At 34.1% G+C, this 112,365-nt stretch overlaps 2 protein-coding genes across 3 annotated transcripts; one reads left to right on the plus strand and one right to left on the minus strand.

Moving 5' to 3' along the window:
• The first annotated feature begins 291 nt into the window (after positions 1 to 291).
• Positions 292 to 71,031, plus strand: Nf1 (neurofibromin 1). The gene is made up of 63 exons (XM_085956406.1): positions 292 to 442; positions 10,455 to 10,598; positions 10,934 to 11,123; positions 11,903 to 12,021; positions 16,589 to 16,688; positions 16,825 to 17,075; positions 18,620 to 18,719; positions 20,049 to 20,191; positions 21,090 to 21,283; positions 23,579 to 23,687; positions 23,768 to 23,935; positions 26,085 to 26,278; positions 27,106 to 27,289; positions 28,364 to 28,550; positions 29,418 to 29,517; positions 30,484 to 30,625; positions 30,792 to 30,954; positions 31,768 to 31,840; positions 32,200 to 32,371; positions 32,495 to 32,637; positions 32,872 to 32,980; positions 34,001 to 34,107; positions 34,715 to 34,831; positions 35,898 to 36,082; positions 36,781 to 36,895; positions 37,561 to 37,747; positions 38,399 to 38,580; positions 38,838 to 38,973; positions 39,148 to 39,238; positions 41,396 to 41,570; positions 42,184 to 42,298; positions 43,400 to 43,524; positions 44,222 to 44,413; positions 44,546 to 44,668; positions 45,230 to 45,368; positions 46,311 to 46,475; positions 46,561 to 46,662; positions 46,841 to 46,978; positions 47,094 to 47,274; positions 47,867 to 47,973; positions 48,183 to 48,259; positions 48,736 to 48,929; positions 49,329 to 49,432; positions 52,111 to 52,161; positions 55,874 to 55,960; positions 56,346 to 56,517; positions 56,759 to 56,897; positions 57,050 to 57,208; positions 57,445 to 57,524; positions 57,929 to 58,062; positions 58,291 to 58,431; positions 58,557 to 58,815; positions 59,589 to 59,710; positions 59,909 to 60,080; positions 60,192 to 60,250; positions 63,678 to 63,752; positions 64,703 to 64,783; positions 66,299 to 66,425; positions 67,293 to 67,368; positions 68,215 to 68,302; positions 69,313 to 69,411; positions 69,567 to 69,744; positions 70,045 to 71,031. The coding sequence occupies exons 1-63, from the start codon at positions 383 to 385 to the stop codon at positions 70,113 to 70,115; spliced, it is 8,472 nt and encodes a 2,823-aa protein (XP_085812532.1). The 5' UTR covers positions 292 to 382; the 3' UTR covers positions 70,116 to 71,031.
• Positions 71,032 to 86,685: 15,654 nt separating this feature from the next.
• gammaCOP (coat protein (coatomer) gamma) lies at positions 86,686 to 100,844 on the minus strand. 2 transcript variants are annotated; one of them, XM_085956516.1, is made up of 5 exons: positions 100,383 to 100,844; positions 98,338 to 98,521; positions 97,132 to 97,327; positions 94,071 to 94,268; positions 86,692 to 89,662 (listed from the first exon to the last, which is right to left on the minus strand). In XM_085956516.1, exons 1-5 carry the CDS (start codon positions 100,742 to 100,744, stop codon positions 87,753 to 87,755), a joined length of 2,850 nt encoding a protein of 949 aa, XP_085812642.1. In that variant the 5' UTR covers positions 100,745 to 100,844; the 3' UTR covers positions 86,692 to 87,752. The 2 variants fall into 2 exon arrangements, with proteins under 2 accessions (XP_085812643.1, XP_085812642.1); XM_085956517.1 differs by lacking the exon at positions 94,071 to 94,268 and having other exon boundaries at positions 86,686 to 89,662.
• Positions 100,845 to 112,365: the final 11,521 nt, after the last annotated feature.

The raw sequence follows: 112,365 nt of genomic DNA on the forward strand, positions 1-112,365 counted from the left end.
TCGTAATAACCAAGTTCGACTGTAGTTTGAAGATATAGGTAGTTTTTTTTTCTTAGGAACCTCAATTTGCTGGTCCTTGGGCCAGGCTTCCTACAAAAATGTGTTTGAATCTACCTTGGTAGGTTTTCTGAAGTGTTTAAAAATTATGCATTTTCAATGACAAGAATTTCACATTCTCATTATTAATATTATACAACCATAATATAATATTATCGCCATAAATGAAAATTAAAAAAAAATATTTAATCAGTTTTGGAACTCTCATATTCGTATAGTTTTTGAACCTCCCGCCCTATACATTTGTATTAATGGCGTTTTGTAGGGAGTTGCTTCTGTCAAAACGAATCATTAAATGTGAATAAAAACAACAAACACCTTCGTCATGGGCACTCAGAAGCCCGGAGAGTGGGCCAACTCTCTGATTGCCCGATTCGAGGAGCAGGTCAGTGATACGCATAATCTTTAGTTTATATTTTCGACAAATTGCCGAGACTCGCATCTGTCACATTGTAAAATCAATAACGACTACCCTCGATTGTATGAATGAAAATGCCTGTTGCGACGATACGCACATCGCTATCCCATTCAGAATATTTATTTCATAAATGAAAAGGGCGGAATCGCCATCCTATTTCCACGATATAGCAAAACAATTGCAATCAATTGCACAAAGAACTGAACTTTTCGGTCTTTCCTCCGTAATTATTTCTCACATTTCAAAATATTATTTCTAGTTAAGAAATAATTATAACACAACATAAATAAATAGAATTGAACTTTTCTGTTTTACATTAACATTCCACGTAAAAATTATGAATTTATTTTTTCATTTTAATAATAATTTAATTCATTAATATTACAAAAGATAATCCAAGCAATCTTTTAGAGAAACCTCTATTATTTTGATAGATTGTTATTGATAGGACGTATATAGGTAGACAATACTAATACTTTTATTTAAATGATATACCATCAAATGGGTTAGTCTGTCTATCTGGTGTAATTCTGCACAGTGAAATTTATTTTCACATAAAACATAGTGCAATGTACTTACCTAATATTTTATTAATAATCTTGTAATTGATGCTGCGTTAGCCTTTTTTAATCTTGCAAATATAATACAATTTCACATTATTACCAAATATTTTCAATTTTGTGAATGCTTTGTATAAATTTGGAAATTCTTTAATTGTGCAAATTTTATCATTTTTCTCCAAATAATATAAAAGCTAAGCTGTTGGTTTTTTTACTCGCCTTTCTCTTATATGTCAGCATTCAAAAAGTATAAAAATATTTTCAAAAATATTTTGTTATTCGTAACAAAGATTTATATTCATCACAGTCACTTATAAATATAATAAATAATAGCAAATAAAATGAGTCACAATTTTTTATACCTAAGTAATGCTGACATTTCTTCATCAGACAGTGGTGAAGAGTGGAGGTAGGCTGCGCAGATCCGATATAAATAGAGTACACTAAACTTGTCAGTCACACATTTGTTTTCATTGAACTGTATTGGTTAGTTTTTTTTAAATTCAATTAAACCCTGTGTAGACCAAACCATAATAGATAAAAAATATTTTTCCATCCTTAAAATATCTAAAATTATGCCATTAAATCATGCAAAATTTCATAGCTAGAAGAATATTTTTTATCTATTATGGTTTGTTTTGGCAGGGTTTACTTAAATTTAAAAAACTAACTTTCTCCTATATATTATTATCCTAAGAAATTTTGGAAAATGCACCATATTTTTTATTTAAATACCATTTTGTTGATTGAGTCCAGAATCTACTTCAATTTGAATCCGGCACAAATCTGATAAAACTCGACACAATCACAGATAATATCATTTTTAAATCGCGTTTTATATCTGTCACCATACATTTTCGCATCTTGCCGTCCATCTACCGCAAATTGATTATAATGTCGCTTAATACTTTCTATATAATCAATATTTCACAAATCAGAATGATTATTCCACAAAACTATTGAAATCTGAAATCGCCACATTGGTGTACTATGAGATTTAACAAGAAATAAATGCGTATTTCCTTACTAATTACTACAAAACTATAATCTAAAACCACTTCACTGCCACTTATCTGTCAAACTAATAGACTAAGGAGTAATGATTGTCATTTGTTTTCTTTTGCAAACCGCCTATAATAAGTTCATTTGATCTGTCAGAATTCAAATTTAGAATTTGCAGGAATAATCGAAAAATGTGACATTTCTATTAGCATAATCAATTTCAATCAAAACATTTTATTGTAAGATGAGTTTTCTATTAATTAATAATCATAGAGAATTTTAATACTGCTATCAATAAATTGAATAATGTCAGACTAAATAAATAAGAAACTACATTATATAGGTATATAATACGTTTTTCTCAATATTATAGTAAGTATCACATACTATCATGATTCATTAACAATTAAAAGAAATGGATGTCAGCCACTTTCTCAACCAATTAGGTCCATACCATACAAATTGAAAAACAATATGTGTACTTGCCAGGGGTCTAGGACGATTTGGTACCGGACAACTGGACGCCACGGAATTCGAAAATAAATAGACGTTAGGTACTTATAGGTACTTTAAAAAAAATATTCAATATTATTATTTATACTTCAATGATTATATTATGATTTAATAGTTGGTGAGAATGTAAATATGCAGACGTAAACAATGATTTAATCGTGCATATATTTAAGTTCCAACAAAAAAGAGTTTTTTATTTAATATAAAGCCTTAGGCATGGTAATTCTCAATCCGCGATAAAGAATTCATTATGTTAAGAGTAAAATGAATTCAAACTACTAAGTAGTAGATAGAAACTGATTAAAATACCTCGTCTACACGTGTCTACGACAGTGCGGCGTCCAATTGTCCGGAGGCCAGTCGTCCCATTCCCCTTGCCAGAGCCAGGATTCGAACCTGGGACCCACGGCATGATAGTCCAACGCTTAAGCCGAGCGGCCACCATGGTAATTACGAGTATCTTAAAAGACATTATGAGAAATAGTTTTTACATTTTTTTCAATCTAATGGGATCTTCCCCTATTGAATAAATAAAACGTATTATAACGCAATAATCTAAATGTATGAAAAATTAGACTATCCTGTAGTGGCGATGTGTGGAGGTAGGGTGGATCCACCAGTACAGACTAAACGACTACAATTTACAGATGGTGTTGGTTAGTTTTTTAGAATTCAATTAAACCGTGGGAAAACTAAGCTATAATACGCATCTACCTATAAAATATTTAAAATTATGCCATTAAATCATACATCATTTTGGATATTTAATAGATCGAATAATATTGTTTAGTACTATTGTTTGGTTGAGGCAGGGTTTAACGAATTATAAAGAACTAACCAACAACTAATTCTTATTTGAGGCGCCGAGCGCCAAAGTAGCTCAAGCACCATTTAACAAAAGTGCTGCAAAATGGCCGACAAGTTTTCAGTGAATTTATTTTTTTAATTTTAAACATGAATGTTGAAATGGACAATTATTTTCTAAGCAAAGCAAATTAAAAAAAAATCAAAGTATTATTTGCAATAATATTTAATGAAAAATATTTATTGGATTCCAAAAAAAATGGTGTTTGAGAAGAAAAATGAAAAAAGGTGGCACTTGATACTTTTTTTGTTGCATAAGCTTCTGTGGCATTAACATTTTCAAACTCAAATAATGGCATTAATTTAAAAAAATAAATCATTTAAAAAAAATGTTTTAATGTAACGGTTTGGATAGCAATAAAAAAACATTTTGATATAAACAAATTTTATTATGCCAAATAAACACTGAAAAAATGGTCAAATTTGTTATGATTGTTACATGAGTTTGTTTGGCATAAAATTTGCCTTATAATATTAAACATGTTTTTGACATTATAGCGTTGATTTCAAAGCATTTGGATTGTTTTTTTTTGTAATAACCGTCTATATACCCAATATTATTGATAATACTAAATCAAATCGTTACTACAAACTGGCCAAAATAACAAAATCATTATTCAAATTTAACATCATCATTTTTTCTCAAGGATTCGGGTGATTTTTCAAATGCTTTTTTTAGTGTATATCAATCGTAATTGGATATAAAATAAGATGAAATTAGAAATAAGAGTTATTTTCCTTCATGGAAGTAAAAGTTTAGTGGACATAATTACTAAAATGACGTTAATAACCATATTTCAAAAGTAATCTAATATATTTTAAACAACAGCGTATGTGAAAGAAAAACGGATAAAACATGTTAAACTTACCGTGATTTTCCCCGTTTACAGGTTTAACACACATCGAAACTATTTTTCTAATCCGTCTTGAGCTCATTTTTAGTTTTGTTCACTGTTAAGAACGTATATTCAATAAGACAAATCTGACAGCTATTTTGGTCTCGCGCTCTCCATAGAATAATGGCGGATAAGCTTCTGTGGCGTGCCGACATAACGACCAAAACAATTATGCCACAGAAAATAAATCTCTATTGTAAAATATCTATAATTATTTGAGCGATAAGACTTTGTGGCATGATACATATCGATTTATAGAAAAAACCTACATTCAAATGTCAAAAATCGTAAAGTTGGCGCTTGAGCTCCTTTGGCACTCGGCGCCTCATTTGTTTTCTTGGTTCAACGAAAACAAATAAGAAGTATGAATGAAAAAGTGCAATATATAAACATATTAGGTATGTTCTATTAAAATGTCATTGGTAGCGATTGCCAGCTATTCTGCTAGGCCTATCGGTCTGTAGTGGTGTCAGAAATTATTGTGAAGGCCAGACTCTAGAATAGACTACGCATATGACCCCAAATTTATATTGGCAGTGACGACTTGGAAATCGTAAAGCTGACAAATCAGCGAAATGTTAAACTTTTTTTGAAGTTAAGCGCCCTCCACCGAAACCCGCCCCGCACCACACTCGGTCTTAATCGAGCGTATCGCGGGTTCCTACAATTGGTGATGTGAAGCATCTGAAACATTTGGACTGGGGGTGTCCTGTGAGAAGATGCCCAAGACTTAGGTTGCTACGCTTAAAGTGAGCTCTGACTGAGTTTATTTTAATGCAAAGTGCCAGGAAGAGAAAAGCACATGGAAATAATTACGAAAAGAAAATGTCTGAGGTGATTGAAAATCCATCCCGAAGGGAAAACTATGGCGCCGTCTATGCGCACTTCACAATTATATTAATATCCAACACCGCCAAGCCGTCTGCAAAACCTAGCGAGACAGACTGGCGGCCGCCAGCTGGCTCTGCTAATATATATCTGTACCTCAGAAGCAGATGGATGCAAGTGCCAAATACCCAATTGTTCAGGAGAGCCAAAAAACAATTTTTATTTTAAACGAATACTCATAACTTCTAAGAAAATATACATAGAATGATCATTATTTTTTTTTATTCTAATTCAATTAAAGTACTTCTGGAATATGTAAGAAAGGAATAAATATAATACAATTTTATATCAAAAAAAATAAAAATAAACAACGTAGTGTGGATTTCCATCCTTCTGCCTCTAAAGATATTTTGTTGATGTGGATTTGTATCTTATTTACCTAGCCAAAATAAAACAATTTATAAGTTAAAAAAAATTATTGGTATAAATATAACAAAGCAAAGCATTTTTTTTTTAAATTTTATTATGTCATCATCATCATCACCAGCCTGAATCTATTCACTGCTGGATGAAGGCCTCGCTAATATCCAAACTGATTCCACTTCTCTCGTTCCTGTGCGTTGTGTTGCCAAGATTTTCGGCCGAACTTTATCATTTCATCGATCCAGCGGCCTCTTTGCGGATGTTTTGTACCTCTTGGATACCACTGGATGACTAAATTTGTCCAACGATTGTCCTTTCTTCGAGCTATGTGCCCAACCCATTTCCATTTGAAGTTTTTAGAAAACTCTATCACATCATTAATCCTTGTCTGTTCCCTTATCCACTCATTCCTCTTTTTGTTCTTTTGCGTTATGCCTAGCATGCACCTTTCCATACCACGTTGTGCTACTCTAAGTTTCTTGATCTCTCTTTTACTTAGGGTCAATGTTTCACACACATGTGATTACGGGAAGTACACACTGGTTGAACACTTTGCACTTTAGGCACAGTGGGAGGTCATTTTTGAAGAAATTATTTAAGCGGCCAAAAGCACTCCAGCCTAGCTTTACTCTGCGAACAATTTCATCAAATATACATCCATATCTATAGACATTTGTTGTGCCAGATAGATGTAGTTTTTCACCTGTTCGAGCTGAATGCCATTGATGAGGATCTCTTTTTGGCCCGCAAAGCAGTTGAACATGACTTTCTTCTTTGACACATTTATTTTCAAGCCTACTTTGTTGCTTACTCCAGCGAGTTCCTGCATTCTGCTTTGGAGGTCTTCTGAGTCTTGCAAACTACTATTTATTGTCATCGGGAAAGCGCAGATGACTCACGTATACTCCATTTATGGGGACCCGTGTCATTCCAGTCAAGTTGCCTAAATAAGTCTTCAAGCGTAGCTGTAAATAGTTTAGGTGAGATTGTATCACCTTGTCGGACTCCTTTGCTGATAGGAAATGCGCGATGGTTTACGGAGATGTTGTTGCGCTACTGTATATATTATTGAAAATATTTATATAGCGCCCGGGGATTCCATGATTTCTGATTGTATCGAGTATTAAAAATTTCTTTATGGAATCAAACGCTTTCTCATAATCTATAAAACCCATGGATAGCGGCAGCTTGTATTCCTGTTACCGCTCTGATTTATCTGATGACTTGGATATGGTCCATAGTGCTGTATTCTCTTCTAAAGCTCGTTCTCTTTGCTGGTTCTCGTCTAGTTCATAGTGCAGACGGTTTGAGAGAATTTTATCTTAGTGGATTATTGGATTTGCATCCTTCTGCTTCTAAGGTAGGTATGGCATTTGCATCTTTATGCTATGCATATCTTGGACTAGGACTTCCATCTCTCTGCCTTTAATAAATAAAGCCTTTAGCATGACGATTCTTAAAAAAACTCACTTACCCAAAAATGGAGTTGCATCCGTCTGCCTCTGAGGTACAGATATTAATATACTACGAGGGTGGGTCAATAATTCCTTAGAAAAAAGCATTAAAACAGTTTTTATTTTTGTATTTTTTTTTATTTCTCAACATAATCTCCTTGGAGCTCAATACACTTGGTTAGACGTTTCTCAATTTTTTTTAAACCGTCAGAAAAATAAGTTTTCGGAAGGTCCTCAAAATAAGCATTTGTCCGATCGATGACTTCTTCATTTGAAAAAAACGTTGTCCACTTAGCCATTTTTTTAAGTTTGGGAAAAGGAAAAAGTCACTGGGGGCTAAATCTGGCGAATACGGTGAGTGGTCGACCAATTCGAACTTCAATTCTTCAATTTTAGCCATTGATCGTAAACATGTGTGAACACGGGCATTGTCCTGATGAAAGAGGATTTTTTTCCTGTTTAAATGAGGCTGTTTTTCTTCAATTTTGTTTTTTAGCTGGTCCAATAAAGATGCATAATAATCCCCTGTTATTGTTTTTCCTTTTTCCAAATAGTCAACGAAAATAATTCCACCTGCATCCCAAAATACAGTAGCCATAACCTTACCAGCTGATTTTACGGTTTTCGCCTTCTTTGGACATGGTACGCCTTTCGCAATCCACTGCTTTGACTGTTCTTTCGTCTCGGGAGTATAGTGGTGTATCCATGTTTCATCTACAGTCACAAAGCGACGAAAAAATTCATCCGGATTGCGTTGCATGAGCGACAACAGGGCTTTAGAGGCCACCACCGTATTGCGTTTATTGTCGACTGTGAGCAAACGCGGCACCCATCTTGCAGAAATTTTTTTCATGCCCAATTTGTCATGTAAAATAGAAATGACGCTACCTTTTGAGATCCCTGTAACCTCAATTATCTCACTCAACTTTAATCTTCGGTCACTTAACACCATATCGTGGATTTTATTGATCATTTCTGGTGTAGTCACCTCTACAGGACGTCCTGAGCGTGGTTCATCCTTTGTTGATGTACGACCACGTTTAAATTCATTTAACCAGTAATAAATAGTTGCAAGTGAAGGAGCAGATGTGCCGTGAACTAAATCCAACTCATTTTTTATTTCCTTTGCTGTTAACCCTTTTATATTAAAATGTTTAATAACAGCTCTAAACTCAATTTTCTCCATTTTTGTAAACAAGCAAATTTTTTTTTTAAATGTACGAGAAACACACAACAACCCGACCAATCTGATTGAAACTTCGCAGCATACTGAATCGGTAGTGCCGCTGCATGGAAACAAACCGCTTACAGTACTAGTCGCGCCACCTGTCGGCTTTTCTAAGGACTTATTGACCCACCCTCGTATCATAAATCGTCTGGTGTTCAAATTTAGAACTATACTCATCATAGTATAAAAAATATTGGATGATATGTCAAATAATATTAACATGTGGCGCCCTCACTCAGTGGACAACTTATACTGGTGGATCTATAACATCATTTGTCATTTTGTATTCATGAAAACAGATAAGTTTAACTACAGAGTTTAGTGTGCACTATTTACATCGGATTTCTCCACCCTTTGTCACTGTTGTCAGATCAGGATAGTATTTTGAATATATTTCAAATACAAAATAAAATAAATAATGGTCGGCACAATCTTCAAAATGTATGAATACTAACTACTGTGAAACACCAGGTAACATTGCCTGGTTACATGTAAATTGTACATATGTATTACATTTCACCGTAGCACAGTTCGCAGTGAGCTTTCTTATCGGAAAGAGATGACCGTATACTATATGGACATCTCTATTTTCATAGTCGATTTTGGCAAAATTCATGAATTCAAGAATGAAAACCTAGCCTAACCCAACCTAACAAATAATCCAGTATATTGGCTATTTTCAAAATTTGTTTGCCGCTGACTTCCTGTAAAGCAACAAGAACCGTGTTTTATTTAGACATGAATTTTATCTGTCTATACGACCCAAAGAGGTTGGATCGTCTTTAAGTAATATACGACCATAATAAAGTGATGAATATAGATATTTTATCATTGATACAAGTTTAAAGCATTTATACTGAAGGCAATTTCACCTCATCATAACTACTAGAACTTTACACTTCGATGACATATTTGGATTTTTGTAAATGTTTGTAGAATGCCATGGTGTAATAAATGTAGACTATAGGTAATTAGGGACCACCTAAATATCGTTTTATTAATATTAATACACTTGAAAGCAAGATTATCCGGACTAATAGTGGGGAGACGCGACATGGATAATCCGGACTATGATTATTTCTTTTTAAAATACTAAACATTATACATTTTTAAAACAGACAATTATTTTAACATGTTTAATACTTATTTTTTATTAAGAAAATCTGTGATTTCGGTTTGTTTACAGGAATCTTTTAATGATTTTCTAATATCAGTTGGAATTTTCCTAAGAGTTATTATATCGTATACACCGTATCGTGCACGGATTATCCGCAAACGAATAATCGGGAGTTTACTGTATTTCCTAATCATTGTACGTGTAATAATAGGTTAAATGTTAATTGTACGTGAAACATTTCACCGTGGCACAGTTCGCCGTGAGCTTTCTTATCGGAAAGAAATGACCGTATACTATACGGTCTCCAATTTTATTAGATTTAATATAAACCTTAATTCAATTTTCATAGCTGATTTTGACAAAATTCATGAATTCAAGAATGAAAACCTAATCTAACATAACCTAACAAATAATCCAGTATATTGACTATTTTCAAAATTTGTTTGCTGCTGGCTTCCTGTAAAGTGTAAACCGACAAGAACCGTGTTTTATTCAGATGTGAATTTTATGTCACTACTATACGACCCAAAGAGGTTGGACGGTTTGTTATATACGACCATATATTTCCGATACAACATTTCACAGTGAAGTGTGATACGGCGAACTGCATACATACAAGTTTCCGGACACTGTAATAATATGACCAATAAAACAATCTTTCAATCGAAACATGACATAACAAAAATACAAGAAACATAAATTTATCAATAAATCCATTTGACAGTAATCTTCGTTAGGTTAGGTTAGGCTCTGGGTAAGATGTTCATAATATGTATTTTGGCTTTAGCCAATTAAAGTATTCTTGCCCTTTTATGCAAGTGAAAATGGCTAAATCTTTAAAACAAAGATTTATATACATCATAAAACAAAATAAAAATACATGACCTCTTGGTGGTTAATAACAAACAAAGTGAATCATTTTTAAAATATAAAATTTATCTCTCACTTGGTATTCACCACAGAAAGATAAATATCAATAATCTAAAGTAGGGTGGCGACTTTTAACATACTGCCATGTTTTAAATTCAATCCGCCAATTTTCCTTGTATTAATTTTGCTCCAGGCTCCTGATTAACGATTAATTGTTTTTCCAGTTGCCATGTCGAACGGGGCCGCAGAATACGCACTCGCGCATCAACGAGGAGCAGTGCAAAGCGTGCCTCATTCAGATCAGCCGACATCGCTTCTCACTCGTCATCTCTGGCCTCACCAAGATCCTGCAGAGGGTCAACGAGCTGGTAAGCTACGGATTTTGCTTAACGATCTCGAAGAAACTCCTTCTTTTATACAGATAAACTTTTTACCAGATAAACAACCGAGATGGCCATTATTTTGACGGCAGTGGAGTTTATCAGACCTTTATTTTAATTAAATATGATTATTAGCCATTCACTCAACCCGTGTGTCCATCTTTTCGATACAAACACACTGCTGACGGCACAGCTGTTGTGTTCTCATTAGGGGGCCATTAGATATAATTATGTGGTGAAGTAGTTTGACACGGTTGAATCTGCTACCCACGAATTTCCAGCTGAATCTATTGGATGGCGGCCAATCTGTGTTTTAATTGCAGTTCCAGCCGGCATGCGGCACCAATCTGAACAGGCCTCACACATCGGAGATTGAGAAGTCATACTATGAGAGCCTCATCATCGTGCTGGATACGCTGGAGAAGTGTCTCAGCTCACAGCCCAAGGACACCACCAAATTCGATGAGGCCATGAATGTTAAACTACTCCTTCGAGAGATCTGTCAATTTATTGGTAATTTTTCAACATACCTTAGTCATCACACATTCGAATAGTAATTATTGTCATGTAAAAATTCTGGAATTTGGACGTTTTTATTGTCTTTCCGCATTTGCAAACTCAGTTTCATGATTATTTAAAACGCCATTGTTAAAATGAACTAAAATTTAATTAGTACTCTCATGTTTATGTGTAATTGCATTGCATGCATGTACGATATGATTATGTAGTAATTTACAATTGTTAGAATATCTCTTAACAGCATGTGTAATCAATAACATATTACAAGAAAATCAGCACGCTGTTGATGTATGCAGTGACAAGCAACAACGTGAAAAGATGCCTTTACCCAAGCATACGCATGATGTTGGACGTTCAAGATTTTATCAATGTTTCCATATGCTCACCTAATGCAGAAATTCACATATCCACCCCCCACAGTATGATGCCACAGTTATTTTAAACCAATAAAGATCTCTTCATATAATAGTTCGGCAGTCTTGGGTAACTGCTCCGGAGACAACAATAATTGTTGATGTTTCATATCCAAACGTAGGGCCTCATGATACGCCCATTAAGATTGGGTGTGGTGCGGGGAGGTTTGGTTTGGATTGGTCTATGTTTGTGTTATTCACTCACCAACCTAGCTAACATGTGCGCCAGCTTTCCTACCCATGACATTTTTCTCTTCTGAGGTTTATTAAGTATAGTAAGAAGTTTTTAGGACAATGGCGCAAGCTGAGAGATTACCCTGTTCCTTAAGTGGTATAAATGTTTATTATTTTTGTTCACAGACGTACCTAACGATAATCAAAATGTCCTGATGCTGAAGCAGTTGGCGAGTAAAGTTCTTTTTGCTTTGAGTCTCAACTTCTTCAATGCAGTTTTCAATAGAATATCAGCTAGATTACAGGTAAGGTATACCATTTATCAATTGGGTTAGCATTTACTAGGTACAGTTCCATTTTAAACTATATTAAATACTACAGGAGATGGCTATTTCTGTTGTAACAACATTATCAAGACTACAAAAATAAACGACTTGTCTATGCTTAAATATAACTCTCATAGAATGAGACGGGTCTTTCTCCCTCTTTTTGGGACCATTCAAGAATAATACTTACTCAATGAGTTTAATAATCACTAGACTTTTTGAGAGATGGGAGTTTCATTCTTCCTAGACATTACAACAAAAATGCAACTCCAAAATTAGTTCAATTAAATAGGCTATTGGAAAATGTGTCCAATTTATTTAATTAGAGGTCATCGGTAAATGACATCACACAACTTTGGGTATTTCCTCCCCCCGCCACACTCTTCTCATTAAAAATCTTTTATTCTCAGAAAAAAAATGGTGTACTTATATGAGTCGCTTATGCTGCGATTGCGTTATGATCACATCGTGTGCTGTCACATGCTGGTACGGCGACAAATTTAGTCTGATTTCATCATTCCGCAGAATATTTTGAATGATCACTATCTCTATAAATTCAATTATGGAGAGTGCCAACTCTAATTTATTAGTATTTTGAATTACTATTCATTATTCATGATAATTTAAATTAATTTTAACAGTTTCTACATGTGCGTACGATAAAATTACTTGCGATATTGCATTCATAGATGATATTTTGAACAGAATCCAACCTGCAGACCATAGATAATTGACGTAAACACCAGACATAGATAATAATTTAAAAATCCGTAGAAAATAAAAACAAAGCGCGCACGTTTTGCCGTGAGTCAAAAATGTCTAGGCATGCAGAACAAAACGTTCATTGAGTCTTGCGGTTGCAGCGCGGTGCGCGTGAGGTGACCTCATTGTTGTTCTGGCAATTTCGGCAATGTTCGTTTGTTTAAAGGTTCAAAATGTGCTATAGGATGGAAGCATCAGTCTGATAACATTTTAAATACCAATAAAAACGACATTACACACTTTTTTCCATAACGGCAGCTTACTCTGACAGCACATGTGATGATAATGTATTTGAAGCATTAGTCCCCAAAGCAGCTCTGGCCGATTTTTCAATAAAATTAATTATAAAAATAGTTTTGAATGTACATAGCTGCCATATCGATAGATCTATCAGCTTATCCATGTGAAAGTTTTAAATTCTGCCTTGTTAATTGTTAGTGTTATATCGCCAAGATGCAAGCGAGTCCAAACTGAAAATAGACAATTTTCGTTCATAAGGGCGTCTCCAGAGCGCAGCGAAAAATTCAAACCTCATTGAGGTAAATGTCATCGGTTTGATCAATGCTTTTCATGATTTACAATTTTAAAGCCATGTCATTCATGGGAGATTTCAATTCATTAAAAACTTATCGATAAATTATCTAAGAGTTAAACAAAATTTCATTGACTATTAAATTGATTTCATTCAATCAAAATATTATAACGGATATACTCATGTACCTATGTTCGAAAAATAGCAATGCTATCATATTTATTCCCCACAAAATACTTGCCATAATGAAATATCAAATATTGTAAATTACATCATGGCTTTTGTGCGACAGGAAAAGAGGATGTGCCTGTGGTTAAGGGGTTTTGTGGTCGGGGATATATGGAGGTTATTGCCGATATGAACATAACAATATTGCATTACGTACAAGCATTGGAATGCACGGCAGTAAATAAACAATTTTAAATGGAAGCACACCAACTGGCAGTTGCTGGTTACAATCGAATAACTTCATTTGAATATAGTTAAATTTGTTATTTAACACATTGAATTCTATGACACTACTTCTAAGAAAATGGTAATACATTGAATATATTAAAAGGATGTGATATTTATGGGTTAGGTGTTCTGCTAAAATACCATTTAAATATGTCGAAACTTCTAAAACCTAACAAACAAATGCGGTTCTAAAACTGATCTTGTTTATTTATATAGTGTCAAAGAACATTGTTGTTTTTGTGCATTATAATCGTAGTGTAAATAAATTATTGCAGTGACCAATTAATAATTAATCGTAACTGCTGCTTATAGTTGGGCTATGGCCGTATAGTGAAATGTGTTTCGTTGAAATGGATTTGACGCTGTTTGAAAATAAACCCGCTGGATTTATCCACTATTGAAAATTAGTCTCATTTTTAACAGGTTTTTTTAAGCGATTTTAGTTCTGAAAATCACATAAGCTCATGCGCTCTTTAGTGAGTAATCTAACTTTGCCAGTGAAAAAAATCTACTTTTGAAAATTACCTCCTGCATATAATACAGTATATTTACAGAACAGATTAATAAATATAATTCTGATAGGCTATATCCCACTACAGTACATTTTGACGTAGGGTTTTGAATGTGTGAGTGTCCTACAAAAATGAACCATGCATTATAGACGTGCAATAATGTGTGTTGCAACCTTCAATACACCAATATTAGTTATATATATAATTGAGTGCATAAACTAAAAGCAGTTGTCAGTATTTGACGTATGACGTATTCTTGACACGTGTTTAATTTTATCCTTCCACATCGAGATCAGTTGCCTGCTTCTCCATACCCGTTAGGTATTTCAGTTCCCATTATTTCTAAGTTCCCTGAGTATATTGTACATTCAAGCAGATATAGTAATATATTTTGTTTAAATTTCAATCAGAATTGAATCTCGCATGTTCTGAATAAACGAAATACTGTAGTGAATTTACTTTCTGCGTACAATATACCAGTGGCGAAGGGTGGAGGTAGGCTGTTAAGATTCGCTGTAAATAGTGCACACTAAACTTTGTTAGTCATATGTATTTGTTTTTATTGAACTAAGACTACAATTTACAGATCGTGTTAGTTATTTTTTTTAAATCAATTAAACCCTGCCTAAACGAAACCATAATAGTTTTGGTCTAATTTGGGCGATACGACAAAATTGTGCACACTTTTCCATTCATAGTTATTTGTTTTCGTTGGATTAAAAATACATATTACACATATTATGGGCTCATTTTTTTATTTCATTAAGCCCTGCCCAAACCAAACTATAATAAATAAAAAATATTATTCTATCTATAAAATATTCAAAGTTATGTATGATTTAACTGCATAATTTTAGATATTTTATAGATATACATGTATTTTTTGACTTATTATCTATTATGGCTTGGTTTCTCAGGGTTTAATTGAATTTTAAAAACTAACCAACATTTTCTGTAAATTGTAGTCTTATTTCAATGAAAATAAATATGTATGTCTGAAAAAGTTTAATGTGCACTATTTATGGCGAATCTTAACAGCCTACCTCCACCCTTCGCCACTGCAATATACTTATCTATTTTGACAGATGCCACGCGCGTTTCTCAAGTCTGCCATTACCTAGTTGGTTGTGATGGCACTTTATGTAAGTTAGATTAATTTAACGGTGACATCTCAGCATTTCTGGCCCTTGGTGATGGTCGACTAATAATTATATCGACTTAAATATATCTTTTTAATTTTTTTTTAAATCACATTTATACATAATTACTTCTACCACCGGACAGTGTTGCCATCTTTTTCTATGGTGATTATAGTACAAACGTGTAAAAATTATATTATTTCTGAAAAAACTATAGTAAAGGAACATTTTTTCATGTAAAATTTTAGTATTTTACGTTTTTTGTGAAATCTAAATTATTATATTGTACTATAATTATAGTACGGTTGGCAACACTGCCGCCAGTTCACAATTTACAATTTCTTCGTTTAATTTATCATATCTACATTATTCGGGAATGGATAAAAAGAAAATACTGATGTAACTCATTCAATGGGCTGTAAACTCGAAATATTTAAATTAATAAAGCAGCTCCCCCTTCTGTATTATTTGAAACAATAGAGAAGTTGTTCTGTAAAATCATGATGATCATTGATTTTCTTCGGTAAATATACAGTATGCCGTATAATTCTTGTGATCAGTTTTTTGAGACCTAAAGATGAATTAGAACCAACAACCAACTAACTATTGGTTTTAGGCAATTTTTCAGTTAATTTTCGCTGACTGGAAAAGTCACGATATGGTATACTATATAACAGTGGCGAAGGGTGGAGGTAGGCAGTTAAGATCCGCCATAAATAGTGCACATTGAAGTTTGTCAGTCATACGTATTTGTTTTCATTGAAATAAGACTACAATTTACAGATTGGTGTTGGTTAGTTTAAAATAAACCCTGCGAAAACTGCTATATAATATATCCTTTCTTCAATATCACAGTAAGTACGTAATAACTTTTCGAATAAGTTTGTAATTCTATCTGTGCGTGTGATTATTGTTAATGTGGTAAATTGTCCAGGTATGATTACTGTCACATACTGTCCTAATTTTATTGATCATTTGCCTTGATAATATTATGTAATATAATTCTTAATTTCATAAATTATATTGAGTCATGAAATAATGGGTATATTAAAGATTGGTTAAATTTATATATCGGCTATCTTCTATCTATATTGTTTTTGGTAATCAGTATTTCAATGTAGTCAATTTTGTTAATGTGTTTTCAGGAACTTTCCGCATCTTCAGAGGAGAATCCGGATTATTCAGACATTGAGCTGATACAGTACATCAATGTGGATGTTGTTCGGCTCACGAGGCTTTTCACTGGTAAGAATGTCACAATACAAGCAAACGTTTGGTTTCTTTAACAGTTTTAACTGTGATTTCTCGATGAAAAGACATTGTATTAATTTAAAAAAATAAAAAAATATTTATTTCATATTATGTTTATTTTTCTCCCTAGAAACAATCCAAAAATTCCGTCTCCTGAAGAAGTCGGCGCACCAGGTGATAGCCGGTTCCCTGGAGCGGGCGGTGTGGAACTGGATGGACACGTACCCGCAGGAGTTTGCCGAGGTGCAGCGGAGGCCCAGCGAGGAGTTGGCCAAGTGTTGCGACACTCTCTTCGACATGCTGCAGGATGGTTTCGGCGATAACAAGAAGTCCAGGAATGGCGTTTGGCCCCTGCAGATCATGCTGCTCATATTGAGTCCTGTAAGAGAAATACTATCTTTGCTACGACCGAACAATCCAGTACCCACTCGAATAAAAGTTTCATGAAAATTGAGTACTTATGCCAATTTGAGGTTTCTTTTGGTGTGCCAAAAACAGGCATATATTTTGATTTTGCCTCGTTTATTTGTAAGTTCATTCTTTTAGCTGATGCTACTACTACCAAGTATATCCTTTTCCGCGCCGATTCTGACATCTTCCTAATCTAGGCCAGTCTTTCATATCACGACATTCAGCCATTGAACACAGAGGTTGTGTAACCAAGAGCTCTCTACCTACATCTCAGCTACCCTATATTGTTCTCTGCATTATAAGTTAGTTTCTCATTGCGGGAAATATGGATGAAGTAACTTTTTTGCGTTTGACGGTATAAAATATATGACATAAGATTCGATAGTTTAGGCAAGAAATAAAGAGTTGGAGGACAGCGAACGAGATAAGGCACACTGTTAACGATAGTGGCCATAGACAACTCTGATGGCACATTCCCTCAACGTCCAGTTTTCAACTCTGTAGACTAATACGAATATAATGTAACATCAGATATGCCTCCATCAGATGCCCAGGCTTATGTTTTGATGGAAGAAAATAATATGTTTAATTTCTTGCCATCTCATGGGCACTGGTCTTCCTAGAGTCTGCAACATAATCTACATTAATGAAGTTTTCTTAATACCCCGTTTTACACGTGCATGGATTTACTGCTGTATATTTACGGCCATAATAAAAAAATGCACTTGTAAACACGTATTATCGTGCAAATTGCAGGATTCTATGCATGGATTAAAAAAGTTCTGAAGCTTCTAAATTTTCATGCGATAATTGGACTGTACGATATCTGCACCTGCGCAATAGAATGATAGTGGTGAACCTGCCGGTAAAAAAACGAACTGCACCGTGCAGAGACTCATTTTAAGGTTAACCGATTTTCATGACCTGTCAAATAGTACCGTACAATGACAACACGTCTCGCTTACTCTTGAAGAATGAGATTAGTGAGACAGTCACCACTTTTACAAACAGTTATTATCGCGATAGTTTAAAATACACACTATTGAAGCAAGTAAATCGATGCACGTGGACAGGCACTATAAAGCATTAATGCTGTAAAGAATTTTCTTAATACAGCTTTTTATGTTTATTACAATAATTCAACGGCTCTCGCGGTGCGGTGCAATACAGCACTGGCTTTCCATTCGGGAGCCCCAGGTTCAAGCCCGGTGAGGACACAATATATTTATGTGATTTTCTCAAAGCCTGGGTGTTTGCGATTGTTCAAATTACTAACAACCACCTTTTACGAAAAAGGAAGGGCATGGTTAATAATAAAAAAATTACAATAATTCTCCCGCATTTATTATGAATTGTCTCGTCTAAATTATTTTATATTAACCTAATATTCATGTTTATAATATTTCTACTTTGAGATTGAAAGCACACCATATAAAGATAGTAATTATAATATGTGTATGTAGAATTAAATCCATGTTTTGACCGATATTACAGGTATTCTTTTTTATATACAGAAAGTCCTAGAAGAAATAGTAAATGCTGATAGCGGAGCTCCTTGTAGTCCAAGACATAGCAAGAAGAAACATTTCATAGATTCTGTGAAACGTGGCTTGGGTAAATAATAACATTTTTTTGTCTATGATATTCAAAAATGGAAAATTACTTTTTTAATTGCTGTCATTTTTTTATTTGATATTCTTTAGTTTGACAGTTTATTAATTGTTTTGCCGCCTAAATCTTTGAATGAGCATTTTTGTCATTTCAGTGTTATACTATACTTTAGTAACAAGTAGAAAAACTTGCTATAAAAAAGTAAATTACTATCTTCTCTCCTAAGTAGAGAATATAAAATTATGCCAACACAGAGGAGCAGATTATAATATTAAACAATTTATTGAAACAAATCTTTTGGTCATCCCTCGGTGCTGCATGTCGTTGGTAGATCACCATTCTGTCAAGCCATGTGTGCGCGGGTTCGATCACTTGTCTGACAAAAATTACATATTGTTTTTTCAATGTGTGATAGATCCAGAGCAAAGAGCCAATGAGTTAAGCGAATGGTTAATAAATATTTCACTTAAAAACCCGTCCGCAATTAAAATAAATCACCATGAGATTATTATTATTACCCATTACGTTTGTTAAATATTATTGTCTTAAAATAGTATTATTTCATATTTATGAAATACCTACTAAGACAGTTTCGTTACACAATTTTATCTAATGATCTTAAGGAGTCATCCATTTTTAACATCACGTCCTAATGGGTAGAGGGGGTTGATACAGTGTGACATCATGAAATCAACAAAATATAATGATAAATACTGAAATTGATCATTTTCAACAAGTGGGGGGTTAAAAATGTGACACATGTAAATTATCTTGTAACCAAATGTGATAATGGGAGGAGAGTAGCTAATGTCATGTATGGACGACCCCATAGACATTGCAAGAGATGCACGTAAAGTTTTCCAATCCACACCTTGTTTCTGTTATTGTCGTGAAAGTGGACATACCATTACACGTTCATAATAGTAATTGTGTTGTTATTTTTTTTTTAACAATATGTTATTGTTTTTCCACCGAGAAATAACAGGGAAGAAAATTTGTAACTGTTGGTATAAATATGAAATATTAATTAGAATTCTATGTATCTAAGTATTACCTATATCCATTTTCTCAGAATTGGCTATAAGTAGTTGATAAGTCACTAATGACGGCACCAGATTAGTGATTTTTGGCAGTGAAACGTTGTCACATTGAGCCATTACATTGTGGACTCTATAACCATGGAAGTAAATGTATAAACAATAATTTCAAAAAAAGGTGAATATCACTTAAAAGAATCACAATTCTGGCATTGGCGTAATTAGAGTCATTATCTACTAAAAATCCATTCCGATCCTGATGCAATAATTTCTGATAATTCGTTTCATTAAACAGGTCCTCACACAAATTCAAAACAGATGACGGAAGCAGCAGTTGTGACATGTGTCAAACTGTGCAAAGCGTCAACCTACATCAACATATCAGACTCCAGTAACGTTACTTTCACACTTGTTCAAAGTGTTATTAACGATCTTAAGGTGAGTGGTTTTTTGAGATTCTCATTCCATTTTGATTTGGGTAAAATATAGAGTAAAAAAACCTCATTAATTTGAAATCGACAGGACCGAAAACTGAAAAAAAATATATGTTTTCCTTTCCATCAGTGCTAAATTTTCATTTGTCATTAATCCATTACGTCAAGATACCAAAAAAAGAAGTTTTTCGGTGAACCGTACATCCACAGAACTTAATGAGTTCGTCGATCCAGCAGATTTTAGGCCATCTCTGTAGTTGTTTAGTGCCCTTTAAACCCCCAAACGACATGTCCATTTCATCTGCTTGGCGATCTCTACCACACCGTATACTCTTGTCTGCCTTCTTATCCATTGGTTTCCTTTCTAGTCCTTTCGTATTATGTTCAACTTTCACTTTTAACATTAAATTTGTTTCTGGGCGTGTTTTTTCTTCTTCCTCGCTATCTTCACTGCCATCCTCATTTTCCAAGATCATAACTTCATCTGATATTTCACTCTCAGTCATGGTGTGATATTCAGGGTCACCTTCATCTACTTCTAACCATTATAAACTTATTGAATGGACTAATAAATGCATCCATTCACTTTGAGTAAACAAATTAAACTGCTGTGCAGTTGTATGACTTAGTGGCCAGCGTTGCAAATGATCATCACGCACAGAACATTGTTTACAAGCGCTGACACTGAGATTTAAACATGTATAACATTAGCAGAATTTTTTGACAATTTTCACATTTGACCGGATATTTTTGTCCGTTATATCCGAAGTCTGTTATATCGAGATCCGTTATATCGAGGTTCTACTATACTATTGTTAACCAAAAATTTATTTATCTATATTAAAGCATTGATCTAATAAGAATCCGGAAAGGATATTTAATAATGGTCTTTAATTTGACAGGCTTTGCTGTTCAACCCGTCGAAACCGTACCCGCGAGGCCAGTCGTACTACTCGTACAGCGACATCGACCTTATGATCGACTGCTTCGTGTCGTGCTTCCGAATAATGCCGCACAACAATGAGGCCCTCAAAGTGTGCCTCAACCTCAACAGCCCCATCGCTTATCATTATATCATCGTATCGTCTTTACTTAGGTGAGTTTATCGTCCTACATGAGATCCTGACTGTATCGTGTCAAAAGACAAGATGGATGCTGTTATGTTCATTTTTTAATATAACTAAATTTGATACCGCTGGCAACCCCGATTATTATCTATGGTCACGTCGATAGAGCGAACGCGATTAGACAGATGTCGCTATTCGAATATCCGGCTGCAACGGAGGTCGCGAGGTGTGAGAGAAGCAACTTGGCTTTCTGATTCTGCCTGCCGTGTAGTACAGTCGTTCTCTGTTTGGATTTACCCAACATTAATCATGGACGTCACTTAATGGAGCACGATGCAGCCGCCGTGTCAAAGGACTCTGATCGTTCCAATTTGGGTATTTTAAAACTATTATTTGATTCACCATTCTTCCACTGTTTCTTTTCAAACTTAGCTGCTTGTATTTAAAGTTAGTATTTCATATTTCAGTATCGAGCCGCGTAATAACTTTTTAATGTATTATTAAATTATTGTCTTTGCGATAATATAGTTTCTGTCAAGTATATAAATCGCTCTTTTATTTATTGCTCCCAATTCTATATTCACACTGTTAAATATTTATTATCTTTCACGGTCTTAAGATCGTGTGGCGTCCAGAAATTTATTATGTACATCTTACATACACAACTGTAAATTTAATTAGAAACAAGGAGATTACACGGCAGAAGCAATCTTGCAATCCATGGTTTAAGATGTTCATAATAAAGTTCTGGACGCCACACGATCTTAAGACCGTGAAAGATAATAAATATTTAACAGTGTGGAATAAAGAATTGGGAACAATAAATAAAAGAGCGATTTATATACTTGACAGAAACTATATTATCGTAAAAACAAGAATTTAGAAATACATTAAAAAGTTATTACGCGGCTCGATACTGAAATATGAAATACTAACTTTAAATACAAGCAGCTAAGTTTGAAAAGAAACAATGGAAGAATGGTGAATCAAATAAAAGTTTTAAAATACCCAAATTGGAACGATCAGAGTCCTTTGACACGAAGGCTGCATCGTGCTCCGTTAAGTGACGCCATGATTAATGTTGGGTAAATCCAAACGGAGCATGACTGTACTAGACGGCAGGCAGAATCAGAAAGCCAAGTTGCTACTCTCACACCTCGCGACCTCCGTTGCAGTCGGATATTCCATCAGCGACATCTGTCTAATCGCGTACGCTCTATCGACGTGACCATAGATAATAATCGGGGTTGCCAGCGGTATCAAATTTAGTCATGTTAAAAAATGAACATAACAATGCGTAACGCTATATATCTATGCCTCAAAAAAACTTGAATTATCCCCCGTCTCTTCTTCAAACAGACTGAATCCATACATCCTTTAAAATTGCTCATTACATTTATAAAATGTATCTATCACTTCGCGAATGTTTGTTTTTCTCCCACTCCAATGAAATTATTATGCTCGCTCAACAAAAAACGTTTTAGTCAAGAGAATTTTGCTAGAGTGGGGGAAGAACAAACATTTACTCGCTCGGTCTAAATGCGACTTCAAGCAGTGTCCACATTGGCAACAAGTTGCTGGCAACCTCATTAAATTTCGATTAAAATAATTTATGGTCATATAAATTATGCTAATTATCATGAAATTTAATCAGGTTGCCAGCAACTTGTTGCCAATGTGGACACGGCATAAGATGCCGTCGATTATAAGATGCGTCTGAATTCAGAGATACCAAAATAGGAAAATGCATGCATCTTATAATCGATGCAATATGATATTTCTAATGTAGAGATTTGATTATAGAAGTTTGAACGTATAGCTGAGACAAGTTTATTTTTTATAACAATCTTTCAAGTAGGTAACTAAATTGGTAAAGCATTAGCTGGAATCCGATGGATGCGGGCTCGAGTTCTGCCCACCACCATATTTTTTTTCTAATAGGTATATTTCTTAGGTGTTTCAGAATTTTGTATGTTCAATAAAGAATGTTGCATTCTTAAATTTTGTGAATTCGTTGAATACAAAAAAATCAAATTTATAACAAGAAGAGCAAGTAGTTAACACAAAAATCTGTAGAAATCAGGACACACCGGCTAGGAATCAAAGTATTCATCTATTATTGGTACCTTCATTCATACCACAAAAGCTGGTCATCAATATTAATGAAATGCTTCAATCGCATGACTATTAGTTAATTTCATCATAATTATGTAGGTGCAGGTAGACCAATTGGCCAGAATCCGATTGACTGTTTTTTTTCTAACATGTGTGCTTCTGAGGTGTTTCCAAATTATGTATAACAATCTAGTATGTTTATTTATTAGGATAATAACACAGCCCCGGTTAAGCTGGTGGCCTCAGGTGGAATTACTGTACAGCAGATCTGCCGAACTCCGAGCAATGTTTACCGACACTCTCAACAAAGCTACACAGGTATTCATTGCTAGTAATATGCAATAGTGAACTGAATTCAGAAGTTTTGACATTGTTTAATAAAACATTTATTTTTCCAGGGTTACATAGCGCATACACCTCTCAGAATGATCCTGAACTCCTCCCTCACTCTGAAGTCTAAAGATCTCCAATCAAAGACGAATAAGTCTGAAGAGATTCCGGTGTATAGGAATGTCTTGCTGAGCTTGGTTAAACTGATCCACGCCGATCCCATGCTCATGCTAAATGTAAGTAATTATTTTTATTGTTTAATTAATCATTGGATAAGATATTATGTAAAGATATTTAAGCTAAATCTATTGATGTAAGCCAGTGTGCTATGCAACTAATGACATTATTTCATTATTGTGCAGTTAGTTTCATGTATACCCAAGCTGTCACTAGACAATGTACGATGTTGATGCATAAGGGCATATCCAATAGCGTAATAGAAATGAAATCTCATTGTAATATGCAAGTATAGCTGAAAAAATGATTCAAATAACATGTCCTTTTGCGTTGCAGAACCATTTATAGCAATCTTCTTACTTACTTAACCTTTTAGAAGCCCAGCTGAAAGTACTTGGTATACTCTCCAGGGCCCAGGAATTAAATATATTATAAAAAAATTAAAATATCAGTGAAAAGTAAAATTTCATCCACTTACATAATATATGAGACCTCAATTTAAGTTCGGCGAAAAAGTTTTTCATACACAATTTCGTGAAAATGTCAAAAATAAAATTTTATAGTATTTTTGTAAAATGTCAACATATAATATGAATACGTGTATTAATTAAGGCGCTAAGTACCAAAAACATAAAAACTGACATTTTTACAGAAAAATGTTCTACATACCAACGCCAATAACTTCAACTATAGTCTAAGTGCCTCAAGCAAGTTAAAAAAATACAGCAAAATAATTAAACCTGTCGACGTTGTAAGTCCGTTGGCGTGTTTTATTTATAATGGTGTAAGTAGCACTGCAGTGGTCAACGACATTCAATATAAAATAGCTGACGATGGTGTGATGACACTTGCGAGTTCTAATACCTAAAATTATAGAAGCTGCCGTGATTGCTTCACACTGTAAAACTACATTTTTCAAAAGGTCTGCTTCATGAAATTTTACTGCAATGACTCGGTATTTTGTAACTACAGGCAATATTACTTTTGGTACTTAGAGCCTTATTTAATACACGTATTCATATAATGATAGCACTAAATTACACTAAACACATTAAAATCACTAAAAATTTTCTTGTGTATGGAAAATTTCGAAGCACGGTTCAAAACATACAAACAAAATGTGCACGGCTCAAACATATCCGATTTCCACTCAAATGTCGGTCTTTCAGTGGATTCCGATGTGGTATGTTGACTTTCATCGACTTCCAAAGTTTCTTCAAGTTCAACATCTGAATCATCACTTCCATCGTCTTCAGATTCAACTGTTTCGATAAGGTTATCGATTTCACCAAAATCGTCAATTTCATCTATTTTCAATCATAAAATTTGTAAAACTAAACTCGTAAATAAAATACTCTATACGCAAATTGAATCCGAAATACAAATAAAAAATAGTCACAACACTTAGTCTTTCATCAATTTCTATTTAAAATAGAATCTTCTATTCTATCTAACTTTCTATCTTCTAAATTCTATATAACATAGAAAATCTTTCTTTTCATTCAACTTCAGTAGGTACAATTTAAAACAAAACTCGTAAATATAACACTTTTTTGTACGCAAATTCTATGTGAAATATAAATAAAAACACTCTGTCACTCAACAGAAATTAAATTTCAATATAAAAACATTGAAAACAGTTCAATTATAACGCAAATCTGAATAAGAAAATTAGCATTCCGACTTTACTAATTGATAATGCGGCGCCAACTACTCGCCGATCGTGTCACTATTGAATCATACCTACAGTACAAGGAATCCCAGTGTACAGGGGAACTTTGCGGTAACCCTGATTTGGCCTATTGGGAAATTCCCTTATTCTCACGATGTTACGTTACGGCAGTGATGCCAACCGTACTATAATTATAGTACAATACTATAATTTTGATTCCGCGAAAAATGTAAAATACTATAATTTTACGCCAAATATACCAAAATACTATAATTTTAAAGGATTCAAGACGAAAAATGTTTCTGTACTATATATTTTTCCGAAATACTATATTTTTTACGCCTTTTTACTATAATCAGTATATAAAAAGATGGCAACACTGCGTTACGGGCAGTTGAAGGTTAAGCTAGAAATACAAAAATTCATACAGATCTAACTTCTATCTCACATAAATATTTCATAGTTCACTCCGGTCGCCTTCTTGACGTCTTCCCATCTCCTTACCAATTCACCCATACTGTACTTTCTATTCACAGAATCAAGGCAAAGCGGGCCACGAAGTCCAAAGCTCGACACTTGAACTGATGAATGGCTTGGTGTCTCTGGTGCATCAGGGAGCCATGGGGGAGGTGGCCCTTGAGGCTATGGAGGCACTGCTCGCTCTGCATCGTCCGCATCGGATACACATGTGGAATCCTGAATCGCCCGTCAACACTTTCTGGGACATCAGGTTATTTTATTTACATTTAGCATTGTCAATAGTTTCAAATACCATTTAACACAAAGTGTCGAAGAAAACATGGCGTTTAAGTATTCAATATCTGAAGTGGAGCTGACAAAATGTTTATTCACGCTAATGTGATTTAATTAGCCATTTATTATTAAGTCATTTCACATTTCGTAAATTACTATATTTGCTCTTGAGCGGAGCTTATGGGCCTCCACCAGGTAGAGGTAATAATATTAACAAACTTTTTTTACAAGGAATAGTTGTTATCAAACCCATTGCGTCCTTGTAGTGGAATAAACATACATTGCAAATGAACAATTCATTACTTAGAATACAGAAGAATGTCAATTACCCGGACTTCATTTATAGAGATCTTCGAAAATATCCGGATTGTACACAACTAATAATTTTAACAGATAAAAATAGCAGATTAAATGGTTTCATTGTGTTAAAACATGTTGTTTTGAATTATTCATCCTAGATACACTTTTTCTTCCTCTCGATTATGCAGATTTTTTGCTATCCGGACCAGTGTATTTCCCATTTAGTCTGGAAAAGCAAGGTTTTACTGTATTTAGATTGACAATCACAAATAATAATACATCACATGTACAGTATAACAAAACGTCAAAACAGACCACCATCTTGTATTCTGCCAAAGCATGTCGGTTGCGGAGTTGTTCCACTTCAGACAGCATTTGCAGAATTAAGGGCAAAGTGTTGTAATATAAGAATTTCATGTGAAGCCCTCCATGTCTAGTCTGAACCCATTGATACAACATAATAATGTTATGCATGATAATATGATAGTGAAATATTGTTTACAGCTCCCAGGTCCTGTTCAGCATTAGTCAGAAGCTCATACAGCACCAGATAATGAACTATACAGACATTCTGCGATGGCTCCGTGAGATCCTGAAATGCAGGAATGCCTTCCTCTTGAGGCATAAGGATTACGCCAATGTCGGCAGCCAGATTGCCATTTGTAAACAGGCGCATATCAAATTAGAGGTGCGTTTATAATTTGTTTATCATAAGTCAAGTTGCTTATGAATATGATTTTCGATCTTCGCTTTCATATCACTATCAACCACGCAAAATTACGGACTATACGCGTAATACCTGTTTGATATAATGTTTGATAAAAATCAGTAAATTTTGACTGATACATTAAAAAAATATATAACATGTGAATCGGCCATTTCATTTCTAGCAATTGTTCATAAATTATTTTAAATACTTCAATGTGTCAAATAAAAGAGCATTCTGAACAGATTGAATGAGTTTTGTAATTTACATCAGTTTAATTCAATTATTTAAAAAGGTTTTTATCCACTGTACAAGTATGTATTGATATCACTGTCACAATGACAAACACTTAACTAGATATCATCATGTGCCTATGTAATTATGTAATGTAATTAAATATTCTATATCAGGGATGGCGAACCTTTTTACATACGCGTGCCAAAATTTCCCCAATAATATTTTTCGACTGATGTGCCAAGTAGTTTTTTTATGGCGAAATTTTTTTTTGTTAGTTTTCTAAAATAATAGTTTTTAAGAGTTCTATTAAAAAGGTTTCAAAATTACAATTGAGTTATTAATAGTTTGAGGTAAAATAACAAGCAGTTATTATATTTGAGTGACTGCCGATAATTAATTTCATAAGGTTTGTTGAATGAATATTTTTATTTTTAATTCCCCGATCCTAAGGACCGACCTATGCAATCGTATATTAACATTAAACCTAATGTAATTCTTTAAAATGATTTGCCTGCAATTTTTTACACAATGCGATTTGTCATTATTTTATGCATGATTTTCGGCGTTTCCGTTTCCTCATCGATTGGGATGAACGAAACATAGTATGAAAAACCGAAGAAAAATTTGTAAAACTTTTTTATAAAAAAAAACATTTTTAAATATATAATAATATAGTAATATTTCTTTTCTCTTCAAAATGAAACATTCGCGTGCCATAGGTTCGCCTTCCCTGTTCTATATACTTAATAAAACTATTTTTTTATTAACCTCCATTATTATTATTTGTGATGATGATTCGATATTATTTTTTCATCACAGGTAGTATTCTTCATGTACCTATGGTCTATCGACATGGACGCTGTGCTGGTAGCCATGTCCTGTTTCGCGTTGCTCTGTCGGGAAGCTGATATACGATGCGGCACCGATGAAGTCACCGTCACTTGCCTACTTCCCAATTATCATCTTTACCAAGAGATCGCCCAGGCTAGCACTGTTCTCACTACCGGTAAATACAATTTGTACCTTCACTACCCATACAATTTGTTTATTTTGGTAAACAATTTGTTATTCAAGTTATATGGAAGATTTTCAATAGGTTGCTTCAACCTGACATCCATTCAATATTGTTAAGGCCCTATGCATAGTCATACTAATATTAATAAGTGGGCTTATGTGTTACTTAGTCGATTTTTGGACTCACGAAATAACAGATAACGAATCAAACTAGTGACCTCATCCCACCATCACCTTATGACGAAATTGAAACAAAATTAAAACTGATAAAATTCGAATGTTTGAATTAACAAGGTGTCGATCATTGAAAACTGTTTACTATCAAATGAAAATGAAATGTGTCATTGAATTTATAATTATTCTAACCAATAAACATTTAAAAACAGCCAGCCCGGACCTTTCTCGAATGAGCTTCTATGAGAATGTCCATGGTAAGTTTTCTATTTAACATTATCCTTTATATGAGAAAGAATAATTAAAACTGAAGAGTTTTAATTCATCTTTTGTTTGACACCCATGACAGTGTAGTGGTAGAGTTTCCATCTCTAAAGCCGTAGGTCTTCAAACTTCATATATTGTTTTTTTCAATTCAATTTTCTCTAGAGGATAAGGGTAACAACCATTCTCCGTTTTAATAAAAACTGTTTTACTCCCTATAATCATCAATTGGTGGAGGCCCATATGCGTTGAATGCTAATTTATATATTTTTTTTCAAAACAAATTCAAAACCAATGTGCAATAATGCTATCTGTCTTTTGTAGTAACTGTAACAATGAATGATTAGTGATGTTCTTTTCATATTCAGAATAACCTGCGTGTAAAGGGTTATGTAAGCACATTCATGAACTATATTTCCAGGTCGAGCCGCCTTGCAGAAGAGAATAATGGCTTTGCTCAGGAAAATTGAGCACTGCGTCAATGGCGTTCAACCAGCTTGGGAGGAGACCTTCAGAAATTGGTGGGTGACATTATATTAATATTAAGTAGACATATATTAGTGTTGTACCGATTATGTGACATAAACAGGATTGCGGAAGTGCCGGTTAACCGAGAATGATGGATTATCTAGAACTGCCAGAAACAATGTTCTCAAGAGATTCAGCGTCAATTTGATAATAATTTATAAAATGAGTTTATCACTTAGTATTCACCATACTGTTATCTCCCATCAAGTCAGAGAGCGAGAAGATGCATTCCTCTTCTCGCTCAGTATGCTGGTGTTTCGTCTGTCATTGGGACTTGAGAGTGAACAATAATAACACCTCGGAATGATGGCTTTTGAAAACTGCGGGGTTTATTAAGTTTTTATACTTATTACTACTACATTTTTGAATAAATTTGTTATAATTTTGCGGAATGAGTTCGACACTGTTTATTGTTTGGGCGTCTGCTGCGCGGGAAAATCGATCCGCTTTCAGCGGATACAAAATGCGGCGTTGCATTTTTTTTGACATTCGGACAAACAATGTTGCGACGCTTTTTTTTTTTCGTAATCAACCGTTACTATGCATTGTCTTGAAAATGGTTCAGGCTTCTTTAGACCCTCAGAGGAGACATACACAAATGGGGACCATTCAGGGCTGTAACAATACATATTTATGTTTTATGATACATGGTTTGCTTACATGTTAATTTAGATCAGCATGTAAGCAAAACATGTTGTTTTCTTTAACTTAAAACAATCTTTAAATGTGTTTAATCTTTAAACTGTTTCTTTGAAAATTTGTTTAATCTTTAAACACACAAGTGCTAAACTAATTTTATAACATGCCGGAAACTAGTTACTAAGTAGAATCAAATAAACATTATGTTTTCATTTTGAATATGGGCGGGAAATCCGGAATGTTGGATAATCGGAACTCTACTGTATATCCTTTATAACGTTCCTGCACCACTAATATGCAATTATTTCTTTACCCTTCAGGGATTCAATGTGCAAACTATTGCAATCGTATCCGAAAGGTCAGGCTGGAGGAAAAGGCGGTGAGGAGTGTCCTCTGGAACAACTACCAAGAACTACTGGCAAGAGGAGAGCGTCACATCAAAGCAGTGAACATGATTTGGAGGTTAGAATTATGAATATTTCTTTGAGAAATATAATACATATTTTAAATATCCATTTAATTCTCGCATATATCACAATAAAATGCATAACATAATGCATGCAATCGTATGTTTGACGTATATTTACATAATTCGTAACTTAATTGTCACTAAAATTATCAATTCCAGGATCAAATCAATGAGTGGGCTAATATGACGTCATTCCTGTGCGCTCTCGGTGGAGTCTGCCTGCAGAGGAAACCAAGCAGCGGTAGCGGTCGTCCGCTTACGCAGGGACATGCTTCTACGCTCAGCTGTTTGACTCTATCCAGTGTCACCTCTCTTCATGGCGGTTAGTATGTCTTTATAACTGACAAAATATCTTCACTAATGTTGTATACAACATTGAATCATGAATATCTTAATTGGACCATAGTGGGCAGTATATATACGGACTAAGCAAGAAAATTACATGTAAAATTCCAATATGCTAGAGCAGGTGTCGAAGAGCGGGGGTAAGCATGATAATGTTGGGGGCAAGAAGGATCAAAGGAATACACCCATTAAAGTTAAAATTGCGCGTGTAGAAACAACAAAGATTCTGCGGCCCTTTGCAACAATTCATTTTTGTGGATAATGATTTATAGCCATATGAACTTGAAAACAGTGTACAGAAATCGGTTGGACCCCAATGACAACATTTCAAGTTGCTCTAGCTGAATGAACAAGAATTCTTGATACCAATGTTGTTTTATCAAAAATGAAACAAAATTATTTCACAAACACCATTTTGTTTTGCATGAAATATTTCAGTTCTTCATATTAATTTTGTGTTTGTGTACTATTTATTAATTTATTGCATTTGGCTTTTTAAGGCTTCTTTCGGAGAAGTTTATTCTTCATTAGCTTGTTTTTGTTTTACTTTAAATCCATGGGGAGGGGGCAATATCATTTAATACACATAGATTTTGGATAATATCCAAATTGGTTGTACGAGACGGGATTGGCCTAATGGTATCATGAAGTAGATGTTCGGTATTGGTAACAGAGGATCATGGCTCGAAGAAGCCAGTGTTCTGGAGCCATTAATGATTATGATTATTCAATTAGTGTATCGATATATGTATGATGTATCTTTGAATGGCTTTTATATTTGTTTGAATAGGTCTTCTGGACACGAGGAAGTGTAGCGTTCTGGCGAATAGCTCCCAAGATGTCCAGTACTGCCCTGTCACACAGTAAGTTAACATACAATATTACACAATTTTAAATCTACTTTGATTCTTCCATACTGGAGTGTCAAATGAAAAACCTTGACAGCATACAGAAAATAAAATAGAGATAAATCCTAGGAAAACCTTGAATTAATAATCGTTACAAGTGGGAAGAGTATCAGCCCGGATAGAAGTTGTAGGCTCTATGAACTCTACTATAATGTCAAATGCCATCAAAGAAGATTATCATAAACACTACAATCATTTGAAACTTTGTGAATCGTTCTCTTTAAATACTACATATATATGATTTTTCAGGGCTCTTAAAAGGAAAAGAAAATGTGTGATGTTATGGATTGAAATGCCGATTTTCTTCTTTTCAGATTTGTTGGTCAACTTCTCCGATTGCTTGTCTGCGTGAATGAAAAGTTCGGCCCTCAAATTCAGAAACACGTCAAGGAGTTGATCGGACACGAGATGTCTTCAGCCCTATATCCAATTCTCTTTGATCAGATCCGTTCCATCATCGAGAAATTCTTCGATCCACAGCAGCAGGTAAATGTCACTTAAAGTACATTAAGGAGTTCCAACTATCCTCAATCAGTCGGATGTTTATTTATTAAATTGAAGGAAAAATATTCATGTCAATAGCTTGATTTTCTTTCGTCTCCTTTTCAGGTGATGCTGACAGAGTTAAATACACAATTTGTGGAGCACACAATCTTCATCATGAAAAATATTTTAGATAACAATAAGAATGAACAACCGGCAGAACATCTCAGCGTCACTTCCATTGAAGGCATGATGTTGGCTATTGTCAGGTATCCTATGCAAATCTTCTACATCTCTTATTAAAATTGATTACTGATGATTTCCAAAAGTATTTTTATATTACTATTATACTATGTATAGGTATAATGACGTTTGTAACTGGAGTAATTTTGTAAAAATCTGATAAATCACGAAGTGACATTTCGCCAACCAATTATCTAAAAATTAGACATGTTTCAAAAATAATTAATATGTTCTGTACCTAATGCCATTTGTTTTTTTAGATACGTCCGTCACTTGGACATGACAGTTCTGTCGGTGCACATCAAAACAAAGCTTTGCCAGGTTGTGGAAGCCATGATGCGACGAAGAGACGACTTGGCTTTCAGACAGGTAACAGATTTTATCAATTTGTGTTATTACAATCAATTATTTTTACAGCTCTTGGTATATTCATTTTTCTCAAAGAATAATACAGGATAACTAATACAGTAATAAAGTAAAAAATTTCAAATTATGAAATAAAATCCTATGTGGAAAAATATTAAAATTTTGAAATTTTTTATTTTCATTAATTTCGTTTACGATCGTAGATGTGCCTACCAAATATCCGATACAATTCTTTCAAATTAAAATCTGTGCAAATACCATGTGTTGAGCTAGAATTATAAAAAAATATGAAATATATTTGTATATAAACACAATTGATTGGCATTGGTTCTCTAGTAAAACTATGTGAAAATCCAATAAACAATCAACAATTAAATACCTACAGCCCTAAAACATGTGAGTTATTGTTTTTCCTTTGAGCGGAGTGCACTTGTGCCTCCGATGACATATCGCTGTGTGTGTTAATGGGTCATAAAATGTCTGGATTATTTTTATTACCTTCATAAAATAAGTAATTTATGATGTTTTAAGAAAAGTCTGTCACAATTTTCAATGACTGGCTCATGAAATAGTATACTTTATTACGATTTATTGAATATTTTTTTGCCAGGACTATGACATCATTTTGAATTACGAAATTCGAATTAAAGGTAGAGTTTTATATGAAAATAATGTTTTCACGAAAATTTCGAATTACGCCGAAATTCGAATTATCCGTGTTCTTATAATTGAGGTTTTACTGTATTATGTATCTGATATTTTCGTTTATTTTTTTTTATTTAGTTTCGCCCACAACTACACGACTTCTGTTTCTTGCCAGCTTTCATGTTGCTTTCCAGACCATGTTACCATCGATTGTATTACCAATTTCGTATTCTTCGAATAATATTGTCAGCTGTGGTTTTACAATGATATCTTATATACATGTTTAAGTATGAATTATGAGTATTTTCTTGGATTATTTATCTATCTGTATTTCTGCCATGAAAGTAAGAACGATCACATCATATGTCTTGATTTTAGGAAATGAAATTCCGGAATAAGCTGGTGGAATATCTCACAGACTGGGTGCTGGGCACTAGTCATCAAATTGCACCGCCCGTTTGCGGAGATGTCACTGCCATTACTAGGTGAATACATATATAGTCACGACACACAACAATGATATTTTTATTAATTTATATAGAAAAACAGTGTTATTACAGTTATTATGCAATACGCCATAATACGTAATAAACATGAAATAAAAAAATACTTAATTACCGATGACAACAAATATAAAACAAAATAACACGGAGAATGCAAGTTCTTATGTATGTAATAGGAAACTAAATTTATAAAAATAACTATACACTTAACACACAAAATTTATATCAATCTGTATGGTGCCATCAAATACATTGATCGCATGATACACAGCATCATGAAACATCACATGCGATGGCGTAGCATAAGACCTCAGAGTTACAGGTGATGTTAGTAGGAACATGAAAATTAATATTCGCCATTATAGGTAAATGAACCCACGAAGAAGTAAAAAGAAAAGCTTTAAAAGAACAATCCTTCTTCAAATGGACAGGGATTGCATTGATAGCATACCCAGAAGAAAATTTGTCCCGAGATTTCTTTTGATTATCATTATCATAAGAAAAGAATCCTTATGTCCTTGAGTACAGAAATGAAGGTAAAATGTTAATCGTCATTATAATGTCGTTTTCTTTCTATAAATTTCAACAGGGAATTGGATCAAGCTTGTATGGAAGCAGTGGCCTCTCTCTTACGAGGCCTTCCTTTGCAGCCAGAAGAATCTGACCGTGGCGATCTGATGGAAGCCAAGAGTCAACTGTTTCTAAAGTATGTTTATAATATTCGAATTTTATTGAAATGCTAACTCCACTTCATTTTTTTCCCTTACTTTCTTATAAACATACCATTTGCGCTGAAAAAATTTACAGTATTTAGTTATTGATGGGTTGGTTACCCATTCATTCAACCCCTATTCTATGGTTAGGATGAGCAGAGGAAACAAGATTTAAAAAAAACAGCATTATCTACTCTTAAGTTACAATCTACGCTATACATTGTTAATTTCAACAATTTAATCGAGCAGTATAATTATTAGATTATGGCACGGGTTTCTAACGTATGGGTCGCGACCCCAAGCGGGGTCGCTAGCTGAAACAGTAAACATAAAAAAAAATTGATTTTGAACCAAATCGCACCTGTAGTATGAGAAGTTCCAACCAACAAAATTGACAAAGTATTTCTCTTATCCATAATTACGACATATTTTATTTTCAGTATTAACCGCTGATAATTGAGGGAGATACTAATTTTACATGTTTCCAACTGCATCGGTTTATTTTTAAAGTTGGTATTCCACATCCAATACACATACGTTAGAATTCAAATTAAGAGGCCATTCATAGACTGAAACCGTATGCGGTTTATAACCCTGTGCCATTCTAAACTTATGATTTCCGTTTATGGAAATATATTTTCACAAAGTATTTTATAAGCATCTGATCGTATCCATTTATACCATACACTTATAAATATATTTTCATAAACAGAAATCATAAGTTTAGTACCTATGGCACACGATTCTAATAAGTCTATGGATGGCGTTTAACACTATCACAGAACATTTATTTAAGGTAATGTTATTTTAAGATTTTACGGTTTGAATTTAAATTTTTCTAATAATAGTTTTTAAAATTATATTGAATTATTTTATACTGAAAAATGTGTTTTCTTTACCGTATTATAAAAAGGATTGTTACAATTTATCGGGGTTGCGAGTTTCACTTGGTGTCTATAATACGAGGTCACGCCTCGAAAAAGATTGGGAATGTGTGGATTATGTTGTTCATAATGTGTAATTTCCATATTCTGATACTGATAACTTTTTCTTTCATAGGTATTTCACATTGTTCATGAACCTCTTGAACGATTGCAATGAAGCGGAATGTAACGCAATCGAGGAGAACTCTTCTTATCCGAGACAAAGAGCGGGCAAACTAAACACCCTGAGGAATGCCACCATCCAGGCCATGTCTAATCTGCTGAGTGCGAACATTGACTCGGGACTGATGCATAGTATTGGTCAGTACCTACATCAACCTACATCAATTTTAACTAATCATAAATTGCATTTGAATTTATACATAGTAAGTTGTTAACTCCTTTTGAATATAAAGTTTTAAATACTAGATAGAAGAGTCTTATATGCATTCTGTATTAGGAATTTTGAAGGCAGTTCGATTTTTGAATCAAACGATTGTAAGTGTGCTTGTATTGGTGACATGTTCATTATTTTATTCTTCTATTGTCAGCACTAAAAACAAAATGGCTGCTTGAATTCTGGTTTATAGACTGTTGCTTTGTTTACAATGAATTGAAGTCGAATTTAATTATACAATATCTAATCCGGTGAATTTAAGTATTCAAGGCTTATTTTAGCAATATCTGTACGTACATATAATCACTTATGTAACTAATTAATTCGGTGAATCTGAAATTATCATGGAATGTTATAGTGGAAGTGTGAAGTTCTCTACAAATGACCGGAAGAATAAACCAGAGGTCTTTTTTGGCTTCAGTATCATACATTTAGGCTACATCTTTATAGAAGAAAGGTTTTTTCAACATCTTTACATAGCAGACTTTTGTGTCTTGAAATCATGTACACATTTTAATTGTAAAACAACAACACATGAACTTGAATCTAAGGCTTAATCAATTTGATTAAAGTGCCTAATCAGTGTCAAAAATGTAAATGACATTATTGGTTTATATTTCAGACCTGGGATACAACAGAGATCTGCAGACTCGAGCCGCGTTTATGGAAGTCCTCACGAAAATACTTCAGCAGGGAACAGAATTCGATACCCTCGCGGAAACTGTTCTGGCTGATAGGTAATATTTATTACATTAAGAATATATTGTGTCAATCAAATAATTTCCACTATAAATAAAAGAAGCCTTATATTATGTACATTATTTCTGTTATGATATTAAAAATTATTTAGCAAACACATGAAGCATGGTGAATTTGTTAAACTCCACAAATATTAACTTCGCTCAGTTGCGATTCTGATATTCTTACTCATGTAATGACTGCCATTTTTCATGTTCATTATGATTACTTACTCGAGTGCATTATAAATGATTTTACACAGTACACAAAATTAATGGGAACTGTGGCTTACCCTACTGGGTGTAGTATCGGCTACGGATGTCGAGTGTGGAAAAATATGGAATAAGCTTAAACACGTGTTAAAGAATATGTTATTTTCAATAGTTATGTCTGTATGATAATAATATGCATTAAAATTTGTCACGTATATGTAATGTGCATTCAATATTGCAGGCAGTCGGGGCACGCTTTGATATACTTGGGTTTTATGGACGTACCATCATAAAGTATCTTGCTTCAAAACCTTGGTCCATGGCGATGGATTTACATTTCTATTTATTATTAATCTGTTCTGGTCACAAACAAGCTTCCCTTTTTCAGCATTTGTTTCTCATTAAAGGATTGTTTGGTCTGTGACTTGATTTATTTATATCCTTTCTTATAGGTTCGAGCAACTAGTGCAGCTTGTGACAATGATATCAGATAAAGGGGAGCTACCGATAGCAATGGCGTTGGCTAACGTGGTCACCACCTCGCAAATGGATGAACTGGCGAGAGTTTTCGTCACTTTGTTCGATGCTAAACATCTGCTGTCTCCTCTACTTTGGAACATGTTTTATAGAGAAGTTGAAGTGAGACTTAATTCCTCTTTACCACTTCTGTGTGCCTATGTGAGACATTTTGTGTAGATGCGACTAATATTATTTTTACGGTTGATATTTACGTCGCTTTCTCTCGCTCTGCGCCTATCCGGCTATATCTAATTTCTGTCAAAACTATCGAACCTCACTCTAATGTGGTATGTTTATAGGCTGAGAGTCATTACACATGATTTAAACTTGAGAATATTGAATATACGAGTATAAAAACGTATTTAAAATGCAGAAAATAGGTGGATTATGTAGTAATACCTGATTCTCTGTGTCCCCGAAAATAATGGTGGGATTAATTTACATCTTAATTTATATTTCTAGCACAAGTTACTACAGTTTTTGTGTATTCGAGAGTCAGGTAAATAAGACGGGAGTCATATTCCTAGTTTTGGACTATTTTCAACCGTACGGCCACCTATAGGGATTTTAAGAAACTTCTATGTAATACAGACAGAACCTAGCTTTGTCAAATTAATTCCTAATCATGTTGATACATCAGTTTAAATCCCTTACTGATGCATTTTTATGTTGGTAATAAAGTAGAAAATATAATACAGTAGATGTGAATCTAATTGCATTATTTCTGGAACATGACATACAAAGCTTAAACATGTCTTTTTTGTACACCAGGTATCGGATTGTATGCAGACCCTGTTCCGTGGCAACTCTTTAGGATCCAAGATAATGGCGTTCTGCTTCAAGATTTACGGAGCATCATATCTTCAGAGTCTGTTGGAACCTCTAGTTAGCCCGTTACTTGAACATGCTAATGAAGACGGGCAGAGGACCAGCTTCGAAGTTGACCCGGCGAGGTGTGAATCTATTGATTAATTATTCTATAAGTCAAGTAGTCATTTTATACATATATAGTCTTTAGTTATGAATGAAAATGGCATATTATATTATATATACACAAAATACAAAATATCAGAATAGATGTCATAGGTAAATAAACAAAAAGAGTTATCAATAGAAAAAAATGGAAAGTAATATTTGTTAAATGATTTCATGCTTTGGATATATTTTGTGCATTTTTAAATATTTAACAATATTGGAATATTATTTTCAGATTGGATCCCTCTGACGATATAGAAATCAACCGAAAGAATCTGATTGCGTTGACGCAGCGAGTGTTTGATGCGATTGTTAGCTCGGCTGATAAATTTCCGCCGCAATTGAGGAGCATGTGCCATTGCTTGTATCAGGTAATTACATATCACTTAACATCTCAACGTCCACTAAACTTGGAAGCATGGATTCCATGTGTAGTCAAATTAGAATTTTATTTTTTACTGTAAAATATCTGAGGAAATTTTGAAAGTATTGGTTGTAAAGATTAATTTATTGTTTACTTATATTTTTTATTCTATTATTTAAAGGTTCTGAGCAAAAGGTTTGCACAATTCCCGCAGACCAGTATCGGAGCAGTGGGGACAGTTTTATTCTTGAGATTCATCAATCCTGCTATAGGTAAATATCACCAAACAATTAACTCTTCGGTTCACTTGCTGGTGGCACTGTAATACAAAAATCACCATCCTTCTGTTGCTGAAATGAATTCATACTACTGTTTCCATGAAACTAACAAACGGTGACATATTAATAGCAAAGGTCCTTGTTGATTTGCCACAACATCGGTCCACAAATTAAAAATTCAAAATTCCCTTTCAGCAACTTACTAAAGGTAAACAAGCATTGATTGTGGGGGATGCATTTTGAACACAGTCTCGACAAGCGAAATTTCACAATCAACGTGAATTTAAAGTCTATAAACGCTCTATTAATTATAAACTAAATAACAAAATAAATTTTATAATACTTGAATATCATTAAATTATCCATCATTGTAGATATTTTATAGATGTAATAGAATATTTTTTATCTAATAACTATTATGACTTGTTTTAGACAGGGTTTAATTGAATTTTAAAAACTAATACTAAAACTATCATCTGGAATTTGTGTTCTTTATTCAATGGAAACAAATAAGTATGGCTGACAAAGTTTAATGTGCACTATTTATGTCGAATCTCCATAACTTATCTCTAACTTTCGCTACTGTTACCCGTAATAGTATAGTAATATTGTATGAAGTGTTTTTCTAAACTTGAACTAAATAAACTTCTCTTCAAATCAACATGAAATTTTAAATTTAATTAACGTAAATACGAGGGTGGGTCAATAAGTCCTTAGAAAAGCCGACAGGTGGCGCGACTAGTACTGTAAGCGGTTTGTTTTCATGCAGCGGCACTACCGATTCAGTATGCTGCGAAGTTTCAATCGGATTGGTCGGGTTGTTGTGTGTTTCTCGTACATTTAAAAAAAAATTTGCTTGTGGAAAATGGAAAAATGGAAAATGGAGAAAAACTGTTATTAAACATTTTAATATAAAAGGGTTAACAGCAAAGGAAATAAAAAATGAGTTGGATTTAGTTTGCGGCATATCTGCTCCTTCACTTGCAACTATTTATAACTGGTTAAATGAATTTAAACGTGGTCGTACATCAACAAAGGATGAACCACGCTCAGGACGTCCTGTAGAGGTGACTACACCAGAAATGATCAATAAAATCCACGATATGGTGTTAAGTGACTGAAGATTAAAGTTGAGTGAGATAATTGAGGTTACAGGGATCTCAAAAGGTAGCGTCATTTCTATTTTACATGACAAATTGGGCATGAAAAAAATTTCTGCAAGATGGGTGCCGCGTTTGCTTACAGTCGACAATAAACGCAATAGGGTGGTGGCCTCTAAAGCCCTGTTGTCGCTCATGCAACGCAATCCGGATGAATTTTTTCGTCGCTTTGTGACTGTAGATGAAACATGGATACACCACTATACCCCGAGACGAAAGAACAGTCAAAGCAGTGGATTACGAAAGGCGAACCATGTCCAAAGAAGGCGAAAACCGTAAAATCAGCTGGTAAGGTTATGGCTACTGTATTTTGGGATGCACGTGGAATTATTTTCGTTGACTATTTGGAAAAAGGAAAAACAATAACAGGGGATTATTATGCATTTTTATTGGACCAGCTAAAAAACAAAATTGAAGAAAAACGGCCTCATTTAAACAGGAAAAAAATCCTCTTTCATCAGGACAATGCCCGTGTTCACACATGCTTACGATCAATGGCTAAAATTGAAGAATTGAAGTTCGAATTGGTCGACCACCCACCGTATTCGCCAGATTTAGCCCCCAGTGACTTTTTCCTTTTCCCAAACTTAAAAAAATGGCTAAGTGGACAACGTTTTTTTTCAAATGAAGAAGTCATCGATCGGAGAAATGCTTATTTTGAGGACCTTCCGAAAACTTATTTTTCTGACGGTTTAAAAAAAATTGAGAAACGTCTAACCAAGTGTATTGAGCTCCAAGGAGATTATGTTGAGAAATAAAAAAAAAATACAAAAATAAAAACTGTTTTAATGCTTTTTTCTAAGGAATTATTGACCCACCCTCGTATCAACATCTAAGCCGTCTACAGTGATTACTATAATACCTCCATCTACAATCAAATAAAATAACTACTATGATGTTATTAGGAACTCATAAATAATAACTTATATTAGGTATGCTATAATATTTGCTTTCATCTCAGTTTTACATATTTTGTATTTTTCGTTAACAGTTTCCCCTCAGGAGATGGGCATAGTGTCCAAGCAGGTCCCTGCGTCAGTGAAACGCGGTCTGATGCTAATGTCGAAGATCTTACAAAATATCGCCAACCACGTGGAGTTTTCGAAAGAGCAGCACATGTTGCCATTTAATGACTTTCTCAGGGCACACTTTGAGATCGGCAGAAGGTAAATAAAGCATGATGGTGAACAATGCATAATACTGTATAGTTTTTGAATTTAATTATTAATTAAATTTAGATAATGACAGCTGATGTAATAAAAGATAATTGATATTACCATATTGTGCCGTTTATTCGGCCTAAACGTGATTTACAAAAAGATGGGATAACTTCTGGAAACAAGTTATCAAGTCCTGTAGAACAATATAAAATAGATTTATTATAATTATTGATGCTTATTTTTTGTCCACACATCTACTGTGAATTAAATATTGTGACTGTAGACTTTAAACTGTTTTCACTTTTGGCTACGAAATGTGTTCTAAAAATCGGCAATACAAATTATTTTTTTTACATCTGTCGGATAATCCAAACTGTTGAATAATCAAAGGTCGGATAATCAGGAATTTTACAATATATTCATATCTAAAAAAAATTATCGAATAACTCCATAACCAAATTCCAAATCAATTTTTCTGTGACCAATAAAATGATTGATAAAAAAAACTGATTTACCTATATGTCATATCACAAGTGTAAAAAACAAAGGCGTTACGTCCTACAGTAAGATTATTGGTTTTTTGTCGCTTGATTTTAAAGTTACATTTATTCTATTGTAGATTCTTCATTCAAGTGGCGTCAGATTGCGAGACGGTGGACCAGACCTCACATTCCATGTCATTCATAAGCGATGCAAATGTTCTGGCTCTGCATAGACTGCTGTGGAGTCATCAGGTATAACTAATTCTCATGTTTTACGGTAAAACTGATTAATATATGTACACAGCTATCGGTAGCTCTACTTTGTCTGATTCATTGTCACAAACCAAGTGCTTAAAGTCAGACAACGTTATCTACAAAAAAGTGTTTTTTTTTGTTTATGAGATAACGTTATTTTACATTTACGGCTACATGATAGTCAAACAACGTTATACCAATCTTTTCTAATTTCTTATTAAATCGTCAGTAAAGTTTAACGCTAATTACATAAGTTACATATAAATTTTAACATCATCATAAGCAAGATAAATGTACAATACACAATAAATTATAAAATATTAACATTAGGTTTTAAATAAACATTTCCCTTGTAAAGTTACAAGAATATAAAATAACGATTTTTGGCTCTCCTGTAAAGTTGCACTTTTGTAGATAGTGTTGTTTGACACTAAGCCCTCGAAACCGTACTAGCTTCTTGAACCAACAAAAAGGGGAACAAGTAAATGAAATCTTCAATATTAAGTCACAAATAAAACATTCTTATATAAGCAAAATATTAAACTAAAGAAAGCTTAGGGGTAATTAAATAAGGGAAAAGGGAGCGATTAGCAATTCACATATGTATTAGTATTGTTTACTACAATGCATGTTTCAATGCTCGCATTCATTACTAATGCAACTGCGAATCGCTTTTGCCATAACCATGGTGTCACTGTAGAGCTATTTACCCATAACTAACTATAAACATATAACATAAGCGTGAAGTTCGATAGTTTTGACAGAAATATAACATAGTTAGAGCGATGCCGACCAAGAGACAATGATGCAATAGGCTTTATGTAAGAGCAGTCAGATATAATAACGGTAACAATAATTAAATTTATCCTATGTAATTTGTCCGCAGTAGAAAAAATCGCAATCTGCGCAATTTCAAGGTTAAGTTGTTCCACTATAAACAAATCAAATTATCTTTTTCTATATATAGTCAACTGTACTAAAAATGTTTTGAATCGTCTTCGAGTGTTATAATGATAAAATCTCAAAAAACTAACAACAATTTTTTCCCAATAATAATATTATCACATTCTGGAGTTGTAACCAAGATTCCTTTTCTAGGAACGCATTGGAGACTATTTATCATCAAGCAGAGACCATAAAGCTGTTGGGAGAAGACCGTTTGATAAAATGGCAACACTCCTTGCCTATTTGGGACCTCCTGAACACAAACCTGTCGATTCACAGTGAGTTTTTTTTATGATTTTATTCAAACATTAGACAAAAAAAATGTACAGAATGTAGGTTAGCGTACCGATCTTCAAGAACAAACCGTATTTCACTGCAGTGTCCATAAAATAATCCATCGTTTATCTTACATGGTTTGCTGTTCAACTAGGTTGTCCAGCTCATGGTTTATCCTTATTTCGTAAGACCTATTATCAGTTCTATGAGTCCTAAAATTCTATTTGGTATTTTTGTTTTAAAGACTGCTAATAACTAACTAACTGCTAACGCCCACGGTGGCCGCGCGGCATAAGCGTTGGACTATAAAGCCGTGGGTCCCAGGTTCGAATCCTGGGTCTGGCAAGTACACATATTGTTTTTCAATTTGTGTGTGTCAGGGTATGGACCTAATAGGTTGAGCAAGTGGCTGACATCCATTTCTCGTAAAAAACAAAAAATCTGTCAATACAAACCTCCTCTCTGTGGAGGCCCATATGATCCTATCAGGATCGGACATGGTCAAAAAAAAAAAAAAAATTCTCTACATCGTTCTGGGTCAGGCACCATCTCCACTACTAAAAGTTACTAAATCTTATTATCGTTTTGTATATCGAAAGTCTGCTTCTTCAACCCAATATATTCAACTCTGGCAGTTGCTTATAGGTGTGCTTGCATTTATTTCCCGCTCATTATACTTATGCAAATTTTCGTTTGTAGTCTACTTTTCTCGTCGTACGCTCGTTGGTCCTCGATAGACATGTCTTCCACGAACTTTGAGGAGATAATGGTGAAGCACAACATGCACGAGAAGGAGGAATTTAAGAGCATCAAGAGTCTGAATATCTTCTACCAAGCCGGCACTTCCAAGCAAGGGTACCCGGTCTTCTATTACATCGCCAGAAGATACAAGTAAGCATACCCAATCTTATGGCCTTTCCACAACCACATAATGTTATATAAAATCGTAGTCTCCCTAAAAGATGTTTTTAATATTCGCCAATTGGCAAAAATTTACATTGATTTTCTTCATAATTATTTCAGGATCGGAGAAACCAATGGAGATTTACTGATTTACCATGTGATTCTCACGTTGAAACCCTTCTGTCATTCGCCGTTCGAGCTCATTATTGACTTCACGCATACTTGCTCAGACAATCGGTTCAGGTAACTGACTCAATCACTTTTGAATTCATTACATGTTATCGAAAAATACTATTTTAAATATACATAATTTTAAAACACCTCAGTACTAAACTCACCACTAAAAAAAAACTTTTTCAAAAAAATGTTTCAAAAATGATTAAAATGTTATAATTTATAGATTAAAACAATACAAGGAAATGTCCATAATGTGTAATTTTATGTTTCTTACATTTATTGAATTATGGGTTAATCTGATAATTAAAAGGGGCATATTGTTCTAATTGAAAATTACAATATGTATTATGAAAAAGGATTTAGTGTTTAAAACAATCATTTATGTTTGAAATACAAAAACGTCATGTATTCTATTGAATTGTGGACATATCGGTATTTGGAAAAAATTGCCTCATGTACAATAATATTATCGTCGCCTGTTTCTTATGTACGCTAAGAAATGGTATCTCCTTAGTGCACCTTACAAGAAAATGTTATCTTCTCTAACTGTCACTCTAGACTAAACTGAAAGTATCACAATCTTTAGCTATGATAAATCCAACATGGAAGAATTTAATTTTTTTTCAGAACTGAATTCCTGCAGAAATGGTTCTATGTACTTCCAGAAGTCGCGTATGAAAACATCCACGCGTGTTATATATACAACTGCAACAGTTGGGTACGGGAGTATACTAAATTTCACGACAGGATGCTGGCACCCATCAAGGTAACAGATTGAATATCGATGGACGGTTTAAAAAAATCAGTATGATCAATTGATTTCACTTGTTACTTATAAAAGGATTTATTTATATCTATTGAACAGTCAATAGTGTACATATATGAATTATTATAAACACTTTACACTGTTTTATGATACTTACCCTACCCCTTTGCCTTACCACGAGAGAGGCATTAAGATAATTCAGATTATTGTGAAGTAAAAACATGGAAAGTGGCTGAACAGCATACATTATTAAGTTTTAAAAATAACAATACTTATAAAGCTGCACAGTTTATTTTAAATGGTAACAAGCTATTTAATTATCTCCGCAGCCAGACACAATGTGCCTGGCCCGTGTACAGAATGTGTCCAAATGAATCCTGAAAATTACAAACTCGAATACAATAAACTCTAGAAACAGGTATCGGTGTATGATCTAAAATGTGATTGCAAGATGGCTTGTAGTATGTCCAAGTAGTAATTTCGTACAAACCGAAACACTTTAACAGATAACATTTTTAGTTCATAAATGCCTTTAAGTTTTATATGTTGTTAAAAAATGTGGTATTCATGAACAAATATTTTGGGAGTTTTAAAACATTGAAAGTTATTATTTATTTATATTGAGTACTTAACTTTAGCTTTATCTGAGGAAATTAATGCATTTTTTTAATAAAAAAATATGTTGATTGGTTCTTTGTTGCAAAATTGAAAAAGTCCATAGATGAATGATGGATAGATGGGAGCAACATTCACTTACACGCATTGCATTTTTTTCTTAACAAATAGACTTATGGGAACCACATTATAGCACTAACTCATATTTTAACATTTTGAGGGTTGATTCCTTGTTGTATAATACAGTCCAATTATTCATAAGCAGCATGACACACTGGTGATACTATTGTTTATTTTACTATTCATAATGATTTATTATATTTGTAGGGCAACAGGAAACTTGTATTCATAGACAACAAAGAGAAATTAACTGACATCATAGAGTCAGATCAGCAGAAATTACCCGGAGCGACTTTGTCTCTGGATGAAGACTTGAAAGTGTTCAATAATGCACTTAAATTATCGCACAAAGATACCAAAGTAGCCATAAAGGTAACAACAAAAAAAAATATATTTTAAATATTTACAGAATCATTTTTTAAGCCAATTATTAAAAACATAATTTGTGACATTATAGGTTGGTCCTACTGCAATTCAAATAACGTCATCGGAAAAAACGAAAGTTCTATCGCACTCTGTCCTACTCAATGATGTTTATTATGCTTCGGAAATCGAAGAAGTAAGTATTTCATATTCTGTCTATAATGAGTACCTCGACGTTTTAGTCTCATTGCAAGTACCATTCTCAAAAGAATGTCACTGCAACGAGCCTGAAGCAAAGAGAAGGAACAACACAAAAATACTCAAAAAGTTATCAAACAGCAGTTTCAAGCTTATGATGAATGTGTATTTTGCAGGTTTGTCTGGTGGATGACAATCAGTTCACTCTGACGATAGCCAATGAAAGCGGGCCACTGAGTTTCATCCATAATGATTGCGACAGTATCGTTCAGTCTGTCATTCACATAAGGAACAGATGGGAACTTAGTCAACCGGTAATAATTATTTATCTATGAGATATATTATAGTTCACAAAAGAAAATATTAGGAGACATACAGTAAATCATGTTAAAGTTAGTCTAGACTAACCTTTAATGTTTTTGTCTGAAGGATTCGGTGACAGTGCACCAAAAAATCCGGCCGAAAGACGTTCCTGGCACTCTCCTCAACATGGCTTTGTTGAATTTGGGTTCGGCAGATCCCAGCTTAAGAACGGCTGCTTACAATCAGCTCTGCGCCTTGACTGCTACCTTTGATCTGAAAATTGAGGGACAACTTCTAGAGACTTCCGGTTTGTTAAGATTTTTTTTGTACTCACTTCAAACATAATAGTAACTTGGATTTATAATGGCAACTGAATGATTGTCCCCTGTCAATAACCCCCCCCCCCCCTCAACATTAACCCCCCATATAAAAATAAAAACTCTTACTAAATACAATTTTCCTTGACGCTACAATTAATGGATACAAAGAATATTTTAAAAGCATATTTGATTAATAACTTACTAAATTATTCTCCCTTTTTATCCTTCGTGGAATGTTGGCATCCTTTGATGCGTGTTCAATTGAAACACAGAATGTGTGTCGAAGTATGGCCTACATTTTCCAGCCATGGGTCACATAATGGTGACACATTGGTGACCGTGTGCATTCGTCTTGCTTGGCCCAATATGAAGCGGAACATAAAAAATTTCAATATTTTAAATGTAAATTATTTGTTTCCCTCCTTATATCTCCAAAATGCGCATATTAGGTGTTGGTATTATTTTTTATTTGTATCCATTATTTGTTGTATCATAGAAATTTAATTTAATTGTCAGGGGAATCATCCTACAACCCAGTTATAATGGCTCTTAAAATTTATTGTTATGCTTCAATTTCAGGCTTGTGCATCCCGTCCAACAATACAATCTTTATCAAGTCCGTGAGTGAAAAATTGGCCACTAACGAGCCTCATCTGACACTTGAATTCTTAGAGGAGTGTATACAGGTAATTTTAAATCAAATATTGCCACAGCGTTTATCAATAATATGGTCACATTATTTACAACTGTGGGTTGGAGAAACGGGTGGTCCCATTATTTTGAGTTCTGTGACTGACCTATTTGATAACCAGCCACTGTTGATCTTTCGGCATCGTCAGCGAATTGTGAACTTTCTGTAAAACTATATAAATTAATGTACTTTTATTGTTTCTAGGGTTTCCGTGGGTCCACTATAGAGCTAAAGCATTTATGTCTGGAATATATGACTCCTTGGTTGGCCAATCTTGTAAGGTATGTAGGTTTTAAACACAACTTTCAACAAATAATTCTATATATTCTTTATAGTTTAATTTCAATATAAAGTATATGTAGGATTTGTTATCGTTATAAAAGTATCAGTAACTTGTCTAGTTAGGGAGAGTGACCTATTACTGTTTTCGTCGTGTATTTACATTATGTATTTTATTTTAGTTATTGTATCGTACAGGACATTTTCAGTTTTTTAACATGTTGTCTCGATAAAGGTTGTCGGGACACTTAAATATCTCATATTCACATACTTAATACATAAAAATATTATTTAAAAAACGTGTGTATATATATATTTTTGTGTTGCAATTTTCACATCTAAAAAGTCTTTGTTCTAACCGTAATAGTGTTGAACTGTTGTCGAAACCTCAAAATATATTGATATATCATTCATTAAATGAATGTTTATGACCTCGTATTTGCAAGAGGGTTAATCTACTTCGTTTTCTATTCTATAGATTCTGCAAGCCATCCGATGAATCAAAACGTCAGAAACAAGTTGCGCAGATCTTGGAAAAGTTGATAATTCTGACAATCGAAGAAGTGGAAATGTACCCCAGCATCCAAGCCAAAATCTGGGGATCTATCGGCCAAGTTCCGGAATTAATCGATATGGTCCTTGATAACTTTATACAGAGGAGTGTTAGCTCAGGTAAAGAACGGTGATAGTCAATTTTGGTTTTCATTGCTTTTAATCCATGTGCGTATCCGTTTTTTCTTACCTTGGCCCAATACCATGGCTGGCCTTTTTACGGTAGATGGACACAAGTTATGACATCATTCCATAAAATTTTTAGTGTGGTTGTATAAAAAAAAAATATTCTATGCTTAACACCGTTAAAACTTGGTGCCATAAGAAAGATGGTGACCTATTTTTGTAATACTGTGCATGTGATACACTCTTTGTCGATTTTTTGTGATTGTTCATTGAAATATTCTAAATAATCTTAATTCATTGTATAACTTATTTTACAATTTTACTGTGCGTTGGACCTATAGACAAAAGTTATTTCAACGTGTTTGTTCTAATAATGTTTATATTTCTATTCAGGTCTTGGATCGCCGATGGTTGAAATAATGGCCGACACAGCCGTTGCGCTAGCATCGGCTAACGTCCAACTCGTGGCCAAAAAAATCATCGGCAGGATGTGCAGGGTAAGATACATACACCTCGCACAATATCATCGTAAATAATTGAAAACATAATTACACCCGTAGGATTTTTTGTATGAATGTTTGATGATTATAAATGCTTTACCTACCGCGTAAATTACAGGAATGTTTGATAAAAATCAGTAAAGTGCAATCAATAAATTAAAAATTTTAAAGGCTTTCTATCTACTGATATATTTCAATCAAATATTTAAAATACATAATATATATGTTACACCGAATGTGCGAAATTGACTATTACATAAAATGGGCAAAATTTTGGCTAATTCATGTAATAGTCAAGCCTGTTGCCTTATTCATGAATTAGGTATTTTTTCTGCTGAGTACATGAATTCGCCACGGTATGGAATTCTTGAACTGTCAACATGACAGAAGACAAAGTAAATTTAATACGGATGGTTTTATTAGTTATAATTGGACATAATATAATATTGTTATTATTAGGTTAGGTTAGGTTTTGTGATTCTGAATTAAATTATTCAACTGAATGTCCATTTTGAGGTTAGCTATCAAGTGTCAACAAACTATCACAAACATTCAATCGACCATTGCACAATTGATACCCAAGCACGAATCAAATCGCGAAAATACTTTTCAATAAAATTCTTCCGTTATCATATTATAGTTCTAGAATTTTTTTGCGCATAGTAAATGGATATGAACGTCATTTTAGTTATTGATTGGTATATTTTTATATTATAATCAATGACATTTGACACATTTGTTTAGTTGCAAAAAACACCACGGAGCGCGATCATCTATTTTGACCATAGATAATATAAATGTACATTTTGACCAATCCATGATCATTTGATACATTTAGTTTAGTTGCAAAAAATACCACCGTAGCGCTACTATCTAATTTGTCCAAGACATGAAGTAGGCAGAAGAATTACTGCCGATTTCACGCACTCTGCAGATATATTTTCTAATTCATGAATAAGGCAACGGGCTTGCATTTTTCATGATTTAGGCAAAATTTTGCCATGTAATATTCAATTTCGCACATTCGGCGTAACATATATACATCAATGCATTAAATAAAACAGCATTCCAATGATTATATCTATTGTGGGTTAAATCATTTTATTCAAATTTAAATATTTATAAAAGTTTTTTTTCACTGTACAATATGAAAGTATCACTTATTACCAAGCAGCTTTCTTATGTTACAAAACAAATACTCTTTCATCAAAGAAATTATATTTATGACTATTTACGACCTACTTCACTTTGCTGCGACTTTGGAATGTGATTGACGACTGTACTAAAAATCTGGCAAGTTATATGAAAACAATGCAGTAACGTAGTTGATGTTGATGTATAAAAATATTTATGTATGAATTAAAAATATGCGTGTAAAATCAAATAAAACGAAATTCTACAATGACTGTCATCTGTGAACAAAATTCTGAACATATTTTTCTTTTATTGTGAATTCTTATTTCACCAAATTCTTTAAAGCAAAAAAAAGTTGAACGTTCTTTTACATGATGATTGAAACAAGTTTTCTTACATACATACATCCTTTTCCTAAAAACGCTTTATTTCACTATACAAATATTATTTTTGGTGTACCTACCTATAGTATGTTAACAAGGTGTATAATCTACGTTACATCGTCTGACAGAAAATATTATTCATGTTATGAAGCATTATCATCATCCAATATATGTTGTAATATTAATTTCTCTCATTATTTATGGGCGTTTATATTGTGGTAATTAAATTTTGTTTGATTCCATTTTATTTGACAAACGTTCCGAATGATTTAATCTTTTTATTATCATTGTTTTTATATCTACAATGCCGTATTATTTCATCATGTTTGCATATAATCTTCACACATGTACAACTGAAAATGTCGAGATAGCATGTTGAAACTATACCGTTTTGTCTGATGTAGTATCTTTTAAAATGTAAATTATATAAATCTTTGAAAACTATTTTTTATTTGAATTGAATTCAAAAATTATCAACTTCATACGTGTTATTGTCGTGACAAGAAAACAATGGATCGTTTGTTTATTTGTATTATGTGTTGTGTGTAATTTTTTTTTTTTAAAACCATAGTTTCCTAAATCTAAGAGCAACCCAAACAAACATCACCATAATGTAACATTCACAAGAACTATATAAAGAAGATTTTGGTACACATTACTACGTCACTGTTCTGGCAGAAGACACTAATTCGAAAAAATTACATATTGAGTTAGTTATACCAAAATGTTCCTTATTTCAAATTTTACCATCTGGAAACCTTCTTAATAAATAAACAGTCTTTATTTTAAAGTCATCCTTTTTACGATTATTTAATAAACATACATGATAGACCATTTCAAACATGTCAACAACTTCAAAGTCAAATTACTCAAAACTAGTATTCTCCAGTTAGTGTGTTCTGCCAGAACAGAGACGACTATATCTATCATACTAAGTTATAGAATATGTTACATTATCCTTCTGTATTTTGACTGAAATGCAACTTGCATTAAAGAGTCTCTGAAGTAAAAACTTTTATCAGAAAACATTTCTGTATGTACCGAAAAGAATATAATTTGTTGCATTGGATTTAGGCTGATATGGTTTTTTGATGTTTTGTGTTTTTTTGTTTTTTATTTGATTGTGTTTTCTTTTTATGTTTATAATTTGGCGTGTAGGCCCTTTCTAAACTGCCCTCGCAAACAATTGTTGGCGCAGTGCCCAATAGCGTAAGTTTCATGTTTTTGTTTTGTTTTTTAATACTTTATTTCTCCTATTTTATTATGTTTGCTTTCATAAATAAACACACATATATTCATGGAATTTATACTAACATAAGGTGCTTGGGATGTTTTTTTAGAATATTTTAGATTTATTTTTATAAGATGTGTCAATATTATTATGATTTCACATCGTAATGAGGGAGCATATCTGATATATAATGTGATGATTTCCGACAGTGAACAGAGTTGTAGAAAATCTAAGCACAATTTTTTTGGGGGGGGGGTTAAAACTGTGACGTAATTTAGATAGGGAGATAAAATATTTTATGATGATAGGTATGTGAAAATGGGGTTTATTCAAAAAATACTCAAAAAAATGTTCTACGTCAAATTGCAAATCAATCGACAGTGGCTAGTAATTTGAGTTTAAAGTCGGACGAGGTAACTCATGAAATTTGTATGTGCGGCCTCTACGCTCTATAGCGAAAAAACTCACTGAAAGGCAGGCAGAAAGCCGGTTAATACATATTTGTGGAATTATTGGCTTAACCCAGTGGTCGGCAAACCGCGGCTCGCGAGCCGCATGTGGCTCTTTGGCCCATTGAACGCAGCTCTGCCACAAATGACCACATACGGGCTAAAACAGTTCCTTATTAACAGAAATTAAAGCATTTCTCCTTGATAAGGTGTTCACTATCCAGAAATAACGGACCATCAGTTGAACCAAAAAAAATATTTCATGATAGACGTTACGTCTCACCAAAATCAGCTTAATCGTAAACTCTAGGGGAAAGGAAACACAATTTTTTCGATGTCAGAAGAAGTTATTTCGTTCGAAAACAAATTATCCCTCTTCGCTCAAGATTTCAAAAGAGAATCTTCGATTTACTCTCTAAGTCTGCTGAAACATCACCAAGAAAATAATTCTGATATTTGAAAGATCTGGAGAAGGAAGACATGATGATTTTTAACACCTGGAGTAGTATTACTGACTCATATGATCAGTTGAAAAAAAATAGCATTCGCTGTTCTTTCCCTTTTCGGTTCTACATATTCATGCGAACAATCCTTTTCAAGCATGAACCTTAACGAGAGTAAATTGAGAAGTCGTCTTATTGATGAGAACCTGGAGTCGTGCCTAAAATTAAAAACAACAATATACAAACTTGACTTTTCAAGGAGATGCAAGGCCATTATGCACATTAAGTGTTAGTCAGTCATTGTCATGTTGTAATTTTATGGATACCTTACTTACAATTTACTTTGTAGATCATTATTAAGTATGATATCAAGTTTTATTCAGTATACCTGTAGTTCAAGACTTAAAACTTTAATTTAAGTTTATAAAGTTAAACAGTGTACCTACCTATATAGTTAAAGTTAAAGAAATTTGGCTCTCAAAAGAAATCTTAATCGTTGTACTGTTGATATTTGGCTCTGTTGACTAATGAATTTGCCGACCACTGGCTTAACACAACAATGTCAATTAAAACAAATTGATTTATTAAATTCAATAAATAGTGTAGTATTATTTTGTACTGAATCCTTCCATAAATTAAATTTAGTATTAATTCTGTAATGTTAAAAAAGAATCGTTTAAAAAGTCCATGCTTGTTAACCCTTTTACTCCCAACTGATTTAGCCTAGCATATGTGAAAACTCCCAAGCGTTTTTTGACAAAAAATCGTCGATTTAGTTTTTTTTAAATAAATAATTCTACACATGTTTTAAAAATTTGAAACTTTTTTTGTGTGTTCTCAATGGTGTATAAAGCAATAATAAGTAATAATATTGATAGTTGACATCAATAAAACAAAAGAAAAAAATAATGTATCAATATTTATTTAGAAATGAACGGATAAAACTATGTTTGAACTACAAAACAAGTGTGACAACATTTTTTTATTTATAATTGATATATCAAATTTTATAATACAATCTATTCTTATCTAGTAACAGAAAAAAAAATAAACATATTATTATTTCTCTATGAAATAGAATTATTATAAAGTATAATCAAGATATTCAAGAATATTATTCAATTCACGAAATCGCAAGAGAATTCAATACAGTATCGAGGACTAACTGATATGGGAATGAAGTAATTTCAAAAAATAAGTTTCAAAGCACTAAATCATTTATAATAATATTTATTCATGTATTTTTTCACCATTCTACCAAAAGTACAGTGGCATCCATTGTTTGTTCAGGTCAGTTCATAAAAATTACAAAATTCATTTTGTAATGTGATATATGAATCATAAAACAACTAAAAGAAATATCAAAATTTAAAATGTGTCAAAAATAATGTTTTATTATTTTTATGACCCTCTTTGGTCTCAAGTTCAACAGCAGAGCAATTATGACTTGCGAGTTATTAGGGTGTGACATAATTATAAACAATGCCAACACTAAAATAAATGTTACTCACACCCAACACACAGTGAATATAGTTCTTTGTCTACACCAGACGAAATATAACAGGAAAAAATTTGGAATAAATCGTAAATTTGGTTCCAAACTTTCGGCCGATGGATCGGCCCAGATTGAGTTTTCGCATAGGTATGGTGGGCCGAATGGGAGTAAAAGGGTTAATATTAATATTATTTTCCCATAATCCTAGGCAATATGATAACGACTCACATATTTTTTGAACTAGTGCTTCATAATACATAAAATGATTATTACTATTTTTTTATTATACATTATTAATTAGTTGTACGGCATCCCCAATAATTTATCCGAATAAACTTAAAAGTTTACTTCTTATTTGCATGTAAAACTAACCGTACACCTCATCCTATCACGACCACAATTTTATTCTAACTTAACATAAGACGCGATTTATTAGTTTTGAGTTAATCGATAATCATGATTTTATCCATACATATGTGATGTTTATATGTATGGTACACGATTTTGCCATCCTATGTGCAGTGGTTACAAAAATAATATAGGAAAAGCTATGTGTAATTATTTTAAAATGCCTTTGTACAAAAAAAAGATTTTGTTGCAGAAAAAAGGGCCCTTGTGGTGAGGATCTTCACAAGATATGAAAAATAAAAAATTGTGTTCTAAATTTCATTTCAAACTATTAAGAAATAACCTCCACACGATTTTTTTCAATCAAAAAAAACTTAAAATGCGTTTTTCTCAAAACTCTATTTTTGCTCAAGTGTTCTTTTGCTCTTGGGGCGACGATATTATCCAACCATCACAATGTCAATATATGAGGTGTCTATTTCCAAAGTCCACGTGTGGTTTTCTAAATAATTTGTATATATTCTATATATTAATGTAATTTCACACAATATTGAATGATCTGATGGTCAAATAGATACGAAAAAAATGTTTAAAATTCGATTAACTACAGAAACCGGTCAAAATTTTATTTTGCTTATTTTTATTACGTTTTAAATTGATCAGCTAATAAAAATGGACATATATAGTTCTTATTCGAAAATACTGGGTGACGGAGAATCCAACCGTTTACCTTGAAAGACAAAAATAGTGTTTAGAGCAAATATTTTGTTGTGTACTTTTTAGTATTTTTAAATAGACGCCTTGTATAGTTGTATTCTGTATATTTGGTTAGATTATGTAATGCTCGACATATAGAATGGGGACAGGTAAATTCGTCACAATCACCTGACTGCTACGAACAGGCTACATTTTAATATATGACTACTAATATTTATTGTTGACGTTCAATTTATAGGTTGTGGATAAGACCTGCCATGCACCGACGCCCATGCTGGAGCAGCACATGATGTGGGATGACATAGCCATCTTGGCCAGATATCTTGTGAGTAATTAGTCCATTCAAATATCTCCTTGTGAGAGTAGATAAAACACATAAAATTAATTCGGAAACAGTGGAGTATTATAATTTAAAATTTGCCTAATTAAAAGATTTTTCAGGATGATGTTTATCATATCATAAACTAGGACAGCAGTGATTACAAAACTTTTATTAATTAATTGGTTTATCAAGATTTTTATACTCAAAGGTACTCAGATGGTATTTTCTTTGTATTTGAAGCCAAACGCCATATGTAATGAGTTGCAAAAGATTACAAAAAATAGCTTTGGTTGGGAAACGTTCAACTTTAATTTACAATTGTGTGTACTGTACTGTGGTGGGGCATATATTAAATAATTATAATTATCACGTTATCCATTTTTTCCAGCTCATGTTGTCGTTCAACAACTGCTTAGACGTGGCCCGACATCTTCCCTACCTGTTCCACGCTGTCACCTTCCTGGTGTGCTCCGGATCCCTCAGCATGAGGGCGTCCACCCACGGCCTGGTTATCAATGTCATTCATTCACTTTGTACCTGCACTAAGCCTAGTTTCTCAGGTATGCTGTCTGGACTAATAACATGCAAATGATTCATGCAATCTTCAAAATACTTTTATCCATTCCATTCAAATATTATATTCGAAAGCCTAAAAATGTTTACAGACATTACCTCTAACAATAAGCACTTGTACATAGTTGACATATTATACTGCAAACTGCATCTACTATTAAATGCTCAATAAAGAATGCCACATGAATTATTCATTGTATAAAAAAAATAAAAAATCATAAATTTCAGAGGATACCCAGCGAGTTCTCCGTTTGTCTCTGGATGAGTTCTCTCTGCCCAAGTTTTATTTGCTGTTTGGAATTTCCAAAGTGAAGTCGGCTGCCGTTACAGCCTTCAGGAGTAGTTATAGGCACCCTAATGATAGATGGTAAGGTTTAATTTATTTTTCTTGTATTTCAAATTGATTCAGTTGTAATTATGCATGACATATGTACTTGAATTTTGTTTTTGCACCTGTTTCTATTATACTCATATGGAATAAACATGTCATATTAATATAAAATGTTAATCGTTTTACAGTCGATTTGGAAATGAGCGCGCGTTTGCTTCTGGCAGTGCGACTGGTGCTGATCGAGAGAGGCTTTCGTTGACGTCTTTAGAAGTAATCACAGATGCCCTGCTTGAGATCATGGAGGCCTGCATGAGGGACATACCCAACTGTGACTGGCTGCATACATGGTTGGCTATTTATATTATTTCCGTACGTTTAGTTGTGGACAATCTTAACTCTAAGCACAAATGTTTCCAATCGCTGCATGCGGAGCTAATATGCTATATCAGATTTTGTGAGTGAACTCATCAATAATATATCTTAAAAATTTTTACAATGCAACACAGTTAATTCGAAATTCGAAAATTAGTAAAAATCTATTTTCAAACAGGTCTTATGGGTATTTTTTTGTCTTAATTTTCAGGACATCTCTGGCCAACAGCTTTGCATTCTGTTTTAATCCTGCACTGCAACCGAGAGCGCTTATTGTCTTTGGATGCATAAGTAAGTCATATTTTAGTTTATACTTTCTCAAATCACTTAGCCAGAAATAAATTACATGATAAACATTCCATCTTGGAATTATTATAATACATCATCTTCAGTAAATTTTTCCACTGCACAGTTCTATAGCATAGCGAAGATTACTTTAATAACATTTACTTTTATGGCGTTAAGGTGCTGGGTGGATTTTGGCAACCGTAAACAGACTCATCAATTCTGCTCGGATTTCTGTTCTACTTTTCTAGTTTAAGACTCCATGCACTCACAAGTCTTTCTATATACCACCAAACCACTGAAGTCGTGGCCTTTCCACACTTATTGGCATACTCATACATATAGGAGAATATTCTTCCGGATTCAACATGACAATACTATGAAACACTTTTAATAATACTTTCTGTTAGGTAAGAGCATAACCGACCAAGACATCAAGCAACTTCTCCGAATTCTGGTGAAGGCGTTGGAGTCCTTCAATGATATCGTACTCCTCGAAGCTTTAGTCATGTGTCTGACCAGATTGCAGCCATTACTCAGGCCGGTGAGTTCTTGCATTTATTTACACTATTATAAACTTCAACATTATATAGAATATTAATTTTGCAATGTCAACCATATTAAAAAATTTGAGGAATCAGTTTGTAGTGTTATATGTAATAGAAAACGTTGATCAAAACTATATGTAATATGTTGTTTTGCAATAGTAATTTTCATAAAAAAATGTACTTTTTAACATAGATTGCATTATTGACCAAATTTGTTTTACTAGGAATCACCAATACACCGGGCTCTGTTTTGGGTTGCCATATCTGTACTTCAGCTAGACGAGCCGGCCTTGTACGCTGCCGGGTTGGCATTACTTGAACAGAATCTACACACACTCGATTCACAAGGACAGTTCGAAAACCAGGTATAGCTAGCTATTCACTATATTATAAAACTCTTACACATGTACATGACAAATTTATTTGTTTGCAACAACGGGCTTGAGAAATAATATATTAATGTTGATAAATTATTGTGGTTTTGTTTCAGTCACTAGAGCAAGTTATGATGAACACGAGGGAGCCTCTAGAATGGCATTTCAAACAGCTGGACCATGCAGTTGGACTGAGTTTCAAGTCGAACTTTCATTTTGCCCTGGTGGGTCATTTGCTGAAAGGTTTCCGCCACCCCAGCGGAGGCACAGTCTCTCGAACGAGTCGGGTGCTGGCTGTACTTCTCGCCATTGTGGCCGGCCACCGAGGTCACGATAAGTTCCATGTCACGAGAGAGACCATCGCTTATTTGACTGGTAAGAGTGCCTTGCATAATTCATAAACATTCATTTTGCAATATGTACAGCATTTTGAAAAGCCTCAGAGACATACTTATTTTAGAAAAATTATGCGCCAGATTCAAACGCACATCCTCTTGCCAGGTGAGTGCTCTTATCCGAAGCTACTGACCCCAAGTCCCCTTGCGAATAATTCCTGATAACTACAATCCATCAAGAATGGTACATTCTTGAATCTAGTATATAATTCATTGTTGAATAAAAGTACAAAAATATCAAACTAAAATTTGATTTACTCCTGACACTATCTATAAATCAAGTTAGTAATACCATTCATTCCCTTGATTTAAATCAAAGATGGGTGCCACGTCTTAACTAAATAGCGCATTTACATAGATGCGATAGAATATCATTTTGATCAATAATCGCTAAATAGTTAGAGCACTCTCTTGGAAAGTAAAGGATACGTGTTGGAATCCCATTCGCTACCCACAATTATGTATTTTCAATTAAAATAATGATTTTATCGTTTCTCTGTAAAAATTGAGTTTCGTTGTACTGTCGAACAAGATCTTGTCAACATGTTGAAACTGTGAACTAATTAATAAGTCCCTCCTGTTTTTAACCGCACTGCCAACGACTTACGGTTGTCGACAAGTTGTCCATGTGTTAAAATTGTTAACTAACAATCCCCTCCTATTTAGTTAATCGCACTTCGACTCCAGCGACTTCCGGTTATTGCCTAGATCTTCTTGTCGGACAGTACCTACAATGTAATTCTTTTTCCACAGCGCTGGTTTGTGTATCCGAAGAAGTGAGATCCCGCTGTCACATAAAACATTCTCTGCCAAGATGGCTGCCCGACTCCAATCAAGATCACGGACTCATGCCCGATCAATCACAACAACACCCGGTGAATAACCATACTTATCATATTTGATACTATACTTATATAGGTCTATAATGCATTTAACATGGGGTATATCACCTAATATTATTAGTGATAGTTTCCAACCTGCTAACATTCAAATTGATGTTTGTATGCTTAATTTTTTTTATGTGCCATAATATTTAAACTGAATTCTAATTTTGATATAATATTCTTTCACAGCCCTATTCACAACCAGTTCAAACATCGGCTTCAAGTTCTGGCATTTCGATTGGCTACGTATCCGGACCCGTGTCACTTTCCTCCAATCAGCTCTCCTTTACGTCCAATAACAACAACCGACGGCAAAAATCGTGGGATCTCCTCGACCAATCAGCCATCAGTTCTGCTCATGGTACTATCTATAATTTTGTCTATGAAACAGTTTAAATGTGTATTATTTTCATCATATCTTTCTATATGTTTATATGTAATATTAATATTGTTTATTTAATTTTCATTTCAGGTAAATCTCCTTCTAGTCTAACAAACAGTGATAAATCGTCCAGCGCTGCAGCATCACAGGTCGGTACACAAAATAATTCCTTGAAACCTTTAACCCTTTCTAAGCGTTACGAATCCCGACTTAGTACAACAGTGCGCGTTGTTATTTCAAGCATCAATAAATCGTAATAAATGTCAGTCAAACATACACAAATAGAGTAGTAAAAAATCGGAGTCAAGTTCAAAAATGATTATGACAGAACCTAATATTTTATGTGACTCTAAAAATAAACATTCGTCGCCTAAAACTGATAAGAAATCACGAACAAGATTTCTTCATTGAAAAAATGCCGGCTTACTCGAGCGGCGCCATGACACTTACGAAATGGTGCTGGACTAATGCGTCGATGACAGATTAACAAGTGTAAGAACAGTTCAGTATTATAGTCTACGGCTACGATTTCGACAAATATGTCATACACATAATGAATAATAATATGGTTTATGACTTTTATGAGCATTTTTGTTGAGTGTGTTAAAAAAATATCAGTCATAAATAGCTCATTTTTATAGCATCCAGGACATCTCAAACTGTGTAACTTTTATTTGAACTCCCATACACATTGCAGCACTGCAGGTCGAGTATAAATAAATCATCCTTGAGAACTACTGGCTATTTGAGAGTAATGTACTTACCACCAGTGCCTGGTTTGTACCTACCATTGACCCCGAACTGAATGGAATCGAATGACACATAGTTTATAACAAAACGGTTTATTTTTCGAATACCTATTAGGCTATTACAATTCGTAAAATATTAAATTTCAAACACTTTTTGCACTTCTAAATGCTTTATAGTCACCACAATTTTATTTTCAAGTTCATTTGTTTTTTTTTTATTATATTACTTCAATAACCTGTGGGTCTATTCTATACTTATCGAACACTAAAGTGATAAATAGTATCAAACTTAGGGTAGGTTTGTATCAAAATATTAGCACTTATTGTAACAATTACACGAAGTTGGTTTTTATTGTTGCAATAAGTGCGATATTTCAACAGCAGCAAGATAGGTGCTGTTAAAATATAGCACTTATTGCAACAATAAAAACCAACTTCGTGTAATTGTTACAATAAGTGCTAACATTTTGATACAAACCTACCCTAAGTATGATAATATTTATTACTTTATCACTTTAGCGGTCGATAAGTATAGAATAGACCCACTGGTACTAGAATAGGTAATCTCTTATTTTATTATAATGACATGATAGTAAGTAACTCGAGTTATTTTCGACTATAAATATAAGAAGAATTCTCCATAAAAAAAAATAGTAGTCATGAATCAAACCCTTTTGAATAGTGTTACGAAAAAAATAATTCTCAAGTGTCTGTCTCACACCAGCAGACGATGATTTGCCGCGCAGTGTATAAAAATTCAGTAGCGCGGGACCTGGTGTAGCGTAATACGACAATTTCCGCATTTATGCGGGAACGGGCATCTGATTGTTCGTGTCTTTTCTTTATAAATGGCTGATAACTAGGGTAAATAAATAATTTTTGTCTGTTTCACCTAATTCTATAACCAGAAAATAGTATTTAAAAATGTTAATCAATGATAAACAAAGAGACATATTGAATCGCGGACTCCTAGGTATATTTAAATGACACCTTGTTCAAATTATTTTCCGAAACTATTTACTCGCGGATAATATAATAGCAGATAGGCGAATGAATGCAATCTCCAAAAGCATTCCTTTTGTAAAAATATTTTGTAAATTCACTTTGATCAATGTAAATTTCGAATATTCTATTTAACAGTTTACGCACCAAATAGTTTTTCAATCATTAAAAAACAATATAACTTATTATATCGCAAACTCGTATCGTTACAAACACGTCAGTCAAATGTCTTCGACGCACATGCACTAAGAAGCGATAAGACACTATATACGCGGCAAATTTGAATTGGCCCGATGACTGATATTTTTTTATTCAAGACACGCTCCCGAAAAATATTTATTTAAATTAGATAGAACAAAAGTTTAGGCTATCCATTGACAGATGTCAAGAGAAGGATGATTTCTGAATAAATTAAATCAATGTTCGAATTATTCGCGCCTGGCCGAAAGGAGTACTAGGCAAACGAAAATCGAAATGACTTTAGTCAGCTGACGCGCGGATGACTCGCGCGTATAGGCTGACTAAAGTCAGTTGCCGCGTTAGAAAGGTTAAAAATAGAGGGTCCCTGTCTTTATTACCCGTTTGCAATAAGTACAAACAGAAGGAAGTGGACTGTATTAGCGGGGTGTTTTAAACTGCAACTACATGGGACCGAAGACGATTGAATGAGACTTGACAGATTGGGATCATTGACTATGAACTGTTGTTGACTTAATTCTGTGGACAATATTGTATCTCAAACAATACTTTTAATAGCGATGCGACATTCACTTGTCATTAGATGTTGCTTCGTTGAAAGCGGGATAAACCCTGATTACCCTGCAATGATTTACTGCGAAACTCCGATTTTACATTTTTGAAGGGACTGACGGAAAGAATATGTGTTTGTTTAATTAAATATATTTTTTATTATATAATCATATCAATTGATTTGGAGCATTTGTCAACGTGTTCTTTCACCTTTGCGAGAATATTCCTTTCAATTACTACTATGCGTTGAATTCAATGTGTGTTTAATTTTTTTTACCTCATTTTAATTTAGTTTTGGATATTTCAGACGTAAATTGCAGAAATTAACTTTATTAACATGAAACGAGACTACAGAATCTACACGCAAATAGTGTGAAAACATGATCTTCAGGTTCCACTGTAACATATTTAGTTATACAGTCGAACTTGGTTATTACGAGGAAGATGGGAACGACTGAATTTGCTCGTTATAAGCATTACTCGTTATATAACATTTTTCACACCACATTCTATTTAAGCATAGAACATAAAAAATCTTAAAACCATCGTAAAAATCCCCGAAACAAGCATGGCATTCATAAACTACAAAAGAAATTGTTTATTGTAATGAAGTGCTGAGCTGCCGGCGCTGGTAGGTACCTACTGACTTCACAAAGCTTGGATTTTTTACATGCAATTTCAACCATATGCGTGGATACTTTTTCAATGTTGTCGACGAAAACACCAATCAGGTACTTAGATACTTAACTAGTGTCATAAATGTAATCCGATTCCGGCGGCAACGGTCTAGTTAACTACCCGGTCGGATTTTATTGCTTAGGGTCGAAAATCTTGTTTTTAAACGATCGACACATTAACAGTTTTGCTCGGTTTACCTGAGAAATAGCTTGTTATAAAAGTGAATCAATTTTTGAAGAAAATCATAAATTAAAATGTCAACAGATGTTTCCTCATTACATCCGAGATCTCACTATTTCCGTGATCGTAATAACCAAGTTCGACTGTAGTTCTATATGGGACTGGGGTGTGGAAGGTAGATCGGTTGTATCATTAACCGTAGACTTGTTTGTTTCAGGATTCAGAAACCATGGCTCCGGTGGGTCACCCTGAAAACAACCACCTTCCCGGAGACATGGACAGCGGCTTTGAGGTACGTATTAACGAGGTAAGCAACACAATGAAGGTCTCATTGTTATTGATCAAATTTTTGATAGATCTAATAATTAATTGAACTGCCTCTTTGAAATGCTATATGCCCTTTATTCTGACTGTCATTTTATAAAAGAAGACGTGATATATAATTTAGATTGAAGAATTGATTGAATAATAAGCCACCAACAGGAATGGCCAACCTTTTTCTACCAGTATGTCAAATTTGATTCTGGAAAAAAATAATCGCATATCAGATAAATACAGTGAAACCTCGTTAGTAAGAACACTGATAATTCAAAATTTTTCCGAAAAAAAAGTCCCTTATTTTCATATAAAACCATACCTTTAATTCGAATTTCGTAATTCGAAATGATTTCAGAGTCCCAGGCATACAAAAATATTCAATAAATCGTAATAAAGTACACTATTTCATGAGCCAGTTATTGAAAATTGTGACAGACTTTTCTTAAAAAATCAAAAATTACTTATTTTAAGAAATTACCTTCTTAAAATATCCTGATTAAAATAATCCTGACATTTTATGACCCAATTCGGTAGGCACACTATGATCGGAAACAAAATTAACTAAAATCAATTTTTTTTTTTCAAAATTTTAATATTTTTCCCCCATACATTTCATAATTCGTAATTCGAATTTTTTTTCGATTTTCGGTCCCATGGAATTCATATTAACGAGGTTTTACTGTAAAATAATTTTTTTTAAATCAGTCTAGATAAATTAATATTATGATAAAATCTGGTCAAGTAGAGTAGTTTGGATAGTAAGTGTGTTGGTATATATCACTAACTCTACCAATGAGAACAAGGCTTTAAATGTCAACTATGAATGTAGAGGAGGCTATTGTCATGGCAATTTGTCGGTTTAGTATATCTTTGTAGCGAATGAAGAAAATATAAAATATGAAATATTACAATTTTGTGTTTTAGGTAATTGATGATGACGGCCCTGCATCTCCAGGAAGTATTGGTGACGTTGGGCAGGACAGTGATGATCAAGATAATTCTAAGGTAAATAACATGTATCATTATAATCATTCCAAATTACCGTGACGTGTAATAGTTTTGGCACGAAACTAGACATAGTCGAAGGTGTGTTGAGCGAGAGAAACCAATTCAATTAGCTTGATATAAGTACAGTCTAAATAGCAATTGTAGCAATAATCACATTAGCCCTGCTTAATTATTACTGTACATGAGAAGAAACTATCGGAAAATTCAGCAATAATAAAACAGAAATGGCCTATTGAAACTTGTGTTTTACTATTTTATACGCGCCTGTCAATTACCTACGTGGTCGCAGTCATGATTTATTCTGGATGGAACCGTTTCCTCGTGTCAAGCCTATCAGGCACCATTAGCGAGGGGTGCAAGACTAGTAAATGCGCTCCCTAAAGACATAGACATTTTCAATGATGTACTTTGCATTTTATTTTTAAAACTGTATTTTTCTCTATAAAATTGTATATTTTCCGTTCTCAAAAATTATATTTTTCTGTATTAAATTATACTTAAGTATGTTTTGATTATTTTTTTTTTTTGTTATTATTATTGTTATTATATATATATTTCTTTTTCTATATTCTCTTCTCTCTTGTGAGGGTAATGTTTGACTTATAATGTAAATCTCATGTTGTGTACGTATTGAATTTAGATTTGTTATGTCCACAATGTTTTGTATTCTTAAATAAATAAATAAATAAAAATCAATAAGTAAATCATTTTGTTGGTTGCATCAACTACTTTTTATGACTTCGTCTAGAGGGCAATTTTTGAAATAAGCTACACTATAAAAGAAAATCATCTTGTTTCAGTTTTGTTTGTGAAATTTTACGATCATTTCGATATATTATACAACTCTATCCAAAAGCAGTGGAGGTTTTTGTTTTTGACTTTGACTGCTTCACACCAGAGGCGCTATTTTATTACCGTTTTATTTATTGACAGGTTGCCGAATGTCAAGCGGTCTAATATCGCAATGCTCCATTATTAATTGTTTTTTTTTTCCTTTTACATTTTATCATTGCATGTGTATCTTTGTATGCAAATTCTTATTCAACTATTGTAATAATAGGTACATATTATGTACATATATTATTCATATTAAGTTTGTAAAATACATCGGGAGTTATGTTTACATTCCCGTATTTAACATTGTAATATCATAATTATTACGTGGATAATTGATGTAAGCAGCCTCTTTAATAATTAGCTGCCTACTTGAAGAATAAATCTTTTTAATAATGCTACTATAATGGTTACTGATAAAATATGATTATGTCATTACCACATTTTAGGTTATTTTCTTGTTTACATGTTAGGTTTAGCTGTCATGGAGTTCATAGACTAAAATATAATGCAAAATCTTATGCGATCAAATTTTGAAGGCATTATTGGACACCGTTTAAAGTACAATACTTACTAAAGCAAGATGATATCTTTTATGGTATTGCTTAGTTCAAAAATGTAACCCCTCGTAGAGAGAGTCTTTGTGTAACTAACAATTTATGTTTATTTAATTTGTAGGACCGTAGCGGAAGAGTTTCTGTATCAAACGAAAACAATATTCTACTCGACCCGGAAGTATTAAGTGACTTCACGACGCAGGCCCTTGTATTAAGCGTACTCGCAACTCTAGTCAAATATACAACAGGTGACAATATTAATATTTCTATGTTCAATTAAATTAAATGACAGGGACCTATACATAGTCATACTAATTCTCCAAATACGATTTGCAATTCCCATTCCATGTAACGTATAACGCTTAAGACCACTCATGGCCCAAACACATTACCAGCATGTGTATACCATAATGTATATAGGCCATTATTTACATAAATATGACTATGAGTAGACCCCTCGGCCATACTCATTTAGCATAGTCGATTGTTTTAAATGATTAGTTTTAGAGAACATCACTGCATACTTATGTATTCATGATAAACGATTCAATTGTTACAACCCGTTATACCCCATGCATGGATTTACTGCTGACAGTACATATTATCGTGGCCATATCAAAAAAATGCACGTGTAAACATGTATTATCATTCAAGTTGCAAGATTGCATGCATGGATCAAAAAGTTCAGAAGCTTCTGAATTTTCACGCGATAATTGGAACTTTCATGACATGTACATGCGCAGTAAAACGATAGTGGCGAATATGCCGGAAAGCATACGAACTACACCGTGCAGCGCATTTTGACGTTTACCAATTTTCACAATCTATGAAATAGCACCATACAATGACAAAAATGCGTCTCGCTCACGCTTGAATAATAAGATTAGCGAGACAGTCAGCATTACTACGTGTAAACAATTATCATCGCAATAGTTGAATTTACACACTATATGGTGCCAATAAATCCATGCATGTGTACAGGCGCTATTATGTCACAAACATTTTGTTATTAACATAGATTACGTTTCATCAACAATATATATATGTAACGAATTTAAGTGTGTTACATTTATACTTCTAATTTATTTATTACAAGTGTTTGTGTAATATTTCAGACGAATCGGAAACGAGAATTCTCTACCAGTATCTGGCGGAAGGTTCTGTAGTTTTTCCAAAAGTATTCCCAGTTATGTAAGTATATCTACCTCTTACAAATCATTAATGTATGACATCAAAATGTATTAACCGTTACATCTAAAATTAAGCCAAATACAGTACACTGATAACTAGGCTTAGTATTCTTAGATATTTAAATATTTTTTTTGGGCGGTCAAAAATATCTATCTGTTTCAGACAATTTTGAAACATTTAAACCCTATTTGTTAGCACCTATTTTTAAATATTTTTGGATAATTACATATTTTTACATATTCTAGGTTTAAGCACATATTTTCACATAAACACAAAATTTCAATGTTCCTGGACCAATTGGAATAAAAATAAGTACAAAATTAAATAGTATTTTAAATAAAAATACTAGACTTCAAACGCTGCAGAACATTAAAGCTGTTTTGGAAAATCCATCAGATGCCTCGGATGTTTCAATTTTTTCTACTTCAGAAATAGTTTCATTTGCATATGCAATAATAACATCTGTAGAAGTGGAAAGAAGTTTTTCCATGTATAAAAATTTGTTAAGACCAAATCGTCAAAGATTCACTTTTATTATTTATTGTAATAAAGCGTTTTCTGGTTGTGAATAAATAATAAATTAAACTGTTGAAATATATATGATTTATTGTAATACTTACTTAAACTTTATCATCTTTTTTTGTTTTTTAGCACATATTTATGAAATTTTAATAACATATTTTCCAATTATATCTACATATTTGAGGTACCTATTATTCATTTTAAGCACCTAAAAATCCTAAGCCTAGTGATAACCTATCAAAGATAGAAGCAAAACTATGAGATCTTTACTCGATGAACTAAAGAGATCTGATGTTGACTGGTATTCTTTGTTTTCTTTTACAGTCATAGTTTACTGGACATGAAAATTAACCACGTGCTGACATTATGTCACGACCAAGTCATTCTGAGCGCGGTCCAAAGTATTATCCAAGTAAGTTCATAGTTCAATTTTTATTCAAATTCATTTATTTATGTACACGACAAAATACAAAAAAAGGAAAAACCAAAAGATGGATATTTTTATTTAATTTAAAAAATATATTAGTACAAGGAAGTACACCGAGTGAACTAAACAGACTACCTATCTTGAGAAATCGTAAAACATCGTCAAGCAATTTTGTATAACACAGTTTATCACAAACTTATAAATTATAATCTCGCATTTGAGAGTACAGGCGGCCCTCGACTTTCGCACGTAACTGGTTCCTGAAAATGTGTTTGAATGTTCGAAAGTAGAGGAATGTAAAAGCAAACATCAAAAAGTGTACTATAAAATGTTTATTTATCAATGGGTATAATGAAGTTAACGAGTTGTATTAATAATCAGGTGTTTTTTTTATAAACTCACCAAGAGATAGTTGAATGCCACCCTTTTTGAGAAGGTGACGGGGAGCAGGGTAGAGAGACTGCATGGAAGCGCACAGTTTTTGCATTATCAACAAAAATCAAAATTTTAAGAAGTGTATGAAATAGCAAATTGTGCAAAAGGAGAACGTTTGAAAGTCGAGGGCCGCCTGTATTCGTTCCTTTCAATAATTAATAAATTATCTACAATTCAATCACCTAAGATGGTGTTATTTATTTCATGCAGTGATTTTATTATAACATATTCTTTCTCATAAATCAATTGGAATTAAATTGAAGTATCCTCAGCTGATGGTATTACTATTATTTATTTTTTTGATTGGCTCTACAATCCGATGTGGATTTTGACCGCCCCATGAAAAAATTTCGTAACAGATTTTCATGTTACGAGAAATGAATGTTAGCCACGTCTTTCTCAAACTATGACGTCCATGCTTTGGGTCTACACACACATGTTAAAAATAACATGTGATTTTTCCAGACATAAGACGACACGTTACCGCTCGCCCATCGTGAGGGGCGGGCACTTAGTATTAATTATGTCATTGTTCAACTATTTTATTTTTACTTTGCCAGAATATGATATCATCAGAAGACGCGAGTCAACAGCAATTACATTATATGCAGAGTTGTGGGTTTGGTGGCCTATGGAGGTTTGCGGGACCGTTTACCAAGGTAACATTTATTGTTATTTATTTAAATAAAAATGAACAGTGAATACTATATTTTTATTAAATTACTTTATTTTTGTAAAATGGAAAACGATGTGTGTCTTTTTAATTGATGTACATTCTTTAATATTGACGTCGATTGAATGTCCTATCTTCCAGTATAATTGCACGGCAGAAAGTTCAGAGCTGTTCGTGAACTGTCTGGAAGCCATGGTGGAGACCTGCTTACCGGCGGAGGATGGAGAGACTGGCGAGGCGCTGCGACCGACTCAAGCTCTCGGGGCTCACCTGGGCGGAAGTTTAGGCAGTCTGGCACTACCCAGTCCAACAGATAGAGGTAAATATTCAATTTAAACGCTTGCTTAATTGATACCTACCGATTCTATGATCAGAGATTTCTCTTAACTTGGAGATGACGTTCTGTTTTCTCAGTACGTCCACATAAAGTGTTTTGAAAACTTATTTTTATTTGTTTGGATGTTTGGATTTCCAATGATGGAGGTCATTAATGGGTGTAAGTATGCTCTCCCTTTATAATATGCAGTCATTGGTTTACTAATGAACAGCTAATGTGTCCACTTAAATACTGAGACTATTTTTAAATTTATGTGTATGGCAATATTACAATTTATTCCAGAATACTCATCGGAAGAATGCTATGCGAGTCCGCCTCCAATCCACCGAGTGAACAGCGCGCAAACAAAGTAACCTGCACGCTCTGTCGACCCGTTCTGGCAATAGACCCAATCATCAACTACCTCTAGTATTCTTACGTGTAATCTAACGTATTATGTATAATTTTACTAATAACATTCGAAGTTTGGATGGCCTAAATGCTTAACGTCCTCACAAGTGATACATTGATTTAAATGTGTATCCAAGAATAGGTAGCTCAAAATTCGGGCGGTGACTGTGCACTGGAGCCATATTGCGTTCACCAAATAGTCTCAAGCTGCTTCCATTTGGAAATTCGTATAAATCGGCGCGTCGAGTTAGAGCAGGTATTACAAAAATGATTTCAATGTGTTGATGTGTAATTAATAAAAATATTAACTTTGCTTAAAAACAACAATCATAAACCCAAAATATAATTAGTAATGGAAATAGGGTATTGATCTTAATGAATAAATTTAATACCCGATTTCCATTATGCAGAGATACCAATTTAACAATGATTAAAAAATATTGTTTCTAAGCCAAAAAGAACTTTTTTCATAGGGTTAGATTGTTTTTTTATGTCATTTTCAGCGTCCTGAAAGTGTGTCAGCAGAAATATAATAGTTAATAATATATGATGAAACCAATAAATTTCTATGGAAATTGTTAATCTCGTAATATTCCCAAAATTGCCCTTTGTACCATAAACAATCGAGACATTGAAAATACACGGAGAGTTGGCATTTCATAATATTATATTAATATTATTTTGACATCCAAACTTCCAATGTAAACTTTTTTGTATTATAATTAATATTAATTCGAATATTGGTGCTCGAATGCTTTTCATTTTATGTGTTTAGTCCATTTTTGTAATTTTCAATAAGGTCATAATTCTCGTAAGAAATTGTAAAGATCACTGTGATTTAGCTGTGAAAAGAATAAAATTGAATAAATGGAAACACCGTAATATGTTGTAATTAATTATTAATACTGAAGTGTTTTTTTTTTCACAATATTTATATATTTTAATGTATGTAAGATTTATTTTAATATTTAAAAGTTTATTAGTATTGAAATCCAGTGTACATATTTTATATTTATAATCGATCAATTTAGAATAATAACGAAAAACTGTTTACGGTGCCATTTTACCAATATGGCGTCCAAAAAAAAATGAACAGTATGAAACTCATACTTCAGATTAAATAAAAAAACTCGATGGTGTTAATTCGGTGCCAGTATTTTACTGTGAACTTTTGGATACTTCAGTGAGTTAACTAAGTACTCTATACACTTAGGTATAGTAATGTAGCAAAGGATGTCATGTTTGTAGGCATTCGAGCGCCATAACGTAAATTAATACAGAGCCGAGCACAAAAGGAAGTAACTGGCTGATTTTAACGTGGCAAGTTTAATTTTTGTATTGAAATTTGACCAGTATTTAATGTTAATTAATAATTGTACGAACGATTGGATGGATGCGTTGACCATTGTGAAAGTATTATGTTGTAGCGTTCATTAAAAATGGCTGTAAACTTTTTGAAAGGCTTTTATTTATTCGGTCAATATTTTCTAATGTCGGTCAATATATCAAATATTAACATAATAAATAAAAGTCAATACAAAAGTTTCGTAATACTTATTTAAACAATAGGATGTAATAGTTTATAATTATTACATAATAAACCCTCATCTTCATAAGCCTGAGTCATTTTTCAGGAATTTTGTTAGGTAATTTAATGGTTGTGAAATCTTGACATTATTTTTGTTTTTGTGTTCATGATCCTTGACTCTTTTTCCGATGTTTTGTTTTTAATGCATCCTTAATTTGTACGTAATCAAATACTTATTTATATAAACCAATGTTGGCAAAGTCTTCAGTTAAATAAGAGTGACATAATATAATTACAATAGAGTTTCTGAAAGCCAAATAAAACTGGGATTAATATTATATTCCTGCATGTTTCTGCCGTTACCTCTGTTAAAATGTTGTATCGTTATTAACAAACTCATTATAATAATATAATTATTGCAACTTTTAATACTTTTGATTTGTCAAGAATCAAAAAAAGTTCCCAGCGATTTTTGTGAATAATTTTAGTTATCAACAAAGAATTTGGACTCTATTTTGAAGGCAATTCGATCGTCGAATCGAACAATCGTATGTGTGCTTGTATCGATAACAAGTTCATTATTTTCTTCTTCTATTGACAGCTCCGAAAACAAAATTATGGCTCGTGTTCTGGTTTGAAGTCTGTTGCTTTATTTACCTAACTTATGTACCCATTTCTCGGTGTTTTATATGATTTTTCATCTTAAAAATTATGGTGAATGTATTGTTTTTGGCTACCTACATAAAATTGACAAGGAGTATCTTTCCCCAGGTATTTATTTATAGCTGAATTTTATATTCAAATTTATTCTTTGATACGGCAATATGTGAAATGACAAATCGAAGTTGAATTTAATAATACACTATCCAATCGCACAAACTTAAGTATTCATGGTTTATTTTGGCAATATCTACACATAGAATCTTGGATGTAATTAACCAATTGGATGAATCTGAAATTATAGTTTAACGTCATACTATAAAAGTGAAGTTCTCTTCAAATGAACTTTCCATCTGAAGTCATTCGTGACTAACTGAATCAGTAGACCAGAGGTCCTTGTTTTGCTCATATTTCTTTGGCTATCAATGATTGCCATCCTGTGTAAAATTGTAAGAATCCTGGAAAATCAAGGAAATGTTTTTAGAAGTCAGGTGATTGGAAAATGCAAGTAAGGATAAATTAAAGTTCAAATTGTTTGCATTCCAATTTGCAATAATTATTGTCATTCATATGTAAGTGGGTAACAAATAGATTGTCCGCAATCAGAAATGTAGAAAATTAAAGCTGTTTCGCAGGTGCCATCATATTAAACCTATACTGGGTATATACTTTAGTTTATGACAAAATAGTTAATTATAGGTTTAATTGAAAACATAAGCTTACGAACGGGACTTTGTTTCTTGGCAATTCTTTCAATGTGTTTTTATTACCAAACCTATATTATTATCGCTTTCTTCATCTACATTATAATACTTTTAAGGGATGCTTTTATCTACTTCTATCTGTACTAAGTATCTAAGTTCAAGTCTTTTCCCTAAACTGAATCAATATAGGGGGTGCCAAGCCAAAGGGGGGACATTTTTAAAAAGCGTTTTATTTTCAGCATCTTAAAGTCAGCAAGAGTTATTCTGTAATAAAGCCACAGGTTTTTTTCGATCGTGAAAAATATTATTATTATGAAATGAATAAAACTATAAAGTATCAATATAAAAAAATTTGGGTAAACCAATTGCAATAAACTGCTCTTCCGTGGAGCTAAAAATTGTCATTATGTCATTTAGGCTTAACACCCTTCATAATAAATGTATTATACAGTGGCGAAGGGTGAAGGTAGGCTGTTAAGATTCGACATAAATAGTGCACACTAAATTTTATCAGTCATACATATTTGTTTTCATTGAACTAAGATACAAATTGTAGATAATGTCGGTTAGTTTTTAAAATACAATTAAAAAAATATTCATCTATCTATTAAATCATACTTATTTTTAGAAATTTTATATAATATTTTTTCGATTATGATTTGGTTTAGACGGCGTAATGAATTTTAAAAAACTAAGCAACACTTTCTGTAATAATGTATTCTTAATTCAATGAAAACAAATAAGTATGACATGCACTATTTTTGTCAGATCGCCCATAGCATAGGTACCTTAACTATTATGATTTGGTTTAGGCAGAGTTTAATTGAATTTAAAAGCTAATCAGCACCATCTGTAATTTGTATTATTAGTTCAATAAAAACAAATAAGTATGACAGTTTAGTATGTACTGTTTATGTTGGATCTTAAATCCTACCTCCACCCCTCGCTACTGGTATTATAATATATTAAATAAGTACTTACCTTTTTAAGTTAATATAATTGTAAAAAAAAATGACAGAACATGATGGACATAATAAACATCTGAAATTTCTTATGCACTGTTTACATTTCACATTATGAAGGCAAACAATTTTAATTAGTTATTACACTATTTGCAATAATTAATTATAATAAGTGAAAGTCTTTATGTTTATTAAATTTATTCTTAATACATCATTATCATCATCAGCCTGAATCTATCCACTGCTGGATTAAGGCCTCTTCAAGCTGCTTCCACTTCTCTCGGTCCTGTGCATTGCATTGCCACGTACTTCCGCAGAACTTTATCATTTCGTTTGTACTTCTTGGATACCACTGGATGACTAGATTTGTCCAACGATTGTCTCTTCTTCGACCTATGTGTCCAGCCCATCTCCATTTAAGGCTTTAAACTCTATTACATTACATTCTAATACATACATTTATAATTACAATAAGTATAGATGGAAGTGTCAGATAGAAGCGTCGCTTTACTCTTGTCTACGTGGGGTGAGGGTTGAACATGCAAAAATGATTGGCTTTATTGGGTTGCTAGAACCCACTTAAGTTTACTCGAGTGTATTTATATTAATTATTATTGTATTTAAAAAAATAATGTCCTTACAACTCAATGTACCTGTATAAACCTGTTAAAAAATAAATACTATTTGATGATGACTATTATTTTATAATCTAGTTGTTGGTCGCCGAATGTTGATAATATTATAATGATGTTGTAGAAAATTCCCTGTGTAACTTTGTGTACATGGCAACCTTTTTGTGGTTGTTTTCCTTACTGACAACAACGGTAAGGATAGAAGTAATTAGTAATTAGACTAAAGCCATTTCTTCCTTTGTCCTTGGGATTTAGATTGGGATAGATTGAAGGAGATGTTGTCGGACACAGAGAAAATCCTGAAACAATTAAACAATACACTACGCATCGTAAGGTAATTATGCTATACATTTGTTTTGTTTTTTTTTTATCCCATTGTAAATGTTACACATTCATAGGATTATAGTATCATCAGAAGACGTAGGTTGATGTACCATGGGAAACATGCATTTGACTTAATTCTGATAGTAAAATTGTAAAACAACAAATTACTATATTTTTATTAAGTGAAACCTCAATTTTACGTTTTAAGGGACTGATGAAAAACATAAATTGGGAAAATATTTTATTAAGGAATCATACAAATTACTTTAGAGCATAATATTATGTCACCTTTTCGAGAATGTTCCTTTTCTCTTTAGCTGACAATGTTTTTCTTTGCTGAGACATTATATGAACGAGTGTAAACAAAAAAAATAACAATAAACTTGTACTTCACATTGCGTAACCTTGGTCTTGGGCACTGCAGACATGTCTATAAATAGAATGCGTATATGCATCTAAAATTCATTTCAATGATTGCCGTCCATTGAATTGGAGTTTGAATTAAAATTTTATTATTTCAGATGAAACAGGAAAACAAAAAAAATGACAGGAAAACGTGAATTTCGGCCACGTAAAATCAGGGTCCCACTATATTCATAATTTGCAATACTGAAATGACAGTATTATTTTTTTTTAAGGCAGTCAATCAATGACATTAATATGGACGAAGCATCTGGAAAAAAAAATGACACTTTTTTTGTCGGGTCTGCCGAATGGCATAATCTGTTCTAACGCCATTACAATAAAGGTGATATTGCTATAAATTCCCGATCCTTTTTGTCGGGTCTGCCGAATGGTTCAGTTCGAACGGGTTCGCTCAAATTAACATTGACACTAGAAACACTGTTCTAACGCCATTACAATAAAGGTGATATTGCTATAAATTCCCGATGCGTGATATCGCATAATGGAAATTGCGTGACGTCTACCTATACATGTGTGAATGTCGTTACGCGCGAATTTACTTGCTAGCTACTGTACTGAGTGCGTTTTCCATTAATAATGTCATTGCAGTCGATAGACAGAAAATCAAAACAACTTCAATTTAATCAGTACAGGGTGTCCTCATTATCCGTGTATTCGTTATCTGAGTCCTCGCAGTTACAAATTTGGTGGAAAATGCAAAAAACTATAAAAACACAATCACAATTAATAGCTCACAGTTGTCAACTATAACTTTCAGTCTTTTAATCCCACACCCTTACGCTATCTGTTTTTTTCACGTGTCTTTTTCTTTTCTAAACGTGTCTTAATTAAATCGATTTACTAGGTAATTTTGGTCGCCGTTTTAAACGGATTCGCTTTAAGAGGTATTTTTTTTGGTCTCAGAAAACTAACAATATTGCTTCTCCGATCTTTGATCCGAGTCAAAATGTCAAAATCGACTCAACTGTGAAACTGACAAAACTTCATTGAAAAAGTATCAGATGAAGAGATAAATAAAAAAGTATTTGCCAATGAGAAGTAAGCAGATAATATTGTCTATTCAATTCTAAACTATCATAAACGCCAAATCATAAAATGTGCAGGAAAGCTAAATTTAGAAATTATGAACCTATACTTAATTCGATATAGTTCTGTAATATTGAAATATTAAAAAATCATTTTTTGTGTTTCAAATTACAATAAATTTTGGGGAATTTTCACCAATTTCAAATTTATGAAAAATTCAATACATTGGCAAATAATGTCACTTAGGATACTTAAGAAGTGGTATGAAAATAATTGTTTCTTAAATTCAATATAATCCTATGCGTTTAGGTTTATACAGAAATGTCGGAAATTTCATAGAGAATCGATTAATGTCAAAAAACGTATTTCGAAAAATTGGCGTTTAGGATAGTTTAGAATTGAATAGACAATATATTGGTTGCAATATATAGTCAATTAGATACGATAATCCACAGTGTTTCTTTTTCTTTTTGTGCTATATCTGCTACTAAACGTCTGCGATGATTAATTTAGTAACCTTTCCCCCTGTTTGCTACTGATTTGAACATTTAGTACTAACCTCAAACTAGTCTCTGAGATTTCTCTACCAGAATATTCTTCTGCCAGCAGCTTACAGGAAATCTCCCTTAGAGTTAATTTTTACTTTCCTTTAACTTTTTTTGGACTTTCGGCATCTATTGTCAGGAGATATTTATTTCTCAATCCCACAGGTGAAAAATATGTTATTAGAAATGATCATGATTCTCATGTCATGCTTTTGACAGATGGCCAATGGTAATGGTGCCTACCCGTGGCGTATGATGACTGTCTTATAGGAATGCTGTACATAGTATTATGCAGACTGTGTGCTGCATATTACCTACTTAGGGTTTGTAACTAATTGAATCATGGCGAGCATCCGGTGAAGTATTATTATGTATATCTTTGGCATTCTAAACACATTTACTTAATATTCATAATATAGAACCTTTAGAAGAAGTAGTTAAGTAAAATTTATCATGCAATTGTGCAATGAATACATAATATTATATAATAATTTATTAAATATTTGTGGGGATGCTCTGCTTCTTTATCTATGGAACGCACACCACTGGTAACTTTAAACCTTTAAAATAATTTGTCAGATTACTTACTGTTCACCTTGTTATAGATACCTTGTATATTATTTTTTTTAATTAATTTACATCAATGATGGTTAAAAAAAATTGGATGTATGTATGTTTGATGTATGTATGAAGATGCCCTAAAACTGAATTTCTTACAATTCACATCACAATGCTTAGGACATTGAAGAAATGGTTTTACACTAATTATATTTAAATATTGTGAAAGAGTTTATGTATATGTATGGATTATATTGTCTAACTTTAAGTAGGTACATAATATGTATACATAAGGATAAATTAATTATTAAACTATGTATTAAATTTATCACAACTATAGAAATTTCAACAACGAAAAATATATCTGTTTTGTATTCTTTTAATTCTCGTGTCTGATAAATGTAATGATATACAATAAGCTAAGTAATAATCGAGAAGCTGAGGATTGAAGGGATCCAAATGCATAGGTGACGAAGTTGAATAAATCCACTTCAAAGTTGATGTTTTCCAGAGCAGTTTCATATGTAAATCATTTTGCACGGAATACAGGTATGTGAAAATACCTTATAATATTATGTTGCTTGTACCCCTTTAGTCCTAAGCTTGTCAATTACTACAAAGTCTTCAGCGAATCGTCATGGCGTAAACCAAACTGAATTTGGAAATATTTTATAATCTATAATTAGTATGTTATTTTTTAATTTATTTTTGTGCTTCGTTAATAATTTGTAAAGATCTCATTTTTTAATTTCTTATTTGATTTATTGTTAATTAAATTTAATGTCTCCCTTTTTATGATTTTGGATAATTTACGGGTTTAGAATTTTATCTTATTGAAGTGTGCAAGCTTTAATACCATAGATGTAGAATTAAACACTTCATTTTTTGGCATGTTTATATGATGTCAAGTTGTATCATATTTATATCTTTGACAATTTAATAAAATAACCCATAGTATAACCATTCTTACATATTTATATTTTAATATTGCGTAACAAAATATTTAATGAAGAAATCACTGCGCTGCGATTACTTTTTAAAACCTATATTCTACTACAGGGGTTCCCAGCTTTTTCAATGCCCCACACCCCTAGGAAATCTTTGATTAATACTCGCACCCCTGCAATAATAATATCACATTTGAAAACGAATAAGTCAAATTGAACCATATACAGTACCTCCACGGGTGAACAAATTAATAATAATTATAAAAATTAAGCAATTAGAAAAAATTATAAACAGCAAAATGAATAACAAATGTGTGAGTGATTCTAGATCTGAATCTAGATTCATATAAATATGTTATTCTTTTAACGTATAATGTCAAATATATTATATAAATTGGTTTTTTTTTACAAAATTTTGGAAAAGGTAAGCATTGGAGTCAGTGAGAATGATTATGTTTCTATTAATCTGTTTAAGATCTATAGAACAAAGTGATCATTCTTCGGTAAATACAGTTGCATTTTGATTAATGTTTCTCTTTATTTGGATATCCAATTCCAATGCATACAGTTCAAACTGATAGGAACCATGAACTTCACTGCTGTCTGTATATTATACACAAAGACCACCCCATGAAATAATATTGTCACGTGGGGTTGCTGCCAAAAGTTAGTATGTCGATAATTTAGGTATTTAGAGTTACCGATGGATATGTGTCTATGTCTATATAATATATTAAAAAAAAAAAGCTCATCCGATATATAGAACATACACATAAAGCACAAATAAATCAGCATTATGCCTGATTTTAGTGGGCATGTCAAACTTCAAAATGCAATTACTCCATAACATGATTTCGAGACTTACCAACTTTTGGCAGTAACGATATATGACAGAAATGTTATTGAAAATGGAAATATATCCAGTGCTGAACTCCGATACTCTTTTGAAGATCTTGATTTGTTTGCAAATCAATAAGACGTTCCTTCAGCGTTTCATTTGTATTATGGGAACCCCTATTTTACTAGGAAAATATTACAGTGATTGATATAAAAATGCCATGTTGCAATAAAAGAATATTCACATTTTTTTTTCGGCCTACACTTTCGCTGCATTGTGAACATTATCATTTATCAATGTTAATTTTAGCTAAGTTAAGCTTAGACCACCTGTCTATAAACATTTTGTTGTAATGGATAAAACACCAATTTATCTCGAATCTCAGGAAAAATAAATCACATCAACATTGGGAATAGCTCGGTGACTAGAGTGTTGTACAAACCAAGCAACGGTTGTTGGAAACTTTGATATTTTGTAACAATTTAATTATTGGGCTCAATATGTTAGAAATGGTAAGCCACAATCAGTGGCAGCAGATCGTATCCAAAATCTCTTTCATTGGGAGTGCACTGAAAAGATACTATTTTTTAATTAGACGATCGATTCAGCATTTAAGACAGGTATGCTTAGAAGTATATTGGTCAATAACTATAATTTTTTTTACACATTACCTCACCATTTTCAATCAAAAGGGGGGAGGGACATATGGGCCTCCGCAGAGTGAAGGTTGTAAATTTGTTTTTTGAATGAGAAATGGATGTTAGACACTTGCTCAAACTGTTAGCTCCATACTCTGACTCCAAACACAGATTGAAAAACAATATGTGAATTTTGCCAGACTCTGGATTCGAACATGGGGACCCACAACATTGTAAGTCAATTATACAAATAGGTTAAAAATCCTAAAAACATGCCTAATATAAATATTTTTGGTAACTAGTAGTTAATATAAAATTATAGAAAATAAATTGACAGAATGTGAGTTAATGCTATTCATTTTAAGCAGCGTTGCCAGATAACTATTTTACCAGATCGGGATTAATGAGCAAAAAGCGAACGACTTAAAAAAACACAGTTCATATTTCTAATGTTTATTTCTATATCATTGAAGTAACTATCTAAATCAGCGATTTCCAACCTGGGGCGCGCATCCCTGGAGAGGCGCGAAAAGTTCAACACAATTAATGTAGCCACAGGTTTGCACTTTGCAAATGCATAGTTTATAAAACGGCCGCTAGCTATAAACTACACAAAAAAACAGTCCTATAAAAGGTTGTTTGCAAACTTGTCTGAAAATATGGAGACTTATTTTATAATACCTAACTTCTATACTATTGTGGAGCGTGCTGACTATCTTGTGAAAAAATGAAATAAAAGGGTCAAATCATAATGTTGAAATTTGAGGCAAACTTGTTTAGGAATGATAATTTTGTTGTAAAACCTATTTGGTTGACATTTAAAAAAAAAACTGAATAAATCAATGCAGGGACCACTAATATATTGAAGGCATTCATAAAAAAATTGGAGCTTTGGAAATCAAAATTACAAAAAAAATAAGTTCGCTATGTCTCCATTTTTAAATGATTTCTACACAAATAATAATTACTCCTGAGATATTTCCAGCAATCATCGTCTCACATAACATTATTTCGCTATGAGACATGCCCTGTAAGAAGGCAGTGGTATAGTGTCAGATACAAATGGTTTTTAATTTAACAATTCGAGAGACAAAGTTTTCAGTGATTGTTGATTAGTTTGTAAATGCTATTATAATCGTATTGGTCCATTCCCGATGCTGTTACTTTAATCACCGATGTATCAAATTACCAATTTTTATTAAATACATTCGTACAATATAAATTTATTAAGGAAATTATATTAATAGAAGTTTTTGCACTGTCTCTGTTGAGTAATAGTTTTAAAAATTTATTAAACATTATGCGTGATCGCTTCATTGTCAATCACAAAACCAAATTTTTATTAAACTCAATTTTATTAAAGCAAATATTAGTACAATTTTATATTTATTTTTTGCCTAAATTTTATCAAAGTTATTTGAAATTCTGTTATTTACAATAATTATGGAGCCGCAAAGGGTCAGATAAAAATTATAATACATACAATTTTGCTGCTAATTCCTTTAACTTTCAAAGGATGGAAACCTAGTAAAAATAGTAAAACCTCAATATTCTCTGGACTAATTGAATAACTAAAGAAATTTGAATAATCATGTATACCTGGTAAATCAGGTTCTCTTTTAAAATATTGAATCTCAACAAATTTATCTATGACCGCTGTCACCAACTGTGTTTAAATCACAAATCTATTGTGTTGCTCGGCGCCTTTCCCACTGTTTCATGATTTTTTTCTCAAAACATAAACCTTTCCTACATGTAATGTGGTACATTGAGGTTTGTCACATTTTACAGCTAGACGTAACCACAAATCGCAGAAAGTTAAGGTGAACAATTTCATGGACGGTTCCGACGGGATTCAGATGATTTATTACCTGCAGCCAACGCTGTCCAGTTGCAGTTCTATTGATCGCTGTGTGTACCCTCATAGTATTCTAATGTCAGAACTCTACCTAAGATTTATACCTAGAACTAGGACTTACTGCGATTTGTGGTAACGTATTAATGTCCCAAACGAACCCTAAAGGTGATCAGACAGAACCTTTTCCACCAGCAAAATATTCAAATACGTCTACTATATTGGATCTTCTAACCTTGAACATGCACAGAAGTGATTTATGTGCATGAATTTGTTCATTATTACGGTTTCTATTCTAGACTTCACTTACATAGAGCCTATTGCATTGTTTTCTCTCACTTGACACCGTTTCGACTATCATTTATTTTCTGTCAAAATTATTATGTGGTATGTTTATAAAATGTGTCAAAATTTTTGTTCAATACTCCCAAATTATTCACTGGCCATGTACAAATAATCCAAACCCGCAGAACAATTGATAATATTTGCCTCTTGATATTCTGAAAATTATGTTATTGAATGTATTTGTTAAAATTTGATTGATTTCGCGATTAATATCTTTTGACAGTTGCGACAGTCGTTGAATTAAAAAAAACCATGTGGTTAGGTTTCATACGGTTTGCTTTTGTTTTATAAATGACTATGTGATAAATTTGTTTGATATTTTGTACAAAGTAAGAAGAGGCCAAAAGGGAAAAACAAATTACATATATGTTGGATATTCGTTTGTTTAGTCGAATAAATTTATTTTGTATATTATCGTAAATTAATGCATATATAATATTATATCAATATATTGTTAGTGTGTTATTTTTATTAAGTTCATATGTGTATGGAGAAAAATGTTTGCTTTTATGTCATGCTTTCAAAAAATGAAATATATAATTTTTTCAAATTAACAGATTAATAAATAAAATTCCGATAGGCTATACCCGAATTCACTACATTTTGACGCAGGGTTTTGAATGTGTGAATGTTCTACTGAAATGAACCACACATAGACGTGCAATAGTGTGTATTGCAACCTTCAAATATACCAATTTTGAATGAGCTTCAGTGAATAAACCGAGAGCAGTTGTCAGAACGAAGGACAAATGTATTCTCGACACGATGAAATAGTACAAAACTAAATCAATTAGAATTTTAATTCAAATTCCATTCCTTCGGACGGTATTAATTTTCTAAATGTGTTTAAAGCGCAACCCACATTGAGGTGCATGTCACAGTGCTTGTCGCCTACTGTCACGGGTTGCCGCTACGGGAATAAAGTGTGTAATGTCGTTTCTTGGTGTTTAAAATGTTATCAGACTATGTTCCTTCCCATCCAGTAGCACATTTGAACCTTTAAACGAACATTGTCAGTTGGCAAAATCTGCCGTAATCATTAAAACAACAATGAGGGCACTTCACGTTGAACAACTGCACTGTATCGGCACCTGCATGAAGTTTTGAACGTTTTTATTATATTCCACATGCCTGCATTTTTCGAATGTCATGTCAAAATCACAATTTTTTTGTTTTTAGCGATTGGCACTATGTATTTTCTATGAGAATGTTGTCTATTATCTCTATGGTCTGCGAGTTGGGTTCTATTAAAAATATTATCTATGGATGTCCATGTCAAACGTAATTTTAACGTTCGCACACGTAGAAACTGTTAAAATTAATTGAAATTAGCATGAATAATTAATAATAATTCAAATTACTAATACATTATAGTAGGCACTCTTCCTCAGTGTCATTCTTCAATGAATTTATGAGATGGTGCACATTCAAAATATTCTGCAAAATGACAAAAGAATAGACTTAATTTTCACGGTGACAGTAGGCGACATGTACCGTGACATGCACCTCAATGTGGGTTTGCGCTTTAGTTGCTTTTTTCCCAAAATCGACAAAAATATGCTATTTTCACAAAAAATAACTTATCCAGGGAAGGTTAGGATTCCAGGATCACATTGAGCGGGATTCTGATACTACAAAAGGGATAATAATATAAAATAAAATATTTTTTTCATAAACATTATTTATTTTTGTACAATATATTTATATTTGAAACATGTTTTAAAACATTGACAGTTCACTTTTAACAAACAAATTTTGCTGTGAGAATAACACAAAATGCAGAGCTCTATCTACTACACTCGAAAATGTACTCACTAACCATGTTGTCTTTTTAAATGACAAAACAGCCATAAAATATTTAATAATTAAACATGATTGTTTATGATGACTTAAAAAGCAATGCAATTCCTATTTCAGGAAGTCACCAGTCTCTGGTTTGCAAGTACATTTTCAGTTTGAATAGCAAAATCAAGAAAGAAACAAGTGTATATTTCGACAGTAAGTTGAAAACAAAAAACTAACCCTTCATCTGTAATACTAATTCAATATTTATTGTTACATTTATTATAAAAATTATCTTCACCTAAGTAAGAACACTTCCTTTCATTCGTCAATTTGATTCCATACTTACTTCCCATTCGAACCTCCTAATAGCTACTTTCCTCAATCAACCAAAACAATAATACAGTAATGTTTTAAGCAATCCTTTAGTGCTTCAGTAATTATGAGAATTTAATCGGTATCTTTAGGCCTGCGGATTAAACCGGATAAGGCCAGCGTGCCTTGGCGATTGATCAAATTACAATCATTCCACTCCCTTTCCTATGGCCAGAATCATTAAATTAATGAAATAAAACGAATCGTAACAATGAAAGAATAATACATAAAAAAAGGTCACACTATTTAAATTATTTATTTTTCTCACAAATTATATCCTCACATTTTAAACGTGGAAAAGATCATTGTCATTGTTCTGATACAACCATAAATATCTGAGCTTGTGTATCACTGACCGTATCGCCTTGACCGCCATTCCTTATTACTGGCAATTGAATGCTTCGTCAATCATCCAGAGACTGCAGATAAAGGAACGGCTTAGGCAATATGTGTGAGAAGCATTCTGCAATTTTTTTATATTGTTTGGCACGGGACCAGATAACCTGAAGAGACTATTTTGTATAGGCCTCCAGGGAAGAAGGCTTAGATGAAGAGCGTCGGCGCGCTGAAGCGACCAACTAAAGGAATTGGCTAGGAGTAGCCTTCACACTCTGCTCTGAGAAAAGGGTGGAAAGTCTTGGTCGCAGAAAAGATTACAAAATTCCATGGTGGTCACGATCCAAAAAATAGAAGACTGGCAATAAAGCACGTTTATTATGGTATACACTCCGTCGGTAAGTATCTTCGTATAATGCACTAACTATCCTTCCAAGGAATTAAAAACCATCAATGTATGCAAATGGCAACCCTCAAAAAATCAGTACAATGTACACTCACTAGAGATTTATTTATAGAATTTCTTGAGCTGGCTACACCTGTGGTAGGCAGGGAAACGGTTTCCACCTGTGAGAGGCAAATTCCCCAAAGGTAAAATGTATTTCAATAATAAACACCATTATACATATACATTGATAACCCTACATCCCAGAATCAAAAATTATGGTAAACGTAGCAGCATGAACAAGTGGAGCAACTCACTTCTCATTGACTCTCAGCACTCGAATATTCGAGGGTTGGGTAAAACATTATATTTGACACAAATAAATGATTTAGAAACTAATAGCTCCAGTCCACATACATGGGATTTACTTGCACCAATATTGTGTATTTTAAAATATCGCGATAACAACTGTTTACACGTAAAAGTGCTGACTGATTGTCATTTTATGGTACTATTTGACAGGTCGTGAAAATTGGTTATCGATGTAGTTCGTTTTTTAATGGCAAGTTCGCCACTATCGTCCTACTGTGCAGATATCACACAGTCCAATTGTCGCGTGAAAATTCAGAAGCTTTAGAACTTTTTTAATCCATGCTTGCAATTTACACAATAATACGTACAGTCTGCAGTAAATCTATGCACATGTAAACAGTGTATAAGTTAGGAATTTAAAATACAATTACCATTATGCATAATGTCGATCGATACACAAGATTGCATAAGAACACTGACATTAAATCTTTATAATTTTAAAAACAATATTTAAACACAGTATTTTTTATAAAATAAATAAATGTTTATTAACCAATAATAATTATTGGATTTGTATTATAATAAAATTCAATCAGATTATGCTTTGCCGTTATAAAAAAAGAGATATTTATACATTACGCTAGCAAAGAATTGACAAGCAAATATGTAACAACTTGATCAGGAATATGTCTTCATAATTTGCAACATATACTCCTTACGCACATTCGTACATTCGACAATATTCTTGGCATATTCACCACCCAGATTCATTACCATAATCAACATACGGAATTGTAAGGACTAGCCTTAATATAGTATGATATAAGCTTCGTTCGAGTGACAGTTTTAAAGAATCGAGCTAACACAGAATAACAGTATCGTTCCTTAAGATTAATAAAAATCTCTGCTTTCATTTTGTTAAATTCAATTTCAACATAAGTAAAACACAGTTTTTAGATATTTTCAATTAAGAATATCGTAGCCACGCATAAAACTGTTGTAGCAGATAATATGTATGCAGAATAGCAGTGGCAAAGGGTGGAGGTAGGCTGTGGGGATCCGACATAAATAGTCCACACTAAGCTTTGTCAGTCATACCTATTTATTTTCATTGAACTAAGAATACAAATTACAGATTGTATCGGTTAGTTTTTAAAATTCAATTAAAACCTGTTTAAAGCAAACTATAATAAATTTTAAATAAAAAAATTCTATCTCTAAAATATCTTAAATTACGCATTTAAATCATAATTTTAAATATTTTATAGAAGAATATTTTTTATCTACTATGGTTTGGTTAGGGCAGAGTTTCATTAAATTTTGAAAACCATCTGCAATTTGTATTCTTTTATTTTACTCTCTAATCCTAAGAAGATCACGTGGTTTGTATTGAATTAAATTTTGTTTTTACGAGAAATGGATGTTAGCCACTTGCTCAACCTATTAGTTCCATACTCTTTGAAAAACAATATGTGTATTTGCCAGACCCAGGATTCGAACATGGAACTGCATGCCATGGAATGGCGTTAGCCGTTCGGCCATCGTTCAATGAAAACAAATAAGTATGACTGACAAGGTTGTATCTACAACCTTATCTCCTTTTTAGGGTTTTTCAATGTCTCCGGATTGTGAGATGTTTTCATAAAACTGAATCAATAAACTTGTAAATGATTGGCTATTTCTTAAATGTGTATATATGTATGCAATCAGCGTAAAAACACTCAATTTAAAACTATCTCAAACAAAAATATATCTATGTTTGCCTGTTCAAATTTCCTATATTTATTTTTATGGATTTACTAGTAGTTTTTATTCATAAATTCATTTTGTTTTTTAATATATCTGTTGATGCACGAGTCTAATTTAAGGATGAAATTTGTAGCAAATAGATAATACATGATTAACTGATGTTAAAAGGGGTTTTCCAGTATGTACATGATGTATTATAGGTAGCCAAAAAATTCGTAATTGTGAAATTTAAAATACAGCTGACTCATGATCTACGGAAGTTTTGTTAAATGGGTGAAAGGGACACGACAAAAGGTTATACTAATCAAAATAATTCATTTCCTCTTGTTTTTAACATTGAAAATGTGAAATTTGATCAAGAATATTATAATTGCATAGTATTGAATATTTTCATTGATTATGGAGGGAATAGATTTTCCAATCTACCTTGGTAATTTGTGAGTCAACTGTAAATCATTTTCACTATAACAAAATAAAACCATCTAAAGATGAATGGAGTTTCAAACAAAACAATTTGAATGTTTTATTTTTACAATATACATAGATGTCACTCCATTTTGTTACGGTCTATTATACACTGTGAAGTCGATGGATAAATAAGCATTAAACCTAGTTTAAAAAAGGACCAATTTAAAACTGCACCTAGAACGAACGCAATTAATATAAACATATCCTACCCGACCGTAGATGTTATAAGTTCAGCGACGTCTGCATTAGATGATCTCGTGGTCAATTGAAGGGTAACTCCGTCGCTGAGCGCCAATCGAGACCTAACCAGAACGTCAAAACCGCCTCGGAAGAATCCAGCGCACATCAGAGTGTGAACTGAAGCGCCCTCCGCGACCCTTTCGCTGCCCTCGGCAGGTAAGAGACCTAAATGTTGGATAATATTCTTAACGGCTTCTTGTAACGACGGGCCGGTGGTCAACGCGTACGTGTCTTCCACTTCTGCGTATCCTTCAGCGATACAATTCTCCCAAACCGCATTGAAATTGACCTTTTTAACACGCTGTATCTGATCACCGAGGGTGACTTCCAAATCTTCCACCATATATTCATCGGAATACCCGTCTTCCGAGTCGGGAATGCCCGTATTGGGGTCGCAGTCTTTAACCATATATTTCAAAGTCACTCCAAACGAGCCGACACTTAACACTAGTTCCTCGGGGAATTGCAGGATGGAGAAGACGGTGCCCCGTTGGTTGTAAGGCAGTTTGTCGCAGGACACCTCACGTAGCAGGCGGTATCCCTCCGGAACCTCCAGCCTTACGTGGACGTCTTCTAGAATCTGATCGTTCATAGTGTTCAAGCAATCGAACTGAAGGATCAAATGATTGGCGTAAACGTGCTTCACGCACCGTACTGTATATTCTGTTTCGGATTCTGTCAATTCTACAGGCTCCGTGCTCTTAAACAGGGCTCCACACGTGGCGATACCAGGAATTGTGCTAAGTTTCTCCGCGTACGCCTCTTCCTTCGATATCTGCTGAGGTTTGGGCAAATTGTTCGAAGTAATCAGCATTCCTTCTGTGTTATTCTTCTGGGTATTCTCCTCGGCCGATGTTTTCTGAGCTGCGATCGGCACTGTTTTGATATCGAAGACGACCGATGGGTCATTAATAATGTGCTCCTTGAGTGCTCGTTCCAATGCGGGAATGGATATTTGAGGAATTTCGACCACATAATTGTTTATTAGTGACTTTTCTTCGCCTTCTAAAATAGAGCTGTAGTAGGTGGCGCGATCTCTAACTTCATCGTCTGTGTCCATCTGACAGCGGGCGAGCAAAACTCGAATGTTTGGCAATAGATCGGGACAGGCCGCCCCGAATTGTGACATGGCAGCGACAGCAGCGGCTCTAACTGTCGGCTTTTCCAGAATGACTCTGTTATAAATGAAACGAATGTACCTCGACGGCTGTTTGGTTTTGGGTCCTTCTTTGCCCAGCAGATGTAATATTCTCACAGCCAATGTGATATGCTCACAGTCTTCAATGAACTCACACAAATGAGCCAGACCTGTCTCTTTAGCATCCGAATTCTCCTCAATGATGGTTATTATCGTGTCGACGATTGTCGCTTTGTATTCTAAGCCGCCCTCGTCGCGTAGCATACCTGAGAGGAATGTCATGAGCACTGAATGTTTCCTTGGGAATTTCAAACAGAGGAAAGTGATAGCTTGCACGACGACGATTTTAAATTCATCGGATATTTCGGAAACAAATGTAGCAATTTGTTTCATGAGGCGTTCAACAGAACTCTCCGCTCCCGTTTTCAACAGTGTGGTGATCGCTAAAGTCGCAATGGACCGGTTGCTGTCCAAAATCAGATTCTCCAAGTCCGAATTGCAGGCGGTCACGACAGCTGGATATGTCACGGCCACTTTGTTAAGCGTCCTGACGGCCGCAAACCTCAATATCGGCTTGGGCGAGCTGCAGAACATTTGCAAAACGCTCACGGCGGGCGCGAGCTCCCTGGACGAATTACGTTTCAGATTTACAAGAGCATGTGCGGCTTCGTAGATGACCATGTCTGATTTATGACGCAGGCAAGACTCTATGAAGGTGAACAGCGGGTTATCAGAACCTGAAAAGAAAACAAAAGACTATTAATTAGGACGCCTTTCCTGCCAATTAATTTTGCACCATCATAATTCACCGATCGGTGACAATAAACCCATGTCAAAATATATCAGATTTTTTCATTGACGGACAACATTTTCGTTAAGTTAATCTTTTTTAGTTGTGGTATTGCAAAATCTACCGATAGAGTGAGGCTCGGTTAGATTCAAATCACCAACCTTTTCGTCAACAGCTGAACCAATTGCATCATGAAAAGTGACAATTTTAGGGAACAATAACTACACACAACTTCTTAATCGGTTCTACGCCTTCAACGAGTTTTCTCGCTCTATAAGGCCATGATCGACAGGCCACACATACAAATTTCGCGAGTTATCTCATCTGACTGTAAACTCAAATTACCAGCCAGTGTCGACTGATTTGCATAATGTAAAAAATCAAACACACAGTGACATCTATTTGAATAATTATGAAATACTAAGCCACAAATTATCCGTATTACAGCGATTTTAGTAAAGCTTCGCTCTAGATTCAACGTGTCGTTAAAAATTTGCGGCCTGTCAGAGACGGCCGTAGTAATATCGTGAAGCATAGAAAAGGTTATCAAGATGGATTCCTTTAATTTCTTGCAATATTCATGTCAGCTGGCCAAAGTACGGCTATGAATATTAACAATGACAAAACAGAGATTGACAGTTGAATTTATGTTTCGTAATTTTATCGAAAGCAAGAAAATTATTTGTTCATTTTACCACCCACTAAAAAGAAGTTTTACTTATACCATACCTTTAAAGGCAGTTCAAATGTAAATAGATAGTACCCATAGCTCAATTGAATTTGAATGTCTACCAAAACCAAGCCAAGTTTCTTTTATATAATATGTAGCAATCATTATTTCCTCTGTCCAACTAAATTACGAAGCGCCTCCTATATAGCTTACTTAACAACCTTCTACGTGATTTGTGAGTGAAGTGAACATCACGATTAATACCTGGAGAGGAAACACTACAGCGGACAAGATGATGATGAGAAAGAATACGTATAACAAACAGATAATGATACAACACTAAAAACACAATACATGGTTTTAGAAACATTACAAATTCAATTTAGCTTCATACATGCTCGCACCACAAGCATACAATAGACACAATTCAACGATCGCTTGCTTTAAATTAAGTACACGATTTTTTTTTTTTTAAACGAATATTATCTTAGTTTATCTCTCTCCGCCCACAGGGTAATAAAACATAAGCCGGGAAAATAGGTATCGTATAATGCAGAGGTGTGATTAATTCCCATAAAATACACATTCGTACGAGTATTTTAATAACTCCATGCAATCTTAATTCAATGCAGTCATGCACGGTCATAGCAGTAGCGAAGGGTGGAGGTAGGCTGTTAATATCCGCAATAAATAGTGCATATTAAACTTTGTTAAGTCATACGTATTTGTTTTTATTGAACTAAGAATATTTACAGATGGTGTTGGTTAGTTTTTAAAAAAAATCAATTAAACCCTGCCTAAACCAAACCATAATAGTTTTGGTATACTTTGGGCGATATGACAAAATTGTGCACACTTTTTCATTCATACTTATTTGTTTTCGTTAGATTAAGTATACATATTGCACATATTGTTAGTTCATTTTTTTTAATTTATTAACCCCTGCCTAACCAAACAATAGTTATTTAATAATTTTATCTATAAAATATCCAAAGTTATGTATGATTTAATTGCATAATTTTAGATATCATAAAAAGAACAGTATTTTTTGACTATTATCGAATATGGCTTGGTTTACGCAGGGTTTAATTGTATTTTAAAAACTAACCAATACAATCTGCAAATTGTAGTCTTTGTTAAATGAAAACAAAAACGTATGACTGACAAAGTTTACTTTGCACTATTTATGATGGATCTTAACAGTCTACCTCCACCCTTCGCCATTGGGTCGTAGTATCAGATTCATATGCTTTAGTGGCTGTTTTTTTAAGACAATAACAAAATTTCAATGCAGCTTACTGCTCTTCTTTTATCGCAGAACTTCTTTCCTGTTGTCAGACGGAAATAAGGGTAGCTGTCGTTGATAACGAGGTTTTAGTGGTGAATGGCAGGCTCAACCATCTTACTAATTGGTATTTTTAAGGAGACCTTGGAGCAATTGCAAAGTGGACCGCTATATTCAAACGTTTACTCAACGTCGCAGTTAAACAATAAAATTACGCAGGAATTTAGCTAAAAGAAGAATTTAATCTCTCAATCGATCACCTTCCTGTTTATTCATCTTCTGATGATATCCAGACACACCTGTTGTGGAGTGACATTTAATATTCAATGTCGACGCGCTTGATTTCGGTAATTCTGCTTTGAAAAAAGAATCAAGTTTTGTTTGCGCTTTTGAAGTCTTCTATTTTTTTATAATCAACTCTCTAAAATTATGAAAATGTGTGTATTATAGTTGAATTTCGTTATCTGACAAATAGTCAATGAATGTTATTAGATAGTCGAGATGCGATCTTATCATTGATAACTAAATATGTTCGAAATTACACGTGACTCTTGCAAGCATTGGCTCGTATATAAAAACGAAACTGAATGAATTGATTACCAATCATTTAACTTTGTAATACACAATTTTCATTCTAAATTGCTTTTGACTGCTTTTGAAATAAACTGTCAAAAGAATTAGGTAACATTTCACAAAACAAATATATTAATAAAATCATTATTGTGGAACATGCCTGCTGACATGCAATTCTCATACATTTCTATGCTTTATTTAAGTATTATGAAAAGCCATTATTATAAAAAATGCATCTGGTTATTTTTCTCATGTGAAATAAGCAAAATATGCTATTTTAAGAGCTTGAAGAAATGGTATTGTTTTCTTCAGTATGCCGTGAAAAAGGTTAAGAAGCACTGCACTAAGGGTGTCGTGAAACATATTCAAACACCACTAGTACAAGTGAATATTTGATACCCAAACTACAGATTAAATTACACTCGTCGACTCCTGCAGACTGTCTGGCTTGTTAACCCTTTTGATCTGTGACCCAATTTAGGGTAATAATTTTGGTTCACGACCCAAGATAAAATAAATAAAACAGCATGTACTAACAAAAAATATTTTATTTTAATAACAACGCTGTCTTTTAATCTGCTCTTGTCTTCTCTCAAAAAACTGCGATCTTTACCAGTAAACGTAAATGTTTAATGTTTCGTTTCAAAATGTCTTTTAAGTTTATTTGCTTTCCATTTTTCATTACTTAATACTTCACAACATAATATTATACACTGTGGCTTGTCTACTCCGCGATCATTAATGCAGGTGAAACCTATCTCTAAAAATGCTTCTTTGTATTCAAGTTTTGCCATTGTGGGTAGAATAAATTAATATAAGCGTCGTATCAAAAGAAATTATTAGTTTTGACCACTGCGATAGGTACTACCGCAGGTATACTATAACTGCTCGGCCGTAGTGAATTGGCGGGCGCGGCGCGGCGGCGTCTTGCGAAACTCAAACGTATAACCATGTGTATTTTGCCCTAAAAAAGACACTGTCTACGAACATTTCACACACGGTTATACGTTTGAGTTGCGCAAGACGCCGCCGCGCGACTACTACGTTCTTGCACTAAATGCTGGCAAGAATATTGTTTTGTTGAGAATATTTCACGACCCACTAAATATACCAATCAACCCAATTTTGGGTCGCGACTCATAGGTTAAGAAACGCTATCCTAGACGAATGGAGATATAGATTACCGAGAACAGGCAATTAAGACCTTAGGTCCTAAACCTCCAGCTGCACTGTCAATGTTATTTATTGTTCAAGAGTCATTATTTATTATTTGAACTATACTTATAGTACTTAAATACAGTCAGGACCTTGTTACTTGTTTAAAAACAATCTCTTCGAAATAAGAAAATAGAGAGGAAAACTATTTGCCACTGTGCCAAAAGAAATATTTTTGGGTCTACTTATAAATTTTTACATTAGCATCACAACATAATATGTTATAAACCAATCATAACAAGAGGCGAGACGATCCGACTGGTACCTGAATTGTTAAGTGTAATACATATTTAATGTTGACGATCGCTCATGCAGCCATGATGATTAGAGTGAGTCGGCTTTGATACCATGCATCGTGATTTATGAGAAAACCAACGAAACAATTATGTCTTCCACTGCGCATAACCTAACACATCTTGTTATAAATATTTAAGCGTGGCTGTCATAGTAAAAGTAGGCACTGTCACTAAATGATTTGTCTATATCTACGATATGATTGGTTATGTCAAGACTTTCGAGAAGGATTTAGTTTAGCGGGATCAAAGCGGTGGGTACGGACACAACTGTTTCCAAACAAAACCAACTCCAAGAGGGCCAGGGCGTACAAGTTACCTTTCACGCTTCTCGGATTCATTCTAAGATCTAATTCGCGGCTCATATTTGGTTTCATAACGTATACTTCGCGAACACCGATTTTTTCCATGATGCGCTGCATGTGGCTCTCGACCAGAAATTCAAACTGTTTGTGCTTCCACTCGGCAGCGCTCCGCTCTAAATCCTGTGCTTCCTCGCGACTATTGTCGTCCGGAGCTAGAGCGAAACATTAAAGCTGTTAATATACTCTTCTGATGTAATTAAACTGGCATTTACATGGCAGAACTCCAGTATTATATTTTTTAAATTTATTTATTAAATTTTCAAGTGCCATTTTTCTATGCAAAAAACAATTAATGCCTTTTGTGTTTATATGAAAAATACTTTCATACATTAGGGCTATATCTTTACATAAGAATGTTTTCTTCAACATCTTTGGTTATCAAAAATTACTCTAAGGATGCATCTGTTGCCCGAAACAGCTGTGAACATCAATAACTCGAAAATTGTAGAATTAACAAAAACTGTAGATCTATTCCAACTACACATCACCATAATATATAACATTTTATCATTTTTTTCGATACGAGGTAACGATTTTAGAATTAGGGCTAAGACACGTAGCGCTGCAATTTGCAACAAATTGACGCAAACTGTGATGGTTGTTGCTTGATTCCAATTGAATACATTTAGAATCAAGTAAGACCTACATTGATAGTGCTATGTGCCTTGGCCCTTACGTGTGTATTCACAATGCAAGAAGGTTGTCTAAGTCGCATGAGGACACCCATTAAACAAAAATATTACAGTAGAACCTTGCCAGAGTGGTGCGGCTTGTAAGCGATATCACTGACTTTTGTTAATTGGCAAAGTGACATTTGACTGACCTAAAAAATTACGCTCAAGATAATATCGTCGCCGTAGATGTCAAGGGAGCCAGTCCACAAAATCATAATGCTGAGAAACAGGCACTCAAAGATTTTGTGTGACAAAAAAAAGTAACATTTTTTTATTGACCTTTTTTTTTTAAAGATATAACAGTGAAACTTTCAACATAGAATATACTTTGTGGTACCTATTATCTTTTTATTATTTTGTACACATAATTAAAAAAAATAGTATCTTAGAAGTTATGTGTGTTATATCTCTTGACCACTGAATATTGAAATGTACAAAAAATGTAGTCAAAAGAGTTTTGTGGCTTAAATCCATTGACCACTGCATCTTTGATGATTTTAAAATGCTTTTGTGTACTTTACTCATTTTCTCCAAATTTGTGGCTTGGCTCCCTTGACATCTATGGCGACGATATGTGATCTGATATTTAACTAATAAATCAGTCTGCTAAAGCAATCAGCGCAATATCGTTCAATTGGACAAATTCCGATATCGTTAATGATATAATATATTCGTGTACGGCGTGAATATGTGATAAGTCTAAAAATAAAAATTGTCAGGGCAGCTATTTATACGCTTGGCTTTCTATGGCAAATCAGATTATATATAATAGTATGTTTTTAAATTTTAGTAAAATGTTTGTAAATTCTCAAGAAACTAATTGATTTATCACAGAAAGCCAAATGTACAAATAACTGCACTGAGAATTGATTGAGAACATATTCACGCCATAGGATTATTATCTACTAAGAAAATAGTATGAATATAATTCCACATAATTACGTCAATGGCAAGGTACATTACCATTCAAGTTTGTTGTAAATATTCGGTTAAATATTTTGGATAAAATGACAGCTATCCAGTATGATATTTTTGATGTTTATTATCCCAATACATACATATAAGTGAAATACGTCGTAGAATTTTATCTATCCCGATTTTTAATGATTTCGGAGTTGGAATAGATCTACTGATACTAAAATACCGACGGCATACTAGCAGGAAGCACAAAAATCAAATAATGAAAGAGACATGTTTCAGTGACATTGGCTTTCTTCCTTTTTAAGAATAGACAATCGATAAAAAGACAATAGAGCAGAATCTTTTTAAGACCATAAATCGTAACTAACACTAGCCAATTAAATTACAATGTTCACTCCTAAGTGGAGCATATGAGATTATATTAACAGACTTTTTTATGATGAATAGGTTTCAGCCATTCGCCCAACCCATTTGGTCCTTGCACAGGATCAAACACGGCGGCCCCCGTAGTCCAGTCCTCATAGCTTTGATTACCAGTGAAATCACAAAACGTCTACGTGATTTCTCAAGCCTGGGAGTTTTGCTACTGTAATTGGTGCCTCCATGGCTTGCTGCAGTGTTAAAAAAATACAGACACAAACACACATTGAAAAAACAACATGCATTTTTGCGGTCACGGGATCGAACCCGCAACTCAGGACTTCTGTGACAGCCGCTCTACCAAGTAGGCATGAGTCCTTATTAAAGTTCAGTAGCACCACACAACTAAAATTAAATAAATATATGAAGGGATTAAGCATGGTATGACAATATTTTAAGAGTTAATGATCTTTTGGTATTCTTGTTTTATAGACAATGATGTTATAACAAGGCCTATCTATGTATGTAGATAGAAAAAAGACAATAGTCTCTGTGTATGCCTTATTTAATGAATTTTAATTGACAGATACTACTTAATTTTAGCTGGATTGAGAATAGGTTTTGATGATTTTTAATTGGAAAACATAGGCTTATTAGTGTTTATAATTGGGGCAATCAAAAATGTTGTATTATAAGGCTCCTTACACACTGTCGACTGATCTCCAGCAATCATGAGACAGAAGAAAGAAAATCAGCATTTACGCACGTGGTTGCAGCAACCGACCACACTTTCTGGTTACCAGAGACCAGTCGATAATGCGTAAGAGACCTAAGTTTCATTTGCACCTGTAAATATGAAAACCCAACTCTATGTTCAAATTGAACAGTTTTTTAGGCTGCTATATACTAAGTCAAAACTCAATTGATACCGTGCATTTGGTTTCGTTTGTTTCAAACTCCCAGCAACAGCAGACATGTTGTCATGAGGATGTCTGTAAGGAAACAATCGAAGCTCGAAAATAGTGTCATGTAAAAAAAGTTGTTAAAATAGCCGCAGTACCATATTGTGAATCCTCTTCTTCGATGAGGTCGCAGGCCATCCGTATCAACATGCACACTGCGTACGGGCTCTTCAGTGACGACTGGGTTAGTTTCCCCACAAGCTTCGTGACAGCAAGCCGGTCAGATTTACGCACATGGTATAACACTCCCAGAGCATGATACTGGACCATTATATTATCGGAGTTGAGTGCTTCCTGATAAAACAATAAAATAGATATAGTAACAACACTGTTTATTCAAAGATATTTATGGATTTATGGCCTGAAAAATACCTTACATAATATCGACACCTCCTACATATTTGACCAGAACTGCAAAAGGGTACTTTTCCACAGTACAATTTTAATAAATTTTAATGATAACACAGCGTTAATTTTTAATGCTGAAATCGTAATTATTTAAATGATTGATATATTATATTGTCGGTGTTTTGTAAAAAGGGCGAATCAACCATTTTGGCGAAATCGAGATTTTAATGAAAAAACAATATGTACATACCTACCTCACTAGCTTGTAAAAACGCGAATTTGTATCTCTACAGGAAAGTACTTGAAAATGATAATCGTAAGGGCGAATATCCACTTAGTATTATGAATAAAAAGCGAATGTGACATTTTTAAAATATTTTATTATAATGCCTATTATAAGGACAAAATTCTTTCTAAGCTTTATTATAAACTCGTTAGAAATTTATAATCATCCACAGGTAAATAATAAATAAACGTCAAAAGTTAAAAATCCTCCTGAAAAATAACATTTTGGTTAATTCGCCCTTTTTACAAAACACCGACGAATATTGATTGATTTTTTCCATTATCATTGTTGAATTATCTTTAAAATTATTTAATAAAAGGCAATCAAGTCAAAATAGTCTAAACGTAGTTCCGGCCTTCTACGTAGGTGTCCAATATATTCAATAAGACTCAATTAAAATCAATTGAAAACCATTTAAATACAATAAATTGACGTTATTTTAAAAAAGGTCATCTCCATTTATAATCCAAACACAAGTACATCATATTGATTGAAAAACGATATATGGACTCATCCGATATATGGGGTTTGAACCTGTGACTCTGGCAATCATTCTGGCCCCCCGTCCACATATATTTTACATATTGTATTGGAAACAAAAAAAAATCATATTTATTTTCTATTCTGTGAGAACTCATTGTGTCCACAATAAATTGATTGAGTGACATACCTGTGCCTCGTTGGCCCACCTTCTGACCAAGTCATTAGATGTGGCGGCGAGGTGGAGGGCGGAGACAAGGGCGGCAGAACTGACAGCGGGATTCTTGTCAACAATGGCCTGCTTCATATAACGCTCGATAGACTGCATCATGGAACTATCTGTTATACTGCACAATGCTCGGATGGCGGCAGCTCTGAAATTCATGTATACATCTCAATACTGACACTGTCACGTAACTAAGTACGAAGCATAAAGTGATTGAAAACTAGGTAACTTTTAGTATGCCATTTGCAGGTACTATCAGTCGACTTAAGAAAAAATTGTCATAAAAGTACTTACTTTCAAAAGCGGCTAAAACAGTTTTATGCAATTTTGAGATAAATCGAAATAGCATGTTATATGTTTTACTACCGTTTTAGTCAATTTTCACACTAAACTAGATTATTAATAATTAATATTGACATATTTAGGTGAATTTTCAAATTAAAACTCTGACTATACTATGGTGGACAAATATATTTATCAAAATATATATCCAACTTAAAATACTCGCAAAACCGTTTTAGCCGATTTTGAAAGTAAGTGCTTCATATGATGTTATGAGCAATAATTGTCTGTTATGAAAATGTAGTACCATAACGTGTTCGGCATTTACGATTATGAGAATTGGCTTTAATTTTATGATAAACTATTTTGTAGTAATTTTGTATAGATAGATATACTACATCTGTTTATTTAACTAAATCTGAGCACGCAACACTTTTACCTTAAACTTCAACTAGTAATGCATATGGTAAAATTAAAGACCTTGCAGGCAAAAGCTATGGCACCAAATTTGAGTGGAGATAGGTTGATCTTCTTTAAATTAAATCCATAGGAATACACATAGGGGTGACCATGCTGAGTGCATTTAATTAAGATTGCCTAGAGTTACCATTGATCTGACCAATATTGACCTAAAGGTCATTAAGTATTGGACCATTCAAAGGTAAGGTGCTGCGTAGGATATATCGGCCTATCCTAGTAGTCTAATAATGCATACGCTACAACCTCTTCCAAAAAATATGTATCTCTTCAATCGTTAAGCTTGATGGACTGACTCCAAAGGTCGGTATATGTAGCAAGGATAGACACTACCCTGCCATTGAGGGGTTTACTAGATAGCATGCCGGACGGTCGCAGTTCGACTGGCAGACGCAAACTTAGGTGTTGGTGGTTGGACATTGTCAACAAAGATGCTAAAGCAAGAATATAGGGGAATGGACTTCTTGGAGAAGGCTAGGACCCGCCATAAGTTGTTTAGATGATGATATAGTTATTAAAATTTTATAATGTCCTATGCACGCTTTTAAAATCTTTAATATACATGATATCCATCAGCCTGAATCTATCAACTGCTGGATAAAGGCCTCTCCAAGCTGATTCCACTTCTCTCGGTTCTGTGCGTTGCGTTGCCACATACTTCCGCAGCACTTAACCATTTTATCGATCCAGTGGACTCTCGGGCTACCTTGCGGACATATTGTACTTCTTGGGTACCACTGGATGACTAGATTTGTCCAACGATTGTCCCTTCTTCGAGCTATGTCTCCAGCCCATTTCCATTTGAGGATTTTAGCGAACTCCATTACATCGGAAACCCATGTCTGTTTCCTTATACAATCATTCCGCGTTATGCCCAGCATGCACCTCTCCATACCACGCTGATACCATACGCAAACCGCATGATACAAAAATAATTAATAAATAATTAGTGAGTGTTCCGCTGCTTTTGAAAATATGGAATAAAATCTGACCAATTTGTCAAATTGCTTACCGATGTATTTATTTATAGACAATTTACCTAGAAAGGTCTTAAATTTAACAAAGCATAAACAATACATTCGTTAGTTTATAGAAAAAAATATTCACAATCAACAAAATATTTTGACAATGCAAATTCAAATGATTAAATTAGAATTAGAACAAAATATGTAAGTGTAGATTATATTATTATTAATGGAGTACTTATTGTATTTAGAATAGGAATAAAAGTATTAGAAGCAAATGCCAACCTGTAAAGGTCCTCATGCCCCGTCATATCTTTAGTAAGGGAAGATGTCACAATGATGACATCGTCTGCAATGGAACTCAATTCTTTGATTCCCAAGTATACCATCCGGCGAAGTATAACATCTTTGGACTGAAACAGCTTTGTCATAGCGAAGAAGGCTTCTGTAGCCTCCTGACTACTCAAAACTTCCCCCTGATTGAGTAAATACAGTATTTTCGTGAGAATCAGGGTGCACTTTCTGTGGTTGACAGGAGTCTCATTAAAGTGTCTAGCTTCCTGCAGGACGCTTGTTTTTTCGAGATTCTGAAACGGGTTCCCGCCTCCATCTTCCTCCTCCTTTTTATCGCGCTTAAAGGAATTCATTTCGGCTTGAAACGCAAGCCGGGATAGAAATTATGACAGCTAGATATGAAAATATTGCACGACTTTACACGTCAGCCGAGTGGTTGCACATTTCAGTAATGCCAACGTGCAAAAAAATTACACCTATTGCAATACTGCCAAGAGAAGAATCTTCACTCTATAGAGACTTTTAGAAATATTCATAAAGCTGCCAGCTATTTCTGAAGCAAATCCGGAACCAATGCTGCCATTTTTTATCACAATAATTGTTTATGGTTCATTTTTCGAAAACGGTACCAAAATTTACTATACAATGTACCTACCATGCGGAGCTCGATATTAACCGGAGTACAGTTTGTTACAGACTGAAAAATATTCCCCGTCTTGTGTACGTACTGGGGCCCTATGTTAGAACTTGCGAGTGCCAGCTGCCCGGTCGACATGACGTCATATGACATCATTGTGACGTACTACCGGAGTGATATAGCGCTCGAGAATATAACGCTACTCCGACAGCGGCGCTATTCATTGTCACCATACACATATAGGTGTTCATCGTAAATCTACGGTGGGCACTGCACGCGGGCGGCATGCCTGGAGCGTGTATTGGCTGACGTCACAATTACGTCATGTCGTCTGGTGCCACACGAGTCGATAGTTAGGAAATCGGGCATGATTTATCAAGACAATTCATATTATACTTTACGCAAGCACCTATTTTTAAAATAATGGGGACATGTCTGACGCATGACGTCGCTATAGGATTTGTTTCCCGAATATCCATTTTTGTCGAAATTGACATTTTAATGCAGTTCAATTTCTTTTATCGAACTCTACCGAAATCATTTATAAAAACAATATATTTTTATCTAGGAACAGAGATATTTTTTTAAAAAACCCGAATACGCCATGTTAAGTTACAATTACTCCGTGGTTTTCTCCCGAATGTCCAACTATTCGTACCTGAATATCCAAGTTAATTTCGGTCGAAATATATCTCTGGCTGAGTGTTTATTTCCCGAATATGACTTTAGCCAATCAAACCGCGCTCACGCCGTGCATCTCGCTCCCACATTCACGCTGTCTAGCTCTAAAACAATCACGCCCACTTTCATATTTTTCCGCCGTCTGGAGACTTCTTTCAAATTTCGTCTTATTGATATTGTTTTTAACGTTACTATTGTTTTAATAGTGAATTCATCAAATTTGAAGAGATCATTCATAGCTGATACATCACCAGTTCGCCCTGAACTTACAATAGAGTTGTGGAAGTGAGTATTTCAACCCAAATAACTGCATTTTGTTTTGATAAATGACACAAAATCCCAACGGTTATATGAATTCTACAGTATGACCCGGCAACTACTATGACGTAAAAAATAATTATTATTTCAAATTATTATTAATCAAACATTGTTTGTCTTTATTTTACTTTTAATCTAGGTATTTCTATGAAAATAAAGGCGATGCTATTATTTATTTTTGAATGCGCTCATAGTTAATTTAATTTAATATGTATGTTAGTAACTATTTATTTGGTGGATATTATATACTTAGGATATTAGTACCTACCTAATATTAGCAGCCAATGGTAATTAATTTATACATGCTATTATTTTGTGTTGTTGTTCCTTACAATAGTAAATATATAATATTTATTTGGTGGTTTGTAATAAGTTTAATTGTCAATTATAGAAATATATATATATATAATAATATACAGATATATATAAATAGATTTTTTTTTTTTTGGAAAAAGTATTAATATAAAATTGTTAGCAAGTACGAGTAAGTACCATCATAAAATATTGGAGAAATGACCGTGACGTCGGTTAGTAATTGAAGTAGTAGATACCTTATAATATATTTTCTCAGAAGTGATTTAAAAAAAATATGTAAGTATGTTCAATTATTAGAATGGTACATTCTTAAATCTTGTGAAATATTCGTTCAATAAAAAAATAGTTAATTACTTAAAAACTATTTTATTACTTAATCCGAAAAAAACCTAAAAAAGCGATTGCCGCGTGTTATTATTACATACGAACTTGGGTAATTACGATCATTAAGTATTTTAATAGTAGAGGTAATTATTAACAATTATCGTGTAAATAAATATAACATTTGAGGCGCGTACTTTTTGACCACTCAGTAATCTGTGGGCCGTGCAGCAATACGCTACGGTCTTAAATCCCGAACGTCCATGTTTTGTCCCGAATATCCATTATTCTGAGAGAGCTCTAAAAATTTCCCGAATATCCACAGTGAGTACTTGTAAATAAAACGCATTTTCTGTTCATTTAATGATTTATACCAGTATATTATTCTTGGAATCTATTCTTAGATAATGTTGCAATCATACAGTATAGAAAGAATGATTGTTACATCTACTGATATTAAAATATACGACAGTGAAATTTGTTTTTCGTCTCCTGTAAAATTGACATTTGGTCTATTCGGGAAACAAATCCTATAGCGACGATGAGTCAGAGTATAGACCTAATAGGTTGAGCAAGTGGCTGACATCCGTTTCGAGGAGAAATCAAAATCTGTTAACACAAACCTCCACTCTGTGGAGGCCCATATGATCCAATTAAGATCGGACATGGTCGGAAGAAGAAGAAATTATTGTACTAAGTATGCTTATAATTATTAATAATAGCAGCATTGTCGTAAACACATCATACTTATACAGTGATAATAAACAATTGTGCTATTTTTATATAGATTTTTAGGCGATTGCAATCATGGCCCCCAAATAATGAAGCGGGCCCCCGTGCTAGGATCTTTGAAGGGCCCCTCTACCTAACGCTAAGGTTAAAGGCAGTATGGCGTCCTGCTGTAGCGTTTTCCAAATGGTGTCCACGGTCAAATTATGGGTTTTTAGTGTATTTTTAGTAATTAAACCCACTTGAATTATGGAGTTGTTGAGTATCGACACACAATTAAAAATTACATCGCATTACCACATGCTATGAAACATTAACATTATCGAAGCAAAATAGCGCCGCAGGCTACTTTTTTTTAACTATTAGAGCAAATTTGTGATGTGTGTTTATCTCAATTATCTGCTCGACTCGACATGAGACCGGGTCCCCAGGCTAGAGCCCTGTCAGTCCCCCCCTTTGTGGGAGCCATGATTGCAATATCTATTCAATTTCGCCGTTCATCACATAGGTACCTATAATATTTTTTGTTGTTTAGGGGATAGGTAGGTATTTCTGTGAATTAAACATTGACATGACGTACCTGTAATAATAAAAATAATACTTAAGAAGGTGCTAGGTTTCCCTATTTGTAAATAGGTACGTTATTAAAAAAAATATAAGAATAGGTACATATTCACTAATCAAAATTATTTACTATATTGTCATAATTTCATTGATATTGACCTCTGTGTTTTATTACGGTAAAGTCAGTACTCGAAATGAAAAAGTTTACGAACCGGAGCGCTCGACAATTTTCCGAAGATTTTTACAAAATTATCAAATTTTATATGTATTTTATAAAAATAAATATGTGTTCGATTTTCTATTATTCGAATTTGACTTTGAAGTCCTTGAGATAGAGTTTGCTCTTCCTTTTCCGCGTGAGGAGTTATTTTACTAATTTATCCCATTTCTTGTCGTTAGTCATTCCTTTTTCTGGCAATACCCGAACCCGCGTCCCCAAACACCTTTTTATACATAGATTTGGGATATTTCTTTGTTTCATTAAAAATTTGGCTTCTAGGGTAAGCCGCCCAGTGAATGCACACTTAAAGACTTTTGACAATCGTACAATTTCTAAAACGCTAGGGTATTCTTATAATTCTTTTAAAAAATATTGAACTCATCTATAACTTGTGTAGATTTAAATGAATTTAATATATATATTGTGCAACACATATCTGTTTAATAAAAAATAATATATAAATTAACACAGAAAAGCCCAGTAATTGAATACAGAATCTAAAGAATGAACATGAAAAAAAACAGTAAATGAACTAAGCATATTAATCATATTAAGCATTTACTATTTTACAATTTATAACAAAATGTAAGAACAATAACTTGTGTATAGCTATGTTATTACTAATTTTATGGCATTGAAGATGATTTTTCTTAAAAAATAGGAAAATTTTGAAATTTTGTTGAACATTAAAGTTGCTCATTTATCTTCCGCCACACCATAAAAACTGTTATTGTACTGTAAATATTCCTTTTTGTGAAGTAATCTAATATATAAAAATTAATATTTGTTTGTTTGTTTGTTTGTTTGTTCGTATTGAATGCACTGCCATACCGTTCATCCGATGACGATAAAACTTTGTTAACTTATTGCTTGCACTTCCGTGAAGAGTATAGGCTATATCTTATATATAAAAATGAATGTCTGTCTGTCTGTATGCCTGTTTGTCTGTCAGTCTTTCTGTCTGTCCCGTGTGCGTTCCTATACCATTCATCCGATTGCGATGAAATTTTGGTAAGTGATTGTATGCACACCCGCAAAGGTTTCTGAATTAGAAAAATCACCACCTTCTCCTTCTTCATCATTCTATTTTCTTTTATTCGTATGGTTCCTATACCATTCATCCGATTGCGACGAAACTTTCGTCAGTTATTGTACACACACCCGCAAAGGTTTCTAAATTAGAAAAACCATCTTCTTCTACTCCTTCTTCATTATATCTTCTTTTATTCGTATGGTTCCTGTACCATTCATTCGATTGAGATGAAACCTTCGTCAGTTGTTGTGGTAACACCCGCAAAGGTTTCTAAATAAGTACAACTATCTTCTTCTTCATCATCATTCTATCTTCTTTTATTTGTATGGTCCATATACCATTCATCCGATTGCGATGAAACTTTCGTTAGTGGTTGTGCCAACACCTGCAAAGGTTTCTGAATTAGTACAACCATCGTCTTCTTCTTCTTCATTATATCTTATGGTTCCTATACTTTATACATTATTCTTTATACTTTATACATTATTCGTATGGTTCCTATACCATTCATCCAATTGCGATGAAACTTTCGTTAGTGGTTGTGCCAACACCTGCCAAGGTTTCTGAATTAGTACAACCATCTTCTTCTTCTTCATTATATATTCTTTTATTCGTATGGTTCCTACACTATTCATCCGATTGCGATGAAACCTTCGTCAGTTGTTGTGGTAACACCCGTAAAGGTTTCTGAATTAGTACAACCGTCTTCTTCTTTTATCCACAAGTAAGTAAGTAATTTTGGCCTCGGTGAAGGATACCTTCACTCGGGAGGCACTGTCAAAGATTCCTCCAAGCTCGGAGTCTCTTTTTAATAAGGACCAACTGGCCACCTTCCCCCAGAAGAGGGGTGGACCGGAGAAACTCTTCGAGTTGAAACCAAAAGAGTACTCATCAAGACAAGCAGGAACATCCGGGGGAGCTCAGAGGGCGCCCTTTCCAGGGGAGCTTCGTCCCGGAAGGCACTCGACCTCGCACTATGGCCGAGGTACCCCAAGGGTCGACGTCCTGTGGGAAGGGAGTTCTCCAGAGGAGTATCCCAACGTGGTAGTACGGCACATGTTAAAAGAAATTTCGGTACATAAAACCAAACCCGTAAAACCACCGGTTTGGGATCCAAGACGAGTGGTAGATCATCTTAGGAAAACAACACTGGTGGAATACAGCCTATACAAAACGTCTCACAAGACAGTTACTCTGCTGCTTCTCGCATTGGGACGAAGGGTTCATGACCTCACACTACTCAGTATAGTAGACAATAGATGAGTGGATAAAGATGACCACATAATTTTATGGCCAGTGTTTGGCGCAAAGACAGATACCGCCAAGCATCGTCAATCGGGATGGAAGTTAAGCACTTCCACATGTCAGAACATCGACCCAGTATTCTGGCTACGAAAACTCGTATGCGTGTCAAACCCAAGGAGAGAGGAAGGTGGGGACATTTCAGAATTATTTATATCTTCAAGAGGACCACCAAAACCAGCCACCAGGGCAGTTATAGGGAATTGAATAAGGTCAGCCCTGTTAGAAGCAGGGGTACTAGAACACCAGGCAGTGTCTGATCAGCGGTGGCTTCCTTAAACTGCCTAAACATACCCGATAGATGACATCTTAGAGAGTGGTAACTGGTGTAGTGAGTCGACATTTCACGACTTCTACCAGAGAACGATGGACACACCACAATCAGAAGGGGAAAAGAACCCATTAACTTCTCTATTCGACCCTGTACATTCAACGGCACGTTGGACTATCTTCTTCTTATTGTGCCATCCCCTAGCGGAGGTCGGCCACCATCAAGGCGATCTTATCTTTGTCGTCTGCTACCCGGAACAGTTCAGTGGTGCTGCACTCGTACCAATCACGGAGGTTCTTAAGCCACGAAATGCGGCGACGTTCTCTGCTACGCTTCCCATTGATCTTTTCTTGAATGACAAGTTGGGGAATGCTGTATTTTGTCCTCTCATAATGTGGCCGAGGTACTGTAGTTTCCTGGTTTTGATACTACGTAGAACTTCTCGGTCCTTCCCCGTTCGATTGAGAACTTCAACATTTGTCACCCGGTCAGTCCAAGGAATTTTGAGGATGCGCCTGGACTATGCGTTGACTATAATACCTCGTTATTGAATCATGGTCACATACAGGAATTTGGCATACCCAACACCAGTGGTTACAAACAGATATTTCAAGGACTTCAAAGTCAAATTCGAATAATGAAAGGAGTTTTACCTACCAATATAACTCTTATTATTCTTGTCGACTTTGAAGTCCAGGTAACTTCTACCCGGTTCCTTGAGCCATATCATAATGGAACAAAGAAACCTCCCAAATCTATGTATTAAAAATTGTTTGGGGACGCAGGTTTGGGTATTGCCAGAAAAAGAAATGACCAACGACAAGAAATGGGATAAATTAGTAAAATAACTCCTCACGCGGAAAAGGAAGAGCAAACTCTATCTCAATGACTGCAAAGTCAAAATGAATAATAAGAGTTTTATTGGTAGGTAAAACTTCTTTCATTATATTATGGTATATCTAGCTCAGACGGTAAAAATATTTTTTCCACGAGACGGAGCGATAATTTTACCAATTTCACGAGCCGGAACGGCGCTCCAGTGCGCTCCGATCTATTTCGAGCCCTGGGTAAAGTCTAGGCCCTAGTGTATACCAAGAACATTTGTACATGAAAAATGTTTACCATCCCCGTTGGAAAATAAAATAAATAAAAATTAAAGACCCAAAGTCCAGAACAAGCTAACATTTTTGTCGAAAATGAGTGACCTATGTTCTAGGCGTAATTTCGTATGCTCTTTCCAGTGAACTAACCTAACCTAACTCAAATGGCCAGAATATAATTATGAAACTATTAGGTACGCGTTGAACATGTTAACTGCTCAAAATTATCGAGCGCTCCGGTTCACATTTTTTTTTAATTTCTACCACTGGAACCATGGTGCTGAACATGAACACATAACAACACATCGTTCGCTGCCACGTATTTCCGCCGAACTTTACCAGTTCGTCAATCCAGCGGCTTTTAGGGCGACCCTGTGGCCATTTTGTGCACCTTGGGTACCACTAGATGACGGCATTTGTCCAGCGGCCGTTCTTTCGGCGAGCAATGTGCCCCGCCCATCTCCATTTCAGCTGTTTGGCAACGTCTATTACATCGCGTACTCCTGTCTGCTTTGTAACGCGATGAACTCGTCACCTAAAGAAACCATAAATATACTTTCTTAACTGGCAACACCAAACTCATGCTGGCTGCAAATAATCAACGGCCGGAGCAGACAAGGTGGGGGGGACGTAGCGGCGGGGGCGAGAACACAAGTGCGTGGGAGGCAACTTCCTTCTTCTGGTTCCAAACGTTCTACCGGGCGGACGCGCTCGTGCCGCGCAACGCGGTCGTGTTAGGAGCACACGCTTCAACAATGGATGGCATATTCCCATTCCCAAGTCCAAGGGGTGTATTCCCGGGTGAAGATGACACCAACACTTTACCCTTCGACACGGGTATGGAAATATGCCATCCATTGTTGAAGCGTGTGCTCCTAACACGACCGCGTTGCGCGGCACGAGCGCGTCCGCCCGGTAGAACGTTTGGAACCAGAAGAAGGAAGTTGCCTCCCACGCACTTGTGTTCTCGCCCCCGCCGCTACGTCCCCCCCACCTTGTCTGCTCCGGCCGTTGATTATTTGCAGCTGATTAGTTGCTGGTGACGGAGACGCTCCTGTGAGGGCCTCCGTCCCACTTCTTTATAATCTTTTTGTAAACCATCGCTGAAATAATCTCTCATTAAATGTAACCGCATTTCAGCGACATACTTTGAAACCTCTTTCATTTATCAACCTAGAGTCCCAGTAAACACATGGTCTTTTGCAGCTGTTTCCCTCCCAAAGAAAAGCTAGCTGGCGTCCAACCCTGTTGGACGGGGGCACCTCAAAGGTTGAAGGAAACGTGCAAGCCTAACTCCAGACTCCTGTGAGTCTGGGAATCCACGCCAAGGGAGTTGCTTCCCGGCGTGGGTTTAGCTGTTCCAAATAGAAGCCGCCTCATACTTTATTTTTTTATTTAATATGTTACATTGGCGCCTCCAACGCGATTTGGACGGTGAAGTTGGTTTCATGTTTCCGGTGCCTTGCGAGAGTTTTTGTCACCAGCATTCAATCATATTATATGTTATACTTGTATGTATTTCTTCCGTAGTGCATTTTGTCTAGTTAGCCGAGCGGTTCTGGAATGTTCTATAATCACGGAACATTTGTGGTTGGGTATACCAGAAGTGAGCGACTGCGCGCATTCTTGAAAAAGATGCGGGGACTTCTAGTTGAACATTCACAATAGCAGGACGCACATTACTTGCGCTCTGCCATAGTAACTTAGTTAACTTTACTCAGTTTTAGTATTGATAATAGTAACATTAGTGTGGTTTTGAAAACGTTTCTGCATTGTGGAAATTAATTTTTATTTATTTGATACTATCAAATAAATGACGACACGTTGTCGGCTGTGAACTAGTGTGAAGTTTTTGAGGGAGCATATCCGCTTTCTACCCGCATGGATGGTTGGTTAGAATCCAACATCCGCCTCACATCCACGTTTATCTGTGCAATCCATGCACACTTATAACTTTTGCGTTAATCATTTAACGCGCTTTTGTATAATTAACATGTTGTGCCTTCCAATATACTGTTATAGAATTTATTGAAAAGCACATGTTCGTGGATATCAATCATCATAATCAAGTCAGGAAACTTGAGACTAATGGTGAAAGACGACGGAGAGGACGTCTTTATTTTCATTCCCTGCCATACACCCAGGAGGCACTCTAGGATTTTTCACGTTGGAGGAACGTGAAGTCGCTTCTGAAGGATGTTGGATAAGACGTAGAAGTCACGTGGCCTTCCAGTTCACGACGATGTTCGACGTTCTCAATCAAAGCTAAGTCTTCCTGCAATTACTTAAATGAATTCTCGTCTATAAAAAGATTAGCTTGAATGAAAACTTACAAGATAGTCAGACTATTGTTTCCATTTGGTCACATAGCATATCCTGTGCGTCCTCAGATTAATGGTAAAATTTATTTTTTGGTTCGATCCAAATAACAATTTCAGTGGAAATCGTAATTTCGTAACAACTTTTTGTTACAAAATTCACGAGCGCTCACCTCTTGCCAAAACAAGGCAAAAACAACATCGACTCGCGAAGGAATGTTTTTTTCTTTTCACAAAACTTCACAGCGCCGTGCCGTAATTAATTTCGAGTGTTTTAATATTTGTAGTGCGGGTCATTCCAGAATATTCGGTTAAGAATTGGGTGATGTCATTGTAGTTACGTCATGCTATGTTTAGTCATGGGTAGGATTAGAATAATTTTACAATGAAATTATTTCAGGATAATTATTATTGTATTTCTCTGTAAATTGTGTGCCAGTTTGTTTACACAGTTTCGATCAGTGTATAGGTCGGTGGTTGTTCGTTGTGGCTTGGTGCATTTACGTTTTAGTATAGCAACAAATAATACTCATATCCCGTAAAAAGATATGTGATAGCTAGTACACAGCTAGCAATTAATTTATGGTATGGATGTAGACATCCGCGTCATCTTTCATTTAGTATAAGATTACTCGTTTAGTCGTATTTCGCCTTCTCAAGATGGTTTGGTCGAACGTTAACAACGTTGCAATTGGCATCAGGGAAAGCTGCAAGGCGAACACCCTGAGGTCAGCGCTAGAAGCCAGAGGTATTCAACCCAGTAAAAAGCTCTCGCAAATGCAGGAGCAGGCGGAGATATGGAATAGTAAGCTATGTCCCGGACCGCTTGAGGAAAAAGCTGAGGATTTCGAATCACTCTCGTCATTTTCTCAAATAGTAGAAATAAAACCTGCTATTAATTACAAAGTGCTAAATTCAATGCACATTAAATATGACGGTTCTACACCAGTTCACGACTTTGTCATAAGAGTCGAGGACATTATGAGAAATCGTGGGCTATCATTCACTACAATGATGGTGTACTTTTCAGAGATATTACAGGGTAGAGCTTTGGGTTGGTTCCGCTTGGTGGAAAGCGAAGTAAATACATGGCAGGAGTTAAAATCAGCTTTGTATTTACAATTCGAAGGGCCGACGGTCGGCGCCGCGTTGGTTGAGAGTATGTTAATTAAAAGGCAAAAAGAGCAGGAACCAGCCTGCGATTTCATACTTGATATGAGATTGCTAGCGGGTAGATTGAGACCTGCATACTCTGTTAGTGATTTAATGGAAATAATCACGAGCAGAATGGTAGAACGCATTCGCACAGGTGTCAGCCTGCAAAAGCCCAAGACGTTCACTGAGTTAGTAAGAGTTTGTAGCGACATTGAGAGATCAAAGTTGGCTCCAATCTCTTTCATTTCGACCAACCCTTCAGAACGCGAAGTTACGGCAATACACGCTCATCCTTCGACTTCGGTTAATGATAAGATCAGAATTAGTTCTGACCGGTTTCAGAAACATAAGCATAACGCACGTCACTGTTAACCGCTCAGCAAATCGCGCAACAATTCCAGTTGCAACGAGCATGCCGCGTGTTGCAGTGACACGCATTCACCGAAGTCAGTGAGAATTGGTAGTGATGACAAACAGTCTATCAGGAGCCAGCACGCATGCACTTCCAGCAAGCACAGCGGCTCGTCAAAAAACGAGTAGCCATCCATTCTCTCAGACCGTCCAAACAAGTACGTAAAAGAGAGTGGATAGATATAGTTAACTATACAAAATATTTTTTTAGGAACGATAAGTTAGTCGCTCCTATTTGCAAAAAAGAGTATGTGGATGAGAGACCTTTTTTGAAGTTTTGGTTAGGAGGTATTGGGGCACGGGGTCTATTAGATTCCGGTGCCTCTCTTTCCTGCTTGAGTAAGGATGCTGCCGCCACCTTGCTCGAGAAAGGATTTAAGTTATACAAGTCTAGAATTTCGATTGAATCAGTGGATGGTACAGTCCAGCCCGCATTCGGCGCTTTAAAAATACCAGTTAAAGTAGGCCACGAAACGAAAACTGTATACTTTACCGTAATACCTAACCTCCAACCCGATGTCATTCTGGGCATCGACTTTTGGAAGTTGTTCAACATAGCACCAGAAATAGTCTATCTTAACAAGAATCGTAATCATGAC

Source organism: Rhyacophila brunnea, unplaced genomic scaffold, assembly GCF_057557595.1.
Source record: "Rhyacophila brunnea isolate RB1 unplaced genomic scaffold, BYU_Rbru_1.0 scaffold_6, whole genome shotgun sequence".
Taxonomy (NCBI): domain Eukaryota; kingdom Metazoa; phylum Arthropoda; class Insecta; order Trichoptera; family Rhyacophilidae; genus Rhyacophila; species Rhyacophila brunnea.

Excerpts from the sequence above, each read along its gene's own strand:
- Nf1 (XM_085956406.1), top strand. The coding sequence starts at position 383 with ATGGGCACTCAGAAGCCCGGAGAGTGGGCCAACTCTCTGATTGCCCGA. Across the intron at positions 36,083-36,780 it reads GGGACTGATGCATAGTATTG|ACCTGGGATACAACAGAGAT; the intron begins GTCAGTACCTAC and ends TTTATATTTCAG. Across the intron at positions 69,412-69,566 it reads TTGCGGGACCGTTTACCAAG|TATAATTGCACGGCAGAAAG; the intron begins GTAACATTTATT and ends CCTATCTTCCAG.
- gammaCOP (XM_085956516.1), bottom strand. The coding sequence starts at position 100,744 with ATGAATTCCTTTAAGCGCGATAAAAAGGAGGAGGAAGATGGAGGCGGG. Across the intron at positions 98,522-100,382 it reads GGGCATGAGGACCTTTACAG|AGCTGCCGCCATCCGAGCAT; the intron begins GTTGGCATTTGC and ends CATGAATTTCAG. Across the intron at positions 89,663-94,070 it reads GAATCCGAGAAGCGTGAAAG|GTTCTGATAACCCGCTGTTC; the intron begins GTAACTTGTACG and ends TTTTCTTTTCAG.